At 42.0% G+C, this 144,179-nt stretch overlaps 1 protein-coding gene across 1 annotated transcript; it reads right to left on the reverse strand.

The window, feature by feature from the left end:
* Positions 1-27,924: 27,924 nt before the first annotated feature.
* Positions 27,925-97,604, reverse strand: meis1b (Meis homeobox 1 b). Its single transcript, XM_028422955.1, has 13 exons — positions 96,908-97,604; positions 95,065-95,285; positions 93,830-93,971; positions 93,547-93,597; positions 92,935-92,985; positions 91,700-91,843; positions 82,934-83,045; positions 64,267-64,412; positions 47,831-47,907; positions 35,864-35,922; positions 34,218-34,307; positions 33,453-33,550; positions 27,925-29,119 (listed from the first exon to the last, which is right to left on the reverse strand). Exons 1-12 carry the CDS (start codon positions 96,917-96,919, stop codon positions 33,492-33,494), a joined length of 1,164 nt encoding a protein of 387 aa, XP_028278756.1. The 5' UTR covers positions 96,920-97,604; the 3' UTR covers positions 27,925-29,119; positions 33,453-33,491.
* Positions 97,605-144,179: the final 46,575 nt, after the last annotated feature.

The raw sequence follows: 144,179 nt of genomic DNA on the forward strand, positions 1-144,179 counted from the left end.
CCTCATGAGCTTTGTTGTACTCGTCAGTCCTGCTGGACTGTGTTACTCCTGCTGACTGTAATGGATGCAGTAAAGCTTGACCAAGAGCTTATTTTGATTAACTCATTCTGTTCCAAGTTATTGGATGTAATTTGTTTGTTTCAACTAAACACTTGCACACGCTGCAGTACACAGTGGATACTGCTAAAGTATTCACAATGCAACACATATTATTTTGAGTTTTGCATATCTTTTAACCAGCTGTTGGTGCTTTCAGCTTTATTTTTTAATCTTTATTGTTACATTTACTAATAAATATGCAACTAATGATGAAAACTTATCTGAATCATGAACATTTGTTTATATCAAATCAAACTTGAGTTAATAATTCCATAAATAGCTCCACTAACATCTGTTGTTTGTCCCCCACTTTTTCCAGGGCCTGGATAGTTGATAATGTGTGTTACAGTAGTTGTGTACACAGAAACACAGTGCGAGTGTGTCAGGGAAAGTCTTAGTTGAGTTAATATAATCTTTATGACTACAAGTATCTTAGAGTGAGATATGTGATATTACTTATTCCAGCAGGCAGACTGTGTGTGTCTCATGTTATCTGTCCGTGTAGGAGTTCAGGCCGTTCACTCTGATTTATGGCTCTGGGGGTCTAACTGTGTATATTTACAGTCTCATGACCTGAAAATGACACCCGCTGAGCTGAACAAGAAGGGGAGAGAGGACCAGAGAGGGTCACGGACTGTAGCACACACAAACATACACAGACAAGCACGTTAAATGTGTTTTTGTCTGATACATCCACACAGGGGAATATACATCTATACTGTGGCATGAGGTAAAAACGCGATTCTTAAAATCATGTTTTTTTTGTCTTTATACCAGATTTCTGCCCTCATATGTGTTTTCGGGCTTGATGTAAAGTATTCTGGGAAATGTAGGCCATTTCTTTCTGAGCGATCCTGGGAAAAGTGGCAACTGCAACACAAATATTATAGAGTGAAATGGTGGATAAGAAAATGGCATAGTGACAGCTGCATGTTTGCAGAGCGCAGCACCAAGAGGTGACGGCGGTGTGGATTGACACCCCAGCTTCAGATTATTTCAGGCTTGTATCCAGAGATGCAAATGGTCTTTGGCAATATGTACAGTTCACATGGGCTGGCCTAAACCGCGGCTCATAGTTTGTACCTTCACAGTGTGGTGCTAAAACGTCTGAGGGGCAGTGTGTGCATGTGTGTGTGTGTGTGTACATGTGTGTGTGTGTGTGTGTGTGCATGTGTGTGTGTGTGTGTGTGTGTGTGTGGTGATTTGCATGTCTTTGTGAAACTCTACCAGGATAATGGAACAGGCTTATCTTTCTCCCCGATTGCACAGTTGTTTTATTAGTTCTAACTGAAACACTGGCCCACCTGTGCCTACCATCCTTCACAGTTATTTTAAGCATTCTAAGATCTTATTCTCACTGGGATGGTTGCCAGGTTTTACAGCCAAAACTGAACATTAGGTTCATTTCTTGCAGCTGAAAATAACTGCAAGTCTCAGAATGTAATAATGTGCAGGTCAATGAGATATAAGACTGATATTGATTCTCTGATTTCATTCTTTCCAAAATGTTGAACTACTCCTTTAACTCCTAATGTTTTCTCTTTCTCGCTCCCTCTCTGTGTTTGGAGTTTGGAGCACTCCGATTGGCCAGCTCAGCAGGAATAAACGCTGTGAAGCTGGGCTCAGAGAAGGGGTCGCTGTGTTTTATGAGCCATTAAAGTTTTATTCATCCCTGCACCGAGGCAGCCTTCGGCCACGGGGTCACCATGCTTTAAATAAACTCCCATCATTCCTCTCCCCCCTCCACCACCTCCCCAATATCTGCCTTCCCACCCCACCTCCCAAACCCTTCCACCCACAGACTTAATGGACTGTTTATTGTTTGATGTTTGAGTCCGACTTCATCATTTTTTCCCTCTCTCGCTCTCTCTCTCTCTCTGTTTTTCGCCCTCCACTTGTGTTCAGCGGTGTGGAGGTTTGAGTGATGTGGTCTGTCTGCATATATGTGCAGGATGTGTTGATACATTTTGCGTGTGAGTCCATGTGTAGACTACATACATGCAGAACATTTGTAAATTCCATCATGTTTTGTCTTCATCAGCTCTTCCCTCTGCTCTAACAAATAAGTCTGAAGCCTTGTATGTTATTCCTCTGCAACACAGAGCTTAAGTGTTCTCAAAAACTATTACAAACGCATCATGGAGCCATGCTGTGGCCCTGATGGACATATTTCTTCATTACTATCATCTCAACCACTGTACTTTATAATGAGTCATTCCATTAACACAGTAAATACATTATACTACCTGTACTCCTGTGAACTGTGGAAAGGATTTCCTGTTTCCATGCTGCTCCTGTCACCTAGCAACCTTGACAGCTGCAGCTGATACAGTGATTTAAATGTTTAATCTTTGGCACAAATTCCACTTGTTGAGTCCGCTGTATTCTCTTACAACCATCTTGTGTGCAATGAATTCTGGGATAGATCAGGTTGCAAAGGATCCACCTGTTGCATCTTTTGCTATCATGGAAAAGGTCAGTAGTATATTTCCAGTCCTTGGAAACAACCACTGTGTATGTATTGACCACTTACATGATATATGTATTGTTGGGGGTGGGACTTGTTACCATAATAATAATAATATAACCAAAAATAAAGGGGCAGAAATTTCTCTCTGCCTAACTTTAACCAGTAGTTTATAATGTCAAATGCCAAGCAAAAAAAAAAAACTCTATGACCTATTGTACATGTATGTCCTCAGTTGGATCAAATAATAATTAATCCAGTAGGATGCACTAAGGTCGTGCTCAGACAGGCATTAACACAGTGTGAAAACTGTGTGAACACTCACTGTGTTGATGTAGTGGGGTGTCACAGCAGAGGAGTACGACCAAAAAAAAGAAAAGAAAGAAGGGTTGTCTGGCACAGAAATTAATCTTAGCTAAAGTTTTTTCAAGCATGCAGTGCAGCATCATCTGGCAGGCTGCCACACCATCCTGTCAGATACATGCAAGCACCCATTCCTGCCAGATTCCTTTTTAATGTGAGCGCCGTGTTCCTACTGTTTACCTCATGATCATTAAAGTAATTGTCATTGTCATAACTTTCCACTGTTGTAAAATCTGGTGTGATAGTATTATAAACCAGCGCTGTGCAGAGGTTTTGGCATCTGATAAACATTGTCCCGTCTATTAATCAAAGTGGACTTCCTGGATCATACCTGCAGCTACACACCTCCCTCATACCACCACTTATTTTGTTCTTTTTCAGTCTAGATGCTCATTTCTTTTCTTGGGATTTGTTGACAATATGCTGATCCTTATACTTTAAAGATACGATAGTTCATCAGCCTGCAGCATGTGAAGCTCTTTTTCAGCTGTGGGTGACAGAGTGATAGAGGACATATTTGTGAGAGGAGAGCAGGAGAGTTTGCAGAGTTCCTTTGCAAGTTGTGTTACAGCTGACCCTGTACTCAACTTTGACCCCTGACCCTGCCAGAGATCTGTCATGAGAGGGAGCTGCTTAACACAAAATGGAGCCTGGTTCAAGAGTCAGAGAGAGGGAGAGAGAGAGAGACATAGAGAGAGAGGGAGAGAGAGCTTTACCGCACACAGAGGACTCATTTATCCTCTCTCTCACTTGACTGCAGTTTTTTTCTTCCTCTCCTTTGCTTTCTCTTTTGTTTTCACTGCACGGACACCGTTGCCCTTTCTTCCTATACATCCCTTGTGTTTCCCTCTTTCTGTCCTCGCCCCCCCCCCCCTCATCCCCCCTCCTCATCTTCTCACCCTCGTCTGGTTTGATTTTTGGACAACAGCATGCCATCATCATCATCAGCGGCCACTGCCACCACAGGTATGGATTCATGGCGGCAAGGACCAGCAGGATTCTAGGAGGGAATTTGTGAGACGAGGCTTTAATGAGAACAAGGCCTCGTCGGCTGGAGAGAAATGTATGCTAATGATATGCACACACCAAAAGGACCCTGGGTAGGCAAGGCAGGCGCTGGCCGAGCTCCCGCTGAGCTCTGAGGAAGATGAGCGGCTCAGGTCAGAAGAATGGCAACAAAACACCTCCTCCTCCTTTTCTTCGCCTTTTCTTTTCCTCCATCCTGCGTCTACGAGGGCACAGAAAAATGCAAACTGGTTAACATCTAATCTGAATCCAATATAATCTGAGAGATGAGGTTGTTGTGTGGTTACAGAGTGTGTGTGTGTGTGTGTGTGTGTGTGTGTGTGTGTTTTTAGTTCTTGGACTGCTGTTGCTAGGTAGATTTATTTGTTGTTTTTTCCCCCTGTTATTCATCTCTGTAAGCACTTTGACACTGTGGGATAAATTAGCCGGAGATTAAACACATCTGTGTTTTACATCCTGACTTTCCAGACATTTAACTGTCATAAATTATGAGAGAAAAGATAAAAATAGAAATGGAGCTCAGGAGAAAATAGTGCCCAGTAATTGTGTTTGTTAATAGAGAATATTTGACATCAATTTGTTTTGACACATGATGTGGTAATTGAACCTCACAACAACAAGAACTAATAATTACAGTGTAGTAATCTGCACAAATATGTGGGTGAAATTACTGCCATTTTAAATCTGCAATAAATGGAAAGACAGATGTGATTGGAAGATATACACATTTACAGCTAATTGTATTTTTATCTAAATAAGTATTTTCTGGTAATATTGGATTCTATACTATTATAACTATTTAAAAGGTTTCATATTTTATCAGACTTGTGTGTTAACACTTTTTTAAATAATTGTATTTAAAAGGCAAATAATCTATTTCTAAATTTCTATTTCCTAACGTGTAAAAATAAATATTAAAGTAAAAAATACGTATATAAAAATGTCACTTTTTTATTTCAGATTAAGCTCGAATTTTCTTCAATTTACCTCTTTAATACCTCTTTAATATATATAATTTTTACAAAGCAATGAAATATTTATCACGTTAATATTTAGTTCAGATCAAAACGTGTATTACTTATTTAAATATTTGTATCTCTCTGTAAATGTCTAGTTCACTTGTTGCTAGTCTGAACTCATATTTATTTTCTACATATTAAAAAAAATCAACATCAACGACATCAGCCTCAGAGTTTGGCCGCTGCTTCCTCCCTCTCGTCTCACCCTCCTCGCCTCCTGCTTTGCTCGGAGCATCGCTCCTGCAGGAATTATGCACCGTTAACTGGCCTGTGTGATCAGACTGCCGCTGCAAGAAAAAAAAAGAAACGAATAAAGGATGAGGCGAGACGTCGGCACGGCGGGCTTGATTGCGTTAACTAGAGTTGGTTAAATGCGCCACAGACAGAACAACCGCATCAGAAATGGAAACCTCTTCTTTTTTTTTACACCGTCGCCTTCGGGTCTAAATAAACAAGAGTACGCGAAGGAGAGGGAGGAAAAAAATCCATCGAGTCTTGAGAAGAAAATGAGAGTGGCACCTGATGATGTCGACTTTGACACGTGTTAATTGCTGCTCAGCTCTCCTCATCAGGGAGTCTCAAATTATTTTAGCGCTCCGGGCCACAACGCCTTGTTTGCTTTGCTGAGGAGGAGAGAGAGCGAACTTCAAATGGTGAGGAACAAATGGCCTGGGCGGGATTATTTCATGGAAAATATCCTGATGAATAAATACCGAAAATTATTATTAACACAAGCACGTTATACATATTTTGAAATAAACACAAAATATATATAACAAAAAAATTAAGGAAAAATAATTTACATTATTAACAGGAAACGTGTGAATGCGTCATGGCTCTTTTATTCCCAATCAGGATTTCACGTCTTGGTAAATATTGACATTTTATTTCATGCATCTGAATGTCAGCTCCATCTCTCTGGTAATCAAACATCTTGAGTAAAACATTGTCTCTATGGCTAAATCAATAACATGTTCACAATCAATAATAAAACATCATCGATAGATACAATTGACAAATCTGCTCCTTTCAAGCAAATGTGACTTAAATCAGATTTATTCTCAATAAAAATCTCTTTATTCTTATGTGATTATGTTCCAGTGTGTGACTTGAATCTGCTCCTGCATCTTCAGCCTTCACAGCTGCTTCACAGTGTCAGAGCAGCTCAGAGCACCAACCCTCCTCCTCCTCACTGCTAGATTACTTGTTACCTGTTGGCATGTATTTATATGGCCTTGCATGGTGAATTATAAAGCCTTTGTTATTGCCCCGGCTTGGGGTTGACCACTTGTTTATGACACCAGTAATGGTGGTAATTGTTATTGTTGAGATTACCTGTCAAGAGGACCGAGGCAGCGGGCTCGGAGAAGGCGTTGCTTTCTTGACAAGGGGTGACAGGAGTGGGGACGAGGACGGGGTGTGGGGGGTAGAGAGATTGGGGAATGGGGATGAGAGGGGAGGGTGGGAGGCCAGAACGCCCTGATGACTTCTCCACTGATAATCAGCCACTGCGGCCTGTGGGATAATTCAGCTGTCAATGCCACCTAGCAGGGCCCAGCATCAGCCGGCCGACCCCAGCTGGCGTCATTCATTTGGACCAAAGATGGGGATGGAGAGTGTGAGGAGGGGGTGAAGGGATGCAGGGAAGGAGGAGGAGAGGGGACGGTGCCTCCATCTCATATCAAAGTTAAACACAGTCAGTTGAAGGCATCAGGAAACTTGTTGGAGAACAGAAGAGGAATATGTGTCAAATGTATCAGATTCTTAAACGTACACAAGAAGTATATTCTTTACTCAAACCTTACCTTAATTATCAGAGATTAATGGCTTTCATTAAGGGTAAAACTACCTGGCTGTTATAGGCTTACAATATACAGCAGATCCTCTACAATATGTCACATGATCTGCCAAAAGGTTGCCGTAATTTCTCTTACATACACAAAACACAAAAATAACCAAATGACTCAAAATTGATCCACTACAACAAGTTCAAAGTTTAATTATGTAAGCATTAATTGCACTTAACATAAATTGTGGAGAAATTGAACACCTATTTGTGGCCTTTTAAGGTCCTGATTCCTCCTGTGTCTCGTTGTCTTCCTGAACACGTGTGCATCATAAAGAGGCCAGCAGCAGCTAAAATGGCAGGCAAATCACTTTTCGAATGGTTTTGGAGCAGCTATCAGTGTCATCCCTGAAAGGCTGTCTTCATCAATGATACTATAGCTGATATGGAGTGAGGGTGGAGGTGGTGGAGGTGGGTTTGGGAGGGCGGTGGAGGGGGTTTCCTATCTGTCATTAGAATCTTTTGCAGTTTAAGGGCTGAGAGCTGCTGAGAAACTGTCAAAGATTTGGACAGCTGAACTCCCCCGGTGGAGAACGCAGAGCTGTTCTCTATCTGTATTCCACTGTGGCAACACGCAGGGTTGTAACGCTGCGCCACTGCTGTTCCACTGGGATAATGTCACTGAGGAAATAGTGCCAGAAAATTGTCTGCACCATATTTTTTTCTCTCTCTTATGCAGAGTTTGAAGGTTTTTTCTTATGAAAATACAGATTTTGTTCTAGTTTTTCATCACTTCTCAGAAACATTGCACTGTTTCCACCTAATTCATTCAGCCACTGTCCACACTGACTTACATATAGATGTAAATATACATTTAATAAATTATGCATTCTACTTTTTCACACGGTGTGAAAATGTTCTGTTTTTTTGTCATTTTGTTAAAAATTTGATGTGTGTTCATTTAAAATGTGTGATGCTAAACGTTTGAAGCCCATATAGCCATCAACATGTGACCTATATTTCATCTGGACCATTATTTTCATAACACCGCCTGTGTAATTCTGTTTTCCCTCCACCACTTTACAAGTATAAAGTGCAGAGTGTTACAGAGTGTGGTAATTTTACTACATGTGTCAGAATGGAAAATAAACATCAAAAGAACTTTTTTTCATGATTTACAAGAAACCTGTTTTGCAACCTTTGACTGGACTTTTACTTTTTATTAATTTGTTGCTCAATAAATCTGTTTCTTCACTTGAAAGGAATTCTCTTTGCTTTTAATCACTCTTGTTTATCCGTCTTATTGTCTCAGGCCATAAATCAAGAGCAATAGCTCCATATCTTCATTTTGCATCTTCACTGTTTTATTGCTGCATCTTAATACTTTGGCTGGTTGACAAAATGGAACATCATCGTCCTCATCATCACCACCGCCGCCACCACCACCATCATCATCATCATCACAACTTTACCAAGGAATTTATATTAACGCAATCTCTGCTCGATATTAAAATAAAGCACAATCTCATTTCTTATTCAAATGATAGCATTAGGCGCATATGCATTTATCACCAGATACAGGAGTGAGGTTATAAACAATGCCATTCATTATCTGGCCCAGATGCAGCGATTGTTGATTAAAGGGCTCTGAATATAACAGCCACACACACACACTCACACACTTAACACACACACACAGATGGGTGGACATTAGGAAAAGAGAGAGGCCATCTGAATAGGCTGGAGGGACATTAACGGCAACAATGATTGATATTTGCCGCACAGGCTTTTTAATGGTATTGTTATTCCTCAGAGTTATACCCCGTCCTCCCCACGTCTCGTCTCACAGATAAATGGAGGTGTAATAATGAATAGAAATTATCCTGATTATTTTGGTGGAGGTGGGAGAGCAAGTAAGGAGGGGTGGATGCAAAATCAAAGCTTAAAGCTTCGTCAACAGTGGATTATTTTAGTGTTTAGAGAACATTTTGGTAAAGAAGGAATATAAAAAGGGAAAGGCTGCAAAATCAATATTAAAATGATAATATATATTAGCATCAAAGCTTTTTTAGGGGTGCAAAAATATATTTTTTTTGACAAACAGCATGAAACAAGTATTTGTTTCTGCATATGAGTGCATGCTCCTTATAGACTTTTTCCTAAATTTAGAATCAAATATTAATAGTACAATAAAACATACTATATTAATGAATATTTCGTAATAATTTGCTTCACTGCAGTGCCACAGTATATCGCAATACATTGAATGTTAAGTATGTATATTATGATATGTGATATTGCCAGATTCTTGCCATTATTATTAGTTATTGAATTAGTATTTATATATTTTGATGATCAATTATTATGTTTTAAAGGCTGTAATTTTGTTCCAGATATACTGAAGCATGTGTTTGACATAACTAAATATTTGTATTCTAATCATTGAGTCTTAGACTGTTGCCCTGTTAACTTTGCCCATTTTTATTCATATTTAAAAATAAGTATTAAACATTTTTACAAATCAAATGCCAAAAGACAATATATTTGTATATTAGACCAGTATGGTTTGTTTTATTGGGTCTCTAGTAAAGCTGCAGATTTTCCTCATTTTAGTTTAACGGGCACTAAACTGTCCAGAAGCAGCAGTCATAACTAAACCCAAACTAGTCTCCTACGCTCTGTTGAAGCTGCGCTTTGCTGTGAAAAACTGTAATATTAATTAGTTGTGTTGTCTTAAGAGCTTGCTGAGTGTTGATCGTGTGAACAGCTGAGGTGGACATCGCCAAAACACATTATTTGATGTGAGAGGCCAGCTTGTCCAAAGCAGTTGTGTTTATTACACACTCCTCTGGCACCTGCTGTAGTGAGTCAGCCTGCCAGGACACACACACACACACACACACACATAGGCACACTCTTTCCAGAATCTCTCCATTTTAACCTCTTTCTTCCCAGATGATGGTCATTATCACTTTTCAATTACATTTGAAGGACTCAGCTGCAGTTTGAGCTGCACTGGTGAAAATATGCAACCAGCCACTCTGAACCCAACATTTAAACTCACATTATCACCTGTAGAAATGTATTCAAAATGCATTATTACAGTCCAATTACATTTTGTATGTGTGTCAGTTTGACAGATCTTAATGTGATGGTTTTTTTATTATAATGATTTATGTAGAATAAGGCAACACAATGGCCCACAGTAGACGTTACTTTTTCCCCTGTTTGTCTTTTGGGCAGAAAAGTGTGCTGAAGGTTACACACAGACTGGGTGTTGACTCTGAATGGACATTTTTGTCTCGCTGCTTGTTACTTGTGGCTGTCACCTGTTGTCTGTTGCCTCTATATTTTCATTCCTTTCCTCTTGTTTCTTCCCCTCTCTCTTTTTGTATTTCACTTGCTCGGACATTTTTCTTTTCTAGCTTGAAGAAACAATTGAATTGACGTTCTTCTAGCTTTGCTTTTTATTAACAGACAGAGTGTGATAGTATTTATCATCATTTTGTATACTCCAACTTCCTCCCATATCACCAAACTGTGTGCCTGGCCAATACATTTCTTATCTGGAGAGAGATTTCCTGTATACTGCTTGATACTTTTCTCTTATTCATCCACCCCACTATGAAATCCTTACTGTCCTTCTCACTCTACTGTGCATTATCCAGTCCCTCCTTTCTTTCTTTCCTCTCCTAGGGTGCAATGTTGTGATGCCTTCCTCCACCATCTCCCCCTCCACACCGCACACCGCCATCCTTCCACTCGTTCAGTAATCAGGGCCAGATGGAGGCAGAGATGGAGTGATGCAGGGAGGGAGGATTGGGTTTGGTCCTAGCAGTGTCTTAGAACGTGGGGAGCTGTCAGCCCTGCAGGGAGAGAGGAATTCTCCAGCAATAAAATAGGGATTTATCACCACTCTACCACAGAGAGAGAGGAGGGAGATGGAGGGAGAGGGTGTGAGGCAGAGAAAGGGACGAAGAGATCAAGAAAGTCAGACAGAGGAGGGTGACGTGGGAGAGAAAAGAACGGAGAGGGTCAGAGAGAGAAACCCGCAGAGGGATAAAGAGAGAGACAAGAAAACTGATAGAAGACTCTTCATCATCGTAACGCTTCAGACAGATGGAGGTTGAAGGAAGGAACATGCAGGATGATAGACTGAGTTTGCCACTGGAAAAGACCTGGAAGGAGGACAAAGCCAAAAGACAAGAGAGGAACAGAAATTGAGAGAGACAGTTGTGTGATGACACCCGCAGCTCATCTGCTCAGTTCCTAGCGGGCTGACAATTCCTCTCCCACCATCTGTAGCATCCAGAGAGATGAGAGTCTGTGCAGGAAGTAATGCCCACTTGTGTTCAAGGGATGGAGTATTAAGCAAAAAGAGTCGACCTCCCCTACTGGGCCAAATGAACCTGCTAAAATAACCACTCTCCACAATCGGCTGTGTAATTGAAACCAGAATGTGCAGGATTTGATAAATTGCTTGACCCTGCAGGAATGTTAAGGTCATAAATTTTTAGTGCATTTTGGCGGTGCTGAGATGTGCAGAGGTGTATGTTGAGAGCATGACCGCTGGTGTGTATGTGTGCTTGAGAATCACAGAGAATGGCTGGCTGTGTGTGTGTCGTTATTTCAAAATATAATGGCTTTCCAGAGTTTGTCGAGGCAGTGAGACACAAACGCTTTGTGCACAGTATATGAAGACTTAACCATGCATATGTGTACTGATAAATGCAAATTATACCACACACACACACACTGCTCAAATTGTGCTTGCATTCAAAATCTTTGGAACAGATAGCCTACCTGAGACCATTTAAATAGTCTTTTTAAGATAAAAAAAAAAAAACATATGCACTACCGTTCAAAAATTTGGGGTAACTTGGAAATGTTTTTTTTCAATGAAGATAACATTAAAGTAATCAAACATACAGCCTAGAAATTGTTAATGTGGTAAATGAAAATTTTAGTTAGAAAAAAGCTGATTTTTAATGGAATATATTCAAAGCTATACAGAGGCCCTTTTCCAGCAGCCATCATTTCTATGCTCTAATGGTACATTGTGTTGGCTAATCCTGTTAAAAAGGCTAATCGATGATTAGAAAACTCCTGTGAAATTATGTTAGCACAGCTGAACTGTTATGCTGATCAGAAAAGCTGTAGAACTGGTCTGGTGACCCCAAACCTTTGAACGGTAGTGTATTCTTTTTTAACATTGATAGTTAATCCAACATTAGTAAAGGATCATTTTACAGTTCAAAACATTTTCCTTTTCATGTCTCAAGTGAACAGCTGATTTAGATAATTCTAAGGCAGCTCCCATTCTTTCACATGTTGTGTTTGTAGCTGGCAAACATTACTCTGCTCATGTCTTTAAAATAAAACAGATTGTCATAATTTTTTAAAATGAATATCAGACTGTAGTGAATGCTGTAACTCTTCACTTGTCAGCTCTTGTATGTATGTAAATGTAAAGATGAAAAGTGTGATCGCAGCGAACCAAACCTCTGCATTCTCACCCAATTTCCTACTAAAATTCATACATTACATCTGTGCTTATCTCACAGTTTGTTAACTGTGATTTACACACAGTGTGTGATTGGTACCTGGGAGCAGGCTACCAAAAAAATGCTGGAGGCTGTTATTGGCATCCAGGTGGTTATAGATTAGGCACCAGCACCAAATTGAGAGCAAACTTCTCTGCCATTTTCTTGGTTACCATGGTAACGAATTTTATCCAGATCAACAGCTTTTGCATGCACTTTATATTAACATGAACACAGGATCCTGTCGCCTCCATTTATCCACAACTGCTGTCATTTTCATGGTCAGGAGGAAAAAGAAGGTTCTCCAGAACATGCTTGAAGCTTTTAATGATGTTAATAAAAAGTGTAATCTGGTCCCATTTTAGCTGTAAGGAATGTAGTTTCTAAAGGATGTGGTTGTACCTATAAAGTGTTGATCACATCAAATGCAGAGCTATTTAATCTCTACCTGTTCCAAACAGCAAAGGAGAGGAAAGGACTGTGCTGTTGTGTAGAAGAGTGAAATAACAATACGTGTCTTATCAGACATTCATGGTGCTCAGCAGAAACATTTGTCATCTTGCATGTCATTATCTTATGTTTGCAGGTTGTGGTAGCTGCTCTTCGACAATCAAAAATATTTGAACCATAATTTAGCTAATCTTAACTTAACTAATCCTTCTCAGGTGTCTTGAAAAAGCGGATTGCATTAAGATTATCTGACCAAAAGTGACAAACCTTGTCTATCTCAGCAGCTGAGCGCCAAACAAAGCATTGAACTCGGTTCCACAAGCCAACATCTGCACCAGATTCTTTAACCTCATCCAACCCACACTAAAACAAGACCACACAAAGACACACAAAAGGTGGGAGCAGCAGAGGCCAAGGAGAAAACCCATCTATCGCTGCCAAGCTGATCAGTTAATGTGATTGTAAAATAATTGCTATAAAGTCCACATTGCGACAATTCTACAACAGAACCAACAGCAACAAAGCCCGAATTCATTAAACAGCCTGGTGCTCATATTCACTGCATGTATATATGAAGTAACCCCATTGTGTATGTATGTAAGTCAGCAGTGCCGAGGACGTGGAGAGTGCAGCCAGGACCAGAGGGCATGGAGAGGTCACTACAATGTAAACAGAGACCTCTGCACGATTTACGGTGTTTTCTGGCTGCTAAGATGAAGGGTCTGCACATTCTCACAATCATAATTGCTTTTTGCAGCTTTTCAATCAACCTGACTTTGGTGGACATTGTTTTTGTATTTTTTTCACCTCTCATTTTTTCCGCCTTGTCATCACGGAGGCTGCTCTGTGTGTCAGTAGCTTCCCCTGCATAGCTGTGACACAACTTTAAACGTAAGCAAAAGTCCAAAACCTTCAAAATCTTTTTTTGTTTTTTCTTCTCTTTTCGTAATTGGGAGCAGATTTTTGCTTCTTTTTCTCCCTCTATTTCTCTTGAAAGCCTGACACTGGCCACTCTGGCTGACTGAAAAGGGGGAAACCCAGTCACACATGTGGACATCTGGTTGGACATGGAGAGCATGGCGCTCTGCAGCGTTTAAACCCCCCCTCCCCATCGCCTGTTGACAGTCGTTACCTGTGCCCCGACAGGCCCTCGCTGCCCCACGATAAAACGACCTCTGTCCAGAGCCAGACGCATAAATATTTCTCTTTCTATTTTCCAAAATAGCTTTTAATTTTACAAGTTTTATGGCCCTAATATTAAGTGCATATGTTTTACAAGACACCGTGTCCTCTCCCTCACCCCTTCACGATTGAGTTTTTTTTCTTTCGTCTTCTAAAGAAGGGAAGAAAAGTAAAAAGCATAAAAAAGGGGGGAAAGGTGAGCCAGAGAGGGATTTTTCTGCATATTTTTTCTAAAGATCCACATGTTCAACCTGAACGCTTGGAGTTAATTGCCAGGAGACTTCCTCACCTGTCTGCATAACAAAGGTAGAAATGATAATAATTTTGCACCATCCAGTCACCAAAAAGCAGTGTGGCTTTACTGGCATTAATTATACTGAATAAAATTGCATATACATCTAAGCAGCAACCTAAAATGCTAGTCAAAGAGTTTTTTTCTTTCCATTTCAAACGACTATCCTTAGCCTCCTCATGACCTCGTTTTCTTTCTGTCTCTCTCCATCTCCTCAACCTCACCCACATGTGTTTCAGTGACCAGCTACAGCATAAAGCTCTAATTCATCTTTCATGGAACAGATATTTAAATTTCATCAACATATGTGGCCAAACAGCCTGAACCCAGGCTCATTTCACTTGAAAAGGAGCACCATCTGAGAAAATAATAGGATCAAAATACACTTTACGTTTAATGAAAAGTTTATTTATTGGCCTTTCATGATATAATTCAACAGTGCACGCATCATAATATAAAGAAAACAGATTTCTGTATTCCGGCAATGCTTTGGACAGAGACACATAAATAATGGATAACATCCGAAAGTTCAGTGTTTCATGTAAAAAAAAAAAAATAATTATGGACTATTTCAGAAAAAGATTAAGTTGTGGCTTCAAGTTAATATTTAAGCCAGGAAAATATTTCTCATGTGTGTTTTGATGTTTGGTGTTTACAGTTTAGGACAATGTGTCTGCTGCCTACGCAGCCAAACAGTGTTACAAGCAACATTCAGACAACAATGAAGTAAACCAAATGTGTAAAATATGGAATATGTTGCAAATTGCATTTAAGGACACGTAATCTGTAAAACCTCCTTCATCCTTTTAGAAGCAGGCCTACCCTAACTCCCATTGAACTGGTGGTAAACAGCTCTACAGTACACGTGTCCCTCCTTAAGACATCCCAATTTCATAAGTGCAAAACAGACATCTCCACCAGCGTAGCATTGTCTCAGATGAAATATCCCACAATAAATCCCTCTGAGTATATCTCGGGCGTGCTTGCATCACGCCGTCCGCTGTGCTCAGATTTAGCTCCACTGGTGACATGAGTTACGACACTCTGCCTCAAACCACCTTGCGAGGATTTATCACTGTGGCATACAACTCTGAATGGAGAAATACGTGGATGGAAGGAGAGAATTGTGGGGAAAAAAGGGCGGAAAGCATGAAAATTGATCCATTTTTGCATTGGGACAGAGATGTTTTTCGATGAAGGACAGCAGCAAGATTGCGGCGAAGAAAATGAGATGCTCGCTGTTTGATAAAGGCGACACATATCACAAAGTGACTGATACAAAAACAGTGTAATTGTGTTTTCTTAAAGGATGATGAAGAAACATCTGTCTGTGATTGACAAAATGATTCAGCAGCATCAATCTTCTATCTGTTAGACATATTGACTGATGAACTTTGGGATTTTTTTTCAGAAACAGATGTTTTTAAAAGTTTTTGATAAATGGCAGAGGTTCAGGATGGAGCAATGGAAAAGTCATTGGTTTTGTTTTATCGCTTCCACTTTGCAGATGGGGAGACGGAGAATGATGAGAGAAATGGGTCAGAGACAGTAAAAGTCCCCTTATCCTCTGTATTATCTGTCCTTTTTGTTGTTTTCTATAACCAGCTGATAGAAAACAATTCAGCCAAAAGGTTTGTGTGAGTTTCTCCATCTGTTGTTCTGGCCACCAGATGCGTGATAGAAAAACAAAAAACAAAACAAATCATAAACAGCCAAACAGGAAGTGAAGCACTTTGTATTTCTGCAATAAAAATATAAATATACCTTACCATAGCACATTGTGGTTTTGGTTTGCATCACTGAAAGATTGCCCATCCCAGTCCTTAGCCCTAATGCTTAGCATCTAGCATGTTATTAAAATATGTAACAACTGACATGAAAAGGGTCTAGATCTTTGTTCCTTTTGCATTTACAGGCTTGTTTACACTAAAGCAGGAACGCAGGGGCCATAAGAACAAGAACTGCCTAGCCTTTGTGTTATTTTTAATGCGACCCGAGATACTTTTTTCTCAAAAGTAGTCCTGACAGCCCATGCAGATCATGCACTAAGGTGAATGCTGGCCTGTTGAAAAAAACCTGTATTCTGAGGGTTTCTACTTGGTCAAATACAGATGTAGAGGATCTTATTTGTTCAGTATTTATTCACTTTTTGCCATAACTTTCAATGTGGAAGATCGCAAGGGAAATTTGACCTTTCCAAAGAACCTGCATTCTTCAGAGGAACATCGCGCTTCGTTCTTCTGTCATCCAGCCTTACTGTGATCCTAGCATCCAGATGTTTTTCTGAAACGTATGTGCCTTCTTATTATCTCAAGTGCTGAGAATCTGACAACACAGCTGGACAATGAGAACTAATGTGTGGTTTTTTTCATCTGCAATAAGCACAAAGCTCACACGTTTCACATTCAGATTACTTCCAGCTAGAGTTTGTGTAGATGTTTTTGATCACAAAAACTGTCCACTAACTCTTATCATCACTGATCTCACAAAATGGAGAAGGACATGAGTTTCCCAGGTTATCACCAGGCAAGAGGAAGCACAGTCTCCTTTACAGCAACAGCGTGTCAGAGATGTTGGATCATGGACAGTTGCCCAGCACAATCAAAGTCCTCTGCTCACCACTCTTCAACAATTTGGGGTCTTCAGCTTTAAGTGGGCTGCTCAGTGACAGAGTGTCCCATCAGGTCCTCCATCCAGATGTTTTGAGCAGAGATGAACTGAGAAAGATGGACATTTTGGCCTGGATGCAGAGAGGAGTTAGGGTTTGGGAACTTGGCCTGGGCCTTCTCTCCTACAGGGACAAATTGATGTCAAGTCTCTATATTCAGGAGGATTTAAATGTTAGTTTGCTCTATGTTCACACATGGTGCTGAGACCTTATCTGTAGAAACACATTTGCACACATGTAAACGAGCTACGAACCTTAGACAAGCATTAAATAAAATCATGTTAAATAATGTTGCATTGTTTTCTGGATTTTCTTCTGTTTCTGATTAAGTCCTCCTCCAAAGTATGACACCTACCCAGGTAGGTCACCAGCAGCAGTTCATTTGCATCTCTTGAAACAGAATGCGGCCTACCCGATGCCTCTATACTTACAACTTGATGCAGAAATACCTCAAACAGTGAAGAATGATTCTTGACCTTTTGTGTCAATGTGCTTCTCATCAGGCCTAGTCAGGAGTTTTATATGATCACTGCAAGTTCCTAAGTGATACCCAGCTCTCTGAGCAGATGTGCTATTAAACACTGTGTCATGGATGTTGTCAATGGTCTCATGTGTAGTGACTGGGACCAGCCTTACAGGACAGAGGTCATCAGCCACGCTCAGACAAGTTTAAGTTCAGCAGTCCAGTTCTTCACTATGCTGTAAAATGGAGCTTCCACCACTACTGTTGCCATCATGTCATCAAGAGCCTGAGTCTTAGATAGTGCAGTTTCAAAGTAACATGATCTGTAGAGAACCAATTTCATCAATCACAAGGTGTGAGAGAATATATCATTGTAATCAAAGTGTAACTCAATTTCCCTATGGGGATTAAAGTTAATCTCAATCTTAATCTTAATCCTAATCTTAATCTTAATCTTAACAATTTATATTTCACAGTCTTCACAGTAACGTATGTTGCCCCCTTCTTCTTATTTTCATCTTTACATTGTTTCTAGATTGTCAAGCCCAAACACAAATAAAAGGATGCTTTTCTGTTAAACCTTTCCTCTCTGCCTGACACTTCATTTTTCTTGACAGATGCTCAATGGACCATAAACAGCTTGTGTTGGACTGCAATCCTTCTGTGTCTAGGTTGTAGAGAGCCTCCTTGTTCATAATGTCATGTAACATAAACACATTGCATTTGATTGGTAGACATAAACATTGACTGTGGATGGAGTACAATTTAATGTAAGGCCACAACTCACGGTCGCTGTTAACAGGCCTGCTGCCACAGCTGAGGGAAGCCAAGGCCGACCCCCAGATTTACTGACAGACAGACAGACAGACAGACAGACAGACAGACAGACAGATAGATAGATAGATAGATAGATAGATAGATAGATAGATAGATAGATAGATAGATAGATAGATAGATGTGTGTGTAGTATTCTGTAACAGAACTCCTCACTTCACTTGATGTATCGGTACACCTTGTACACCAAGTGGAGTCTTTGTTTACAAAGACTTGTGTCAGGATTTCATCTGCTAGATATTGTCCTGATTATACTGGCACTGGTCTCAGTCTTCTTCATAAGCAAAGATGATGCTGATAGGCTGTTGTTCCTTCCTGTTTCTTCTGTTTTTCTAACTGATAAAATATGATGTTTTCAAACAATGTGCTCCATTTAAACTTCAACACAGGATGAATTATTTTGGAGGAAAACATGCTCAGTACTTCCTCACCTTCTCACACAAGTGCTTCTTATTTACCTTGAAATTGTATTTGGCTCATTGGCATTCCATTTGGAGGTGATGACCCTGCATATGTGTAGCCTAATAAATTCAGCTGTGTTTTAGTCTGCTAACACTAACATACCTCTGCTTCATCCATCATGGAGCCTATAACAATAGCCATGTCCTCAGCTGCTTCTGCACAGCTAAAAGCTTTTCATGTGAAACCTGCAGACCTGCTGTGTGTGTGCGCATATGTGTGTGTGTGTGTTGGGGGGTGTGCATGCATGGGTGTGCTTTCTGTTGTGTGTCTGTTGTGTGTGTTGGGCCTGCAGCTTTCTTCTTATCAGATGGATGTGTGTGATATCTCTACAGCCAAGGATTTCCCACATATACATAAACAGCCCTGACCCACTGGCAGGTCGCACTGACGGAGGCACATGATTGAAACTCTGTTTAGGAGTTCTGTTTCAGGGCTCTTACGCAGCTCAGTCTCCCCCCTAAGCTACATTAAACAATATGAAACCAGTGGCCTTACATTAGATTTCTCTCTCTCTCTCTCTCCTCCTTAAAAGCCACATGATTATTGAATGTGTGATCACTGACGTCTTCATTGATGTCAATTTGGCTTGCAGTTTGGCGAGTCGGTGTCTCGTGGGGCTGCATCAGCCATTTACATAACAAGTCATCCTCGTGACACCAACGCCTCGACAGATGTCCGGCCTGTGAGCAAACTTTTGTCTTTCTGTCATTTTGAAGCTTTTGTCAGTTTTTTTGTGCTGATTCTCCATGTTGTCGTGAATCTCATCAAGTCCACAGAATTCACTTTATGTCACATGACAGCACTAGAAGTATTTTACTGTGATGAAGATAATAGGGTTAATAAAAGAGCAGTTATTTCTTACAACAAGTTGCAGGTTATAATTGGGGCTATTAATCCACTAAAAAACTCTTAGTGGACTTTCTGTGATTATTCCATTTTTCAAAGATCTTGTAATTTGAACTTTTCTGTTTCACTGAGCACAGCATGCTTCAGTTTATGTGTGATCACAGATTTCATTCTACTTCAGTGAAGTGCATTGTGATTCTGTGGTGCAGTTATCTTCTACACAGCTCTGCCGGTCTCCTACCGGAGTGACATCCTTTGCTTAAGCATGTTCATCATCTGTGTCCTCTCAGCTTCACACAAAGCATGTGTTTTGACACCATGGTTCCTTTTGAAGATATGCAAAGTGTCCCCTGATGTCTTTCTAAATGATTTATCTCATTCTCTTCTTCGATGGTAATCAGGTGTATGTTTTTAGCGATCCATTTGCCCACAGCATTAACTACCATCTTTCTCTCAGTTTTTTAAATTGTCAGTGTCCCAGTGTCCCAGAGTGTTATGTTTTCATTAAGCATTTCTACAGACTGAGAAATGAAGTCCGTGTGTGTGTGGAAGTGTGGAAAACTGCAGTTCTTCCCATGGCCTCTGAGACGTGGCTCCAATAGACCCTAATGTTAAAATGTTCAACCTTACAGCAGATGTTACTTTATAGCCTCATGCATTTAAAGAGAAAAAAGGCAGGCTGGATGGATCTTTTGCAAATGTTGTACCTCAGCTCTGCTTGCTCCACCTTAGGATTTTAGGTGAAATCTGATACAAATATGGTGATATTGAGACTCAAAACTGCTCTCCAGGAACCTATGGGTGGCGTCACAGATGCTTCAGCATGTTTAAAAGAAAACTAAATCCTCAACAGGATGCACTGGAAACAGGAAAAGTTGCAGCAGATGTTGTAGCAAATGTATTTAAAAGTGACAGGCTGCAGCACTATGAGTGTTTTTATGGTTAACAGTCATCAAAAATTACATTTGGAGACTTAACTGTGGGATATGGGAGCCTCAAGCAGCAGAGCTTTGACATCTGAACATTACACACAAGAGGGGAAAAAAACAGGGCAGCTCAAAGCTACTCCTTCATATTTGGTTTGAATAGTAAGTGGCCATTGGTGCTCCCTGCTGTTTTACGTCACAGGGGAAACATCTTTATCATGGCGTATATTATTCCAAAACACAGCTTCCTGCGTGGAAAGTTCCCCCCTCTGTCCTCAGCTCGCCTGCCCCTCTGATAGACAGCATTGCTTCTTATAAACTGTCCATGGTCCATAAATTGTGCCGCGCCGAACATAACACTGCTCAGTGTCGGGACACATTCAGGGGCTTCTGGCTCTTCTCTCCTTCTGCCCTAAAGGAGATTTGCTTTGTAAATTGTGCGATGAGATCCCTGGGTTCAGAAACAAAATGGTGAAGAAGAGGCGCGCAGAAAAGCTCTAAATGTACCATCTCTCTCTAAGTTTGAGTGATACAGCTTTTATATAGTATTTCAATTAAAATACACAAACATGTTGGCACATTCTAAATAGAGTACAAGCCATGTTTGTGTTTTAACAGCAATTTTAACACATGCAGGGAGGAGGTCGGGGTGGTTGGTTGGTGGATAAATCTCTGAAGTAAGAAGGGCTGAAAGTTTTGCCTAATTATGGGTGTGACCGTTGACAAATGGGTGACGTCTCACTGTTTCATATCCCAAAACTGCCTGCTTATATTTAAATTAACAGGGAGTTAAGCAGACTCTTTCACTGCCAAAATGGGTTTTGTGTATAGCTCCTTTTTTTTTACCATGCATAAAGAGACACTTCCTCTGTCAGATCCACCTCTAAAATCTATGTCATTATAAAAACCTGACCCAATCATCAAAGTAGATACTTCACATGCTCAGTATTGTCTACACTTTAAACTGTCATCCTGAATTATTATTTGGAAGCACGATAACTTTGAATGCAAAGAAATGGAATTCAGCAGGATGATGATTTATCACAGTGCTGACAAAACTGGTGAAACGTTTACAACACAACTGAAACTATGCAGAGAAATCTGTTGTCTGAGACACAAAGAGTGCAACCTACATCTGTAAACTGGAGTACATGAGCCCAAGTTTCTCTTCCAGTAATCAAACTTTGAGTTAATTAGAGAAAAGTGTAAAGAAAGTTGAATCACAGGGGAGAGAATATAGCCTCCACTGCTTATTTTTTTTCCTGAAAATATCAGTTAGTACAACTAATTTGTCCACAAATTAAATCAGAAGGTCTACGCTTACTGAGATGACAAGGTCAAAGCTGCTAAAAGCTGGCTACACAGAGAGAGAGGGAGAGCTGCATTTCTAGCAGACAAAACAACAGCAGAGATGAAGACGCACATTGTCACGGTTGGTGGGTGGAAACCAGTTGACAGGGTGAGAGCGCGTGGAGCTGACATTTTTCTTTACCCATCAGTGACGTGAGGCTGATGAATATGTGATATGGGTGCCACATTCACAGCTAAGCCTCCATCAATTACAGAGTGTGGGGGAGATTTTCTGCAAAACTGTTTCACTTCGACCAAATTTTAATGTAAAGAGAGATCTGTTAAAAATAAATCTGACCACAAAAATATTCCATAAACTCACGTATGAATCTCCTTCAACTTATCATATGATATGACACCATCACAGTGTGCCCCTGACATCCAAACCCACTATGTTCCCTGCGTTTATACAAGCCTCTACAGAACACTCCGGATCATCAGGACTGAACATTTTCAGATCAGCGCATAGGTTGGACTGTATGATGAATGTTGAAGTAGCCTCCGTGGCTGCAGGCCAGTACTTTATCAGTATTGTGCCGTGGCTGGAATTCAGCCCCTCTGTCCTGTCTCGACTTGCTTCCTCACTGTTTACTTTTGGAGGCCGAGCAGCCGCTCCGAGCAGCCACAAAACAGCACTTTTAAAACTCGTCCATGCGCTCATGCACGAAGGCGGCTCCGCGTCAAGACGCAAGCAGGCTTGCACAATTGCGCAGTACAGCCTAAGTAATAATCATAATGCAAAATTTCAAATTAAATACTTGGCATTCTTTGCACATATCCACTAACAATGGCGCTATTCTCCTGACACCGCATATCTTGGCTGAGGCTGAAGGTTTTTATTATCATTTCTTCTGGGACTCGAACCGCCGACTCCTAACAGCTGAGTCACTGTTTCGTGCCTCGGGGAATACAAACTCTGCAAGAAATGAACAAACGATTCAATTCTAGGAAAAGAGGGAAGAGGATTAGTTGTAAATAGATGTTTACTTAAAGGCAACATTGTCAGTGAACAATGAGTGGAGGAGCTGCAAGGATCTGTGCCAAAGATGCCGGTATTATATTATCCACTGGCAGGTGGGGGCCGTGAAAGGGGGGGAAAGGGCAGTGCTGACCGTGTGCTGGAGGAGGGGCGGCTCGCTATTATTGGATCCGGTCTCACCAGGTGAGCTGTGAGGAGTCAACATCAACCCCTCCTTCAGCTCTCCTGCCCCGCCTGGTGCTGCCAAGGTGACCTTCCAGAGAGAGGGAGGGGTGGATACTCAGGAAGGTGCTGACAGAAACATCTCTGGTTATGAACCAGCCGCGGTTTGCCTCTCTCCGCTGGAAAGGTGCGCTGCCAGCGGTGTTTGCCTCCCCGCAGCAGGAGCAGCTAGCAGGGAAAAGACCGAGGCCAAAAATATGTTGCCCAAAATGTCTCTGCTCATAAGCGCGTACACTAGAGAAACACACCACGCGCACCACAAGGCTTCTGAGCTTTAGATTCCTGCCCCTGAATGAGCTGCAGTTTCTTCACAAACCAGAGGCTGTGGTGTTTACCTGTTGTAGCTCTCTCTCCCTCTCTGAGCCAGGCCCTCTGTCACTGCCCGCGTCTGGCACACACTAGTACGCATGTCTCCAATTCTTGGCCCACATATCCACACTCATACCTGCTGACAGGCCCCCCTTGTGCGCCATGACGCGCGGCGCGTTCACTGCAAGATTGCAGGACATCACCCAGCAGCCGCAGCCTCTTCCACAGGAACTGAATAAGTTTACACCGAGGCACAGTCTTTTGGACTATGCAACTATTCTCTCTGCTGTAAGTTTGTGAAGTATTCAGAAGAAGCTAACTTCATTTTCATTTACTTTTTTCCCAATTGACTTTTTTGCAAAACTCAAAAATCAAACATTCATTTTATTTACATTATATTTTCCAAACTCTACATTTCCCCGTCTTGTCAAAAAAAGTGTATTTTAAATTTCAAATGACGTTTTAATGAATGTGTCTCAAAGGCGCCATCTTGTCCTTATTAAGTGTGATAAAATGAGATTTGCTCGTGGTGCGCATGAAGGTGGCCACTTAAGTTACTCACGTCAAAGTAATTACTTCGCGTTTCCTTGTGTTGTGTTTGGAAAGGGGATGAATCGCATTTAGTTTGACGCGGGGGCCTCGGTCAGACTCTGAAACTGGATCTCATGACTTCATCTCCCCCCCAACACAAACCTCTGTAGAAACACATCCTCACATCTCACAAACTCCATCATCTCAGAAAAAAATCAGCTCTGTGTTTTCCGGGCAGCTCTCTCTCTCTCTCTCTCTCTCTCTCTGTCTCTGCTGTGTGTTCCTCTTCAACTAAACTTTTAAACCAGGAGGGGGATAATTGTTACAGATATGTTTAATTACCACAAGCTTATGTGACCACTACGGATGCCTGAGAGCTCCAATCTGTGCGCTTTAAGTCAGATTCTCGTGTTTCAGGCTTAATGGAACTAATAACACTTAATCACGTTACTTTCGTTCTCCTCTCTCTCCTTTGCATTTCAGCTTTTTAATCTGCAGTGGCGTGGGGTTAAACAAATGAAACGTACTGTTCCCCTCTCCTCCTCCTCCTCCTCCTCCTCCTCTTCCTCTTCGTCCTCCTCTCCTCTCTGTGAAACCTCAGAGGAGAGCAGACCAAACGTTACTTAGCCTGAACGCAGAGAGGCTGCAGATAATGAGAGCCTGGTTGCATTAAATGGACAAACAGCAATCCGGCATCTCCTGACCCCTCGATGCTCCTCTCGGCTCCATTGATCATCCCCCCTTATGAGATAATGCAATTACAAACATCAATAAGGAGCTGCGAGGGGAATCATTATGTGGTGACAGTGATAAATGATGCTGCAGAAAATAGCGGGCTCCTCTCAAACAATCCGTGCGCCCAAGGGGCTTTTGAGGGCCGGGGCCCCGTCGCCAAGGAGACAGATGACATCCAAAATGGCCCTCGCTCAACAGTCCTCCTCTCTGCTTTTTCTGCTCTCGCTCTCACCAACAGATTTTTGTTTTCTCTCTCCTTCTTTTGTTTCAAAACCAGCTGCCACGCGACGTTTGAAGGTGGAGATTTTTGGGGGTGGAGGGCTGGAAAGTTTATCCCCCTGAGGCGTTTGGAGACTTGAGTGTAATTTCTGTTCATATTGATTTCATAAAGTAGCTAGATATTGACGTGTCATCTCGGATATGTATGTTTTCCTGTGTAATGATTTTTACTTTGGAAACTATAGAGAATGGAGTGATGGAGAGTATTGTCCTCATATCAAATATGATCTGTTTAGGTGGGCTTTAGGGATGTGAGACTTGAAGATAATTAAAGTTGCTTTAATTAATCAAACATATTTTTGATCAAGATTTAACTACAGGTCCTCTGAAGGAGGGTAAACCTGCAGTCATTCTTAAACAGGTTTTTAGAATAATGACTTTAAGGCCCGACGTGTTATTTTAATTAATCGTTTTTTTCCCCCAGAAGCTAATAAAGTAAAATATAAAAATCACACTGTTGTGAATACATCAAAATATTATCTGAAAATGTAAAAATCTGCAAAAATATTTTAGTTTGCGTTTCTGCGCCAAAATAAAAGAATCAAACCAGTTTCAAATGACAGTTTAGCCAGCAGGCCCTGGTGCTCAGCAAACGTCAGTACGTCTACACACACAGTGTTTTGCGGCTGTGATTTGCCATGACTTGCACTGCAGGGCGAAGCAAGAGGCGCACAAGTTCTTGTTTTCAACATAAAGACGCAAAAAAAATATCTACGTTGTGAGAGCAGGACAGGCCTGTCCGGGCACCTCCACTGCTCTGGAACACATTTCTGCTCCATTCATTATCTCTGACAGTTCACTCCGCGGTCAGCGTGTGTGTGTGTGTGTGTTAGAGTGGTAGACCTGTGCCATCATTAACACAAATTACTATTGTTTTTAAGTAACTTTCAAAGTACAGAAAACAAAATCAAAGTGTAACAGTAAAAAAAAAGGTCAGCATCACATAAATGTCCCAAAATATAAAAAAAACAGCTGAGTCAAAGTTTTTACGTCTTATAAATTACAAAACAAGTTGCAGTGTCCTTTATGAAAACGTATTTTATAGTAATGCAATAAATAAACACCTGTTATTAATATTAGATATTATTAGAGTTTTAAACTTTATTTAAAAACTGTAAATTGTCACAAAGGTGAAACAAAATGAATCAAATTATTTATCAATCATTTATTTAAATCAAATACCTGCATTAAGTCTGGGAAACACATTACGTGTGTTTTTGGTTTAAAACTCTTTTGCAATCATAAATATTGAAAAATAAATTTACATTTATTTCGCCAATCACCACTTTAAAAACAAAGTAACATCTGGCCTACACATCCAACATGCTTTGAAATGAGAAGTTAAAAACTACATGTGTTTAATGTCCTACTGTCCTCTCGATCTGAGCGGTCACACACACACACACACACATGCACAGAAACACCTTGTGACTCTTTTCACTTTGATCAAATCGTCCTAACGCGTTTTGGGGAGTTTTACGTCCGTGCGTAAAAGGAGACGTGGTTAGTGCGCCATCTCCAAACCCCGGACAGTTACCAGGCCTCCCTAAAGAGGGCAGTCAAGCATGGGCTTTCTCTCCTCTTGTCTCCACAGCTCCCAGCGGCCACAGGCTTAGGAATTCACATTTCACAGCCTCGGATTTTCCAGCCATGGTGGAGAGGCGAAGCAATTAAAACGTCGCCTGGGTTTTTTAAGAGCGTGTCTTTTTCCCTTCTTCTTTAGTGTAAATAGCATTCACTTCAGCAAAGGCAGTAAAAACACAATAGTTGCTCGGAGGAGAGATAAAGAGAAAGAAAGGATAGAGTATTGATTTATACGCGCATATTGTTATGGATAAAACAGACCCTCTCTTGTTCGGTGGGGTTTTTAAAAAAAAAAAAAAGAAGCAAGACAGTGACTTTGGGATTCAGTGCTCCTCTCCGAAATGTATCAATTAGACAGAACTGGTTCGGCTCGTCTCCTCCCGTCTCAGCTCAGACTCTCCTCCCCTCCTGAAGTGCAGAGTATCCCGGAGACAACCTCGGCTGCGGAGCGCTGGGCTTCAAGCCCCTTTGACTGTGGGCAACAAGGCGTGAGGGAGAACTAATCTTCCCATTTACACGTTGGTAGCAATTTTACCTAAATGAATTTTAATGCTAAATGAAGGATAATTCGCTTTCTTGCCGAGCGTCTTTTCCTCGTTTCCCCTCTATACGTGTGAGAAAATGACAGCAGAACGTATGCATTAGCTGCACATTTTCCACAGCAGTGCGAGCGCTGGCCTCGCTGCGCGTTTCCTAAGTATAATCGGACAGTTGTTGACATGTAAACATGTCCCTGACTATTTTTCTATATAGGTATATAAGTGGAGACTTGTTAGGAGTTCTGTTATTTGAACAAAAAGTATTTATTTACAACACAGATGTACATATATACCCTTCAAAGTAAAAGCATAAGAAACATGACTTGTCTTCAAAGGAATCTTAAAGATGTGCGTAATACATGTTTGAAGCAATGGATAATGGAAGCATTGATAACACACACTCAAACTGCACTGTCATACACACACGTTCTCCTTCACACGCACACACACACACGCGCAGAGTGACTTGTACATTCTCTCCTGTCTGTTGATCAGCATTACATCATCTGGTTAAATCAAAATGAATGGACTGCGGTATATATGGTGTTTTCCCATAGCCTCTGCCTCTCCCTATTATCAGGCCGCATCAAACGATGAGGGGAAGAGAATCCATTGGCCATGCGAGTGCTCAGCCATGTGACATGAAACACATCAATAAGACACTGGAATAGACTTTCAGAGGCCCTCCATCACACACACACACACACACACACACACACACACAGGAAAAAACAGGAAACAACATGTTTGTGGGACACACGCCTGTAGTTTCCCCATCCACAATGATTTGCTTTTAACTGTTTGTTAGCCATGTTGACACCTATTATTATGCTTCTGTCATTGTGAATGAATAATATAAGAAGACTGGACAAGGGCAGTCAGATTAAAAATCTTGTACATCCAAAACTTCTAGAAAGTGTTTAGCTTGAGGAGCTTTGATCGTTTTCTGTACCAATAAAAACTTCCCATCAGCGGAGAAGCGTTTAATAAACTGATATGAAATATTTAAAAAAAAACACACACACACTGCAGTTACAAGGTGTAGACAAAAGAACAGTAATACAATTAGCTGCTCCCTGCTGGTGTGTGAAGGGGGGGGGGCTGTGTTTAATGTAAAAAACAAACAAACAAAACACAGGATGTCTGAACCGCCATCACACACACACACACACACACACCTTTACAATCCAAAAAAGGCCTGCGAGAAGTGACAAACTGATCAAACTTCATTTATTCATGTATGTTTTTCTTTTAAAAATGCAGCGTGACTGAATGAAGGGGGAGGTCAAATCTGATGGAGAGACAGCACACACACTCACACACACTCACACACACACACACACTCACACACAGTGAGGAAAGAAACCAGAAAAAAAGAAAAGTTCACATCCTTTTTTAAAAAAATCTATTAGAAACAACATAATATGCAGAACAATACAATAGCATTTACAATACTTAAATTCCCAGTTCTTGTGAAAGTCCAGCGTAATTTTACAACAGTATACAGTATATTTTCTTTTCCACTCGTTTCCCAAAGGAGGGGTTGATATAGTTATACTTTTTAATTTCTTTCCTCTTGCTTTTCTTCCTTCCAGGTTTCAATCCACTATACTTTGTTTTAAAGGGCACCTCTGTTGCTGTGTTAGTGTCCTGTCGGATACAGACATTGGCTTCTCTTTGGTCCAATTCCATCGTCCCAAAGAGTGGAGTGCTCCTCGCAGGAAGTCTCTTTTGTTTGCCAAAAGTCAAGATTAAATCATCAGGTGCCACATTCACCAAAGGTAACAGGAAAACGACCCAAAGTGTCTCTCGTGTGTCATCTTTGTTTGCAATCACAATCACTGTAATGGAGGAATCAATGTGAACCTAGTGGGGCAGCAGCAAGGAGCGGGGGCGAAGTCTAGTGCCCACCACAAAGGAGCTGGGGGTCTGTCGGGAGGGGGTGGAGGTGGTCATCTGGCCTGGGTGAGGTTTGATATTCTCTGCATCTCCTTTGCTGGATGGAAGGCAGTCGTGGGAGGTTTCCAGGTTGAAGATATCAGCCAAATGAGAAGTCGCTGGGTCTTGGAAGTGGACTGAAGGGTTGATGTTGTCGTCAGGGAGTCCCGTACTCTAGCTCCATGGGCCTCTGTGAGACACATGATCTCCTGGTTTGCACTGCAGTTCTGCAGAAAGAGAAGATTAAAACCATTAATCAGTGTTGAATGTAGAGCAAGTGATGTGGGGACACATGTGGACTGATCAGAGCAAAGGTTTTGCTTTAAAAAATAAAATACACTGCTTCACTGTGCACAATGAATGTCTAAAGTTGGACAAATTAAAGATTCCCCTGAACAACAATGCAACAACAGTCAAGTCAGGCAAATGTCATTAAGCTTAACATGTGAGCATTTAACACAAAACAATGAGTTCGAAGTCATTAATCATTCATTAAAACCAACAATAGATCACACCAGACTTTAGAACGCAGTCTCATGTTACATTTTCAGGCCACCACACAAACATCACAGGACAGAGGAATAGGAGCATAGCATGTGGCAACTACTCATCATAGTGTTAATCTGGGTCAGAATATGGACCACAGCCTGCCCTTCACTGACACTGTGTGGATGTTTGAGAGAGAGAGAAACAGACAGAGAGAGCGTTGGAGGCTTTAGTGAGTTAATCCTACACCCGCAGTAATGCTACTTTAACAGTTGGAGAGGACACACACACGATCGACTTAAACTGATACCCAGGTCCAGTGCTTAACATTTCCTGGATAATCTCTTTAACTATAAGGAAACTTAAAATTAGCCTTTCGTTTATGTTTCCATTGTTTCAGGTCAGGAGCAACACGGCATACTGCACACACACGTCAACCACAACAATATAAAGTAGCAGGACCTGCTGCCTGCCATCAAACCTTCTTGCAAAGTGACAAATGTAAAGCACTCCATCTTTGCCCTCTTCTCTCCCTACAGTCCTCTCTTTAAAGCCAACAATAGCCATCATCTATCTCTGCAGGTGGAAAGTCACCGCTGAGGACCTGCGGCCATTGTTGTCACAACCAAAGAGGAGAGGTGAGGCTCACAGCGGCCTGTCACCTGAGAGCGCCCTGGGCCCGTCCACGTGTTCGCCGCACACAAGAGGACCACTACAGACGACACAAAGGCAGGCAGAGAAAAGGACAAGGAGGTGCAGCGGGAGGAGGACAATAGAGGAGTGAACGCAACGGCCCTCGTTTGTTATTCGTCCTCCTCAGCAGCTTTTACCTGAGCTACTGAGGAGAAAGGTGCAGCTTATGTAGGAGAAGGGAGGGAGGGCGAGAATCAAAAGGAGTGAAGAGATAGAAGTTATTCTGGACTAAAGACTTTAAGCCTGTGACTTATCTATTGTGAGTATAACATGTGATGCTACAAGGGAACTAGCTTAAAACTAGTGTAATGACCCATTAAATGTGCATAATGTACAGAGTTGTGTTGTGTTTTTTGTGGCCACACCACCAAAACCGTCTCATCTGTTGATTTGCCTCCTTGCATATGTACCCTCTGGTTAAAGAGAACATCCTGATTACTGCAGTAAATCCATGTCAAGGGTCTAATAAATGTTATGCGTGCTTGAAAGAGCACACATTGCTAATAAGGTTTTTCACTTAATAAGCCAATCAATACATTGAGCTGTAAGCCTCATTTCCTAGACTCCAAGAGAGGATTCCACAGGGGCCAAATCAACAGGGACACACATTCACATGGACAACATGAGGGGGTACAAAATCCCCATCGGGACCCTTTTTTTTTCTTTTCTCTACTGTTCGTTAACAGCAAAAGTTCATCCACCAGAGAAAGAAGTTGAAGGTGGGGGGTGACAGTGGGAGGGTTTGCATAGATCTTGACCCCTCAGCAGAAGGTTAACAAATTTGCGCTTAATGATTGGAGCAATGGATTCTGGGACAAAGGGTCTCCAGCCGAGACTGGCAGCAAAGGGGTTACAGGCAGCGTTCACTCAAGCGTTCTGCCCGACATTTTGGGGAAAAGCTCCTAGTGGGTAGGGCCAGAGAAAAATTCCATACGCTCTGCGCCATAATTAATTCTTCCACCCTGTGATAACTATTGTCCTGAAACTGAAAATTACAGTTTTCAGGGGCCACCCCTGGCTAATTTTGCAGAAGAGGGAAAGCAGGGGAGAGGAAGAAGGGAAAAGAGGGTAAGGGTCATCTGAGAGTCACTCTTGTGGCTATCAAAGGCTCGGCTTGCTTCTGCTTCAGTTGCTGGGCTTCATCTCTGCTGACAGGTGTATTGTTTCGCAAGGGGATATAAGCTCTGTAATCATCATTGGGTGGAAAGCATAACGCTCCTCACTAAGCAGGACTAATTGGCTTTAGTTTTAACTAATGTTGCAGTGTGACTGCTAGGCACACCTTCTGTATCACTGCTCTGCACTTCACAGCACAATAACCGCTCAATTTAGCCCTGCGGTAACAAAATCTCAACTCTGCTAATGAAAATTGCTTATAAAATATAATGAACCTGTGCTCTCTTAATCAAATAAGATAACGGTTTCTCCCCCTCATGCAATAACCTATTAATTTAATTGGTCATGAAAGAATATAACACATCACTTACATTTAATTGACCTAGAAAGAAAAGGAGCGATATTTGACAGAGACAAGCTAACAGCTAGCACAATGGCTAGCTGATGAAGCTGTAAAGAAACGACTAGTTGTGAAGAAGAGTAGACATATTTCTGTCACCATCCCTCTCACAGCCTCTCTCTTCTTCCCTTCCTTTCTCCTTACCCCTCCCTCTTGTCATTTACTCTCCTCTCGCTCTCCATCTCTTCATCCACCCCTCCCCTTTTTCTGTCTACCTCCCTCCCTCTCTGTCTTTTTTCTTCCTCTGTCTACTCGTCTTCTCTGTGCTTTGCCCGTCTTGCAGAGGATTCCTCTGGTGGCCCAATTACGAGATTCAGCAGGCAAATTGAGGCTGTTTAAAGCAAGGTCTGCTGGGAAGGCTAGCAGCTGCTGGAAAGAGGCAGCTTGGACACGGCAAACCAGCTCTCATGTTTACACGCTCCCACATAAACACAGACACACACACACCTCATTCTGAAACACTTGCTTTTTTCTATTAGCATGTCTCCCTGTATTTCTAACCTGAAAGATGCTATTCGACGTGTCTTTGTTTTAGTTATGGACGGAAACAAGGGTGGCATATTTTCACTATGGCACACACACGTGCACGCGCATTGTGTGGAGGGTTAATGGTCTCTATTTTTGTAAACTGAATAAGTCAAATCCATTGGTCACACCTCTGGTGATGGCATATTTAATTTGGATCTAGTCAATTAGGCCCAGCTAAGCTCCATACCCTGCTGGCTACCTCCTCCATTTTGCACTAGTTTGTGTCCCCTCCCTGTGCCAGGAGTAATCCTATTACCATACACACACATGCACACACCCACACACATCAGCACATACATGTATCGCACATATCTGTATGGTAGACACGGAGGTATACGAAGTCACAAGTGTACACACATATGGTCTACAAACGTTCACACACACATAAAACAATGATGTTTCAGTATGATTGGACCCACAGCTACTATATACACACTGTGACACCACCAAGCCTGTATACATCCAGAATTATGTGGGAGTCTGTTTGGCCCTGGGGCGAGAGAGAGAGAGAGAGAGAGAGAGAGAGAGAGGGTAGATGAGGTGAGAGAAAGAGAGAGGCAGAGAATTAAAGGTGTTGTGTGAAAGAGATGGAGGAGGAAAATTGACAGTGAGAAAAACCACAAAAAGAGAGTGAGACAGAGTGAGCATTAGAAAGACAGTGAGAAGAGAGAGAGAGAGAGAGAGAGAGAGGGAGGAGGGGTGTCCTCTTGCTGGTTAGTGTGTGTATGAATGTGGCTCATGCATCAACAGCAACCCGGCAGATTTATGACACTTAAGGGGTGCTCACTTCTCTTTTCCTCTCCTTGCACCAGCGACAACTGCTTACATTTTTGCCAATCAGTCTGTTGCCATAGCAACGTCCTACCTGCCCCATCCCTCCCTCGATCTCGCCACCAAGAACTTCTGTCCCAACCCATCTCCACCTCTGTTTTTTGTCAATACCCTCCTCTGTTTCACTTATGTACCACATACTTATTAAAAACATTTACAATCAGTAAATGTGTCGTATATTCCTCTTTGGTTCTTTTCTTTTTCCACTGCATGATGTGAAGAATGTTTCATCCTGTAGCTATGGGATATGTGAGAGAGTGAAGCAGCTACGCACACACACATTACAAAGAGTTACAAGGTTGTGATCAAAGGCTCTTATCACCAGGCTGAGGGTGGGAGAGTTAGACAGAGAAAAAAAAACAGCTTGAGAAGAACAAGAGCCTGTTTGTAACAAAAACCTTTTAAACCTTAACCTTCTTATTTTTTTGTAAAAGCACAAATGTCGGAATACATTTTATGATCTGGATAACAGATCGGTAAGACAGATTGTGTGTGAGTGTACTTACATCCCCCTTTGTGTTGTGATTGGCTGGTACCGGGTGGGGCTACATATAGTGCCACTGACCTTCCATGCCCATGTTCATGCCCATCCCACCCATTGGTCCTATAAAAAAAACATTGAAGCAGTGATTACAGAGCTTAATACCAGGATGTTTTGACTCTGAAGCTAATTCGACAAACACACAGAGCATGTTGGAGCACACTCTGGCAGAATGATGTGTGTGTGTGAAGGTGCAGAGGAGGGGGTGAGGGGTGGCTAAGTAGCCTGGCAGTTTATCCAAACCTGCTGACTTTGAGTGGAGGGTGAGATAGGGTTAGAGACTTGAGAGAATCCCAGAAAACAGGGGATAGAGGAGGAGGAGAGAAGCTTAGGGACAAACTCTGGGATTAGACCTGATGGCGTGAGAGGGAGAGAGGGCCTGAGAGAGAGGGAGTTAGGAAGGAGATGGTTGTGTAATGTGATTGACCACACCTGTTCTGATTTCTGTGTTCAGGGTGGGGGCAGGCAGTAGTGTGTGTACACACTGTATCTATGTTTGAGGGTTCACATATTGCACAGGTCATCACCATATAGCTTGTGTGTGTGAAAATACAAGGAGCAGTGTTGGTACAAGTTGGACTATGTGAAAGGGGGAGGCATGAGTGAAAATATGGAGAGGACAAGGAGACAGAGGCATGAAAATGAGCTAAGGACAGCGAGGGATGAGAGAGGAATGACAGGATGAGTGAGGAAAGAAAGAAAAAGGACAGACATGCAGAGAAAGCCTTACCAGGTGGTCTGATTCCCATGTGCTGCTGGCCGTCCATGACGAAGCCCCCCATCGGCTGGCCATCTGGATTGTAGGGAGCTCCTTGACTTACTGTCGACGGAGGAGAAGACGGGGAGGGGAGGGATAGAGGGTTTGGAGGGAGGGAACAGAGTGGTCAATTAGTGCTTTTAATTAAGGCTCAGTGGCCGAAGCGGGATCATCTGTTGGCTGATGCACGCACAGGAAGCCGCCGTTGTCTTTCAACGTCATTCTGCTCCATGTCTGTGCAGCCGGCTCTCCACTGTAAGCCCCTGGTTGGCTTTAATGCATCTAAATGCTCTAATAGGGATCGGGATTCAACACACACTATGGTACACTTAAGACACACAAGGACTTTTGTTTTAAAATGAGATTTGAACCATCTGGTGGAGATGACCAATAGAGCATCAGTAGTACTAGTTGTTAATTGTTGATCCCCAGATAACAATGGTTATTTTTTAACCAAGTGCTTGCACCAATCATGAAATAAAATGAAAATACCTGGGTAGGAATACTCCAGGTATCCAATATGTTTAAGATGTCAGGTCCAGAATACTATGTGACGATAAACAGTGTTTTTAAAACCACATTTTAATTTATATTGGAATGTTATGCGGAACAAATGGCACTTGGGACTGCAATATTTAAACATAATTGCTGCTTCTATCAATGTGTAGTTACACACATGATCAAAGAACCAAAATGAACTCCAGGCTAAAGCTCCCATCAGCTTCCCTTTGTCGCAACAATAAATCATTCTTGGCCTCGGCATTCACTCCTACCTAAATGCTTTATCTAATAAATACTGCCTATAACTGAGCAGCGATGATAAGTGAAACCTGATAGGGTTCCTATTTTTTTTTCTAGTCTCCATTGTTCTGCTCTCATAGAAATCCACTTACCTTCGATTTAGGCTGTTTGGGGGTCAGTCAAGCAAAAGCAAGACCTCGGCCCCACTGAATGCCTTTGAACTTTACTGCGCCCCTAATGCCACCCTGACCTTTGACCCCTATTACAGGTAATAAAGTTTACGGCAGTCCAAACCAAGCCATGCACCAGGGGGACCGCTCACTCGCTCCCCTCACTCCCCGAAACAGCCGCAAATAGGGTTGAGGGAGGGGTGTTGGGGACTGACAGGGGGTTGGTTGGTAAAAACAGGTCTGGAGCCAAAAAGCCAAACAACGGTCACCCAAAAAAAGAAGCGGGTGTAGTCGTTATGTTATGCTTTAAGCCGGAGAGGAAGGATTGAGTGTTTTTTTTTTCCTCTGCAAAGGGGTTGGCAAAGGGGGAGAAAGGGGTTAAGAGAACACAGCTAGTTTTGTTTACAGGATAAGAAGAAAAATAAATCCACTCATCTTAAAATCATTTTCAGCCAAATTGTTATATTTTATAATTAATTTTTCACCTCAAATGGCATGTCAAAACTGATTAATGGTTGCTGTTAATGTTTTGGTTCTCAATTTTAGTGGTCAGTCACGACACTGAGGGGGAAAGCCCCCTGAGGTTTTGGACATTCCAGGATAGGGGGGGATCAGTCCTGTATTTACCAGCTGAGAGGCCTCCGGGTGCATGGAGTGTGGACGGCTTTCGCCTGCGCGACTTGAATACAGTAACTATAGGAGACTTGCCTGCACGGTTTGACTGGTCGATCATGGGCTGCACTATTCTCCTCCTTGCATTGATGAACCTGAAGAAGACAAGGGGACGGGGGGGGGACAAAGACACATCATGAGTGTATTTCTCAAAACAAGATCAAACTAAAATACTGACTAATACCTGGAAAATCTTGGCACATAGCACAAAAACAAACACATTGCCAAATCAGCCTCTTTCTCTTGGCTAACCATAACAATGATATGGAGTAATTACTCTCCCATAAGCAGCCCTGAGCCCTACTAAAGCCCCAACAGAGCCACAGCGAAAGTCACATCTTAACAACCTTAATAACCGAGGCAGTTATCTTTGAAAAACGCCATGACTTGTACAAACTTGCACAGCCTCAGCGTACACACAGTCACATCAGCTTGAACACTGGGGTCTTTGTGGGGCGGAGGCTTAACTGGGATTTTCTCTCTGCCTGTTTGAAACATGTCTACCCATCGCGCTTTGTTGGACATGTTCCACCACATGACGAACCGAGATTGCTGACTGTTTAACACACTTGGCTTTAAATGTGGCGGTGTGGGAAGTGTTGCTGACAGAAACATGTCATGCTGCCACTGGTGAGAGGCATTGTTTTTGGTGATACTCCTGTTAAGACAGGTGACCGAGTGTTACTCTGTGACAGCAGGAGCTTTTTTTAGCGTGTGTGTGTTTTCACAGGAGGATTTTCTATGTGTATAGCCTTGGACTAACCTCTTTACTCCATGACCTCCTATAAAAGCTCACAGTCAGACCATTTATTGTGCGCACACACACACACACATTTAAATCGGCCACTCACTCATTTTCAGCTGCACACACTCTTAATCTGCCTCTCTCACTCTATACACACTAACATAGGCAGCGCTCTGGCCTTGCTCAGCCTTAACCCCTTGTGAAATGACCCTTTGACCTGTAATGACCCCAAGGAGAGAGGGCTCTTGGGGCTTCTGACTTGATTTATGTGTTCCTGCTGTTGCCCCACCGGACACTTCTATTTCATCTCTGAAAGGGGAGCATTAGCTGAACTTTAAGGAAACAATAGCCCTGCTGCACTTCTGGAGCTGGAAACAGAGCATTTAGGAGCCGGAGGAAAGGAGAGAAGGAGCAACAAAACAACAAAAGGACGTTAGCATGCTCCATCTGCTTGACCTCTAATTAGTGAATAAAACTCTCTTGTCTTACAGACAAGACACAGAAAGAGAAAGATAATGATTAGAAGCCTTATTGTCTGTTTTTTGGGGGGTTTTCTCAATTTTGTAAGGTACTTTAGAAAAAAAAACATAAATGGAGCTTGCTGTAAGTTGACAAAGGGTGACAAAAAAAGAAAGAATGAAAAATCAGGCTGATCCTGTCAACCGTCAAGCTTGAGGCTTTGGGATTCTTGTTCTGTATTTGTTACAATCAAGTATGTTAAATTGGAATTTCAAAATAGAAAGAGCTAGGGAGGAATGCAAGAATGCACTGACATGGCAGAGCACCATCAAATGAGGGAACGTCTGGAGTTTTATCACCAACACTCCCTCCCTTCTTTCCTCCCCCTGCTACCCTGTTTTGCTGGGGGAGATATGGGAGGAGGAGCGATGGAGAGAGGGCAAGGAAGGTTGAGAAGGCCTGAACATTCCTTTAACACTCCTCTCCTCTCCGAACCCTTTATATAGGGTTGAGGTCAACCTGAGGCCAACGCTGGCTAACTGTTGACCTCTCCATCTCTTCACCTCTTTGCTATTATCATTCATTTCTATCTTCTCAGCCCTGTTCTTCCTGTCTTTCATTTTTATTTCTGTCCTGCAAAACATGGTTCCTACTGCTTACATCAAAAATGCACTGATGCAACACTAGAACCGGTTTCGGCAATAGGTGTGCACTTAGAAAGTCAGGCGTTTGTTCCTGGTACAATGGGGATTAGAGAGAAATAATGAAACTTCACAGAAATGTGGCACCATTACTCATTTATTCTAAGGATTAAAGAGCACTGTTACTATTACAACTCCTAAAAGAACAACAGTCACGATCCCGCTATCTGTTTTCTTGTCCTGCTCGCTCTCTCCTTATCATTCCTTCCCTGTATGGTGGAAACTGGCAGCCCACCTCCCAGCAACAAATCTACAGTCTAACCCACCAAACCACCCCCTCCTCCTCCTCCTCTTCTCAAAAACTCTCGCCGGTTTCCTGTCCCTGTCGTCCCCGTATCTGAGGCCAGATGCACCATGGGGGCTGGAACAAAGGATAAAATGCCTCTCATAATAGCAGCCAGGGGAACGGAGCGATGGAGAGCGGGAGAATGGGAGGGAAGGAGGAGTGAGAGAGTGGGGAGAAAAAAAAAGCAATGGGCTCTGGTCTGCAAACCAGACACTCTTGCTGTGACCATTAATAAGATGACAGAGCAAAAGGTTGGGTGAGGGAGATAGAGAGAAAAGAGGAACTAAGAAGGGGAGCAGAAGAGATAAAGACTGATGCAGAAAGGAGAGTGTGAACGGACAGGAAAGCGGGGTGAGGTTTCACCTTTTCACGACCCCTGGGCGCTATAGGGCCAGTGTTTATGGCCTGTTCATTCCCCTGCCTCCCATCACAACACAATGAGCTGCACTATTCAGCTCCACTCCATGCAACAATAGCTGGGCTATTTTGGTGTAACACACCACTGGTGGTACGCCTAAACTTGGTCAAAAGCGCAAAAAGACAAGCAGGAGAAAGAAATAAAAGTTGGCCTTGTATAGTTCAGGGATTCCAATATGAACACTGTCAAGGGTCTGTTTGATTCCCATCAGGGGCACACATGTCTGACATATGCACCCATGACACTGCTGATCAAAAACACGTCGGCCATATGGTATGCCTAAAGTGAAGGGACTAAAGTCATGTAAGGAGACTGAATGAGTTTATTTCTCTGTTGTGTTGTCTCTACTTTATTTCTCCTTCTGAGATTGCTAATGTCTGGATTAATTCTCCAAGCCCTCTCCCTCCTTCTCTGGAAAGAGTGGAACTGATTGCGACGGCGTCTGCCAAGCCCTTGCTAATGTCCTATTCTCATTACACCAGAGACACACACACACATACACAGACATACCGAGCCGAGTCAGACGCACACAGGTGTACACGAAGCACACGTGAAATGCCCAATTAAAAGCAAGAAATTGTCTTTTTCATCAGCTGCCTTTGTTGCGTGACCAATTAGGGGATAATTTAATAACGAGCAGTGGAAAGATGCAGATTGGATATACAAAAGGTTACTCTGCAAGCTCATTGATTTATATTCATGTGGAGTTCTCAATATCGGTGGCACACATACTCACACATCTCCTGAGCTCACTACCAATATTATATTAGTAATATGAGACATTCAAAAGGTGCACATACACACGCATGTTCTCAGCACTCTCCAGCAATATTACATTAGTAATCTGAGAGAATTTGGACACACACACCTCACGTTTATAAGCAGCTGGATATTTCAGCATCATTCATCAGGACGCGGTGGCGTATTAGAGCACACACACAGACAGAGGTTTACATGCATATTCAAATCTAAGAGCAGCTTAAAATAACTGTGTAACCGCACACTCCTCCTGGCTGTCAATCAATGTGATTTAAAAGCCCTAAAAAGAAAGCAAGCTCTGACGGGTACATTCATGTAGCTTATCATCAGGTTGTCACTGCATGGCTAGCATTGATTGTCTGCTGCTCAACCACAATTAACGCCTGGCCCATATATACTTCCTTCACAGCGGTGACGTGTACACACACACACACATCGCTGCAAACTAAGTTTAAACCAATTCTCTTTCTGTGATTTTGACACAAAAGATACTCAAATCACAAGATAAAACTAACACACTATACACTCTATTCCTCTGTTGCACATTTATATCTGCAGAACTTTATTATCTCATCCCGTGTCCCAGCACATCTCCATCTTCTTAAGTAATTAGTTATTTTATTATAGAGCTCACATACTCTCTTATGCACAACTGGGGGTGGCGGTACATTTATGCTCTTCTACCTGATGCTTTATGTATGTGTATGTGAATGTACTGCATGTGGGTGTGTGGGGGAATTGCTGTTATGAGTTTCTCCTCTTGTTCTCCCTCAGTTGGTGAGTTAACTCATAAATCACCTCCTTCTCATCTCCCTTCCTTGCTTTCTCTTCTCCTCAGTGTTATTCTCAGGGCAGATACTTGGATTAGATGCTTCAGATTACTTTGAATAAACTAACACAGCTGCCTGCAAAAGCCTATTTGCAAGCTGCACTGCAAACAGTTAAGAAGCAGTGGGAACTATATTAAACAATGAATGCCAATATGAGTCACTACTTTTTCTTGTTGGCTTTTACTTCTAAATCTTTACTGTGACAGACATGAAAAAGGTAGAAAAAGCAAAAAAAAAAGTGTCTTCCTGACTACTTGTTTATTTTATTTATATTCTCATTCTTTCTACCTGAGGGGGGTCAGGTGCAGTGTGAGACCACTTTTAGGGATCCTGACTCTAAAATAGGAACCACATATTTGAGGTTGGGCTGCAGTACGTCATACGTAAGCCTACCTAATATTGTGCAAAGAGACAGTATTGTCCTTAATATGTCTGTGCAGCTTTCAACAAGTACAAACACCTTCACACACATTTACAAATGTACTGTTGTGCTACATGCGCTCACTTGTCAGTGACTAACATCGTTCTTTAACTGTCCTGCTGCAAACGGCTATATGTCTTAAGACATCTAGCTAGAGATACTTCTGTGATTCTTTGTGCTTCTATATATGCTACAAGTGCATCAGGTTTATGGAGAGGGTGTGAAAACCGACACATCGCCATGGGGTCAGCTGTGACATAAACACACATATATGCCCACACAGGCATGTGCACACAGGTTATGGTTAAGGTCATGCAGGAGTCACATGACCATATCTGACAACTGTTTGGTAGCAGTTAGTTTGTTGTTACAGCCCTATTATTAGACAGGAGGCATGTGTTTTGTGTCAGCACAACATTTAGGTCTTTATTGACAGGCAAGGAGTTCCTGAACCACCTCCAAATGCATACATAGCTATGCATAGACACGCCCACTGACAGACACATTGACACACACACCCAATACAGGCAGGTCCTAATAACATGAGGCGGATTAGCAGGATCCAGTGCCACATATGGAGGGAAACTTAAGAAAACAGTGTGAAATTTAAAAGGAGCTTTAGACTGAGAACAGCCATGGGGTCACTTAATCCCCATTACTACACACACATGAAATGCATGTAAGCACGCACACGCACGCACACACACACACATACACACAATCCCTGTTGTTACACTACCTAAGAGCCCAGTGTCCATTAAGAGCACTATGAATCTACCACTAAAGCTGGTTTTACAGAGTGGAGCAACAGGCCGGGTGACTACTCACACACACATACAGGAGAGTAGCTCAGTATGTGTGTGTGTGTGTGTGTGTGTGTGTGTGTGTGTGTGTGTGTGTGTGTGTGTGTGTGTGTGTGTGCGCGTGTGTGCGTGTGTGTGTGTGTGTGTGTGTGTGTGTGTGTGTGTGTGTCCATGACAACCAGGTACCTCACAGACTTATATAGAGGAAATGTTAGCAACTTGAAAAACATACATGAACTCATTGGCTCTGACTGAGCTGGCTTTGCAACATTACTTGACTTGCCAAAGGGCAAAATAACAATTGAACGTTTGAAAGGGGAAAACTGTTCATAACACATGAGGACAACAAAATGAAGACATAAAGACATCAGAAAGGAGCCTGTAGCTGTCACATGTGACCCCCTCTTTATCTTTGTTCCTGCTTCCCGTCTCACAGACATTCACAGTCTTGGACTGGGCCAGCCAGTCATCCATCAATGCCAGAGAGAGGCTGTGGCTTGAAGCCTAGCTTTACCCAGAAACAACATGGCTGCTCACTACACAAACACAACACTGGACAGAGCCTGTGTCCCTTAGCCTTTGGGCTTGGATGGAAAAGTGGGTCTCTGTGTGCAGCCCTTTGTGTATATGCAGGTGTAGTGGCTCTGTTAGGAGATCTCCACTGCCAGGGGTGGAGCTGCATATGTATTTGCTTGTAAATCCATACAGCACAGTGTGTATTTTTATTCACCATGTACACACACACACACACACAAAAATCTCAGAGTAGCCACAGATGACCACAGTGTCACACAGAGCCAGTTTTGCTGACAGGGCTTTCAGTGGGGACTGTAGCAAACACACAGTGGTTGACCTAAATCTCCCCCCCTTCCCTCCCCACATACTGCCCGTGTCATATCCTGTCTATGCGCGTGTCACTTCCCCCCGCTGGCTCACAGCAGCTATCACTATGGGGATCCCTCTGACTGCCCAGAAACTGGTGAAGGCAGATTTAGGCAGCAAACATCCACAGTCAGCAAACACAAAAAGCAGAAGAGATGAACATTTTCAGGAGAGTGAAATATGTTGTTTCATTCAAGTGCGATGTAACCAGCCAATAATTGTATCAATTTCATAAGAGTTTCTTTCATAAGATTTTATTTATGTCTAAAAAAGTAGTGCTTGACAGTCGCCACATGTCCATCATCACCATCCTTTTATGCCTCGTCTACAAATCCTTTACATAGAACCATCACTTACTTTAATTGCATGAAATCACTGTCAGCCTTCTGTCTGTTAATTGCAGGAGTCGCTGTCCTATTTTTCCTAGATATTTAATTTTGGCACCAAAAACACCCGCTCTGTGTCCTGCTGATTCATTTCAACAACCATGTTTGATCAACACAAGAAAACACCAGCGTGAGAACAACAACTGACTGATGGCGGCGAGCGCGACAGCGACCATGTGTGCCTCGACACACAGACCCTGGCATTCACATTCTGCCGCCTTTCATGTTTTGGACCCCCCCCCTCCTCCTCGTCCCCTGTCCGCTACTACAAAAGGAGGTTGAAAAGCAAGGGAGACGAGTGGGGAGAAAAGAGGAGGGAATAAAAAAAGACAGAGAGAGAGGGGCAAATGAAGAGAGATGCAGGTTTGGCCTAAGGCGGCATGCTGTGATGTAAGAGAAATAGAGAGAGTGAGAGGAAAAAAAGAGGGGGGGGGTGTGTTGTGGTGTTGTGTGTGTGTGTGTGTGTGTGTCTCTGCACATGAACACCAATAAGTGTACAAGCATCCACAGACACACATTTCTGTTGACATAATACAGTAAAGACAGGGTTGTGTCTGCACAGGCTAAAGATTCCTGTGAAAGGCTATTGTTGGCAACAGACTTCAAACGGAGACGAGAAAATATTGTTTTTGACATTATTATTACATTTTTTACTCAGTGTTGAAATCTGAAGGTGAGGTCACATCTAGTGAAAATTTGTGAGCGTGTGTGTTTTTTTTGTGCGGTAATTGCTGTGGTGTCATGGAACTGAAGCAACATGACAGAGCACAGTATATGAAACAAGCTTCAGGCCATGGACTGAAACTTGGCCTGCTAATTCCAACACACAAGCGCACACACACACCTCAGAATTTCTGCGAACAAGTTCCAGCATCTCCCTGTCAACACAGTGAACCATCTCACTCTACCTGTTTGTCTCTCTCTCTGATTTCAGTTAGCAAGAAAGTTCACATTTAAACCAGGATCATTAGGGACCTTATGATTTCACTGTTTACTTTTGTTTTTCTGTAAAGCTACAATGCAAAAACTTTTGTTTGATCCCTCTGGCAGTGAGATTAATTACACATTACACATTTGGACACAGGTAAAGAAAAAGCCTTTGGTAGTTGTAAAGGGTATGCTACATTTATACCACCCAATCTTCCACAGGTAAACAAACAAAACATGCTTGAGCATGAGACATGGTTTCTTTTTTTATATTAAACATCATAAAGTGTTGTTTAATATCTTTTAGGTTTTTTCCACCAAAGTCAGCATTGTGTAAACTTGTCTGGCGAGGGCTTGAACCTTCCATACTATCCTTTAGCTTCACATGTCATCATCACCTGACTTTCTTTTCCAGTCTGACAACATTTCCAAGCCTAACATGACCCACAATACAATACACCAGCATAATCCTTTCACTTTGATTAAGTAGTGTTTTTTAGTATGATATTGCAATATTGCAATATTTGTTGCTAAAAAATAAAGTGCTCTACACACCACCCACCCTCACTCTCCTCCCCTTCCCTCACCTCGTCCTCTCCTCTGCTCTCCTTCAGCTTGTGCTTTCAGAAACCCGATAAGCGGCGTATATGTACGTGGCGCTGCGCTCCTTCCTAAGTAGCCTCAACGTCCGTCCACTCTTCCCTTTTAAATACTACCTCCCTCTCTCTCACTCACTCTCTCTCACTCCCTCTCTGTCCATGCTTTTAAGACGTTCGTAAAAGGAGGTCTTATTGACAAAACAATTGCTCGGCGGGGCTTAAACACTGCCTTTAAAGGGGTATTATTAAATTGCAGGCAGGAAGGGGAGGGGCAGCCAACATGGGAAACCTGATGACCTCGCTATCGATTTTTACATCACCGGAGCGTTAGGAGAACTTAGCACAGAGATACTGACTGTATCCAGAGAGAGAAAGAAAGACATTTTATATGTGACACATTCAGCTTTGAGCTGCTGCTGCTTTGTGTGAGGAGGTAAAAGGTTGTAGTGGTGGCTGGCTCCGCATCGAATCACTGCTTGACTTTATTCATACATCTGTATTTAATCAACACACTGAGAACATGTTAGTTAAAGTTAAAGTTTATGCTTAGGGTTGTAATCCAGCTCTTTGGTGTGCTTCTGTATCTGAAGTGTAATTTAGAGCGACATCATATAGGTCCTTAAAATCTTCATGTAGCATGTATTTGAGCAAACGTGTGTCTGTCTGTGTCATAACTTATGTGTGTGTCTCCTGTTTAGTACTGGGCACAATGTGTGACACTGCACCTGCCATGTGTGTATATATACACATATACTGTATGGGCTGCTATGGATAATGTGTATGTGTATGCATTTGGTACAGTATGTATTTACATTCTCTATGATTCTGCTTTGTAAATGTAAACATGCATTATCCCCCCCCCCCTCCTGTAACCACACACACACACACACACACACTTTCTCCATTCAAATTGAGATTCCCTGGTGCTGCGTATTTCTGCCAATAATTCATGAGTGATCTGCGCCCCTTGCCGGCCTTTAGCATTTTTATTTAATCTGCTGAGCCCTACCGCGTGCTCACTCATCAATAATGCACACCGACATGTGTGTTAACACATCTATGGTGCGTGAGAGAGAAAGTGTATAGCTGTAGAACAGATATTATATAGGTAAAGCACAATGCACACAATATTAATAAACTGAGAGTGTTTTTTCTGTATGTTAGACAGAGGCAGGCAGGGAGAGTGTGTGTCCTGTGTTGGAACATGTGACAGGATAGTTTTACTTGTCACTTGCACATGTTTTTCACCGCTAAGTCTTCCCCTGTTGGGACAACAAACACGGATGACCCGCAGTTCATCTGCGTCCATTTCATATGGTATTCAACACCGATGGCTGATGTGTGACTGTGAAACACACTTCCACTAAGTGTTTTATGCCTTCTGAAGTTGTCTTTGGTTAGATTTCACAGTTGTGGACCTGATTTGGAGCAAGTGAACGCATGAGCAAATGTGTGTGTGAGTGAATGTTTGCCTATGTGTGTGTGTGTGTGTGTGTTTCAATAGCACTGACAAACAGAATCACATCTAGGGAAATTGACTTCACCAAATCAGTGGGTCAGGAGGTAACATCACCGGGGGTTGCTATGGAGACACCCAATGACGGGGCTTCCCAACCGGCACAACAACACGCCTGTGAAATGGCAGTTCCCCTAACATAACCTCTCTTTTTCTCGCTCCCTCATTGTGATTCTCTCTCTCTCTCTTCTGTAGTATTTTTTTTATTTCTCCTTAACCTCTGATTCTTTTTATTGTGCATTTTTGTCAGTTTCTTTGCCTTTATCTTTCACCATGTTTTCATTTATGACTTTTTTTTTTTCCTCAATCGCTATTCCATGCTACAATGTACTGCTCGCTTGCGCAAACAACCGAACCATGCATGGAAATATGCCTGTGGACAAGCACACAAACACAGACACAGACACACACATATGCACTTGTATACAACAAAATGTGAGGGGGCAGCGGGATCCCAGCATGCAGGGTTTAACAGCTAATACCCCTTAGATTAACCACCCCCGGTTCCCCTCTCTTACACACACACACACACACACTCACACACCATCTACCACAAACCAAGATTAACCTCCTACGATTTACACAGTGTGTGTTGGTTTTGCACAAATACACACATGCATACACACCTTCAGGGTGTACAGCTATCCCCTACCAATAAAAATAACAAACGAAATGAAAGCACACAGTCAGCCTTAAGTGACCAAACTACTGTTCATGTGACTGACTCTCTCTCTCTCTCTCTCTCTCACACACACACACACACACGCACACACACAGCCTGGCTTTATCTCTCAGCTGTAGGAATTGATCCCACATGGATTTCAGAGAGGTCACGTGATGTGATAACCTCTACAGGATTCCCTCTGGTCAGGAGGCCTTGTTTTTACCTGTGTGTGTCTCTCTCTCTCTCTCTCTCTCTCTCTCTCTCTCTCTCTCTCTGTGTATTGTCTTTGGCCTGGTATTAAATGAATTCTCCACAGACTGATACATCATACCCTAATCTAACGTCTGTCTGCCTCTGAGGTCTCAGATTGAACAATGGTTGGGAATAATGTTAACATCATTAGACTGCTGGTAATGGGGAGTTATCATGTCTCATCTCTTTCTCTCCCTCTCTTCTTATCTGTCACTCTTTTTCTTCATCTATTTTTCACTTCAGTCTGGTTCTTTACCTCTTTCTTTCCACTGCTCTCTGCCTTTTCTGCAGTCTGCACTTTCATGCTCATACCTAGCAACTGACTGATACTTTCAAGGATTATTTTAAGGGCTGCTTAGATCAAACACCCTGTGCCTGGGCCTTGCCTTCTGTTAGCCAGACTCCAGCCCCTTTAATTAGACATGGCTAATAACACTAAGCATGTGCTGATAGCCATCTCTCTGATAACGCTTGCCGCACAAGGACATAGGGCCTCTTTCTACCTTTTACAGTGTTACCTAAGGTTAAAATGGATAGTTAGCTACCGTATTTTATGGCCCGGGCCTGTCACACTTGTGCCCAATTAACAGGCTGGTCGGCACTTACAGAGCAGTAATTTGGAAAGGCAGGTTAGCAATCAGGCTGACTTCTTTTAAGCTAGGCTCCTTGCTAACAAGGACAACTTCAAATGGTATATGCATTATGGAAGAGTACTAAATAATCCTAACATATGACCAGTGGTAACACAATCAATGGATTTTTACCAGAAGAATGATGAATGCAGACAATATTAAACTTCCACTATAGAAACTGCACTTCTCTGTTACAGTGTTGCTTTAAATGTCACTTAGAGAACAGAAATAAGTAGCGAGCAGGGCCAACCATCCCTTAAAATAATAAAAGAAGGAATAAATGTAAAATGTGATATTCACCAAGTCATTAAAACAAATGTTAATCACAGCAAAAGGTAGCTACCAACCCCAAAATAAGTGAGCCAAAGTAAATCCCTATAATTAGTCTCAGAGCTACCAATTTTCACGTTATCATTCTTGTATAACTTGTGCATGTTGGATGATTTTATTGGATGTTTGCAGCTAGTAGTTCAACTCTTAATTAACATGGATGCTCATGTTTGGGCTGTTGGTTTGCAAAAACCACTCCAGGCCATATCTCTTTAGATAGATTGATCTAGGTGATTCAGTAAGGGCTGTGTGCGTGTTTCTGTGTGCGTATGTGTGTGTGTGATGAAAATAGGGGTGGAGAGGAGACATTAATTCCAATCATTAAGAACTGGGATAGCCTGGAGGGTCAAATTCCCTGAAAATCGACCGCATGTAAACTCTGAGATGACTTACCAGTTGTTCACTTGTAGGATGGTGAGGCCCGTGTCTTGTGCCAGCTGTTTCTTCTGTTCTTCTGAGGGATACGGATGCTGCGAAAAAGAAGAAAGTGACATGTATGAGAAAAAAGGCTGAACACAAATTGTTTAATGAAGCTTCTTGTTTTGAGAAAATGTGCCTTTTAGTAGAGAGGGGAGACGTTGCAGGGACATAGGTTACACACAAAGAACCATACACAGTAATGAGAGGTAGAAAATGGGATGTATGCTCATTTGTGTGTAGGTGTCAGTCTGTTCCTGTGTGTACATTCATGTGAATGTATACTGTAAGTATGTGTGAGCGTGTGCACATTAACATGCCCACCCCCCCAATCATTAATGGAATATAAAATCTTGTAATTAATGGCAGCCAAAAAGGCAAGCCAATTAGAAAGTTAAGTGAAGTGGAGAACCAGCTCTGGTAATTAGGCAGCCTCCGATATATTCGCCCCCCCCCCCCTTTCACCCTGCTGCATATGTAATCAGTGAGTGGGGAATATATAACATTAACCCAATGGAATACAGACAAGAGGATGTAAAATGCCTTGCCTGTCGGTTGCTTTTATCCTTGGCACAATAACATGTCGAGTTTGCCTTTTTTTGCTGGAATCACATAAGCAGTACTACACAGACAGCCCTCCAGGTTTCATCCTACCGAGCTTAATATAGGAGCAGGGATTTCCCCAAAATGACACAATGCCATCTCAGCAAGCCTTTTAATCTTATTTTCAGCCTTATCGGCTAGTGGGCACGTAAAATATCATTTTTAATCTTATCTTCAGTCTCAAATGTTTAAATTACACCTCCTTGTTAGTGTCTATCACTTTATCAGTAATGTGTCCATCAGTGCAGTGACAATTTGCTTTATCACAAGATAAATTACCATTCTTATTTATCAGTGAGCTCCTAAATGGCACACGGATGCATGATAAACAGCAGTTCACTTGTTGGAAAGATCGAACCCTGGGTGTTTAAATATAAAGTGCTGACAGCGAGCCCCTCCCCTCCCACAAGAAGCCAGCTGAGAACAGTTAAAGTTAGCCACCTGTTTAAATATATAGAATGAATAAATTGGATAAATGTGAACTTGGGGGGGAGTGTGTTGATTTATATTGGAGTGCGGGGGTATCACAGTTGCCTGGGTGCCTTGTTCATGGTGGACAATGTGCTGTTCATGGCTGAGACAAGACATGAACTGTGCTGGACACACCATCGGCAGGCCATAAAAGAAGAGACGAGAGAAGTGAAGGAGAAGGCGAGAAGAGACGGTGCAGCTCTAACTGGAGTGGTATGATAGTCAAAATGATGGGTGTACATTTTTAGGATAAATTCAGAAAATACAGTTAAATATTCAATACCATCATCTTTCTACCATCAATTAACTTACGATTGATAACAGGAAGAAGAGTCTGTATGTTTGCTTTGGCTGTCCAACTATTACTAATATTGATTCATTCATAGGAAATAGCCCTGGAGAACACATTTGACATTTATTTAGTTAATATCCCATGCAGTGGCAACAATAGGCGCCACACATTCAGTATGTCTACTGTATAATATATGCAGTATGTCTAACACGAAGACACACCCTTGATAGTCAATCAGACGTGCAAAATCAGTGCGGCGCCAGCTTTTTCATTTTTTCATTACAGCATTTTCAGTGCATAATGAACAGGATTGTGTTTAAGGCTGGGACGGCCCAACAGAGAGAGAGAGACAGAGAGAGACACAGAGAGAGAGAGAGGGGAGGCTGATTTTTTTCCCAGCCTTCCCTTGTACATGTGATTGGTTGCAGGGAATGGGAACACAAGGAGGCTAATTTCATGCGCTTAGTTATAATTGCATTGTCGCCTCTGGCCAAATTTGTGTCCACTTCTTCTCTTACAACCATTTTTTTGTGCGTGCGAACTGTCCGTCCATTCATATAGAGTCAGTGTGTGATCTTCCATATATAGACTGATCAGACAGATAATATCAGAATTAAAATAACTACAGTAAATCTGGGGCAGCTCTGTGTGTGTGTGTGTCATCTGATGTGGTGACGCATGTTTTACATATAGCGATGACACACACATAGATTCACTGCTGACATTAATCTTAGCTAATCATGTGAAAAAAAACATGTCTTTAAAGTCTTTCTTCTCCACAAACAAAGCTGATTGAACATAAAAAAAGATCAATGTGTCCATTCTACGTGTCGCAGATCTGTGGAGGCAGGAGTGTCTGCCTCGTGATATCAGGGGCTGCAGCCACGCCAGGGGCCACAATACAGCACAAATAAACCCTGTTTCGATGTTTTCCTCCCTCTAGCTACCCGGTGCACACACAGACAAACAGAGATGCACGCAATCTCAATATAAGACGGCAGCACAGGAAGTAAAGCTTCCTCGGCATGATACACACTATCCGCCATTGGTTGGGTATCTTAACTCAAGTATGAGGCTGCTGTGTCTGTGATGAGATAATTACATTATACTGGCAGAGCGTCTTTTGATGGCTAATAAGCATTATTACTGTTTATATTTAAAGGAGCAATTTGTAAAAATGGCAACACCAAAGAATTGGAGGCATGGGAAACACAATAAGATCATAGCTTATCGCAATACATCCTCATCATGCATTATGCTACGTTCTCTGACTCTGCAGTGCCCTTACTTCTTCTTCTCTTGTTGGACTGAGGGCAGAGTAGATGCTGCATTAGCATGATAACAGACATAGTTGGTATTTGTTCACATTGTTTTTGGTATTTTTTATGTAGGAGTGTGTTTTGCTGATAACAGAACATGCAAGACAGCTGCTTGTACTGAGGTAAACTTCTTCACAAGTTCTCACACACAAAGGAGTACACAGTTAATGGAAGAGTTATGAGGGAGAGATGCTCAGGACTGTTTTTGTCCTCCTTTTTTTTCCCTAAACCTCCAAATTAGCTCCTATCTGTCAAAACACTGTGATTTAGTTTCCCACTCAGCAACAAGTCGCCCAGTTTTAATATTGTCTGTGAGTGATTCTGGTGTCTTAACGGCCTTTGGCTGTGGTTCAGCGGGTTGAGAGAGAAAGAGAGAGAGAGAGGGAAAGAAAGGCCTTTAGTGAGAAAAGCAATAACATGTTCTTTAAAAGAGCAGATGGAAAGTTTCTGCGCATCCTTCCCTCCCTTCCCTCCGCCTATCTTAATGATATGTCTTCTCCAAATATACAACTCCTTTCATGAGAATTTCCACCCTGCTCACTGCTCGCTGCTGGGCTCTGACCATGTGGGTGCCAGGAGGGGAAGGAGGGAGGGAGGGTTGCTTCTTTCTTTTCTGTGTGTCTTATCAATCTGAGTGTGTGTGTATAAGTGTACATGCTTAAGTGTGTGCATCTAGTACAGTCACCAATTTTCACTTTTGCTTTGCGAGTCAGTTCGTGTTTTTTTTTTATGTGTGCTCATTTTAACCCCCTGGGCTTGCCTAGCTCGAAAGTTCAGATGTGCGTGGTTGTGTGTCTGTTTGAGTGTGGATATATGTGTGGGTGAGTAACAGAGCATCAGTAACATCCCCTCCCTGTCTGACCATCTTCCTCACTGACCTCCTCCAGACAAGAACAAGAGAGGGAAAGATAGAATGAGGAAAAAGGGCAGGAGGAGGCGAGGGAGGAGACATGGAAATGGATACGGAGCCCCAGGGTTTCACAAAGAGATAAGAGCATAATATTCTGGGAGACCCGTCTTTACTCCCCCTTGTCCCATGCCTCACCCAGGAGGAAACTATTCTTGGCACAACAATAAAAAAAAAGTCAAGCTTTACAGTTCGTTTTTTACCACAAAAAAGTAATAGGATTATTTTTTTTATCTATGTATATTATACATATCATTTATATTTATATTATAGTGATGAAGATTTTTAAAGCATCATCAGTCTCAGAAACTAATGTGGCTCTGCAGGATACATACTGAAAGTAAAAATTTAATTTAACCTCATTTTGTGAAGACTGGTGGAAAATTCCACAAATCTAAAAATGACTTTAAGTAGCATATTAAATTAGTAAAGATATCATGAAAGTAATAAAAAATTCTTACTTTAAAAGACTTCTTAGAAGTTACACCTGACCCTAAATTCACACCACCTTTCTTGTCCTGTATTCCCAATTTAGGTTTGAGGAACCCGAAGCTCTCGCCTTACAATATGGGAACAAGTATTTGTTCATGCTGTGTAGACTAAACATTTACTAATAGCATCTGCTGGAGCAACAATAAAATTTGAAATAATAAAAAAGAAGATGATTCCTGAAGGTCGTGGTTTTCTATTCTTTTTCTGTTGACTAAAGTCTCACCTTTGTCTTTAAGAGAAGAAGAAGACAGTCTGAGTCAGTCTTATGTTTGGGATGCTCCACTTCACCACAAGAGGAGGGCTATTTCAGAAATGCCTTTTATCTTGCTGCTGTTCTCTCTCCATCTGGCTTCCTCAGCAAAAACAGCCCTCTCTTGGTCTCTCACTGTCTGTCTTTTTTTTACTTTTTGACATTTTGCAGTGTAACAAATCTTCCTTAGCTTCTGCCAAAAGTGTCCAATATTAATATATATTTAAAACACATTCTAAATTCAATGGTTCATCCATCTCACTGTGTGTGATTATATCCTTTTTTAACCAATTCACTGCAGCCACCAGAGTCCCCTCAGTGTTCCTCCCTTAGCCATTAGCATTATAGTGTTATCTTTGCATATATGTTTCTATTTAAAGCTGCACTTCCCAAGCCTCTGTGCATCCCATTAAAAAAAGGTTTGACACACCACATTAGCTTTAGAAAACTGCGACCATGAAACAGGACGGAGGGGAGAATGAGAGAGAGGAAAATCATATGGTGTCACAGCCATGTGATGTCCCTCAAAAAGAGGCCATGACACTGCACAGTCTGTGGCCAACAGACATGGGTCAGAGGTATTTTGAGTTCGCTGCTCTACCAGCAGATGGTTGTGGTTTGTCAAAAGGAACCAAGGTGCCACAAAATGAATCACAGTAAACAACTCTGTGATGTACAACAATTTACTTAGTATCATTGATAAGGTGGATTGGGTTAATGCTGGAAACACACTGACACTGTAAAAGCTGAAACATAAAGAAGGTCAGAGACAATGATGCATGGTTGTTGACTTGCATGTGTCAGCTAAGGTGAAAGTGAACAGCCTTAACTTGGCCAGTTCTGTTCCTCTAACTGTTCCCAGGTTAAATCTCTGTGGAAACTGAGCTGCCCATCAGGAATGCCTGACGGCTAATCCAGGGGCCTTTTGGCTAGAAGGGCATCACTCTATCATACCAAACTGTTTTAAACAAACACACACACACACAGTTTACTGGAAGTAGTCTTGCTCCTGCCAGATGTGTATGAGATTACCTTAAATATTTAGGGAGGCAAGCACATTGTTATGCCCTAAACCTTGAGCATGAGCAGACTTTTTAAAACAAGCGTTCCAAACTATAAGCTTGTTGTGTCTCATGCAACAAGCTTCCAATCTCCCAATTTTTTTTTTCTTATTCAGTAAAAGTTTCATCTTCTATATGTGTTCACACTGTGCTGTGAGAGCTACACCATTTCAAATTCCTTTCTGTGTAGGTGGCATCGACTGACATCCCTTTGACTTCATTAGGGAGCAGGGACCCAGCAACAAAGCTGGCTCTGAGAGAAAGGGGGGATTAAAGAAAAAAAAAGAAAAAGGAGTGAGAGTGAACAAAACAACAACAGAAAAAAAACAAAGCACCCCTAACCTAATTTCCTCTGATTCAGGCTGCTCCGATGCAAAATAACAAAACAGCGCAAACACAGATCTTTTGACAGACTCAAAATGAAGCAACTACAGGATGAGTTCCACACTGCTCTCTGCAAAATAAATGTTCCCTTCTTTTAATGCTACACACACACACAAAAAAGCTGGAACGGCCTCCTTTATAGTGTTGGTCTACGGTAAACCAGCCCAAAGCCTCCATGAATAATTCACCATCTTTTTTCTTTTTTTTGGTGGTGGTGGTGGGGGGGGGCACCCTTTCAAACTGTTTTTGTAATCAAATCTCTCCATCTTTTCTTGAGATAAAGAACATGGAGACGAAACAGATGTTCTTGGGTATTTTATTCATTAATGAGCATTTTAGCTCTAAAAAATCGGCTTTTGTTGACTGAAAAATCTCGATGTGCTCTTGCCTATGGATATGAGATAAAACTAGTTAGCTTGTGAAGCGCAGGGTGAAAAGTATGTCATTAAAGCACTAGTACAAAGTGAAATATTATGAGCTCATCCAGCATGATAATTACTGATTAGTATCATCCGTCATTTTTCTGAAACTTGCTATCTGTAGTTGCAGCACTACAGGGTGTGAATGATGATCTGTGTGCTTTACAGTTGGGTGGGTCTCTAAACCTATGTGTATACTGAAGTTTATAGCATGTATGCACATGACCGACTCTCAAGTCTCGACAAAGTGCTGTATTGTTGTGTTTAACAGAACATACAGGGTGAGGTCTGTTGATACTGATGGAAAGAATCTTGTGTTATGTCCTATCTGCATGTGCTGTCTGTACTGCCTGGTTGTTTTTACTAAGAGCGAAGGCGTGCTTCATTAGTCCTCCCCATTCAAGCTCAGGGGAGGCTAAATTTATTAAGGGGGCCGGATGTTGCACAACACCTGCTGCTGTGCTTCCCTCTGTGCAATAAAGAGAAGGGGGTGCAGCATGCTAGCTAGTGCTAGTGGTAAGCGCTGCTCGTTGGACTGAGGCTGATGAGCTGGGGCTAATTCAAGGGGTGATTATGTAGTTTGCTGGACCACTAAACCTCTTTAAGCCCGTAATTACCGCCTATTTGAGCGAGGGGAGGCACTCCAAAGCAATCGGTACTCGCACCAAGCGGCGCAGAGAACGGCAGCCACAGCTGGAGGTGGGCTGCCTCAGGGCTGCCTGGGAATGAGAGGGTGTGTAAATGGGGAGTAAGAGGTATCCACAAAGCCTCAACCCAGTCAGGTAAGGCGGAAAGCTGAGAGATAACAGTAGGACGCCGCTCAGAATGCCAGCATGCTAGCTCCAAGCTACAGTACTGGGAGGTAGCATTCTAACAGTGATCTCTGAGCTCAAAAACAAATGTTCTCTTGTTAAACACAGAAACAATACACGGAAATCACAGGTCTGTTCAAAGCAACACAGCACAAAACTATTGTGCAGAGAGGCACCCTAACAACTTAATCCATTTGGACTAAATTGTGCTTAAGCAAAGAGAATCGGATGTCATTGTGCTGAAAAACTGGAGAGCTTTTTTTGGACTCACAGTCATGACATACAAGAGGGAATCAGATTCTCAGATTGCACTCGGCCACGAGGGAATTCATTTCATTTCACCTGACTTTCAAGGAAATTTGACTTTACGTAATGCCACTGAAATCTGATGCCTCAGAGGAAGCAATTTGGGGACCACAGAACATTCTAATAACCCTGGTGATATTATTATGTTATTATCATAATTACCCTTTTGCCCCCAACCTTTTAATTAGAAACTCACCGTTGGCCCCTGTGGGAGGGTGAAAAGAACCTGAGTTGGGTTAATGCTGAAAAAATAGGTAAAGGTATTTCACAATTGCTCCCTTATGCTCTTTGAAGAAGAGAGTATATAAGAGAGAAGGAAGATGCAGCCAGTGTTAGGGAGAGATGGAGCCTTCGCACTCACCTACCTCCTCTGGCTTCCTTTGACATCTCTGTCATTCAAAGTACACTTACACCCCTCCCTCCTTGTCTCCATCTCCTTGTCTTTCTCACCCGTCTCCGCCCAGCCACCCACCCCACACACACCCCCACCCCCATCCCTCTGTTCTATATTTAGAATTTTTTTGCTTAACTATCTCGGGCTGCCTCCTTTTCTCTCGTCTTTTCCCCCCACCTCCATTAAAAGTCCTCTCTTTACAATTAGCTCTGATCTTTTCTGCTTCTTTCTCCTCAGCCGAACGCTTCCCTCCATTTCTCTCTTTTTCTTTCTATCTCTCCCTGTCTTCAGCATCTGAGGCCCTTCTCCATCAGTGCACCGCTTTTACAAATCAATGACTTAATCTGTCGTAACAAACAAGTGAGCAGCACCCTCAGCCCTGTCTCACATCCCTCTGCTCTTGCTAACATTACAACAGACGGCCTCAGAGACAGGGAAAGAAGCAATAAGAAAGCTAATGAATATGTACCATGAAATGTAGTGTATAAAAAATAATGTGTTAAAAAGTAAATTATTATTTTTATGTTATATACATATGTGTGTGCACAGAGGATGAAAAAGAGGAAGACAAGATATTACAAAAAGTGAGGAAAATGTTTGTTAAAGGCTTCTTAAATACATCTTCTCTCGCAACCCTCAGCTCAGTCCCACTCCTCTATCATGAGTTATTGCCTGTCTGCATTCACCACCTGGTTCACTAGCTATGATTTCACTCACTCCAATGGACACACTAATACACACACCACAGAAGATACACATACACATGCATGAATACTTGTGCATGTGTGTTTCAGCAGGTAAAAGTTCAACACACACCTGACTGCCCCACCTCCACAGGGACACCTTAGGTCAACTGGCCAAGTGTAAAGACACAATGGGTTAGGATGTGTGTGAGTCTTAGATCCTTTAAAAATAAAGATTACTGCATACATGATAGTTTTTTTAATCTAAAGTAAAAACAAGATATGCTACATAAGTTTGTCGTTCACTTTTTTCTGCTGGGCAACTTTCGGTTCTACCTAAATACTGCTTAAATGGATGTAAAGTCTCTGAGACTTCACCAAAAACAGGCCTTGTTTACATCGCTACTAATTGGCCCTGGAGCCAATAATTACCTGTAGCTACTACAGAGCCATTTGACCTAGGAATGAACAGCATGTCAAAGTCAGGTGTAAGCACAGTGTTAAATTGGCTATACAGAGTATCATACAGAAAACAGTGTTAAGAATATGAGAAGGTGTAAAACAGAAAGAATATCACAGGGTCTCATCTATAAAACATAGCTCCTTCTCTATTGCCTTTGAAATAGCACAAGTGCACCAATATTGCTATGATACCCTGGTTCAAGGCCATTAAAATGTACAGCAACACAGCTGTACATTATAGAAAAATGAAATGAGAGGGAGTCATGGAAGAAAGGAGGAGAAGAAGTCACAGAGGCAGAAGGCATGCATAAAAGATAGGAAACCCTTATGGTTTGTCAGAAAGAAATGTTTTGTCTGAGACAGGCTGTAGGGGAGAGAGAGAGTTCACGCATGGAAGAGAATACAAGTGGGAGGAACTGAATTGATAAATTAGTTCAACCAACGCACAAACTGATTAACACAATGGCAAAGCCACACCAGCTATCCAAGCACATGCATGGAGTAAGACACAAAGGCGTGCATGCACACTTGCTGGGTGTTTACAAAAAGAGACATGAAGCTGACATGTACAAATAATAGCAAAGTGCATATATGCAATCACACATGATGCACACACCAAATGTATCTAGGGCAAGCTGCTGCAGTTGCTGTAAGTAAAAGGTATTGAGCTGCTGACTCCAGCCAGAAAATATCCCACAATCCTCTGGATCACCAAACACAGCCTAATGGATAATGGCTAAAAGCTAGTGCTAATGTGATTTCACACTAAGTAGAGTTAATATACCACAGGCTGAACAAAATCATGCTACACACACAGGTTATGCTAATTTTTTTTCTTGAAATGTGGTGAGCACTTTCCTGCTCAAACTTCAGACAAAAAGAAGCTGCTTTGGAGGTCATTTGATTGCCTGCAGTGACAGTGAGAGGCTAGCACTGCCGATGTCATGCTAAGGGTTGCATTGAAGCATTTCATCAGGCTAACCACAGACTTATGACAATATTTTTCCCTGACTCTTCCAAACGTCAACTTGCCACTCACTCTCCAATAAATTCCACAGTGATGGTGGGGAACTCCACACCCCACCCAAGCCCTGACGTCACCACGCTGGTCCTATGAAAACTTGTGTGTGTGTGTACTATAGTCTATGTATGACTGCAAGTGAGAGACAGGAATGAGCCTCTTCTCTAGGATTTGCAGACCATTGTAAACTGATTAGTGGGTACCAAACCAAGAATGGTTTCACATATCTGAGTTACTGGGTCTGTATCCACTCAGTGTACACACACACACACACACAGTCTTCACATACAGCTGATAATGAAAAATAGAACTAGTGTGAAACACAGCTTCACCATGAAGCCATCAATCATTCTGATGTACAACAATGAAACCACACACTGAACTGTTTCATAGTTTCCCAACTATGAAATTATATGAGAGTTGGGGGGAGGGGAAGAACAAGAGGACAGATGGTAAAGAGAAAAGAGGATATGCAAATAATGATGACAAGGTGTAAAAACCTAGAATATTTACTCTCACTGCAATGCTAAGAAATAAGGAAAAAACAGAAAACCTTTTTGAAAACTAACTGGTAAAATCGAAACTGAAATAGTCAATCTGTGTGTGTGTGTGTTCATTCAGAGCCATGTTAAACCTCTTGTGACTAGTCATCTCCTCCAGTGCTACTGACCGACCTTGAGGGTCTGTAAAGTTCTCACGTTCTCAAGGAAACACATCAGCCCACCCCTTGACTGAAGCCAGATCAACACGCACAGATCTGTGGCAGACATTTTGGAACAGTTCAAAGGTGACGTGAATTAAAAGTTAACTGCCCTGGAGGGCTTTTTAAAAGTAGGGGTAAAACGATACAAGTGAGAGCAGAAAAGTAAAGCACTGTCACAAAGATCTAACCTGGGCTTGTACTGTACCTTTAAAATATATGTCTACTTGGCATATGAGAAAAGTAGAAATATAAGGGAAGCATCTCCAAGTAAGCTCATCCATCCATGCAATGGTATAGGGAACTACTGAAGTATCATAGGTAGTAATCCGGCTAATATTTAAGTAACCAGTAGACATACAACCTCTGAGCTGCCAGTATGTGCCATGTGTCCATTTCTCTACCCTCTACTGTATCCATCTGTTAGTCCACTCATCCATCATTCGGTCCATCAATCACAACACAGATGGGCTTTCAGGAGTCTGTCAGGGTTGATGCCTTCCCTCTGCTCCAACCATACCACAGCCTCCACCCCCTTCCACCAACAGGGACACCATACCCCACATAATGCACACAGACATACACACACACACAGCCTCCCAACAAGGACCAGTCTCACCATCATCACCTTCCAAACTTCACCTTATACAATTAATAGCTGCACTGAAATAAAGACATGTATGCCATTTGTTGTGAAGTGTGTGAAGAGTAAGTCTGTTTATCTGTGAGGGTCAGTCCACAAAGAGAAGCCCCCAAAGACCGCTGTCTGCCTTTGGTCCCTAGGGCCTGTCAAGAGGGATAATTGATGATGTTTTCATTACAAGGTGTGGGGTAATGTGGGGGTTGGAGCACAGTATGTGTGTGCATATGTGTGTGTGAGTGTGTAGTGGGGGGTGGGCAGGTTGACTCAGCTGCCTCCTCTTTGACACCAACCACTCCTGCGATTGGTACGGACAAGTCATTGCTTCCAAATGCCCTCTCACAACACACACACACATTTACACAGACACTAGCCTTCATAGACATATGCACACAAACACACAGCCCAAAGCCAATTCCATTCCTGGAGATAAAGTATCCGAAACTGAATAAAAATACTGAGAATAAGTCTAAGTTGTTCTCTTGTTTTCCCCTGCCGCTCTGTCTCGTCACAGTGTCACGCCAGGCCTTTGGCAGATCTGTCCATCTGTCTGTCGTCTCTTAGGACTCTTTGAAATCCTAATGCAGTGGCGCCTAAGATTCTGACTGCCACTTAGATTGAATTAAGACACTAATCGGAGACACCAGGCCACATAGGCCACTACAGTACTTTACAGTATCAAGATGGACATCGTGCCTTTGTTGTCGTTTATGAATAAATGAATGAAAACACATAAAAAGTCAGCTGATGTTCTGCTTTTAAGCCCCCCCCCCCTCCTGATGCCTTTTCAAAGCGATTATCAAGGCGTCCTGGTGGCTTGGATGGTCAATTGAAATTATTTTTCATAAGAAACCTAATTTGTGCAGTGGATAACTAAGACAAACAAGTCTAACAACAATCACAGGACTGCCGTGGCCATAAATATGGAAACATACAAGCAGCATCTCAGGGATTCCACTCTGCTTCCTTGTTATCACTGTAACTGTGTGACCCAGATCAAAGAAAAGTAACAAGTCATGAAGGCAGGAATAGGTTGCTCTGGTGGGTCATAGCTGCAGTGGGTGACCAGGGTGCTGACATATCCAGGCTCCAGCAATAAACAGCTGAAAAATAGTGGCATCTGAGGCAATGGCGAACTCTGACCTCAAAGCTTTTTTCGCTGGACTTTAGTGGTTAAGATGAGTCTTTGAGTGTCTGAAATTTGTACTGAGAAGTTCAGGAAGTGAAGTCTTCATTTTATGTTACACTGCAACATGTGCAGCAACAAGTTTTGCTGATTTTCATCATAACATGTAAATGATTTGATCTGTTGGTTTTGCTTCTTCTTTCCATACAAGAGAAATGATCCTCCCTCTAAAAATGCACCATCCATCCATCCATCCATCCATCCATCCATCCATCCATCCATCCATCCATCCATCCATCCATCCATCCATCTCTCACCTTCCTCCCACTCTGCACACCCAGTCTAGGTTCTGCCACCACCCAGGGCCCACAACAGCAAGGCTCCTGGCCTCCTCTGCCAGTGCAGAAATGAATTATATCGCTTTTCACACCTGTTTCTGCTCAAACCCCCCACTGCACGCTGCTGTGCTGAGGAAAAAAAAAACATTTCCAACGGGGGAGAACAGCGTGCTCCCCCAGCTCGACTACATCTGTGTACGCAAGCGGTTAAATTAGACTCTAATTGTATTAACGGCGGATTATGCCTTCCAGTTGGATTTTTTATACTCTCTCTCTGTGCATTTTACACATTTTAAGGGGAGAAAGGAGGAGGGAGGAAAAAAGCAGCTCATTGAGGGTTTGCGGGTTGGCTTCTTTTATGAGCTGCGATCACGGCTGCCCCTCGTTACACTGCATCTGTGTACAAATAGGAGGGGAGGAGAGCCAGAACGAGAGAGTGTTAGTGATAATGTGTATGAGAGTGTGTGTGTGTCCCAGCCTGTGAATATACCATTGCTCAACACTCCAAACGCCAAACCCCCTACACTTCTTTCTACATACACGTACACACACACACACAGCAAGGCAACAATCTAAATGGGAGTACGGGTGGTGTGTGTAGTGGGGAGGCAGGGGGTGAATTCCATCTAATTACTCTATCACATAATTTCACAAATTGCCTTTTCATAGGGGAGTGGAGAGCAGAGCACAGGGCGCGTTGGGGATTTGAGGCCTGAGCTTTCATTTACTACTCATTTCTTGTTAAATTAAACAAGAAAATACCATTTGACTGGAGAGGAGGGTGCAGGTGGGGGCGCCGTTGGATTCCATCAGCACAATGGGAAGAATGGAGGAAACAGATTGGATAGAAGCTGTTCCTTTATCTTAGGATGTGTCTCTTTGGTTGTAACATAAGAGCAGTGAGGCAGTTCAACTGGTTATGCAATCAGTATGGCTCCTACAATTAAATTCTGTTAAACACATTTTAAGTGATTTCTAAGCACACTTTCAAAGTAATATCTACACGAGTGCATTTGCCATTGGTGACAGGCATGTTTTGTAGTCTTTCCGAGTCAACATGGCCAAATTCTTCCCAATGAACTTGTCCCACAAGCGTTGTCAACAACATATGAGCTCATTGGGTGTGTTGGAGGAAACACAGTGAGCTGAAACTGTTGTCATCATCACAAATTCAATGCCACTGCTCTATTTGTCACTCAAGCGAACACATCACAGGTGGAAGGATTGTGGATGGTGGTAGTCGCTCCTGCCCAGAGGACTGGCAGCACATTTTTCACTTTTCATTGGTTTTCTATTTAAGGCAGATCACGAGGAGGGCACATGGGCCATTTCAATCACCAAAATTCTACCAATAATGGCAGGATATGTAGTAAGCCAAGGAATATAGCATTCCTACTATATAAGTGAACAGAGATGCAGAAATGCTTTCAAAACCCTAAAAAAACAGCTCTATAAATGCCACCTACCACCTACCCTGCTGGTGCGCTTACAGTCTCAGTATGCCACCCACCTTCCCCTTCCGCTTCGGTACAATAGGAACCCCCCTAAGGGTCCAAGTGTGAGGGCGAATAACAGAAAATACACTAAGGTTGGGACTCCGAATGTCTACTATAATCTGTTATATTGCATCTCTGTATAACAGCGTCAGATACTTTAATGTTTATGTATGTGTGCTGCCACAGCCAGAAAAATGATATGTGTGTGCATGTTTGCACGAACTGCTGTGTGCCTAATTGGCATTGTGTCTATCTCTAAGAGGCCAGATTCGCATCCTTCATCCCTCTGAGAAACAAAGAGCAGTTGATGATGCTGTGTGCGTGAGCCTGGATTCATTTTCCAATGTTGGTACCAGCAGAGAGACCGAGGCACACTACCAGTCTATTCTTGCATTAGAGGTGCTATATGTGGCATTTATAAACACTAACAGTCAGTGATTAAATTAATGGTGACACTGAAGAATGATTAGTGTAAACAAATGAGGCCACAGCAAGCATTTATCTGATACCAATGGTATTGTTAATGCCAGTCTTTCCCAAAATGAAGACCACATTTCCTATAAACAAACATGCACTAGCCTCTTTCTGCTTGGGTTTCATTGCTGTTAGGATAAACATACTGGAAGTGACCTTTCCGCATTTCAGTTTGTTTCAGATTTTTAAAACAAGTTTGTACTGAAATACCTGCAGTATATGGAAGTAATACAGCCACATGTGCCACTGTGTCAGGATGTGTAAGTTTCCCTAACTCTCCTGCCTGATAGAAGAAAGTTGTTGGATCCTCCTTATCCCCCCTCCCTTCACCTCCTCACCCCTTTCTCCTCTGCCTTGCTCCCTTGGCACTCACTCATATCCTTCCCACTGTTTGAGATCTAACAGTGCAGAAGCCTCCCATAAGCCCAACTCATGGTGTAATATGACACAGGAGTGTTGCTGTTGCTGTGTGTGTGTGTGTGTGTGTGTGTGTGTGTGTGCACAGACAGGATGTGCATGTGTATGTTTCAAACACCTTTCCTCTGCGGCCCTGAAGGTTTTGGGGGTGTAGGGGTTGAGGTCAGGGAGTTGGAGTAGAGGCTGGAGTGTATGTGTGATGATGTGTGTGTGTGTGTGGAGGGTGATGGAGAGCTGGTGGTTTATAGAGGAGGGTGAGATAGAAAGGGGAGAGCACAAGGTATAAGACAGAGGGATATATATTGTGTGGACACACAAATAGGCATACACTATACATCCCTTCATACATCCAACATATCAGTGTGTGCAAAGAAAACATTCCACTGATTTGCCAGTAACTGCTGCAAACTGTGGAAGACGCTGCATGATACGCACCATCGACATCAAAGAAAGGCTACAAGTAAATAACTAAAAAGTTGAAGCCATGCAATATCCATAATCCAACAATTACTTCCCTCAGCATCCTCCCTGTTGGCTTGTGCAATTCAAACCAACACCCACTCAGTCAGACTGCATCATGTTCTCCACAAACTCCTGACATAGGCAGAATGTGTATGACACATGGCTTGATACAACATATTTCATTAGCTTAGCTCTAAATTGCAGTCAGAAATCCAAATAAACAGATTTGTGTCACTATGTCTGCTGACACAGTCTGACTTCAGTAATAGTTGTGTTGTATGTTTAAAAGACTAACTTTGTGGCTCCATTTCAACAGTTACATTTGTAACTTCCAGGGTCATGATACATGTTTCCCACAGTGTTTGTGATGCTGTCAGATGGCGCTAACAGCATCTGTATCTCTTCGATAACTGAGGAAAACTAATGCCAAACCACAGGCCTTTGCAGCATCCCAGGCATCTGTTAAATAATGACAGATTTGTTCTTAATAAGCTTCATCTATGTATCTACTGTTATGGCCAGGGGGCGTCTCTCCTTGGCTTCAACCTTATTCAGTTTCAGCAGATGAGGAGCGAGAACGCGGCTAGCCGAGATCGCCGGCAGATTACACAGCCTGTGTCTTTGAAGTGTTCTCAGTACGAATAGGGATACAGTGTGGAAGAAGGGGGGGTGCTTCGCTGGTGTGTCAATGAGTGTGTCAGGGCCTGTGTGTGTGTATGTGTTCCCCTGAGTAGTGTGCGAGTGTATCTGTGTCAAAGAGAGAGCTAGAAAGGTGTGGGTCTGTAGGTGAGTTTTAAGACAGCCTGTGGCTGAAGGACTGAAGTTGCACACGTGATATGAAACCGAGAGCGGTCAAGAACAAACGTCGTTTAGCTCAACTCACCGTTAGGTGCTGGAAGAGCCACGCTCTCATGATGTTAGTGGCCACCTTAGGGAAAATCCCTCTCTTCTTGTTGTGTTTCTTTTCTTTTTCCGGGTCATCGTCATCCCCTGTGCTCGGTGAAGCCACACTGTTGTCCAGGCCATCACCTGTCACATGACAAGAAACAGGAAGAGACAGCAGAGATCAGACACACAGTTTGTTTACCTCCTGCATTTGCTGCGCCTCTGCGTTCAAAGGGAATAAATACGATTTTGAAGGAATTCTGCAGGGCTTTGTATGCACAGACGAAGGGGTATAGAGACACAACAATGGCAAGCAGAGAATGGCTGGAAAACAGCACCTCATAAATGCATTCATTTTTAATACATTTATAAATAACCCTGCCTTTCATTCCCCCCCCCCCTCGTCACTTGAAAACACAGCAAGCGCTCGCATCTTTCTGCGAGAAAAGAGAGGGAGAAGGGGAGCACAAAGGACTTGTAAGGTCGCATTTCCCCACTCTCCCATCCAAGCCCGCGCAGAATTGAAAATGACAGAGAGATTTAGTCTTTATTATCCTGAGGGGAAAATAGTTATTGAAGCGTCGCCCCAGCGCATTCTGCCATTTTACCTGAGGTGGAAAGAGTAACACGGCACTACAAAAGGGAAGGTTGCGAGGAGAGGGAAGGCAGAAAATAAAAGGAAAATAGGTGGAAAAAAGGAAGTCAGAGGCACAAACAGCGCTAACAAAGCTAGCTGCTTTTCATAACAATGGCGTCATGGCTGCTTACAGCAACCTGTAGGGCTTCGATAAGACTCTATTAAGGCCAGTTAACCTCACCTAAGGGGAACACTGAGACAGCTCAGAGTATTTGAGCACCGAGAGAAAAAGTGAAAGGAAGGCGCTCCGTGGGCCTTTTCTGTGCATTCAGACATGAACCCATACACACACACACTGCACATATTCAAAACCACCCAATTACTGTACGTATTCTATACAGCTCCAGTGGAGAGAAAGAGGCTCTTCCCATCTGTGGCTGTGAAAAGCCTAATTGTTATTATCATTATGCAGAAATGCAAGCCACCCTCAATAAAGATGACGATCATAAAAGAAACATGGGGCGAGGTAAACAAGTGGCAGCCTCTCTGCTAGATATTTCAGCTGCAAATAACTGACTTTTGTCCCGTATCGTCTCTCCCGACTGGAAGTGAGGGGAAGTAAAGGAGAAAAAAAACAAAAAAAAACACAGAAGCAGTGCTCAGAATTGGATCCAGTTATTTATTGATTACACACAAAGCACTTCTAAAGCTTCTAGGTCTATTCACTGAGGCAGGAGTAGATAACTGAACTGAAGCAGGCCCGCGCTCCACTAACTTGCAGAGGGCGACACCCAGCACCTAGCTAAACCCTAAGCCCAGATTCATCGATAATTAATGGGGATGTTGGCGCTAATCCGGTTGGAGATGACTTTTTTCCAGCCTGCCACATCAATGGAATAATCAAGGGCCTAAAACCCAGGCCTTTGCTCCCCATTACCTCAGGCAAAAGAATTCCTGAAAGCATGCCTGGAGGGCACCTGAATTATATACACCATTAGGAGAGAGAGCCTCTCAACGATCCATACGAAACAACACTCTTGGCTAGGTCTGACTCTCTCTCTCTCTCTCTCTCTCTCTCTCCGACTGTTCTGGCAGACGGAGGTACATATGCACACATATTGAAGGCTTTTTAATGAACCTCATTTGGAAGTGGAGGTGACGCTATTGAGGGTGGGGGGAGGGATAAAACAAGAGCCAGATTTTCATACATGGTGCGATACTGATGCAAACACCATGCAGCCACTTGCACAATGACAACGCACATTTACGAAGGTAAAGCTAGAGTTGCATTCAGGAAAAAGGCGCATGGCAAGTTCTTCTGACCATGTCACATCTATAATAGAGAATTAGAAAAGAGCAGTTGACATTGTTGCCAAGCACATAGTAAGCATGCTAGCCCTTGAGGCTAACATTGGCTAGCATACCTTTTTTGGTTGCTTTCGTCTGTTCACTGTGTCACCGCCCAAAGTCATTAGACCTTCTGTAGTTTCTACAGTCTCTGTTTTGTTTGCATGTTTCCATAGGAGATCATGTGACATCACGAGGCGTTCCCTCTGGCAGAATAATCTTAATAATACCTTGCTGTGTGAAGTAAGTGCCATGTTGTTTAAATCTTGTACTGTGTGCATGTCTGAGAGCAAATAATCAGTCAGTCAATCTTGTGTCAGTCTGTGATGCTCATCTCCAAATCAGTGTATGTTCCACTTCAATGTTCCAATTCAATTCACAATGTTCAACAAAAAATCCTCAATTCTAAGTCAATCTTAGTACTTTCTTAATGATTAATCAATTGAGGTTGTTAAACGACTGATCCATCCATTGATTAACGAATGATTTGAGTGTAAACGCACAGATTCCACTCAGCCTCTGCTCTAAAACACACTCACAAGCTACAGTTACATCATTAGCCTGGGACAAACTGAGCCTGAGCTTAACAAGTGAGTTTTTTTCTTCCTACTGTTTCAGGGCTAAAATACACCCACCCCTTCGTCTCTCTCCGCTTCCTCTCTGCATCTCTCAGCCTGGTGGAAGAGCGGGGTGAGTCGAGCCGAGGCCCTGTAATCTAAGACCAGATTTTCATTGGAAGCAAATGCTTTCAATCCGTTGTAAAGACCGGCTCATGTTCAGCAAAGCCTACAATAACAAACCTAGGGCCTTGTCCCATGCGAGTTGGGAAAACAGAAGCAAACGGTCAGAGTACCAGCTCTGAGCATGAGTGAGTGAGACAGTATGCATGCAAGTGAGCAAGAGGGAGAGCAGGAGATCCCAGGGAAAAGGTGAGATTTCATGAGGAGTATGGAAGAATAGAAGTGTGTGCTCACAAGAAACTCCATAGCTCTGGTCCTCATAACTAAAACCATAGCTAGACAAAGAATAACTCTCCCTCTCATTCATACTTACTGTATATGTCTGACCAATAGACACGTACTTTACCCAAATGGGAAAAGGAAAGAGAAGAACTGGAGAAGGGCTGTCAATTTTATTGGCATTTCCATTTCCAGTGCAATTTGATACCAATCACTTCTACAAGGTCTGGGGCTAATTTCTGCTTTTCTTTTACCCCAGCAAGCGAGGGAAGAAGGTGGGAGGAGGAGCAAAAGACTGGCAGTGAGGAAGGGTGAAGCAGGAAAAGGTGTTGAAGCTGTGTCTGGCAGCCATGTTGGGGAAATGTCAACAGTATTACCACAGCCTGTCAGAGACAGAGAGTGAGAGAGAGTGTGTGTGTGTGTGAGAGAGAGACAGAGATAGTGAATGAGGGTGTAAGAAAATAAGGAGAGCTGGGGAAAGGGAAATATTCAGCGTGGGTAAAAATGAGAGAATGATATTTTCTGTGGTATTCTGGCCATTGATGCAAACGGTTTGTGTTGTAATCAAAGGTGTTTTTATATATAAGTTGATGCATGCTGACTGCAATTACTGCACCATAGAACAACAAAGTAAGGTAGTGGGAATACAGGTGACAATCTGAGGAACAAATATTCCTATAGATTAAATTTTAAATGTATCTTTATTAGCCAATATGACATTTTGTTGGTCGGGCACTTTTCATCTCCCCAACTCAATCTACTGGTTATTAAAACACCAAGTCAGTCAAAAGCAGCCCTGTCAGTCAGGTGTTTAGGTTTAGTCAGGCACAAAGCTAGGCTGGGCAGCTAGTAGGCCAGTGAAGTAGTCACTTGGTCTCTATACTCAGCCTGCCAGCCTTATTAGAAGCATCAGCAGGCTGTAACCCTCCTCTCCCTGCATGCAGTGTGTGGAGGCTAAGCTAGCAAGCTCCAGTCTCCCCATGAGGAAAAGCCACAGGCACAACTCTGGACCTGGCCCACTGATCAGCCATGACAACGTCTTAGCAACTAGTTAGAAGAAGGGCTGGCAGTGGGAGGGGGTGAATCAATGCAGGACAGTGGGGGTGCATGTTTGTGTGTGAAGAATGTATGCATGCATGGATGTGCATTCGTCTGTATGTGTGTGTGTGTCTGTATCTCTGCCTTTCTTTATGCATGTGTTTCTAGCTACAGAAGGTCTATGTGGACGTGGACGTGTGTGTGTGTGTGTGTGTATGTGGCAATTAGGAGCAGGCCACTGACTGGAAGGAGCCAGGGGCAGTTGGAATGCCCCGGGGCCAACCAAGGGAAGGAATATTTTATCAGTCCCCTTGCACGCTGTATACACACTTGCACACAAAAACACACACAGTGCACAAAACAGATAACGATGTAAAAAAATTAGGTTAGCTTTCGCTGTGCATTTCCACAAGCTAGTTAGCATTAGCTAAACATACACACTTATTTCTGTGTTCATTCAGCTTAGTAGGCTTTTACGTAAGCCTTTCTGCGATTTCAAGTTTTATCCTGTTATTTCTCCTCTTCCTCCTTCATTACTCTTCTCTCTACTCTGTCTCTCTGTCTGCTGGACTTCTGGATATCTGCACAGTATTATGGTTTTAATAATGAGGTGTTGTTTACTTTCTTTTAAGTCAAACAGCAGTAAATTATATTTCTGGCTTAAAGTAAGCTAAAAGTAAACATCTAAGTCTATGCGTCTGCTCCCTCTCTCTGTGTCTCTCTCTACATCTCTATGTCTCAAGGCATACCCTGACATTATCAAGCAGTATGTAGGCTAATCTGTTATGATCTGATTATGAGCCATCTCTCATCGTAAGACAGACACTCTGGTACTACCTGCCCCCTGTGCACGTGCCATTCTGAGGTGTCAGCCATTTTTCTGCCGCCTGGCAAATTAACAGCCACAGACTCACAGTCATTCATCTGCGAATAGCAATCTTGTCAGACACGTCGCTTCTAGCGCAATGTGAGAGAATTATGACATTTAGCTTTCTAATAATTTTTCTTCATAGAAGCAATGCTGAGATGAGAAATCAGGGTTATGAATATTAGCTTTGTGCCAGATGTCAGGAGTGGGATCCTGTGTGAGGAATCATTCACAGATGGCTAAGCGCTTTTGGAGGATACTGTGAGATGTTTTTGCAAAGGCTTTATAGGTTGTGGATGAACTGAGAGGAAAAGGAGTCAAGACAGGTCTTCTGAGTTTATGATGGTGCATTAAATGTGAGGGCTATTTGTTGCAAAAGAGAGAGTTTGTCTTTTACTGTGAGTGCGAGTGACCTGGAGGTGATCTCTTATAGGCCACTCCTAGAGTTTCACACCCCAGAAAGCTTACATGACCCTGGGTTGGCTGACCAGGCAAGGCCCAGGCCTCCAGGGCCTGCTATCCTATTCCACATAGGATACACACACATCTCATATTGGCAGGCGAGAAATTCATACATACACACACAAACACTCAAAACATGATACACAAAGCGCACACTCACTTGCAGACGCACATTCACTAAAGTGCTCTATTTTTTTTCTCTCTGGCACTCACACACAAACACACATACATTACATTCCCAGAAATCCTCAGAGGGGTAAAGAAGGGCTCGCGAGAGGGAGGGAGGAAAGAAAAAGTGCCGTTTATTGTATTCAGGCCATTCATAAGCTCTAGACTTGAGGACGGGGAATGCAAGGGGGGGGGGGGGGGGGGGGGTTTGCTGGCAGTGGGGGGTTCCCTTTTGCATGGCTCTGGAGGCCCCTCCCACCTCCAAATATTCTGAACATGCAGGAATTCCTTGCAACGCAATTCCCAAACAGGGGCACATTTTCTAAAGTTTCTCTGCCTTTGGTGAACCACAAACACACAATGTACTCACATGCACCCATATCCAAGGATCTTCTATGAGGCAACTTTCCAAAAATGACTACAAAAGTATTCTAAACAGACACACACACACACTTAGTGCAGTACAAAACACTCTCTGTGACCAATGCTGCTTTGCCTTCCTTTTATTCCAAAGGAGGAGGAGAGATGGAGAGAAATCCCCGCGACTATTCTGTGGATAATGACATGCGCTGTCGACGAAACAATATGGCTTGTCTAGACTTCCCTTCCTGCCTTTGCCAAAAAGAGACTCTCTCGATATTTTTGGATCCTTGCTTAAAACTTCAGCCAGTGCAATCCACTCTGAGGTGCAGATCAATCTATGCCTCAGAGTGAAATGCATCCAATACAATGTTAGAAACAAACAAAAAGTTGTCACTACTACAAAAGGAGAAAAAAAAAACACAGCTTGCCAGGTAAACAATCAGGGGAGAGCTAAGTAATTGCTTCCTGTAATCAAAGACACTTCCATTGAAGTAATTACAGTAAATAATAAGTGTTTTGCAATAACAAAGCCAGTTACTTTGAATAATGACAGCTTGTGGATCAACCCTGACAGATTCAATAATGACAACAACTGGTGAGTCATTTACAAGCGATATTTGTAATTAAAGCACACTGGAGACTTCTTGTTGGGAGAATCGCAGCCAAGTTTGGAGCAATTATTTCATTTGTGGTGATCTGATGAGGAAGCGATCAGGACGTCAGGCGAAGGGAATGTGTTTGACAACAAAACAGGGCACTTATTTATGACTTCATTTAAAGCATCAAACCTCAGATGTGAGTTCAGGTCACTGTTTGTAGACATGCTTGTTTGCCCAGGTGTGTCATATTACCATGGGTGCTGGTGGCAATGTAGCCTACATGCTGATTTGTTACAAATGTGACAGCGACAAATGTAATCAGAAATATGGGATGTCTAATAATGGAGCTTCAGAAGTTGTGAGTGAGTGATTACTCAAGCTGTATTTGTTGAGATGTGGGAAGTTTTACCTTTTTACCTGTTTTTCCCTAGTCACTGTTGTGTGTTCTTGGGCAAGACACTTCACCCTAGCCTGTGGCGCGCCTTGCTAGTCATTGTATGACACTGCTTGGCAGCAGCTGTAAAGAATTACCCTCTGGGATTAATAAAGTATCTAAAAAAAAAAAAAAAAAATATATTAATGGTCATTTTCTCTGTACATTTTTTGGTGCTTCTGTATGTAATGGCTGAGGCCCATCCACTGTGGGCTATGAGAAGGGGGTGGAGAGATCAGGCCTGTTGACATAGCCATAGGTGATGGCAAAAATGTCAGTGTAAATGTGACTGCTCTCTCTGTGCCATTTCCCCGTAAAGGGTCATCACCACAGGCTGCCTGACACGCTGGAAACTGCCTCAAGCACGGGGCACCGACACGACATTAAACTGCAGTATGCCCGCGCACACAGAAACACACAAACCGGCTGCCTTTTCTTCCCACTTCCAGATCAGTTGAGAGAGAAAGAGACAGACGGTACAAGCTAAAATGAAAGTGTAGGGCGATGAATTCACCCTTTCATGTTGAGCACTTTTGCTGTGTAACTATTGATTTTTTCCCCTCTTGCCTTTGTGTTGCCATTCTCTTTTTTTTCTAACCTGAAGATAGAAGGCCAGACTCAGTTCAAATGGGAGCACTTGTGAGGGGGGCCCACAGATTCTTCGCCTCAGTGAAGGGAAGTCCTCACACACAAAAACACACACATGGATAAGATTCCTGTAATTGTGTCTCTTTTGCTGCTTTCTCACTCTCAATTGTTTCACTGCCTCCTAGATGGCTTTTGACACCTTTAACTCACCGAGCTTCTGTCAAACCCTGCACACAGTCAACAGAGAGAGCGACAGAGTCAAATGGACTATGGAGGAAGAGGGGAATCGGGGGGAGGGATGGCAGAGAGGACAAGGACTATAACAAAAGCTAAGAGCACTTAACAGCACAATGGCACGACGGTCCTTTCCAAAAGTCAGCTGATGTGCTGAAGGGCGTTCCAAAGTCCTTCAATGTAGATGTGGGACAAAGAGAGGGAACCTTCTGCTAATCTCAGGGAAAAACATCCTATTTGACTTTTTTTGTGGACTAACATTAAGTAAATATATATATTTTCAGCATCAAGCCCTTAAATAAACAACTGAACTCTCATTTCAACCTGACCTCTGCACTAACCTACTAAAACTACTAATTTAATGATGTAAAATGAAGTGGAAATGTATCATTTCAGCTCCAGCAACCAACCTGTTTTATCTGTAATCATGCTTCAATGTTTAGGGTGTAGCTCCAAACCAAATTTAAGTTTATTTCTTTTAGAGCTACCGCATGCAGCTCTCGTTTGTGTCTGCATTTTCCCACACACTAACTATCTGAATGACACAGCCTCTGATAAAGACTTATAATACACATGGATTTTCCCACTCATGCTAAGCTATCAGTGCCGGCCAAACGGCAGCATGTTGTTAGATAATGCAGGCACGCTAACCCTGCGGTGGCACATGCTAATAATAGCACATTAGCTTTCGGTTAAGTTTGTTTTTGTGGAGTAACAGAAGGTTTTATTATCATGAGGGAGCATAATACGGTCTGCACCCACAAGCTCATGTTACTGAAGGGGTGGTTGGGGAAAACAGGATAAGTCATTATCTGAACAGCGACCTACACACTTTAAATACTCTCTATTGTTGAGTTGTTATTTACATTTTCGAGTTTCAGTGTGTTGATGACATTTTTATCATTGCTACCCTCCTTCTTCATGCCTGCATCAACAATATCCACATGTTTACCAACGTATTCTTCCTACAAAGCTGCATCGCTTTTTCCTCCTCCATGTCATTTCTTGATAGGCACAGGATGTGGTGTTGTGGGGGATTTGTAGTCCTATCAGCCTACCCATACATGGCCCTGATAAGGCTTATGGGACAGGGGCAGAGGAAGAGGAAGTGAGTGGGTTCACAGCAGGCCTACTTCCTGTGGAGCAAGGGCCCATGTGGGCAGGAGTGATATGCCCCCCGTGGTCGCCGGCGCTCTCGCCATACAGTCCCACAAAGTCACTTCCTGAAAGAGGCAGCCCTCTCTGGGGGTGACTTCCTGTAAGACTATGACCTCTCTGCCGCTTAAGAGAATCTCAGTGGAACAAAGACCTGGGATTGCCCATGGGAGTGAGTGCATACAATACATATATGCATTTTTTGTGTGTGTGTGTGTGTGTGTGTGTGTGTTTAACACTGCCATTCAAGCCTTTAGTCCAAAGGTTATCACGAGTGAGAATCTCTGCCCTCAGTCCCTGCTCATCTTTGAGTTTCACTGGCTCGAAGCGAGAAGGAACGATCAGGTTACATCAAAATGTGTGTGTTCGCAAGTGTGTGCACTGCAAGTGGCTTGCTTTGTGTTGCTCTGCAAACACGCAAAGTAAACACCCATGTTGCCCTCCAGCCCACCCTGCTGCTCTTGTGTTTATCTACAGGTATTTGTTATCTGGCCCTCTCTTTCCTCCTTTTCTCTCCTAACGCTTAGAAAAGCTAGCTGAGGTCTTTATCTCTCACTCAAATCCCTATTGCAGGTATCCATGTCAAAAGGACCAACGGGAGGGGCCCTCTGGGGGCAGCATGTTTGATCTGGGTCACCCTTGGGTCAAGCTTTTGGCCCAGTTGACTCACAATAGATCCCCTCTTTACCTGCACGCAAGGTTACTTGGACTCCCCACAACACAACAAGCTCAACAAGCTGTACAACAGACACTGTGCTGGTAATATTCAAATTCAAAAAAAGGAATCATAAAATATATTTTTAGACTAATACACAATTGTGTTTGAACGTTGGGAACAAGGTGAGTTTTATGCGTCATATAAGGGTAAGAAAATAAGCCCTAACAAACATTAAAGGAGCATTCGCCAATATCCAACAGCAAAGAAAATCCACAAGGATGCAGGTTGTGACCAAAGATGGCGCTTCTGCTGGTGTTTTCCTGGCATGAAATTGGCTTTGTGTGGGTGTCGTTTGGAGAGCCGGCTGGTAAATTCTCCCCTTCTTTTGTTAGAAGAAGGGGAAGGAGAGGGGGGCTCCATGCATAATGGTCTTAGCCAGGGAGGTCTGGAACTGTGTCCATAAATTGAATTATTTCAATTTGAAGGAGAGAGTGAGAGAATAATGGCGAGTAGCTGTGAGAGTGTGCGTTGCATTTACATGTGAACATATGCATGTGTGTTGATGGAGAGGGACTCATTTTTATTCTTCTACATATTTACAAGTGGGAATAAGTTGCAGAAGATTACAGGGGGAGGCCAAATGTTACCCTGCAGCTGGAAGCAATAGTGGATAAAAATGTCAACATTATAGTTTCAGTATGATAATATGTATTTTATTGAATTAAATACAAAAAAGTATGTTTATTTACATTTTCATATAAAACCCCCATCCAACTTAATAAATGCTGAAACATCACATATGTGTCTGCACGTATATGTGCATCTTTGTGTGTTAGAGTATGGGGTGGGGGGTGGGGTGAAAATATTCCTGACACAATATAATCGGTGGGGGACCATATGGCAAACTGGCAGCAAGCTATTTATCCTTATCCTCTTTGGAGGCTAAAATTAGCACTTCGCTGTTTGTAGCTTTAAGCTGGACTCCAACCACTGTGATAGGACTAATATTACAGAAAAAAAAATAGCCTTGTTGGCACAACCCACTTCACCTCCTTTACCTACTTCTTCCTAACTTTCTCTTCTCTCTTTGGCTCCTTTTCACTTCCCTCTGTAAACATACCAATTTGGTCAAACTCGTTTTTTTAACTCACCAATATGAATTGTATTAATATCACATAAGTGCTACTTGAACCAGGACCTCTAGTAAGCCTGTGCATCAGGAAAGCCAGGATTTCCTGAACACGGACCCCCTTGGCTAGCTTAAGAGCGTAGGATGATGGGGCTAATCTCTTTATCAAAAGCTTAAATAAACGTTGGTGCTCCATGCATGTGTGTGTGTGTGAGTTGCTTGTTTGTGTGTGCGTTCTTGTATGCCAAGGGGCCAAACAATGCTTCTCCAATGAAGAAAGTGCTAATACCCTGTCTCTTTGCTCTCACCTCTCACTCCTTCATTCCTACCCACTCATGCTCCACGTTGAACTAAACAAATTGTATTTTTTTCCTGCATCTACAGTAGGATATGAAAAAACGATCTGGTCTTTAACTTCTGAAACCATAGAGAGAGGTGACTGCCTGCATTCTCCAGGCTTCCAGTTTGCTATCAGGGTTTTCCCCAAAAAGTTAGCATCTATCTGATCAGAAACCTCCTGGGCCCTGAACTCAGCTCCTTTTCAAGTGAGGAGGAGGACAGGGAGAGGTAACAGGAGGAGGGAGACAGACAGCAGTCAGAGGAATGCAAGGACAGGAGGAAGAAAGAGAGTTTAAGGTCGTTTTATGGGCCATATATAATGCATTGTGACACATAAGCAATGACTCGCTGTGATTTTACTGTCAGATTCCTTATGAACCTGTCCTGCCACGATGAAGAACCAGGGCATTTTCTGTCTGTGAGTGTGTGTGTGTGTGTGTGTGGGTCTGTGTGTGCTGCACATGTGGCTTCGGAGCTGAATTGAAAGCAGACAAAATAAGGGAAAGCAAACTGGTGACAAATTCTGAATTTTTCATCATTTTGTACTGTGACAACTTTCCCATGGCAAGAACACAAGACCCTTTACAAACACACACAGAAATGCACAATTTCACGAGTGAACGAGCATGCTTTAACTTCTTTTTCCTAATCATTTGCATGACAAATCTATTCCAGATTTTAACTTGTTTAACTTGTTCACATTTGCAAATCAAAGCTGGAGAATTTACTTCCGAAAGGAGATATCTAGCAATTTGACAAAAGTGGCATCTTCTTTCAGGACAGAATTATACCAGAATGCTGACAATTATGGTGCCTTAAATAAACCTGAATCAAGTTCTTAGCTGACACTTTTTAAACAGGATCTTCAATTTAGAGGCACTGACTAAAAACAGCTTTACGCATAAGTAAACATATCGCGTTATAATTTTCATTTCATGCAAACAAAAAAGATGAAATCTTAAGAAGAAATAGTGTGTATTTAATCACCTTTACTAGTTTAAGTTTTTCTTTTAACAATTTCCAAACTCAAGAGACTTCTACAAGGCAAAAAGGGTGTGTAAATAGCATCTTTTAGCAAACACCAGTAATTAGATATAAGCATTTGGCATTCACGCCAGTCACAAATTAAAGAAGAGTGCTTCCTGTAAACAGACAGTGAGAATGTGTCTACATCATTAGTGTGCCACAATTATAACATGGGAGCTAAAGATACATTTCCTTCCCGCTTGCACTCCCTCAGTGCAGCAAATGAAGTAGAACCTCTTCGTTTTTTTTCTCAGAGCGGCAGCAGCAAACTATATGACCTGATCCAAGTGGATTTATGGGTAAAAAAAAGGGGCAACTTTATAAGAAATAAAAGACACAATTGACTTTCTGAACAGAGCACATCCTAGGCAAGCACAAAGGTTGAGTGAAGGCATATGAGAGGCAGGCGGAAAAAAGGGGGGAAGAAGCTATTCCGTGTGCACGCATGTCATGAATGAATATGTATTTCATGTAAATTGTGCACACATGGCATATTGTAATGGTCTAGGCTAGACTTTGCATTTCTTCGGTCATGCAAACATGCCCGCATGTAACCAACAGTCAGACAAAGATGCAGAGTGAATGAATGTAAGGGAGATTTAAGTGGAGGAAACATTTTATTCAGCTTCAAAATGTGCTGATGATTCCAACATAAACATAAAGAAAACATGCATTAATGCAGCTTGCAATATGATACCACACAAAGCTTGCAAGTCAAATAGGCTTTGACGCCTTATCAAATGGTTTTAAGACTATTACTTTTTCATTGTATGTTCACTTAGACCAATAAAACCACGGAGTGAACCTGATTGACAAAGCAGAAGAGATCTCCTCTCCTCTCTGTTTACTTGTATTTCAGATCCTTTCCTCCTCACAACCTCAGCAGCTGTGTGACACCAGTCCACCAGCCTTTAATCCTGAAAGCAAACTGGCCCCTCACTGTGGGAACCTGATACAATTTCCTCTTTTTGGAGAGGGGCAAACTCAGGCCACTCTGAGTTTACTTATTGCCTATGAGGCCATAAAAATTCATCAAGGGCTATCATTTTCTCCAAGGCGAGTAACTACATGCTGGTTGACGCATTGACGCACCGCTCTACAGCGAGGTCATAAAGATCTCAGCGAATCTGAGAGAGGGATGTCGTGATTGGACACTGAAAGGCCAAACATCTCCTTTCCCAGGTAACCAGAGATAATAATGTTTGAGATGCAGTAAATCCAGCTGAGGCTGAATAAACATTGCTACTGGCAACACTGAGTTGTTGAGGGATGTTTTTTCAGTGTTTTTTGAGGCACAATTACCCTTTATGCCTTTCACATATTGATTTTTATAAACAGCATGAGAACAAGAAAGTTGGGGTTATCCTCTTGCGACCTTGCTGATATTAAATGGTTTTGCAACATATCACAAGTGCTTACACACACTTTGCATTAACCCCCTCAGGAACAGAGTGGGCTTGAGGCCATGATTCTTCCACCTCTGAGGAAATATTGCTGTTGTTTGCTCACCTCAATAGACTCCCAAACAACCCTCAGCAGCACTTAACACAATGATCAGGGAAAGTGTCTTTCTCACTCACTATAGAATTCCTGCTCCTGTCAGCATCAAAATGATTTCACAGCATTCACACAGAGATTCACTCCCTTACTCCTTAACTCCCATATTTTGCTCTGTTTTATTCTGTCTTTTTCTCCCACTTTTATCTTATTCCTCCCCGTGTTCACGCTCTGAAGAAATCAAAGAGTGAATCCTGTTTGTGTCTGCCAGCTACTGTACTTCCACCTCCAGTAATACCGACTGCAGTCTAATCAGGGTAGCCACATACCTTTTATCTACCCACAAAGCCTCACATTTAAAAAGATTACTGGTAAAGCTGGACACCAGTAAGACAATTACCGGACCAAGGATCTTCCTCGATATTGTCTAGACAAGGTCTAGACAAAACAAAACACTGTCTCTCATCTCTGCATGGTTCTATTTTCATGTGTATGAATTTAAATAATTGGTTAAATATTTAATGCATTGATTTGTGCAACTGGATATATATATATTATTATATTATAAATAAAGCACATCTAATTCTCTCAGAATATAGTCTCAACTTCAGTATCGCAACTGTTTTTTAAAGGAGGAAATGATGATCTGTTGGAAGCGAGAAGCAAAAATCGGAGAGGGGATTATACCACACAGAAACACACAGTTCTCTCTTCCAGTCTACTGGACAATCGGACCAATTAATCGGTGACTTTCAGGGGGCCACGTGAAGCTGAATGATTGGCTGAGTAGGATCTGGCTGCTGATTGCCTGGCACCCCTGTCTATGTCCCTATTTGCCCATCCTGGTGTAAACTGCCCAATGAGACTATAGTGAGCAGGCAACAGCTCCTCTGTGGCCTGACCTTGTTGGAGGGCACTGAGGTTGGAGGGTGGATGACAACATCAGGAATATTCCAGCCTGATCAATGGGGATACACAGCCAGTGAAGGTTATGTACAGCGATTAACAATGAATGGACCAAAGCTGTGCCAGGACATGATATTCAAATGCACTTCAAACCAGGAAAGTCAACTAACCAAATGTTTTTAGTGCCACATCCTCCAAGTCCATGTCAGCCTGTATTGGTGACTAGCAATTTGGATAAATTAGCTCAAAGGCAACAACATTGTGTGTATAAAACACCACTCCTGACTGTAGAGTGACCAAACTAGTAGTGAAATTAAATTCTAAACATCCAGATTTAAAAAAAAACTCAGAGGTAGATATCACACAAACAGAAATCTCAGGCCACTACTCAGACACTGGAAGTGCATGTAGACTCACAGTCAGCCTTACAGGGAGCCATTTGTTTTGGCGCAGTGCACTGTACTCTTTACAAACGGTCTGGGTAATTGGTGATACATATCTAATATCTACAGTCATCGCCTCACTCCCTGGATGTTTCTGACAAGCAGAGAAGGAAACTCTGTAGCTTTCAAAAACAGTGCAAACACTCCGCACTGCTCAACCCACATCCAGATCACCGCAGCCGCCCGATTCTGTGCCTGAATGTTTTTCTGTTTCCTTCGCACGCCAGGCCCTCGGAGAAGCCAAGGGGTGTCCTTACAAATTCACACAGGCAAAGAGGAGTACTTTATACTGGGAGAAAAAGAGAAGGCCTGCTCATGTCCATAAGGGACACCCCTCCATTGGAAGCATACTATATGATCTGTTAGCTTTTCCTCTTCCCTTCGAGCATTACTTCTCACAGAAAAGCATGATCCAAGGCTGCAGACAGGGCTTCTGGGTATTAAACAAAAGAGACTGGTGGTAGGAACTAGCTAGCAAACAGCTGGGCTAATAGAGTGGGACTAATTAACTACAGGGCCGCTCTCCGACTCTCCTTGTCGATGCTTACTGGATGTTTACAAAGATCTCCCAAAGAAAGGGAGGAGAAAAATAAGAGGCTTTCTTCTTTGTCTGCTCTTTAGGGAGAAAGGAGACACCCAGGACCGATTTTAATGACATATGTAAAGCAAATGTGATCCTCCCCTTCATTTCTCTCTGCTTTTTTTTTGGTCACTGGAATTTATGCTAAAAAACACTACTGGCATTGCGGTAAAAAGCATAAACACCATAACTATGAAGGCAGCATGTGAGCATTGTTGCCACATTGTCACTGTGACATTGACAAAGCACCACAAAACATCTGCTCCTTTAGGACTTATCATTAACTAACTCGTTAAAAAATTCATTCTCTTACTATCAAATACTTTAGGAAGAATATGTTTGTTACATTATGTGGAGACCTCCTCATGTTTCCCACAGCTCTGTGGATTTGACAGTGTGAGTACACTTCCGGGTAGAGAGAGAGAAATATTTATACCAATGGGCAGTGAACCATTAAGAAAAGAGGACAGAGTGGAGCATGTGTTTGTCTCAGGAATAGCCCCAGAAAAAAGGCTGAGAGCGGAGAGTTCACTAGTTAAAGGCCCTCAACCATCCAGCATCCTTCCTCTGAGCTGTTTTGCTCTGCTAGAGGGGAAAGGATGAAGGGGGGATAACATGGAAGAGATGATAAGGGGAAAAGAGAGGAGAATCAGAGGAAGATGGAGAGGAAGAGTGGGGAAAACAGTGATGGATGTAAGAGAGCAATGGGGAAGAATGCGTAAAAGAAAGAAAGATGGCCATTAGCTGGCCAGCTCTACAGGCTGAGGGAAGGAAGAGGGAAAGGTCACTGAGAAAGCATTCTGTTAAAGGTAGATGAGAGACAGACATGTGGGGGGAAATAGAAAAAGAAAAACTAGTAGAGAGAAAAGCAGAAAAAAAATCAAGAAGAGAAAAAAGAGAGAAAAACCACAATAGTGGCAAAGATAAGAGAAAAAGTGGCAAAATGTAAAACATAAGGAGTGAAAACAGAGCTGAGAAAGATGGGGAAGAATGGGAATGCAAAAGGAACAAAGAGAGGTGAGAGAAAGGGAAAGAAGAAGGATAAACAAAAGGTGGTGTTTTAGAGTGAGTGGGAGGTATGGAAGAAAACAGGGGGAGGAGAGAGAGAAAAGCACTGGGATACACAAGGAGAGAGAGAGAAAGCGGCTGACAGTAAAATGAAAGAGAGACGGGAGAGTAGGTGGGAGACAAGGGAAAACTGGAGAAGAGAGGGAGGATGTGAAGATGAAAGAGTGAGGAGAGAGAGAGAGAGAGCGGGAGGAGAGACAGTGGGGTGAAGCTGCTGGGGAGAGAGTGAGCAAAGTGCCAAACAGATAAATAACCAGCTTACTGGGATTACCAAGTGACTGACACAGAATTTGCCAGAGCCAATATGACGTGGCAGTGATAGCTCTTAACCCATATAAACCTGAAACCAGTCCAAGATGTCCTCCGGTATTTACTGTTGTCACCAAGTCCTGATGCTCTAAACAGTGTGTGTGTGACTGCTTTGTTTATGTGGGCACACACACACACACCAGGGTAGCTGCAGGCTTTGGGAAGATGTTGATAGCAGCTGTTTTATGCTACCGGGGTATAAAAACATAGAAATCAGGACAAATATGACACATGTCCAAAAGTATTTGGACACAATAATTTTAGCATAAGCTATCAATTGCTTGCTGCGACAGCTTCCTCTTGTCCGAGTAGCCATGCTACTTCATCCACAAAAGCAGCATGTTATAATTCAGCAGGTACAACTTTAGCATAATTTTTCAAGATGCAGGATTGTAAAATATTCTGCCAGATTATGTCAGACTATATGCATTAAATCCATCAGATGCATGTTGACAAGTTATGTTCCAATCTGACACCAAAGTAACCAACTATCCCTATGCAATGAGCCAAGAGTGATGTTGCCCTGCAGATGCCCTCATATGCACATACATGCATCACATTAAGCTCATAACTTGTAACACTTGGAAAAAATCAAAGCACCTCATTTATTATTCTGACACACAACGACACACATTCATGCAGATTTATGCTGCAAATTTTACCCTCTTGTACCCTCCTCAACAACAAACAAAAAGCTGCCAGCAACAGCCAGAAAGAGATATAAGGAGATAGAGGGAGAGAGAAAGTCAGGAGGAAGCAGGCAAACATAAGGACCTGGTCTATAATTGGAAAGATGTGAAAAATGAAGTGTCAGTTTGGTCAATAGAGGGCAAAGGTCACAGAAGCAGGAGCCCAAACTCGGCACAGAGCACGCTCATTAGAGCAACCAATCAGATCTCGCCTGGCTGCCCCAGACCATTACTCATCAGAGGTAGAGGAGCATGCACACACACACACACACACACTGTATGTGTGACACAATATCTCTTTGTTTCACTGTAATTTCAGTCTGCTCTCCTCATCTAAATCATCTTTTAGTTTTATCCCAACCCATCTCTAACCTTTACATTCTGAGTTTTACTGAAGACAGGGGATGACAGAAAGAAAGAGAGATGATGAGACTGAATTTGAGACAGACAGAGAGACAAAGAGGGACAGTATATGTGTGTGTTGACAATATAAATGGCTGCTCATTGGAGTGGAAGGCATGGCGGAGCTCTGTGCTCCCACCCAGGCTCTGCCTCCTGGCACTGGCAACCCTGCAAACTGCTTGCCTTGACATCGGCTTCAATAATATATGAAGTTGCGTTTTTGCCTACAGTTTATTTGCAACACCACCCCATTCTCCCACTGCTGCATCTCTCTCCCTTTCTGTCTCACTTTAACACACACACACACACACACACACACATTCTTAGAATGCACATATGCCTCAGCAGAGTTATCTGGTGTGTGTTGAAACTATTAAAGTGCTAATAAATTGCAGGAACATTATACATTTTGCATTTTGCATCCAGATTATTTTAGGAAAGAATAAACTTTGCATGCATTGCCAAGAATGCAAGCATACTCCATCTCTTCTGGATAACATATGTGCTCAAAACCTCTAGATCTAAGCTGGCTAAATGTTCTTTAACAGGTGCATAAAACAAAAGGCTTTTGGGGTTGCAAAAAGAGGAAGGAAGCTTCTTCCTACACAAGCCACTTACTGTACCACATCTACTCTGCTGAGTCCGAGCCAAATGAGGAATCCCTACCAGTTCCCACAAGTGTTCTTACATAGCTGGCCCTGACCTTTGACCTCTCTCTTTGGGTTATTAACAGCAACTGTTAGCAGTTGCAAAAACTAAATTCCTCCTCAAACGGCCTGAAAAAAAAAGACATATTTCATGCGAACATAAAGCATCATGATCTCTTACCCTGTTCACTGCTGTTGTCACCACTGTGTGATGTGTGTCCGCCGCTGGATGGTCCCGGTGTGCCTCCAGAGCGCGTGGACCCTGTGTCGTCATGATCCCTGTTCCAAGACGTCTGTCAAAAAGACACACAGGCACAAAGATTAAGTTTATTTTTTTTATTACAGTGACAGTCAGCCAGTCACACAGTGGGTGTAAGGCCCAGCAACAGTTTGTACACGATGAGGATTACTGAGGCTTGATGAAGAGAAAGGCCCAGACAAATAGCAAGCGAACATGTTGTATTAGTTCCCAGCTTTCTGAGGCATGCAATCCACTGCTGCCTCCATTTGGCTCAAACCACTAGCAGATGAAAATACAAAACAGCTACAAGTTAAGATAGGCTGCAGCGAGCGCCAGGGAGTGATGTCATCTGAGCAGAGCAGAGCAGAGAAAGATAGAGAAAGCGAGAGTTAAAAAAAAAAGTATTGCTACATAAGTATAAATACCCTGTTTTGTCCAAAAAATGAAACAAAAGATGGATGACCAGTCCCACTAATGCAGAATTACATTTCATTTAGGACAGCGGAGCCAACACAGAGTCATAATCAAATAAGCTGAAGTTTTCCCACAGTCTTACTCAAACAAAAAAGTTAAACAAAAATATTATATGACAAACCAAAGTCCACTGAGGTCCTTTCTTTAAGGCTTCAAGAAAAATAACTGATGCTAAGCTAATTCTACACTCCTAGTTTGTGTCATCAAACACAAGCAGCTGACTAGACAAGAGAGACTCAGGAGACCTGAGTTTATATATAGTAAGCTGTGTGGCCAGATGAGTGTCAGCTGCACAGTGAATGGTAGAGAGCAAATGGCTCTGACAGGAGTCAACGGAAGACACAAACACACACACACACTGTAAATAGTGTCCACAGACAACAATTACAAATACGCAGCCAGATAGAGACATCTAAAATCTCCTCACGTTTACACACATATACACAAATCTCACTCTGCACCTATGCGAAGCGGGTGCATACTGTTAAAACTAAACCAGATGTTACCTCTTATCTGTCTGTGCCTCTGAAAAGCAACATTAGCGTGGAGGACAGGGGGGTGAAAAGAGACTTCAGAATAGAAGGAAATGGAATCTAATGTCTTATCACACGCGAGCTCGCTATCACAAACAAACACGTAAGAAACAAAACACTTGCACACAAACACTTATCGAGCCTCCTCTACCGCCCGTGTGAGCCTAGCTTTGCTCTGTGAAATCAAATGAAGCAGATATCAAGGGGCAATGTGGTGTTCGCTTCTCGCTTTTAGGGCTTTAGCGACGAAATGAGCGATACAAGCCCACACATAAGAACCGAGGAGGGAGAGTAGAGCAACACACTGGGGAACAACTGGTTTCAATTGGGATACTACAGTTGGCACCATGTGAGGGGTTTGGAGTTGAGTTTACCATTGTTAAAAAAAAGCGGGGGAGACATTAATTCATGACACAGGGTTCGTTTTAAACAAAATGTAGATGGAACAGAAAAACAGAAAAGAAAATACAAGTCAGCAAACTCAACACATTTGGGGTCTATTAAGAGTTCGTTTGATGTTCCTGGGCTATGAAATTATAATCCAGTGCTTACATGGACGATATAATCATTGTTTTCCAAATTAGGCTTTGAGGCTTTGCAATAAAGAGGAAAGTCACTGCACAAAGGCATGACGAGGATGGTGACTGGGTAGATAAACGTTGATTTTAACAGGGATAACATACCAAGAGGATCCCCATTTTCCACCTCTAACAAATTCTTCCTTGCTGACCGTAGCGCACTGAAAAATGAAACACCCGTGCATGACCGAGTAACTCCAGAGAACATCAGAAGTGAGGTAATCCAGACCACATGCTCAGCACACAAACAGTTAACGCTGGCTTTTGCCAATTTCTCCAAAAGTGCAGCTTTTAAAAAATGAGCAGAACTTGTTTATTCAGAGCTCTGAGAAAAAGAATAGCATAGTACCCCGGGGGATGTCAAATGGCAGGCAAGTATTAAAAAAACCCAAGAGCCCCATATTGCAAAAGAGATATGTTTTTTTTCATGTTCCTTTTTTTGGTTTTAATTCACTAACAAATTCCACTTGAAAATATAATTAGAAAGTGCAGAGGGAAATGGCAAACTACTGCATTAGCTGTAATTGAACAAAAGAGTGCTTTGCCTGCTGGGAGGTGGCCAGTGAGGCCCCATGGGAAATGGGGCGGGGCTGAGACAGGGCCTGGTGGCATCTCCACGGGGATGGGGAGTTTATTTATAATCACAGGCCGCCCTTCGATGGAACAGGCCGAGTACTGATCTAACATGCAATTAATACTTACACGGCTGAGAGATCACACAGTCCACATGTACACACAGGTCGGTGCAGTGTGTGTGTGTGTGTGTGTGTGTGTGTGTGTGTGCATACACCATACACAAACACTTTTTTTGGTCACTTAGCCTCTACACACACCTACACACCCATGCATACAAATACTTTTCATCACACTTTATGCAAACACCTCCGATACGCGCAACCCCTTGTTTAACAAAAGCACAAACCATGACCACAAAACACACACAAAAAAATAAATACACACCCTGTGCCCACAATAAAGAGGTGCACCTTTGAATGTGTTATATTTACAAGATAGATGTAAAAATGGAAAAAGAGAGAAAGGGCTGTCCTTGTGCACACATAGCTACACACTTTATTTATTCTGTCCCCTTAATGAGCCACCATGGTCGCTCTCTCTCCCTCTCTCCCTCTCTCCCTCTTGCTCTCTCCTGTGCGGGTAGATTAATTCAATGCTTAATTGTTCAGTAAATTCAATTTTCCACATTCTATTCTGCCTAGCTTTAGCTAAAGTTCTTAAATCTGCCGCGCCAAGCTGAGGGAACCCTGTTTTTGAGCCGTGCATACCTTTTTTTTTTTTTTTCATTACCATTTTCCTTCCCTACACCACCCTAATTCGCCATGAAAAGATTTTCCTTGCTGGAAATTCTGATTCCGCTATGATCGGTGAGGCATTCCAATCCAATGCATTCTCATTGTGCCGCATCTAAGATGCAAGAGGGGCTTCCCCTTTCTCGCTGTGCCAGGCCCATATCATACAAGCGCTCATGCAAGAAATGTTGCCTTGCCAATTCATTTGCAATAATAAAAGAAAATTGTTAAGGTTGTTGTGCTGTGCCCCCCCCCCCTCCACCCTTCCCCTCTTTCTTCACTCTGAAATATCTTTTGTGATGATATGGATATTTACTTTTCACCCTGTGCCAGTGAGCGTGCAGAAATAATCATATGTGCATACTTAACAGCACCAGACATAAATATCCAAATAACCCCCCCACACGTACACTCCTCAGTGGTGGTACATCTGAATCAAAGATGACAGTCAGGTTACTTCATCCCCCAGAATTCTTTGGTGCATCTGTTTTTTGTAGTTGTTTTCTTTAACACCATTTTTGACCTTTGCAACAGCGCTGCTTCCTTGAAGCTGAAATCTGCGAGAATGCCATGTGTTGCAGCAGCAAGATGGTCTGCAATAATTCCAAACACACTTTTCCACTCTGCTGAATGCTGGTGGGAAAGCTGTAAGTGAAAGGAACAGAAAGGCCAGCTATTGTAAACTCTTGTTTACTTTGCTTTCCACTGTGACTAGATAAAGCAGGATCTGCCTCTCTGATAACCGGCCAGGCAAGTGCTTGCCCGACAATCTCTACTGTCTCTGCTCTCTCCACCCCGCTCCTCCCCTCGCTGCAATATTAGTGCTTCCAAAATGAAAAGAAGGGGCTGATAATGGTATGCGTAGTGAAAAAAAGGGGAGAGAGACAGAGAGAGAGAGCAAAGGACCCCCTCACTCCCTCCCATTTTGTTCTGCACTCCCCTTTCTCCCTAACTCTTCACAATAGACAAAGAAAGAAGAAATAACCTTATAATTGCTGAAGGGGGTAAGGGAGAAAACTGGATTTGGTCTCTTGAGTAGGTAAAGTATGCTACATTGTATAGCCGTCAGGTACTCTTCAATGGGCTTTTTAAAACTGGTGGGTTAACCTCACAGAGACAAGCAAAGATAATTACATGTTTGAGATAATTACCAGAGCTTTCAAAGTCCGTTTAGATGACACTCGCAGAAACTGACAAACTGATTTTCTTTCAGTGTGGCCTCTCCCACTTCAGCTCTTGCCATAGACTCCATGTTTACCCTGTGTGAGCTCAAATCCAAACAACAACATTAACTCGATTACTCCCCCCATCCATGCTATCTAACCCTAAACAAAGCATATTCCTTTTTTTCTAGTTGTGAATGAAAAGGCAGGCGTAATTTCTTAATGACATGTTTTGCTGTGGTTTCTTCGTTAGCCTAGCCTAGCTTGATTGCAGCCGCCGCTGTGCTGGGATGTTCTCGGTGGATTCCTTGGAGACGGGCTGTTTGTGACGATGGCCTTTGTCAGAGACTTGCAGGGGGTTAAGGGGGAGAGGAACTTTCCATTAGCTAAGTACACATGTGTTAAGCCAGGTTATTGTTTACTTAGCCAAAGAAACCACAGCAGGCCTCAGGGACAGACATGGCCGCCAATCATAAGTAACAGGAGACACAAGCCAAGAACTTTATTTGCGAGTGGGATCCTGTGGCTATCACAACAGAGTATCTGTGATTTAGTGGGGATCCGCTAAGCACTACATTGCAGTAATACTGCATGATTTAAAAACAGCAAATAAGAAAACTGGAAAAAAATTCTAAAACGCAAAGTGCACTACAGATGAAAGTATCTAAGAAACTCCTGACATTCTGATTCTTTGAAGTAACTCTGGCCTTAAGTTGCCTCATCATAATCACCCCTACTTGTTATTCCACCACAATAATGAAGAGGCTAAGAAACACACGAGTCACGTGGTCACCTCTTTGTATCACTTGTTGAATCCTCAACAGCCGCCCTGCATTCACTCCACAGTGGAAAAAAAAGGGGAGTTCAGGGGGAGGAGAGGCGGGAGGGGGAGCAGAGGAGGGAGGGGGCGAGTGGGGGTCAAACCTCTCCTCTATTCAACTACAAAAGCTGCTATTACCAACAATCACTACAATGATTCAAAAGTTTGTATTAAGAACAGCAGTGTGCCACTGTAGGAGAGAGGGGATGAAAAAAACAAAGCGAGTGTGTGCGCCTGTTTAGTCGGGTGAAACTCGATCCATACTTCAACGAGAAGCGGATAGATTAGCGATAGCGGTGTGTACTGATTAGGAAAATAGTGCCTGACCCCAGCAGTCATGGTTTCCATTGAGTTAGGAGTCGAGGGGCAGGGGTCACTCTTTGACCGCCAGAGTTACCTAAACCAACACTGCTGGGTCTCACTGACCTGGAAACCCGCACTTGTATGGCATAACAGTGCCAATTGTTGGGAAAAGATACCGAGATAGCACTATCAGAGCAAATTCTTACACAGTGACCACAACACTAAGCTCATACAAGCAGGGTTTGTTTAGGAAAGATTGGACGGGATGTAAGAATAACAGCAACAGATCCCAAATGTATAGATGTTATTTCAGATTGTGGGCCATTACACATTCTTTTTACATGATTTCAACAAAAAAAAAACACTCCCTGAAAGTGGCATAAAGCCTCCCTAATACAAAAATACCTCTACTAAATTAACTCAACAGATCAACTGCTGAGCATTCACCACGGTTTAAGGCTTCCACACCCACAAAAAGTCCGGCTGTGAATATTTTGAAGGGAAATGTCAATTATTTCTAGCCTCTCTCAGCCTGCATGGCTCAATCAAGTAGGAGCTCTTGAGACTTGGAGTAAGTCCTCAGCACTATTAGTAGTGTTCTGCTCTACAGCGGAGAGACCGGGCCCTCAGAGTTCATTAGCAAATTGCTGCGCCCCTCCCTGTGCTCTCTGTGCAATTAAAGGCAACTGTGCAAATGACGTACAGCAGCGTGGAAATACCTCACTGCTTCTTCAGGACCGAGGTGAACATGTGTGCCAGGCAAACAGGGACACAATCATCATAGCAACTGCTGCCATATTTCCACAACAACAAAAACACTGAGGGGAACAGTGTGGAATCTCCACAGTAAAGGCCTCTGAAACATTTACTCAAATTAATGTGACTTTTTTGATGAGAAATGTGCCACAGAAGGACTCAAACATGCGAGCAAACATGGTGGGAAGCTCTCTAGAGACCGGCAAGCAAAGAGTTAAGAAAGTCCAACTGGTGCTAACCAGTCACTCCACTCACATAGCACCTGAGGGGGGTGCTGCATTTATCAGGCCAGTCTGAACACACAGCAGCAGCATGAACACAAACACGCACACACACACATATATGCATACACTTGCAGACAGATGCATGCACACAGCTTGTGCACACACACACACACACCTACACAGAAAAGACACACACAAACATAGGAGGGTGAGCCCAAACTGGCTGGGCTGCATTCACAAGCCAGCGCAGAGCCTCTTTGACTTTTTCACCTCTCAGCTATGCTCTGCTTTCTTTTGAAAGGGGCGCTCAGTGTCCCTTCATACCAGCCTGCAGAGGCAGGCAAAAAAAGAAACGACAAAAAAACACAATGTAAAGACATGTAAAGAATATTCAGAAAATTATGTTATGACGCAAGGGTGCATAATTCAGCAAGAAAAGTCAGCGTTGTTGGATTGTTGAGTTTAATAAATTCAAAGTATTTTTTTTTCCTCTGACATTTTTTTCCTCTGCTACAGTCGCCTCACTGGAATAAATTGGTTTATGAATAAATGAGCCTGCTTTCTCCATCTTGTTAACATTGTTCTTTTGTGCAAATTCTCAGCATTTTTTTCCAGTCCACTTCAACTTTATGCCCGAGGGCATATATTAAAAATACATATGGAAAGAGATAATGCACACACAATGCAAATTCGTTAAGGATGTCACTGCCTAACAACTGCAGATAAGATGTCACACAAAAATAGCCCACAAAAAAATATATATTCAGCCACAAGTAAGTCATGAAGTGCACTGCCATTAGATTGACAATATAAGTATTCAGCAGTGAGAGGCAGGCAGCCTCTCTGCCTGTTTGGATATGCCCAGCTACACACAGCCTGCTGCTGTGGACGCTCTATCCTCTGAAATATATCAGCCCGTCCCTCAATATTACACATCTGTCAAAAAGTTTTCAGTTTTTTTTTTTTGATACAAACTGTGCCTGTAGGTCATCTGTCAGCATAAACATAAGCTTGTGTGGTTTTGCCTTTAATTGGCTATATGTAAGGACTATCATTAGATTAAAATAGGCCATGTCTTCATCTTACAGTCAATTAAAGATCTGCATCAGTGCCCCAAGCACAACATAATTTCCTTCATATACCTAGAAACCCAAGGGTTTTAACACATTCTATTTCCATATCTATATACATAAGGCTTCGTTCCAAATCCTGACCCATCTATAAAAAAAAAAACTTTTAACTGAATCCTCCAGAGGATACAACAGGCTGCTCAAAGAGACACTTAAATGCACAAGTGGTGTCTGTGTTATTTAATTCTGTTCCTGGATTAAATGAAGTATTATCCCGGTGATCTTTTCTCATTTCCATAATCAGACATAAGAGCCGGGGATGGTGGAGTGCATGCGCGCGGCGGGGTGGGGGTCTTCCCAGTCGGGCCCCAGTCCGCTCCCAGCCCTGCCATTCAGCCCAGAACATAAAAGCCGGTGGCTGTCTCTCTCTACTCAGATCAGCCACTCAACCATATGGAAGTCCGCGGATTTAAATTATTTAGCCTAATCGCTTCATTACTTTTTATGTCCGACTATCCAACTAATCCCTTTAATTTGGACACTTGATTTTTTTTTTACCCTCCTCCCTATCCTTACAGCCGCTACGCTCCTAAGTCATTTCTTAAACTCTGGGATAGTTTAACTTTTTGTGGTCTCATAGCCTGCAACCATGTTTTCTGCACAGATGACTCGAACTATTAATGGCCGAAATTCCAGATTTGCATAATTCTAATCATCGGATCCTGTTATCATTACTTAACGGCAGTGTATGGACCATTAGGGTCATGCCTGTGCGCACACTACAATGTCCCCGGAGTGCTAACAGTCAGTGGAGCACATAATGAAGGCTGCGGTTATCTCTGATATCTGCACAAAAGGAAACACTTCCTAATCTACCTTTAATGCCCGCTGCTTCTGTAGCTTTCGCAACAAAAAAAAAATCAACCTTCTTATTGGCGTTGAATCTGTGCGCTCTGAGCGAAATAAAGGGGGAAGGAGAGGAGGGGTCTCGATAAGCAATGTGCACTCATGTCTAAGGAAAAATACTGACAAGACGCGTAATGAACCGTGAACTCTACAGTGGAGAAACCAAGGCATCTAAACCACAGTCTGCAGCCTATGCTGCTGCTGCTCCCTCAGCAGAGGGGAGCTGATAACGTGTGGGTTCAAAAAGAGAAAAGAAGGGATAGAAAAATGAAGAGAGGCACTAAATTAAAATCGACATGAAACAGGTCAAGTTTATGGCGATGCTTTTTCGAGCTAATCTCCCCAGGTCGGTTCCGGGTTCAAGTCTTAATGGGCCAATAATAGCAACATTATTCAGAATTTTTTTCATTCCGATGGATGGAATGTAAAATGGTCTTAATCATATGCAAATAACAGCGCAGCGGAGTAGTGACCCAGAATAGCTGAATAGCCAACAGGGAGAACACACACACAGACACACACACCCTTTCTCTCTCTCACACACACATGCAGGCAGAGAGAGAGAGATGTACCTGATCTAGAGCCACCGATCTTGTGATTTCCTCGCTGTCTGATTTGGACCCGCCCTCTCTGTCGTCTATGACCAAGTCGATGGGCATCTTGCCTTTCAAGCAGCTGATGTACCGGTGACAGAAATTATCACACAGCTCGTGTACCTACAGAGAGATGGAGGCAGAGGCTGAAACACACACACAGGCACGCATACACAACCAAAAAAAAAGCAACATTATCACTAAACATCGGCCAAACTCGCGCGTAAAATGGGGAGTAGTTATGCCATTTGGATGAATATTTAAATAAGCATGCAGTGATTATGGATCACTACAATGTGGGTCTAATTAATTATTTACAATGTTAAAAACAACATGATTTAATTTATAAAAATGTCTGTTTCATCATGAAAGTGACAAAGTATTTCAGGTTGAGGTGTGTCCAGCCCCTGTGGCTGTGGCTGTCCTGAATATGATACAAACTTTATTTTTTTCTAATCTCAAAATAGAGATATCGTCGAAAATTGACAGTGACAAGAGGGCTCAGAGGCTACAACGCACTCAACACCCGTGTTAAATTCATCATCGGTGCCCCGAGTAGTGGCCATTAGAGCAGGGTGACCCGCATGACTGACATTTAAGGTAAACTGTTTAATTTCGTCTACTTATTACATTATCACAGCCAATGTGGCGCATCTGACTGCACCAGAGACAAAGAATGTTTGCTTAATTCCCTTTATTGCTGTACATTGACAGCTTCCATCCCTAAAGTGTGCCGCACACACACACACGAGATGAGGAGCGGCGTATAAAAAAATAAACTTTTAACAACTTTGGTCATATTTAATAATGTAAAAATTTGGGTTAAAGTTGACTCTACGTGCTACTGCAGTCCATCTGATGCAGAGACAAATCTGAATTTTTACACCCACCAATCCTTCTATCCACAGATGGCTGCCTGGGGCCTTTTGCCCTCCACAAAGAATCATTTCTAAAAACCCGAAAAGTTCGCCTATATGTTTCACCTTGCATCCAATTTCTGCCAGCATTAAACTTCATTAAAACAGGGGGAGATTTGGCCACAGAGATATCCGTTCCAGTTGTAACAGCTTGCGTCGTGATTAAACGCGGAAGAGAAATGGCCCCATGATTGATTTTGACGCTAATTATAACCGACTAGCAAAAATACATTTATGCAAATAACAGCCCATAGGTCTGAAGTGGCACAGTGGACAGAAACGGCAAGAGAATATTACCTTCTCCAGCTCCAGAAGATGAAATCGTAAAACTTGAATGGCTTGAATCATCTGAAAAATTAAAATAACAATAAAAAAATGAGCTGTTCACATCCTTGATATTAAACAGGAGCGTTTTTCTCAATACAACTAACTTCAGATGAGGAAAAATATTCATATGAATGGATTTTATGTGGAACTGATATTAAAGTTGGACGTTATTGCAATATGGAGAGCAGGCGTACAGTGCAGTACTGAAGCTGTAATAAGCCTCAGAGTCAGAAATCTATTAGCCAGCAACTAATCGAAAAGAAAACGTTACTCTCAACATTACATTTAAGGTATCAAACTGTACAAGAGGGGAAAGAAGGAAGGCGATAACTGTCCAGGCAGAGATCAGAGGTGTGTGACAGCTGTCTGACAGTGGTCCTTCATCTGCACATATACAACCGGGGGCCATCGTGATATCAAACAGACAGATAGAGGAACATCATGCCTGATCCTGCTTCAAGTTTTCAGCACCACGTGGCTCTCAGCCCGCCAATAAACATTCAAAGCACAGCTGGTAAATTTAAAAATACAGCTTGAAAAAAAAAATCTCATTTGTAAAATGACAAAAAAAAAGTGTCTTACCAGATTATCCAATTCTGGATTCGAAGAAAATAAAGGTTTTTCTGCCCGGATCTAAAAAAAAAGCCAAAAACAATGAATTTAAATAATTATAACAAAGTATAAAATAAATAATACAACACATAACTGCAGCAAACACACTGCGTGAAATCTAAACATTTTTTTTTAAATCTCAGTTGTTAAGATTCATTTTATTGTCTCCATGCAGAGATAAGTTGACGCAAACAGCTCTGGGCATGCAGGTAAGAGCTCAACCAGCAGATTACAAAAGTCAAACTTTCCTGACCTGTTTTGCAAACACTGCTATGTCTTCATTGAAAGATTCCGATGAACAGACGTCTCCTCCCGCCACCCCGGGCTCTCTGGGGGTGCAAGTCGCTAATTCACATTTCTCAAAAATCAGTGCAAGCAAAGGGAACAGGGGGTGCCTGGGAACACACACAATAGCAAATGTCACCAGAGAGAACAGCGCCGGGGTCAAGACTACTCCAGGCTAGATTTAGCCAGCCATGCTACTCTTCAACAACTCGCCCATGGGGACTGCTGCTGCAGCCCGTGCTATTATATTATGCAGAGGCTCGGAGAAAGGCTGCAAACAGCGGGCAGACTTGTGTGATTAAATCTAGGCGCGCCTAATAGCATAAAAGCTTTAGAGGTCTGTCAAACAATTTCTTGCACAGGTCTCCATTTGGATCACAGACGTGTGTGTGTGTGTGTGTGTGTTTGGCAAAACAAAACTGAACTCTGTGGAGATGTCGGCGGTTAAATGTGCACACATTTGTTTATTGTTTATTGATAAAGTGTTTAGAGTAAATATGTGCAGCCTGGTAATGCGCAGAGGACAATAAAGTTGTGTCAGAGTACCTAAAAATGGCGAAATAGCTACTGCCACTCCGAAAACATAATCCTCAGAATTTTGAAATGGCTTCAACAAATTAATAAAAGACATGCATTTGTGACATTTACTTTAAACATTATACGTTTTTCTATTTACTGAAGCCTAGTAAAAAAATAATTAAAGTGGTTAAAAATGAGGATCAAAAAACAAGAGACCTAAGCAGGGAACTATAAGCAGGGTAAATTAGAGTAAAATATATACTTAAAGTACAGATCTTGTTTATAATTATTAAGTCAAAATTAAATTTTGAGCTGACTTCTCGCAGGGCTTGTGTGATGTTTCCATCACACTAGATTTCTGTTTACTTTTGTATTATTTGTTCAATTGTTTACTCAGCAAAAACACGAGGTAAACATGACTCTAGCAAAAGTGAACAAAGACAGGAGAGCATCAAACCCCGTGCAGCCCCTCTCACAGCGCCTCTGCAGCACTTTCTGCTGCTTTAGTGTAGTGTACACCGGGACGCAGAGCTGCCCCGTGCATGAGCCGGCGTTATTACTGTTACACGGGACTTATTTTGCACCCACCACAAGCCCACCCCTGCTGCCCCCCTCTCTGGGCCTGGCTACTCGCCTGCCCGACAGAGGGTGAGTTTACCCCATGGATAGGATGCTTGCACCTACCCATATATCGCGTCTTTATCTCTCTTGAGAGCGTCGTTAACGGAGGAGCCCATACTAGGAGGCATGGTGTTGGTGTGGGCGGTGTGCGGGTACTGGTGAGAGTGCAGCTGGGGACCGTGGTTGAGGTGCACCGCCTGCATGGACCGGGCGCCGTGCGGGTCTCCGTACATGGTGGTCGGGATGCCCACACCGTCCATCCCGTAATGGGGCAAGTCTTCGTACTGCACACAACAAACACGCCGGGGGTTCCACAGTGAATATACATGAAGAAGAATATTACAAAATAAAACTTTGCCACAGAACTATCAGTAAAACACACTTAAAGCATAGTCCCAGTGAAAGAAGAATTGTTTTTCTTCTTCTTTTAAAAAAGTTTTAAACCTGGCAACAGGGCGCAGTAGTATTATTATTTTCTACAATTTAATTCAAAGTGTTATGTTTGTCTGTCATTTATTACAACACATGCCAAACAAAAGAAATAAATTCACCTTTGATTCTCAGAAAAAGTTTTAAAGACTACAGCGACGTGTTGAACTGGACGTTGTTGACAGAAGGAAAACTACAACAATATTCCGAAGTAATAGTTTTGTTGTAAACTTATTCACAGTGACCTTTGTAGCCCAGAAAAAAATGCATATGAATTATTCAGTCAGTTCAAATACTGGTGCTCACTTAAAAGTATTATTATTGTGGTATTTTAACAGGCATATAGCAGGGTGTGCTGTGTTTTCACGGTGCACACACAAATGTCTTAAACTTGTTAATTGCAATGTTTTTCTAATTTTAAAAGCTCATAATTGTGCAGCATGTTATTACCCATCAAGCAGTCTGTGATTAGTGCGTGAAACAAACTCAAGGAAACGCGTGTTGTGTTTTTCCAGACGAACCTGAACGTTCAAACTTTTTTTTTTTCACGTGTCAGATTTGAGCTCTTTACGCTGTTGTTTGGTGCTTATTAAAGACGCTGCTTGTGCGTTAAGACGCACAGCGGTTCAATCAGGTCTGCAAAAGCTCAAATAAAAATCTTTATTTGCTTCTTTAATAGATTTTAAAAGAGGCTTGAATTATTGATAGTGCTCTCCAGACGTGACAAACAAAAAAGAGTCAGAGAAAGAGTAAAGTGCATTATCACTTAAAGTCGTGCATTTCGACCCTAAAGGCAAAGAGGTGCAAACCTCAGCGTGGTGCAGCTCCACTGCCAAACTAAGCAGCTAAATGTGTCCACTGTCCCCCCCACCACCCCCCCAACATCTCAGCGTCTGCACTGTTTACTATCCGTGTGAAGACCTAGCCGCTGTTCTGAAGCAGTCCTGGAGTGTATGAATCAAAGCGTTTGTCATCACCTCATTACTAAAAACTGCCTCACTGACTTTATGCTAATTTTGCATATTTTAGCGCAATTCACGGTGTACGGTGAGAGACGAAGAAGAAGTGACTGTGAGTGCAGATTTTTTTTTAAATCTCGTCCAAAAATGCTCGATATGAAATCTTGTCTGAACAGTTAAGAGAGAAATGTGGAGATTTGCCTCCATGCCCTCCCCCACTTCGCTTCCAGTAACTGGCCTGTCATAACTAATCTAAAAAACATAGCCGATGTGAGATATGATCACGCTTCCAATGTCCCCTCGGTGGTCCGGTTTGTGGAGTGCGGCCGTGCGTAATACCGTGCCAAAAGACGCCGAACATGAAATTGTGTTTCCATGTGTCAAGACGACAGAAACTTTCGCCGCGAGTGTGTGTCCGTGTGGGTATGTGTGTCATTAAGCCACGTTACAGTGCAGCATTGCATTCAAGCGAAGTAGACTCAAGAGAGAAACTTTTTAGGGGGGATTGCCCTACGTACCCGTTGCGCCATAACCCTCCTCACGCCCTGGTCGTCCTTTCAGTTTAGGTAAATCCCGTCTGAGGCCAGGGTGTAGACGAAATAAAGAAAGAAAATCCAAATAAATGGGAAGGTGTTTCAGCCAAAATCCCGTATGCCTGTTTCCCACGGAACGGTGAAGCCAGCTCCCGCTTTCTGTGCAAGTTTAGCCCAGGCGCGGCGAATAGGTCCTCGGCTGTCCTCGGGGCAGCGGCACCGGGCTCCTTTTCCAAAACCAGAATGGAAATAAAATAGCCCCTCAAACAAAACTGGCGACTCTCATGGCTTTTTGCCACTCCGCCTGTCAGTCAAAACGCGAGGGCTTGTCAAAAGTACCGGATGAATGATGGTCCGACGCGCGTCTCCACGGGATCGGCACCACCTAAATGTTAATGGTCACAATCACAGTTAAAAAATGAAGCAGCTCTCCTCTCGTTTTCTTTGATCACTCTCGGCTCCCGGCTTGATTTTCTTATGCAAAAGCGTCTAGAGGAGATCAAGAGGAGGTGGGGTGATAATTCTGGCTTAGGCTTTCTTAAAGGAGCCACGATCGATGCAGTGCGTGTGTGCGTATGTGTCTGTATGTGTGTGAGTGCGTGTGTATGCGTGAACCGCCAGCCCGTTTGTGTACAATGGATGTGTGTGTTGAGCTGAGGAGGAGCGGAGGATCTGGACCAGACTGCTGAAACCCGGAAGTAGTGGTGGCCATAACAGGTCGCGTCTTACACAACGCACCGGGCTGCAGCAAGTCGTGCGGAGAGGAGGGGGGGTGGGAGGACCCTGCGAGCCCAGCCAGCCGCACTGCGAGCTGGAACAACACGGGGATCAACGCTGAATATCCACCTATGACTTCAGCTTTATTTCTCCTCACCCTAAACTCTGTATTTTTAGTTTTTTAGAATGAAACAGATTGTAAGCACTCAAACATGAGAAATGCAGGACTGACCCGCTCAGCAGCCACGTCTAAATAGTTTGAAGGACTTAATTGAGCCACTGTCAGGTATGTAATTAGCTCTGAATTACAGATTGCATTTAGATGTAAAAATCATTTCTATCATTAAAAAAATAAATTGTAATCCCAGATTAACAGAGGACTGGGTCATTTTAACAGTTTAATAGTTAAACTGAACTTCTGGTAATCTGCCATCATCATGTCTTCGTGTATAAGCTGTAGCCAAACATCCAGTTTTGCAGGTTTGGGGCCTCTTGTAGCTCCCTGTGAACTTCTATACAGCCGTTTAGCTCCCATGCTTGTAATAACAGATATAAGATAAATATGTACAGCCTATAAAATCCACTGGAAAAACGTCAACCCCAGTTAAAAGGGATATTAGATACACCTTTGCTATGGTTTCTTTGGTAAAATGTATATATTTAACTTCAAAAACAACATTTTTTTTAGACTAAAGCAGTGTGACTGCTCGACATATTGACACTGAGATGTGATTTGAACATCCAACTCTGAAATAAATACTTTAAACATCACTTTTTTCAAAGCTCCTTTAACGTCTGACTAACAGCTAATGTTGTCCGTCCCTCTCCCCCACAGCAGCTATGAATGGGTCGCTCCAGTCTGCCCGGGCTGTCCAATGGCAGGGAGGCGCAGGGATGGGAGCCCCCTATTGGTTCACCAGATGATCGATCCGGAGCTGATTGATCGGTTTTAGGCCACATTGGAGAAGAGGCGCAAAGCAAAAACATCACCCTGCGAATGGAAAACACACACTTTGCGCGTCTGTCAGCTTCTAGCGTGTGATTTCACCAAAACTTATAATATTTGACTAAGACATCTCTCTCTACACCACACTCTCTTTCCCTCACTCACTTCCACACATTATTCAACAATGTACACACCTCTGACTTTTTACTTACTTCTAAATGGACTCAGATTTTTTACACAACTTTTTAGAATCACACAGAGTACACTCAGATTAAGAGACATTTCCAACCTTCTGTTCACAGGATTCATTAATGCAACTTTCCTTTCTCTCTTTATAATGAACCGTTCACTTGAGTTGAGACTGTAAAAGTTTGGTCAAATATTGATGAGCTTTAATTTATGGAGGGAAACTTTGATTCTCGGGGAATTTCAAGAAAAGTAATCATATCTTTGAATAATGTGTGGTCATAAATTAACAAAACAGTTTAAATTTACTACTTTATCTCGTTACATTTGATTCCTCAGTGAGATATAAAGGGACACATATCTTATTTCATTTAGCTGATCTCCTTTTTTAATTAAGAAAGAAGTTTAACTACCTTAAGAACGGCATCAAATATGAATAAGGCATTTCGTGGTGTATGGAATATAAATATGAAATATAAGATCTTAAAATGGATGAGCTTTTATTGATTAGCGTGCATTACGGATTCCCAAAAGTATCTTTGTTTATTTTTGAGGTTGTTTTCCACATGGTGATACTCAACTTTTTATATATTAACCCAGCCTCCTCAGATGAACAGAGAGTTCGTAAAAAAGGGCCATATTATCTCCTGATTATGCTCATAAGGTGTTGCTGGTGGCTGACAGCCTGTTTGAAGTTTTTTTCCCCTCCCGGTGCAGTGCGTCCAGTCATCGATCATCTGCCCCCGGTGCCAGAAACGGTGTCATAACATGATAATGCGGCTTCACACATTCGGCGGTGATTCCTGTGGTAAAAAACCCGAGCGATGGGATCCGATGGGACAGTTTTACAGGCATGAAATGACTATCAAAGCCTCCCGCAGTCTGGCCGGAGAGGCTCCGGGGCGCGGACAGCACAGAAGCCACGAGGCACGGACTTTTACGCACAGACACACCGGATCAAATAATCAGCTGGGTGGACTTGTGCATGCTCAATTTGATAAATCAGTTATTTATTGGTGAGTAAAAGCTCTTGGTTTATCTTTTTTTTTTCTTAAAAAAATGTATGTCATGGTAAATAATTAAAAAGATAATTAATACCAGATAGATTTTAGAGGGAAGTTTTTTTATTATTAAAGCTGCTGTTAAATCCACTACTTTGCTAAATGTGTTGGTTTAGTAAAACACAAACAGGATAATACAGCTCAGCACACATAAATGTAGCGAGTTGTTGAGAAGAAGTAAAGCTAGATAACATGAAAGGAGCTCACATCAGCGCCTGCTCACTGTAAAATAACTGCTATGGCATTATAAAGCAATTAAGCTCCTTCAATTAGCATCCATAAAAGCAAAGCGGAGCTCCACTTTCTCTCCTGCATTGGAGTTGCTCTTTAGTGAGGGTCAGCGCGTTTTGGGTATCCTGCAAGAGAGCAGGGGGGCAAATACCGTCACTTCTGTTTAATCCGCTTTGCGATGACGGTAATGCTTTGAGTCGTTTCAATAAAATCAGCAGGTATTACTTTCAAACGGCTGAATGCAAATTGACAGCATGTTTGACTGCCGAAACAAATGAACGCGTTATTAGGTGGCCTGTGCGTCTTGACTTGTGCTGGAGGGACACAAAGAGAAACAGCAGCTTATATGCGAGAGTTTAGAGAGAGAAAACACGCGCATTATTTAATTCAGTTCATTATCTGACCTGTATATAAACCTGGTCAAATTACTAATCTAAGTTTTTTAAATTTAAAACCCAAACGTTGTAAGAAAAAACATACAAATGTGATCCATAAATTGATCAGGTGCAGATTTTGAATAATAAATAAATGCATGTCAGAGATTGCTGTGATGGTCTGTATCACTGCTCGTCTTTGGCTGATTGGGGGGGAAAAGGGGAGCAACTGGCAGCCTGGCGAGTCAAACCGAGGTCAAACTTATTGCAGCCCCGCAGCTCTGCGCACAAACATGTTGGGATCTGCAACAAAAAAAAGGACACTGAGACTCTCTCTGGGTTTTGTCACTGCAGGCAGCCAGACCGATAGACCTGCTGCAAAGTTTTCACTCTTCATCTAATTACATGAAACTGGAGTGGTGTAGCGCCTGTCAGAACATCCAGCGGTATTCATTAGGGCGCGTTTAGAAATGAGAAATTCAGTCGGTAAGAGGGGGGGCGATGATTTGTCTTGCGTTGGAGATTTGAATCAGAATGCAGAGGTAACATCCAAGTGCAGTGTTTTATAAGAAAAGTACACCTTTATTATACCACAGTGATTTACAAATCCGTGATAAGAAGTGAAAGAGTGTGTTTTAGTTGGGGTGGTTGTAAAGGAGGATGGGTGTGATTGCTTTAAATAAAGTTGTTGTTTTTTACAGTAACACTTATAAAACACACTAATATATTATATAGCACAGAAAACCTCAAATATCCTGGTAAAATCACAACTTTTTGTATGATAATAACACTATAATACGTCGCAAAATTATAATTTTAAAGCATGAAATCAGTTGCATTTGTTTCACTGGTGAGTCTTTCCTCTGGGAGTGTTCACTCCTGCTGGATCCTGCAGTTTGGCCCAAATGTTAATGTGAGCCTCTGTAGCCTCTCACACACATTAATGCTTAATCATTTGCGCCTTCTACCGGAGCTGTTGGAAATTACATGCAACGCAGAAGAAGACTCCAGCTCTCATCATTAAGATAAAAAAGTGACTTCTACTGTCAGTGTGTTTTATCCTACATATACTGATTTGATGCAGGCTGAATCAATGAACATATTTCTTGTCATATTTATCGTGAACTTTATTTGTGTAAATAATTTAAAATGCTAATAAAATATGTACCAGTGCCAGTTTGGTGTGTTCCCTTGATAGAAATGTCCACAGTGTCTATAAGTGTTTATTTTAAGCTGAATCAACTAGGTTAATATTACATGAGTCACAGTTTTATCTGCCCACGTTCATCAATTCAAGCAGTACATATAAAAAAAGTGAGTTAAAAAAACTCAACACTTAACTATCAAAGTGTAAATTAAATTTGGTGTACAGATTAAACCCCTTTTGTCCCTTTGTGATGTTCTTGGGGTAAAATATGTTTTAAATAGAATTCCAGCCTTCATTTAGCAGTTGAAGCAAAAGTAGGAAAGTGACTGCTCTATCTGCTAAACAGGAGGCTGGCAGATGTTATGGTTTGCAATAATGTGAACATGTGGATTAATGCTAAAGAACTGCAAATGAAATAAACCTGACATTACAGGAGTGGCTCAGATGTGACAGTCACACTGGCATTACTGCATCACACCTATAGATACATAACAGCTGCTAGTGACAACTGTGTGAAATTAGATGCACACAATCATATATAGACTTCTAACCATATATATATATATATATATATTAACATCATACACACACACACAAGAGCCCTGAAATAATAGCTGTGCTTGAACGCCGCCAGTCAATTTTCACATTGTGCCAAACTGGCCACCAGGTCAGCAGCTCCACTTTACTCCAAAAGACTGCTGAGTCTGTACTAAACCCAGAGATAGATAGAGAGCTCATCACTTCACACACCTCCTTACGTCTCTCTCCCTCTGTCCCCGTGTCTCTCTCAGTGTCTTTCACCCAGCACTTCCAGGAACATTTGTCACCGGCACTATTATTTCAGGTGTGCTAATGGTGTCACAGACACTTTTTCCGAGAGAGGAAGTGAAAAACAATGGAGGACAGAAGAAGAGAAGAGAGTATCATCTTTATCAAATGAACTCCCCTCCAAAAAATCCAGGGGTGAAGGATCTGGGTGAGGAAAGGCTAAGGGGTGACACATGGTGGCCGGTCATAGGGCGGAGGGTGGCTGTGGGTGTATGGGTGAAGATGACGGGGGGGGGGGGGGGGGGTTCTCACACCTCACAGGGAGACTGTGAATTGATCAGCACCTTGGAGAGAGAGAAAAAAGAGAGGGAGGGAGGAAAAGTGAGAAAAAAGGGAGAGCAGCTAGGCGGAGAGAGATGAGGGATGACGATGAGGAGAGAACGAGTGGAAAAAGCTGGGTGTTGGAGCGGAGCTATAAAACCAAGGAGGGGGGAAAAAACAGGGCGATAGAAAGGGAGGAGTGAAGGGAAGGCTGCAGAAGAGGTGTGAAGACTCATCTTTTCCTGGATGGGTGTGAGTTTAGGCTACAGTGAAGAGTGGCCTGGGAGCACAGCATAGCCTAGTGGTAATAAACCAGCAAGCCCCACTAGAGAAACAGCCAGCATCAGCTATAAGCAAGCTATAGGAAGTGCTTTGAAAATCACAGTGTAATATTAACTCTATACTTGGACTGTTTTCTGAAGTTTAACACTTTAATCACAAACAGCAGTTTTGTGTAGTAAATGTGGAAGTCATATCATATTTTGTGCTTTCAATGTGCAGAGAACTTAAATATTGTGATGTATACTTAAACTTTTCTTTCTGATTCTCAGAGTAAAAGCATGGCTCCACACCACAGCGGCTGGTAGAATGTATAAAAATCTTAAAACATGGCCAGTGTTTGGCTTGTGGCTGATGTGTATCTCTCCCAGGCAGCAGTAAACACATGGTCACCATGTAATGCAGCTGCAACACACACCACAAAACCACTGCGGAGCACTCCTATGCTACGTCAACGAAGGTGATAAAAGCTGGAACAATCCAGCTGCCTCTTTGAGCATGTCACCCAGTTTACGGTAATTCATTTCTTGAAAAAGTTTGTAATAATACTAAAAATAGGACAAATACTGTAGATACTAGAGAGTACTTCATCTGTGCCTGCTGAAGATAGAAGGAGTGCTCATTCACTCCTCCATCCACATACCCTGGTTCTACTAATCGTATCTTTGACACTTCTTGTGTGGGATTTGTAGTCAATTAAGTTAAAGAGAGGCAGCCTAATGCAGCAGGTTAGAAATTAATGCAAGTCTGAATATCGGTTTGTACAAAGTGTCATCAAATCCTTCAGGTCCTCTGCACTGAAGCAGAAAATGGGGACCATACACACCAAAAGCTGCTCCCAATCTAAAAGCAAAAAAACAAGGACCCAAAACGTCACTGACTCTCAAACCAGTTTTCAAACAGCCAAACAACTGATGAAAGGATGTTAATCATGTGTTGTTCTTCAGGTGCTGGTCAGCAGTGTGATCTGGATCTGGGGGTCATCTACTCCAAACATGGCAATGGCTGATGATAGTTATGATCTGGACTTCAAAATAAATTCAGATCACTTAGGAAAATGTTGAGATAAAATTGAGAGCAAATATTTGGCATATCAGGTCAGATGCATGTGCTCTAGTTCTCTAGTGCGGCGGGGCACTCGTCCATCCTTGCAGCACTGAATCAGATTACCAAACACACTGATTGACTGCAGCGGTTGCTAGTGAACCTACTGCCGTCTCTCCTAAACAAAGTTATCTCTACTGAAGTTCATGAAGAGGTCAGCGGTCACATCATCTCATCTAAGATCGCTCGTATACTGTACGACCCTCAGGATCCTAATAAAGAAGCTTTCAAAGCATAAATTCCTGTCATAACAACAAATGTCAGAGATATGCTGAGGGCTGCTTCTGCTCAGCTCTAACTATGGCTTTGCTGTAGTAAATGGAAGCAATTATTCTACTCAGCTAAAAAAAAAAAAAATCCACCAAGGCTTTTCAAACAATGAAACACAAACTTGTTTTCTGTGAAAAGTTCTCCTAAACCCAAACTGCCGAAGAATCAAGGTAGCATGTAAATTTATTCCACTTAGCTTTTGTTAATTATCACAAGTGTCATAACCATCAAAAGACAACAACAGACGACAACTTGGCACGCACTGATGTTTGACACTTCTATCTTTATACCCTTTGTTCTGCCGCTCCTTCCTCCCCTCTTTGTTTATGACACATTATACCACACCTGCCTCCGATAATTATTCTTCCTTCTCACTCTGTTGCGACGCCCTTGAATTTCTAAATGCAGACAGAACCTGTGAATTTGAAGATTTCTATGCCAAACAGACATATATGCAACTGCCACGTCTCTGAGGTTAGAAATAAAATGTCACTACTCATTAAAACATTCTGAAATATATAACAATCTGTACCTTAATTGTTTTGTTTTCTACTGTTAATATATTCATTAAGCCACCTGCACTGAAACACTCACATTGTACACAAGTTTTAACTCTTTATTAATTATCAGCAATTAGCTGATCTTATGCTGCTCTTTGTTATCCACGTTTGGTGTCCACTTCCAGGTAGTTTTGAATAATTTACTGTATTATTGTGCTAATGCTTTCATATTGAATGCTACACAGAACACTGTAAAATCCTCTGGCTGACATTTATAATTTACATTTTTTATAATGTATATATTATATTATATTTTTATTATAATAAACTGCCAAAATCTTGAAAAATTCTCGATACCACAAAAATGCTAACTCAAATAAACGATCAATAGTGAAACGAGAAGCCCGGGGTTTTCACTCAGCAAAAGTTAACATGACGTTAATTCAGATTAGCTGATCCTTTTTAGAATAAACACAACTCAACTGGAAAACAGACTGAATGTTTCTGTGATACAACAAAAAGATGCTGCGGCTGACCACTGGAAGGAAAAAAACAAAGGTTTCCATCCAGAAGCAGTGACAGAGTTGATCAGTTTAGAATGACATGTTAGCAGTGATTACACCGCTCCTGGATTCACTCCTCACCACCAAACCACTGGAGCCTCCACTGCAGTGAGCGATTGTGTTTCTGGTTCCTGCTATTTTCACAAAATCCTGAAATATAACTGAAATGTGAAAATAACAGAGCACGTGAAGGACTTCGGGAAGCATACTAACAAAAATATTAACAACATACTAACAGACTAATAAAGAGTTGGTAAATATAACATTATGGACACATAAATCTCAGTATGTGTTTACTGCATCAGGACAACTAATAGTGTTAGTTCTGGATGCAAAATAAACATGATGCACATAGGTCAATTTAGCTGTACTTGGCTAATTACACATAATAATGAAACATATATTTTCATTGTAACAATTCTGGAGCTGTATTTTGTTGTTGTTTTTGTCGCAAAAGGTAACCACATGTTTTGCTATTTTTATATATCTCATTAATTAGTTCTTGATCACCTTTTGCATCTGTTTAGAGGTTTATAAATATCCCCATCAATCTTTAGTCCACATAATTTCACTTTGAATAATATGCGTGGGGGGAAAAAATTACACACTTGTATTTTTCATTTCATGAAAAGCAGTAGTTTTGGACATTGACAGTGTTTCCACCTAACAGTGCGGTTGTGTAAATCATTCAAGTCATGCCTTTTACACTGTATTAGTAGTTTTGAATAAGGATGCATGTACCTCTCTGCCTCTGCACGTTTGTGATGCAGATCTAGTTAGACTAAGTGTTGGAATACTTATAATATATATTATTTTGTGTCCGTAATGGCTCCTTGCTCGTTTTCTACCTGTGGAAATTCAAATCTGCTGCTGATTCAGGCGCAGTGGGGGTTAATCTGATCCTCCCTGGGGAGGCAACATCACAGAGCAGTACATAAACATTTTAGAGATTGACCTTTCACCTATCGGGCACTAGAAAAGAGTCTGGTGGGGTCATATCCCCAAAACCATTACAGATCACATGTAATTTCCCTCAGACATTTAGACAAGTAAATTGTGTGTGTGTGTGTCACAAGCACAGAGTCACATTGTCGGTACCCATAACTAAATGCTTCTCAAAGAAATGCAGGTAAATGTTTCCTCTGATAAACTGACAGTTACATATCTAACACACACAGCCTGTCTGAGAGCCAGTCTCCAGCTGACAACATCAGCATGCAACCTGATCGGGCTTAATAAAGGCCCTTACCTGCATTTACTGCTCCGTTAAAACGCCCTCTTGTTGTTCTACCAATTCACCACACTATAATTGCACCAGGGCTGCATATGGTCCTCATCTAGTGCCCAGTGCAAGATAAAAGCCAACAGGCTGCGAGTGTGCAACGCAGGGGAGAAGTCAGCCTGTGTGTGTCCGTGTACCACTTGCTATACTGTTGTGTGTGTGTGTGTCGATGTATGTAAGCATTTTAGGGCAAATTGGACTCAACATAACTCAAGGGATAGTTAGGAAAGCGGCATGATGTCACCGTTATTACACTGTAAATGCAGTTGATTCGGCTTTGAGGATTTCTGCATGCAGCTGCCTCTGACATGTGCACTGAGGCTGCTTTACAGATTCCATTTCCACATCCACGCTTTGGACTCAACGCTGAGAATCACAGCGAAGCATTAAACACATCAGTCCACTAATTACTCACTAATTGTGTCCACTTTATTACTTTGAATATTTGGGCCAGTTTTACTCCAAAATGAGATAAGAAACAGAGTAATTAAAAGTGCTAAATTAACCAGACTCACGTTATTTTTAAAGGATAGTAGGTCACTCACATCCTAATAAAAGTGTACCACCACTTCTTCTCTATATATTGTAAGTGATAACCTTAATATGATGACTTTGGCAAGAAACTAAATATACTGAATAAACAGCTCAATACCTGGATTAAGACTGACAGAAGATTGGCTTGTGGACAACCTCACAGTGCTTCCTTCGTGCTAATGCCAGTGCCTGTGCCTGCTCTGCCCAGTCAGGTTTATGAAAGTCATTCGGATTAGAGCCCAGCTGGAGCTCAGTAAACCAACACTCAGCCTTCGGACTTACACCACCATACATGACTTCCCAAACAGACCTCGACGTCCACCCCACCCTCCTTTATTTTGGGCTTCTTCATCATTTTCCCGTCATTGTTTTTTTTTTTCCCCCCCCTCTCTCAGGCATTGCTAACACGGCCTTGCACTGCAAGCCACACACACGCTCTGCTCCAAATTAAAATACCAAGGCTTATTGAGCAATACTCTTCTAATGGTTTCATCCACCAATGGGTTTATCTTTGCACACATAAACACACAAGCGAGCTTCTCTGCTCCGTCCAAGAAGGAGCTGCTCTCCTCTCTTCTTACGTAAGCTGGCAGAAAATCTCCTAAATCCCTCTCTTTTTGCCGTTGTTGTGTTGCGTTTCGGCTGGCGCTCCCTGTGAAAGAGCATCTGAGACCGGGGCAATTAGAACCTGAGCAGGGCCTCGGCGCATCAGACCATTTAGCACAGAAGCTAATAAGGCTGGCTATCGAAAAACTATTGGCACTGCACCACAGTTCAGTATTGGCGGTGATGGGGCAGCACTGAATCGTGTCAGAGTTCCAAGATGTTTACATTTTTCCAAGCTTACATTTTGTAGTTCTTCTAAAGAAAGTGAAGAATACTGCTTAAGGACTTCCAGCATGCCAATAATATATTCAATATAAGCAGCTGTATGTGTTTGTTTGGTAATAGAAGAAAGTTTTTGATGTTTTTAAAGTTACTTACATCTGTATTCCTAACATATTGACAGGTGCACGCATTTGTCAGATGAGTGGAAGGAGGCAGCGTTAAAAGTGCTCCAAGACATCCAGAGACAAAGTGCAAGCTAGGGACAATGAGAGGAAAGGTCATAAAGACAGAAGGAGAGGCAGAGATGGAGTGAAGGAGGCAGGAGAAAAACAAGAAAGAGAGAAAGAAAGAGCAATGGAAGGTTGCTGCTAATTCTTCCATATCTAAGCCTCTTTGCAGAAACTCCCTTTGTCTTCCAAGTCCCAGTCATTAGAGCCTAATCCTATCAACCAGGGGCTAATCTGAGGGCAGAGGGTTCAGCCCCCTCAGCTCCACAGGCCAACACACACACACAAACAGGCTCACGCACAGGTACACACACAGAAAAAAAATTACAAACTGCTGCGGCACGTTTGCAGTCAAGGAAATGCAGATCTAAGAAAACACACCAACTAATGAGAAGGCCATTTATATTAAAACAAATTCAATCAGAGCTATTATGGTATTACACAAAATCAATCATCTCCTGCCAAAAGTACACTTCAAGCTCAAACTTTTAAGCTTTGTCATGATCTACTTGGTGGAGCAGAGACCTGCGTACGTGCTGGTGTGTGTGTGTGTGTGTGTATACACTGCATGTGTGTGTGTGGAGGTGGGGGCATCAGTTTCCCACACATTCCAGCAGAGCCTCTCCTCCTGCCATCATCATTCTCCTCTTTATTTCAGCGCTGACTATGCCCAAGATTAGTTATTGATCAGCAAGGATATAAATTATTCTAAAGTGAAAGCCCAACAACACAGTCATTATAGATCGGCTATTGACCAGCTCCGATATATCATTCCATTTCCACCGCACTGCACCCCTGCCACCAAGCCAGAGAAATGCTCAAATAATGAGATGGGGGAATTTTATGACTTGGGCACACTCTGCCTGACCTTTTGTGGAAGGTGGATGGATAGTATGAGCATCCAGTTCTCGAAAGTGATGCCATTTAGAGAGTTTGGCCACAATGACCTGGTAAATTAAGACAGAGATGTATTTTGCTGTGGATGAATAGTCAGCAAAGAGGGTTGTGTGAGGTTACCTCTAACTTTCATATCAAATATGAGGAATTTGTGGCAATTGGTCATATCTTTGGCAGTGCAGAAAAGGCATAACTATTACATTTTTAATCTCATGTTGGTAACCTGGTGTTCTGTTATTGAACATCTGCACAGAGAAATAACAGAAAGGTGATTTCTGTGTGCTAAAATAAAGAAATGTGAACTCTTCTTGAAGTTATTCCACCTCTCATCTGACAGAACGGGTAGATTGCTACCTGCAGGAGACAGGGCTTCACGATGGGACATAAATCAGATTTAGGTGCCAAAACTGCGTGATTATGTATAAGTAAAAAAAAGTCCTGGTTTAGGTTAACTTGTCACAAGCCAGACTTTTTCCTTCTGCAACAAACTTCTCTATCACTTTCTTAGTTACCATGTCGACAAATTCAAACCCACCTGCTACAGTCTAGATGGACTTATTCAGGAGTGCAGAGCAACATATTAATTCTTGACTAACAGGCCCAAATATGGACTGAGTGACACTTCTGCCAAACTTTAATGGAACTGTCCCATCTCTGGCTCATTGTTTTTATTTCTAAACCTCACCAAATCAGCAAGTGGCAAATGTCTGTATGTGTCATAAGAGAGCACAGACTACATCCGACTGACCAATGTCCAAACATCAGCTTGATGACATGACACCGATGCTTTGTTGACCATCATCTACCCAACCTCCTTCCTCTTTGTCACCCGAGTATATATATATATATATATATATATATATATATATATATATATATATAAAAATCACTTTCGACAACGCCTAAAACAACCATTTTTATGTCTGATTTTCTGATTACATGTGGCCTTTTTGTCATGGAGTCATTTTTTTGTAAGAGGGTATAAATGGTACAGATGCATTATTATTCCCTGTGTAGCTGCAGTGTAAGCAGTTTGTGAACCATCTCTTGCCTCCTCGTTGTGACAAGGTTTGATTACATTTTGTTTTGTTGTCGCTTAGTGCACAGTTGCGAAGAGGCGGAGACGGGTCTGGTACAAATGGAAGGATTTTATCCATGGAGGTGTCAGAGAGTTTAGCAAAGTGTAAAATACTTAAAGCATCAGGGCAACACAATCCCCTGCTGGTCACAGTATAAATCAACATATATTCTTATTGGTCTAAGCCCTTGTTATGAGTAAATACATCCAGAGGCAAGGGAGGCTGGCAAGGTTCACAGCAGATTCATCCAGCAATAGCAGAGGAAAAGGCACTGTGTGTATATATGTGTGTGTGTGTGTGTGTGTGTGTGTGTAAGAGAGAGAGAGTGTGTGTGTGTGTCTGTGCACCACTACCGCTTAGAGAGGCTAAGGAGAGGATAAGGAGATCAGCAGAGGGGGAATATCACGCCTCTTAAGCATGTATACACTTTCTAACTTTTACTTTTTTCACCCAAAACCTAAATAAATCCCCACTCATCTAAGCATGATAGAGTCTCCTCACCCCTCTGCTTTCTTCCTCAAAATAATCAAACCTCTGGCACTGCCACAACACCCTCAGCCAGACAAATTTCAAAGACATCAAAATATATAAAACGACTGTACATTATTTCCAATCAGTGATGCTTGTTTACAACATTTCCTACTCACTGTGTTGGAAAAACTTGTCGTATATTAAGCAAAACCACATAAAATCAAGTCTTTTTCCATCCCAGACCCAAATTATTTGTTGCTTTCAGTTCCATGTCTATTTAATGGATGAACCAGGGTTGGGGGGGTGGGGGTGAGGGGAGAGACAGAGAGGAGGGTGAGAGAAAAAAACAGTTTCATATTTCTGTAAGCCTCAAACTTTTGGCAAACAGAAGAAAAGAGAACTTGGCTCTAATTCCATCTCACGCTGGCGTTTGTGCATTCTAAGTTCTCGGGGGTTGCTCTGGCGGAGGGCCTGAGCCCGTAAATTGGATATTAGGGGGCGATATAAAGGAGCCTGTGTGTGCTCCCGTCCCGGGGAATTATTGCCTCCAATATCCCAGCGTATGCGTCTAGGGCTTCCGAAGCCAGGCCAGATAGATCCTCATCTCATAAGGGGGCCAAGACTATATCCATTGCTCCTTAACTTTTATGAAGCTCCCAAGCTCTACAATGGGATTTGCCAGGGTGTCTTTTCGCCTTATCCAAGCAAGGGGGGATGTGACAATGCAGATATAGCTGCATTCTTTGGGCTCTAAAGCTCCGACCTCCTATTTGAATACAAGCATACCAAATTGTATTCTTTTTCTTCTTTTTCTCCGTGAAGCCAGCTTCAAGGCAAGATTCCTCCCTGCTTTTAGTAGTGCTTTTTTACCCTTTCCCTCTCTTTTCTGCCTACATTTGGCCTTTTTTGCTCCACATAGTCTTTCTTGCATCCTTCCTTGATTGTCTCTCTCTCCCTCTGTCTTTCCTAAGTCTTGTTCTCTCCTAAGAACAGCTTCAGTGACTGCGCCCCCCCCCCCCCTTCTCCTTCTTCCCCACACCATGCCCCTGTGCCCCCACCTCCACCCTCTCTTCTTCCCTTGGGTAATCCTAAGAAGGGGCAACACCATCAGAGGGTGTGAAATTAAATACATTACAGCAATGCGGATTAAAGTGTTTCATAGGCAGTTGCTCATCCACATCAAACTTTAGCTTTTTAAAGCCTAACATTTGATCTAGGTTAGAAACTGAGGCCAGAGGAAGGGATTGGGACACTTGTAGATCCCAGAGAGCGGAGCCACTCTCACTACAGGAGAAGACGGTGTTTAGAGGCAGACAGACGGCTGTTTAAGTCTCAAGCACAGGAAAAAGAAGAAAAAAAAAACACTTGCAAGTTGCAGTGAGAAGAGGAGTTGGACTAAAAATTTACTGCAGTTACTGGAAATGCAGGCAAGAAGCAGGAAAATAAAGCTGCCGTGTGTTCTGTTTCACAAGGCGTATATATATATATGAGGATAGCGTAATCTGGGAATTAAAAGTGCCTGCACACAGGGCGGTGCTCAACCATTGCAAACGCAGGTAATCATACCTCTTTCAGAAGTAATAAATGTTAATGTGCCATTTCCCAGTTAATGAGAATTACTCACATCATCCATCACATCATCACAATCTGGGCCACACATGACTGCCATCGCACACCAGAACAACACTGAATGTGGAGGCTGGACACATGCATGGAGCCTCAGTCAAGTACAAGTGTTGTTCTCAGCAACAAAAAATTCTGCAATAGTATACTTTACTACCTTTAAACTCAACTTTACTTTACAAAATGATAATATGTCCAAAGACACGTTATATTACAATAGATGCAAAACAATGTAGCATATCAGTTGGCTGTTATTAGAGGATAAATTCTCATTTTATATCATCATGATATAAATAATATAACATAGCATGGCTGGCTGCTGAATGAATACATCTTTACACAGTCACTGCAAACATGCCATTGAATAAAGCCCTAAAAATGTTGGCAACATCACCCATATCTGGAGATTCGAATTAGTCCAAGTGTGCCAGCTTAATTGACAAACAAAGCGAAAGATTCTGATTAAAGTTCTACATGTAATTCGATACAAAATAAAATGAAGTAAAAGTGCCAAGTTCCATCTTGTTAATTGTGGAGATCTGTGGTTCCTATTTGTATAATATTATTGCAAATTAAAAAGACATCACCATCTGCTCTTGGAAGTTAAATTGTGAGAAAATTGAACAAAAAAAAGAATTGTTTTTTTTTCTAACTCAGAGTAAGCAAATCAAGTGCTGAAGTATCTCAGATGCAATCTTGTTGCATTTACACTCATTTTCCTGTATGCTCTGGGTACCTGACCAGACGACCGTCCATAAAGTTTTTCTGATGATGAGGTCAGTATAGAAGGGAAGCTGGTCCAGCTGGGATCAGTCCTTTTCTCTCTCTCTCTCTCCTTCACTCTCCTTATTTCTCTCCTATTCTAATGAGTCTCCAGGGATGTCGGCTCTCACTTAATCCACTCATCTATTTTGACTTCCTCTGTAACCCCAGAACTCCGGTAAAGGTCATGTTCTGTTAGCTTTGTTCAATGACATCTATTGATTCAACTCCCATGTATGAAAATGGGTTACACAGCATCAATACGTCTGCAGCGATAAGACATTTCCTACAGAAGCAAGACTTCATCATCAAAGACATTCAAATAATTTGTCAGCATTAGATGTAGTAACACAGTGAGGAGTAGAAGAAGCTGTAAGGCTTATACATTTGAAAGGATTTTTCTCTAAGACTGGCATGGTCAATGCAATGGCAGCTGCCTTTAAGACTAACCACAACAACTACTTAAAGATCTAACAGACACAACAGAAACATCTGTTGGTGTCTAGACATGGCACTTAGCAGGAAAGCGTGAGAGCTGGACAAGGTTAGATAGCCAAACAGTGACAATAACAGCAACTATGTTTTTAGGTGCTTTATTACATAGGTGGTAGCAGTATCTCCACTAATGTCACAGAACAGTATGGTTTCATTGGCATGGTTGTGGGAAGCGTGTGCTAAAGGTTAATTCAAAAATGACATGTTTACCTTGGGGTACATTGTCTGATATTTCCTCATCCCCACACCTTTCCAAGATCAGAAACGGGAGTTTTGTTTAAAACTTTCAAGCATAATCTGATGGTTTAAGACAGTTGATTGTGTTATTGATCTACAAATCCACACATTTTTCTTATATACCTTGCCTTTTCTGGGTTTTATATGATGATACCAGACATGACTGACAGGGGTAATTACATCCAAATCCTTATATTTTAGAATCTTGGAATTGTTGCATCTTCTTGATTGTGGTAAGGAGAAATGAATTATACATGGCTCTGACTTAAGGATTGAAGGTCACAATTAGGTTTGAAATAAATGTAATATAATCCCCTATGTGATCTCTGATCTGCCAGGCATCGTAAAGGCAGTGACTACGAACCGAAAACGAAAACAATTCTACAAGATCTCCTATTTAACACAGCATGAATGACCAAAATGACATACACTAAGTTCTCACAGAAGCTTTCCTGACATGTATTTACATCCTCACCTTCTACACGAAAGCCGACGAGGGCTTTGTGTACAGGCTGACTGTAACATTTAGGTTGATGCTCCTGTCATCCTACATCTACTGTACAAAAAAGCTTTCGCCGGCAACAAGTCAATCATTCTCAATGTTTCTCGGGTAAACAAGCGGTGCCTTGAAAGAGCTGCCACGTGCTAACCAGCCAGCATGCCAGGACACTCGCTGACAATAACACCAAAGGAAAAACAGATTAATAAAGAAAGAAAGGGGAGTCAAATAAAGATAAACACAAACAGAAGGGAGAGCAGTCGGAGGTGGATGGAGAGGAGGGAAGGGGGGTTAAGAATGGTGCCTGGCTGTGTCTCTTTGGTGAAATCTAAATGAGAGTGTATAATATGGGCCCTTCATAGGATTGATCCAGAACATTCCCCCCTTCACTGGGCTTTTCTTCCTGCTCAAATTGAGGGATTACCCCAGGAGGAAGTGCTTTGATTAGGCACAATAGGCATCTATCCTCTGTTGATTTGTGGGATTGAGGAGGCAAATCCCTGACAAAAAGCTGATACAGAGAGCGAGGGCCGCTGGATGATGTCTAGTTGAGGTGGGGGTGGGGGATCTAAGAGGGCAGGATGGCCCCTTCCAAAAAAAAAATTTGGCAAACGGTGAAAAAGGAAGAATCAAGTTTGGATCGGAGGTTGCATGTGAGAGGGAAGGGGGGGAAGGGATGTCTTATGAAGTTCATGGCAAATGAAGATAAGTGTGGGGAGATGCAGACAGCTTCTGGGGGTTCGGGAGAGATTGTTCTCAAACTGTATCCACGAAGGTTTCACTGTACGTAACTATAGCACTATTCAACAAATCTAAAGAAAATCTCTTCAGTAAAATAAATGCCATGGTAAAAATACACTGGCAGACGATTCTTGCATTTCATTTGGAACATACTATTATGACTCTAACAGATGTCAAAACTATTAGGACGCAGAGAGAAAACCTGTCACGGAGAAGCATTAACAGTTGTTTTTCTTAATCATCATCACAGCAGGAAATTTATTTTTCTGAGCCTTAATCAGTTTAAGAACAAACACAAATAGGTGTGCAAATGAAACTTTTATCAAAAAGTCATGAAGTGTACTTATAATGTATCATTAAGCACTTTTCTTTTGTGTTTCTACCCCAGAGTGGCAGCCATGTAAATAAGAGGATCAGACTCTTTGGCAAAACAGTTAGCTAAAGTCCTTATTCAGCCTCTAATCTGCTTCCTCCCCCCCTCTCTCTCTCTTTGGTTACTGTTGCAGGAGACCATGGATGGTCCCTGGGCCTGTCAGGCAAGCCCTGTTATCCCAAATGAATCCCAAGCTTCTCTAAACACTGCTGTTATCCAGTTTCAGTGGGGACCTGGAGCTACAAGGCACGGACAAACGTGGGCCGGGTGGGAGTGTTGGGCGGGGGATTTTTGTCGGATTTACACATATACGATTTCAGGGTTTTAAACTCCCCAAGGTCAGAGCGCAGGCAAAAAAAAAGGGGGCCGTCAGTGTCAGTTTGAGCTGCTTGAGTTGCTCGTGTGATGCCCAAAGGTGGTGGAAAGGCTGCACACAGCAGTGAAAGAAGAAGCGCAGAGCACTGAGAAAGAGGGCGTGTTATACCTGTTAGAGGCTACAAGTGCAGCAGCAGCTACGGTGAGCTGAAAGGGGCAAAACTTCAAAGACAGTGGGGGGAGTTCTCATTTAAATTCTTCAGTCCAGTCCCTGGGATTTGGTTTAATGAGCTGAGAAGCAGGAGTAGACAGCTGACTCCTGACTGTGTATGTGTGTGTCTGTCCATGCTCGTGTGTTAGAGGAGTTTTCCCACCACTAAGCCCCTGTGTGCATGTATGCAAGTTTGGTTTGCCAGATTACTGTGGCAATGCACTGACACACAAACACACACTTTCACTTTTTCTCTGAAGCTTCTCCAGCACCAGGGACCAAACACACACACACACACACACATACTGTAAAGGTCCAGAGGTTTGCCAAACTGCAGCAGACTGGGTTTCTACTTAGAAGCCACGGCTCCCCCTCTCTGTGGCACTGCTGCCACTGAAACTGGTCAAAGCTGGCTGATTTAATGGCTCCAGGACTGCTGGCAGTGAGCGTTGGCAGCCTTGTATCTTCATATTTTTTTATTTCTTTTCTTGCCTGCTTCTGTGCATGTGTGTTTTCACTCACTCGAACAAGTGGTATCTAAAATATGGAGCTGCATGCCCTGACACAAACCCTGGCTGGCAGACAATATGAAAGCAATGCTACTCAATCAAGGGTATTTAGCTATGTGGCTGTTTGATGAAGTATCGGCTGCTGTAGCCTGGCACCTTTTCTCTTTTCTTGTTGTTCTGTTTTTCCACACGCGTCATCAGAATAAAGGAAATGATGCTATAGGCCCTTTGCTTTCTGGCAGAGAAGGGAGACCTGGAAAAATCAGTCTTTGGTTGCTGCTGCTTTGACTGCCGCCTTGTATCAATACATAAAATCAAGGTAAAAGCCTCAACCCTGTGTATATTAGTGTGCATGATAGTAAACACAAATACATTAAGACATTTCTGTGCTTTATCACTCAAGTAATATCTGTAGATCTTTGGTCTAAAGCCTGTGAAATGTTTAAGATTGTTAGGAAGTGTGACCAACAGGTCCAGCTCTGGCAGACAGGGCCGAATATGACACTAGTGTTAATCTCTAACCCTGCAGGGGGAAGCAGGCATACACAGGGATCCTATTACATCTTTCATTTGGCCCCAGTGGGCCCCATCCCAAACAGAGGGATTATTGGGGGCTCTCGCAGTCACTTAATATACACAACCCCTAAACCAGAAACCCACACTCCACCTCTGACATCATCAAATGGGGACGGCGAAGAGAAAGAATGTGGGTGTGTGTGTCAGCAGGAAGGCAACATCACACTGATTTACAATGGGTAAACAATTAGACGTCAAATTTTTACCTAGGCACCGCAAATAAATGGGCTGCAGATCATTATTTGTTAATGAACGACAATTGAGTGAAATTAAACTTATCATCAGCAGATGTGATGGCTGTAGCCGGGATAGTGGCAGGCTGCCCAGAAGTGGGTGGAGGGGTGGCAGCACAGTGGAACTGTAAAAGCAAGAAAGAGAGCAGGGAGAAACAAGTGAGAGACGAGAATGAGAATGAGGATGAAGATGCATTTGTATGGGAGTGTGTGTGAGGGAGGAGGAAAAAGAAGAAAGAAAAGAGAGTTAGCTGTTGGCATGAACAGCTGCTCCAGCCACAATGCCCAACTTTCAAACTGAACTGGAGCCTTGTAGTGTATGACAGAGTGTAAGAGTGCCGCCGTATGCACCGCCGCCCATGTTCCGTCGTGTGCAAGATAGATAGTGCAGATAAAACGACAGCTCTATTGAGCAGCTCTGTTGTGCACCTGTCTAGCAGTATTTTTTTCTGGCTTCATTCTCCTGGATTCCTCTGTGATTACCCAGCAACATGCAGCTCGGCCGTGACATCAGCCTGCAATTTACATCCAAATTAGAATCAGATGAATAAGAAACAACCTTTTTTCTTTCCCTGTCTCCTGGCCATGGCTCGCTCATGCTCTCCTTCTCTCTTTCTGTTGCATTTTCTCTCTTGGGCCAAATTGAGGGCAGGTTAGCACAAATGTGACATGACTTCCTCTGAAAGAGATCTGGATGTCTCTATCGAAGCCGTTCTGTGAAGTGGGCAGGAGCATTGGGTTGGAGGGAGAAGAAAACTTTTATCTGACTCACATCAGAGTTCCTGCGAGACCAGTAAACTCAAGTACAAAAACTACACTGATTAAACACTTCAAAACTGAAAAATAAACTGACACAAAATGAGTCATACTGAAAGGAAAATAATCATTTGAGCTAAAGTTCAGGGTGTGTTTGAGGTTTATTTTCCTTTTGGATCATTTCTGACCACATTTCACTCATGCACAACTCTCACAAGCCTAGCCCCCTCTTGTGGCAAAATATTCAAAAAGTATTCCTGTCTAAATTAAACCTACTGATATTTATTTTTACAACCACTTGTGTTAACTGTAATATTAATCAGGAGCTATTGTTCCTATGTGGTTTATACAGGGTAGCGTGAGTACTGCAATGGTCAGAGAAGCACTTAGTCTGTCAAAAACAACCGCCATATAAAATCCCAATACTTATGATCATCATCAACTTGTGGCCTTTCAGTGGTTCAAACATACCACCACATCCCAATTCATCACTTTTAAAGAGGAATGCAAAGGAAGCAAATTGATCTGTAGCACAGAGTCTTGTCTAAAACATATTTGGTTTACTAACATTTAGAGTATTCTGTTCATGATGACTAGGACCATAATTACAATATCTTAATGTCTTTAGGAATGTCTGTGGGAAAACAATGTTAGTAGTCAAACTTTGTTTGCATTGGTCCAAGACAGCATTTCTCTGTTGTCGTTGTTGAAAAACCAGGAAACTACCACTGACTAACCCTATCAATATCTCCTGCAGACTGGTGTGTCCACATACTACACTACATACATTTTAAAACTCCTAATCTGGAGAGCTAATCTTTTAGGTGCAGATCGCTCCCTTCAATCATCTCCAGTCACATGTTTCTTACTGGGCAGTAATAGCCACACACTGTGCTAGCAGTGTTGTTGTAGTAACACTAACATTTATTGCCCAATACTGCGACAGAGAACCCAAACAGAGACAGTTATGGATGGATATTTTGAAATTTAAAATATTTGTTAATACCAATATTATCACAACTAATTCACTCCCCTTTTTACTCTGTGTCTTCATTAGCACTGGAGAAAAAAAAACACATCCTCACACAAAAAACACCACATTTGGTCATTAATACATCCGCCAGATGTGCCACATGGTCACGTTTATGATAACAGAATATATGGACATACCACATTATGCTACGTTTGGACTAATGGATCATAAAATTGTGTTTCGTTCTCCAATCATGGGACCAATACATCCACAAAATAAGTAAGTAGTAGTAGTAGTAAGGAGGTAGGCCAGGGATGGTGGAGACACGTGCAATGCACTGCACTTTCACTCTGTTGAGGTTCAAGTCCCCCCTGATACCACAATTTTCACCTGCTGATAAGTTTTGTTTTTCAGCCTAAGATGAGCAGCCTGCTACTGCTGCAGCCAAATTTCTGTAAAATTGAGGCAAATGGACTCATAGCATAGTTTAACTGTGCTAAGACCCAGTTGGCAGGTGATAAAGGCTTCACTTTCTAAACCGAAGAACTGATGCTGCAGTCCACTTACAGAGATTATTTTCTGCAATACATGGCCATGGCAGGTGTATAATTAACTTATTAGCTGTACCTTTTAAATACAATTTAAGTTTTAATGGTTTTACTGCAACATGAGAAAAGAGTTGTCTCACCACATGGTCTATGTTTCAGTTAAAATCCAAGTAACAAACCGCACACAATCACTAATCAAATCCTGATCAAACACAAACTCTCCAGTATGAACCACAGCTTTAAAGTAGACCACCCTCAAGCATATATCAAGCAAGTTAGCTGTTGCAGCTACTCTTTGGATTCAGCACACCGTCTTCACTCAGACTCCACATCAACATGTTTGCTCTCCTGGCAGTGGCAGAGTCTGAGGGGACACACACTGTGAGCCTATATGGCTGGTGGGCCAAGAGATCACAGAGACAAACATATGTTCACTGGCAACTGGGAACCCCGGAGGATGGAGGCTGGCAACCTTTTAACCTCTGCACACTCTTTTTCTCACATAAGACACACACACACACACACACACACACACGATACATATGTATATAAATATATATAATATACACTTATGTGTGCAAAATATTCACAGGGTTAATATGAATGTACAAAGATACCTGCTTGGTTTGCTCCTTATTTATTCTTAAGCACAGGTGCACACTCAAAGACTCTCTCTCTCTCTCACACACACACACACACTATACATTCACACACACAAACCGAGAGAGGGAGAGAGGTCCGCGTCCAGCAAGCAATATTTTGTATTATTCATGAGGGAGAAAATATTCAAATAATCATGAGCTTCTGCTTCTGTGCCAAACATGGTTTCTGTGGTTCACACTTCAACATGAGAGAGAGAGAGAGAGAGAGAGAGAGAGATTCCAATACACTTCATTCTCCTTCTTATAGGTCTCATAGAGCAGAATAAAATAGAATAGCTAGAATATAACAGTTTTATTGCTCTGGTAGTGAGTAAATGTCAGCAGCTCCTACATGAGTCTGACAACATTTCCACCACATGCCTTTACCACTAAAATAAACTGTGGGACATCACTTCAGTAAAGCAGTGTGTCTCCAAGCATTGAGGTGTCACTCAACCTCCTTCACCACCAAACCGACTAAAACAAACTGGCTCAGCGGACCTCGTCTTTGTTCTGTCTATGTTAGCTGTCCATCACTTTGATTGGCAGACAAGTGTCAAAGTGAGGGAATGTCGCAGGGAGCTGGGAAGAGAGCAAAAGCCATGGCAGCAATCTCAATATTTCATCTCGACCCCCGAAGAAGGGCTCGGCGGTCTCATAGTTTAAATTCTAATCGTGTTAGGCCACAGGGGCATGTCATTTAGAAAGCCAGCCTCTGACTCGCCATGCCTTTACTTTCCTCCCTGGCCCAAACAAATTATTAGAAGATTCCATTATTTCTCCATTATGCATATGTGTTTGCGTGTGGCTGGCTGTTACAGACTGGGAAGAAAGAGCATGGGTAAATAGGCTTGGTTTAGCTCATCATGGCCCAATACACCTGGCCCTGGACACAGCTGGGGTCCTCAGGGGTCCTCAAATTGGTCATCATTAGGGCCATAATGCCACTGTTTCTGCTTTGGTAATGCTGCAGTGCAGCTAATCAGAGTGCAAAATGGATATCACTATGTCTGCTTTGCTGTCTTTCATCTGATTCACAAGTAGTATGTGAGGACCTCAGATAATTAAGGAATGACCCTCTATCCTCTGCACTCTGTAAAACTCATTTACAAAGCCTGATTAAATCTCCTGGTTAGCAACGATGCCCTGCATACAGCAGCATAATTTAGGCTTTTGGGGTTTTACATTTTTAATTTGCAGATATAGCAAACCATCACTGGTGTTGGCCTTAGACCTTGAAGAGAGACTGTTTAATCCACTGTTTTTTTTAAGTACTAGACTGAGTTTTTGGACCAAATTCCTAAAATTACAACAAAAGTGAAATACTTGCTGGACAGCATTATATTCCTTCCACACAGCTAATTTAAGCAGGATATGCGATAATAATTTGTCAACTACAAATAAGACTAGTTCCAAGTGATAAGTATTCAGTCGTTTACTTTCGACTCTGTCTACCTGTGATTTCAATTGGCACTCTCTCTGAGGCAGCTGGGACAAACACACACAAACACACACAGCAATAAAGCCACCCTCCGTGGACATCATCAGCAAAGCATAAACCACACTGTACATAAGGTTTTTCCATTCATTATAAATGAGAGCACGGGGAGTTTTACAGATCATGAAAGATATAAAGAGAATTGTACTGCATGAGGCGATAATCCATATTTCTGACTTGTGTGTCAGGGTTATTTTTGGCAGACAGCATCTTTTTTAATGGCCTGCATATTTACAATGTCATGGTTTTATATTTTACAGCCTCAAACGGATTTCCTGCAGTCTCAAGCCAATAATCATGGTCAGTTCATAACTCACCAGGGATTATTGATGCACTTCCACATCAGCATAACATATCCTACTTGGTGCAGCAGATGCCATTAGCCAATGCACCTTACAGTATCAGGGATAAATGTGTATTCTTAGTGCATGTGGCTGCAAATCAGTCCACTTAAAGGCTATGTGATATCACTTTCGTCACTTTCCTGTTCCTGTTTGGGTTGCGATTACCTGTGCTCTATTGATTGCCACTGTTTCCTTGACCTGTCCAACCTGTGCATAGGGCTACCTTGGGACACACTACACAATGTTTTTTGCCTAATTTTACCCAAGCTGTCATGTGTACTCGACACAGAAATATGTTTTGGTTTGCAAGAGTTTGATGTCAGTAGTTAAGACAGTGTAATGAGTATCAATATGATATAATTTAACACAAATAAAACTAATATGAGGATTAGGATAGAAAAAGATACATTTCACAGTGTGCATTCTTTGTGAATGCACACTGTGACACCTTAACAATCTTAGTGTGGAAAGGTAGCTATACAATAATGTGTCTCTGTGTGCTAATTTAGGCTGCTGTGGCCATTTTATAACTGTCTTTATAGAAAAAGAGAATCACAGATTCACTGAATTCTGAACTGTAAGTAATTTTCACAAGATTTATAATAAAAAAAATATCATGTTAAAATATAACATGGTTCATTTAATTGGAGAAGGAAGTCAAATGGAGTCAAAGGAAAGATGTTTTAGACCTTTAGCCACAACAGCGCCTGTGTCACATGACCACATCAGCATTAAGCCTGAAACCGCAGGGCTGGACACAGATTTGTTCCCAGCAATAACAGCACCACTATTCAGTCCCCTCACCTTCCAGGCTACTCTGTCCACACTTGTTACAATGTGAAGACTCCTGTCAGTAAATCAAGTCAGAGGGGGATCATTTAGCCCCTAATGGCTTCACTACAACTGGACCCCCTGTCTATCCAACAACAGGCCCCTCAGCACTGCAGCCCAATGTGGCAAAATGTCACCTCTGAAAATTAGCCATCAAGCGGGGGCAATTTTCCCCCTAGCTAAATTGCTAAATAAGTAGTGGGGCTGTAATAGGTAGCAATCTGGGGCTAATCTGATGAGATCATTTGGAAAACGCTGGGCTGGGCTGGGTTGAGAGGTTGGGGAGGGAACTCTGTGTACAGTTGTACTGTGATACACTGCAGCCTCATAGACGTCTTCATGAAGCTGGGTGTTCATACATGAGTGTACACACAAAAGTTTGTATGTATATATGTGCTGTTATTGAGGCAAAAATCAACTAAGCTCATGATGTGACTGAGTCATTGTGTGTACACAGCTGGAAGGTCATGTGACCACTGACGTATGTCAGCGTGTGTTACTGTGTGTGTGTCTATGGAGGGAGGGGACATGATGACATGGTGGGGCGGAGGGTGAATATTATTGTCAGCGGGCACCAGATGCCAGCTGGCAGGGGCACAAAGGGAATAGACAGGGAGTGGGTTGAACAATTACTGTTATTCATGGCTGAGCCAACATAGAAGGTCTTTGCCATCGAGAAGCACACAGAGCTGGATTCATGCAGATAGATGTGTGGATTTAAAGCTGCATATTGTACACTGGTAGTACGCAGACACACAAAATGTCCTACACATGCTGTAAACAAACACATTCTCTATCTTCTGCTCACAAACACACAGCAATATCTGCACATCTACTCAAGAAGTTACAGAAACAAAAAAGAAAACCTGTCAAACTTATGCAAACGATCAGTCTAGGTACAGACACTATCACTTTTTCCTTGGACAATGGTTTTTCCTTTGTTTCAGTTGATTGTCCCTGTATAACCTCATTTTCTCTTAACCCACTTTTGCAGAGAACTACAGTAATTGTTATTAAGTTCAATCAGAATGAGGTCAGTACTGGAAGCCACTCGGCCCTGTGTTTAGTAATTAACATTTCACAGTGAATATCTCATTAGAGGAGACAAAGGTTGCTAATAGGCGGCTCAGCTAGTGAGAACATGAAGCTGGAGCAACAAAACCCCTCCAGTTTTAGTCTGGACGCAATCAGTCATGGAATTCATCTGCAGCACAGATATTTCTGGACTGGGCTGTACTGCACTCTGCTCAAGTTCCTTAATAATGTATCAGGGTAATGTCCACAAAGAGGAGAAGCAGAACAGAATGAAGATTTTAAACAGATATTTAAATCATGTGATTGGTGGGAGAGCTGTAGACACCTTCTTATACTGGGCAACAACTGCTTGTGTGCTTGTTTCATTTTTAGTCATTTGGTCCACGACTTTGATCCTAAAATATTAGACTGCTATGAGATTTTGTGAAGACAGATATACAAGAATTTACAATAATTAATCTATTTAATTAAACAGAGCCACTTGCATGGTAAGACGACCCTTCTTAACCCTTAAAAATATATGACATTATATTGAAACTACTGGGTGTGATTGTCGAAACCTGAAAAACCTCATAGGATTCCTATATGGTAAAATACAATGTACTCACATATTACCTCCAACCACATACAGGAAAATGACTGTCAGCCTCACTTTTCTTTAGCTGTATCTCTTTTCCTCCCATGTATGAACAGAGGGACAGACATTGTGCACATGGAGGGCTGCCTCTATTGGAAAAGCACCTTCTTTGATCTGCCAGACCTATGCTAGACCTCAGAGGCCTCATCTCCCTCGATAACAAGACAAAGAGGGTAAATGTGTTGATAGTGGCAGACGGTGCTGGAATTCTGGGCAAATGTGTCAAATTAGTTCTCACGTCTAGGCCTCATTCCTCTCCACCTTGCTGTGATCTTTAGCTCCCTTCGCTCTGCTGCTCTTTACACCCCAGTCATTCTATCCCTCGCTCCTCCCACACACGTCGTTCCATTCCTCCTGCGACCCTGTCCCTCGTTCCCCTTTCCTCCTATACATCCAGGCACACACAAGGAGAGGGAGAGGAACAGGGTTAAATGCTATAAATTAAGGAAAAATGTAGAGAGACGTTCAGGAGCCATTTTTTGAACTGCTGTCAAATCAAATTGATGATTTTTGTGTTTGTTAGGAGTTGGAAAGTGTTTTCACATACAGCCAGAGAACTGGCAGCAATTTAGCTAACTGTAACAATTGTAAACAAACTGAGGCACACACGCATGTCAACACACTACAAAATCTCATGATTCAGTTAGCAAGTGTGTATCTTTTAAATACTTTTCTTAACATCTAATAAAAATGTGAACTTAGAGAGGCAAGCCATATAGGCTGACCTGATGTGAATTAAACTTGGATGCTTTTGTTCAGTCTTTGTGTGACGTGAGTATTTAGCAATAGCTAGGTTAGCAGCAGCCTGATTTTTTTCTCTCATAAGAGTCGTGTCTAGTATGACTAAGTCACATACGCACACAGTTCTGACAGTTCTACAGGTGTCAGTAATGTGCTGAGAATCAAAGAAACGTCTCTACAAAATCAAAAGAGAATAACAAAGGAAAATGTTCAAAAATAGACATCTCAGACACAAGTGTGCAACACTGAACAGAAACTGAAATTTGTGAAACTGCTTAAACTACACTACTGATATGTGCTCTTTACAATATCTGAAAACAGTAGTTTATGTCTACATATATTACGGTGGCATAACAATTTTTATTAAAACATTTCTAGATTATCTGTTCCATATTACACTTTCTTCGGAGGAAGGTTTGCAAACAGCTAAAAATTTAGTGATCATGACTCACTGCACAAAATGTAGGCATACATTTTTGAAAGACTAGAAGGGGTAAATGTTGAATAAAATCAAATGAGACCAGATGCTTTGAGTGAGTGAGTGTGTGTGTGTGTGTGTGTGTGTGTGTGTGTGCTATGAAATGCAAAAACGACAGTGATGATATGCAGTAATGTGTATGTGATGTCCCAAGGACATTTTCCTGTGTGTTGTCCCAAGTTTCCAAGTTTGCCTTTAGATGTATTCTCCTCCTGCTCAACCCACTCCACCAAAGGCCGTGTTATAAAGCCTGGGCTTGGAGGCTCTATATGATACAGTATAAAACCTCTCAGTAAATGTGCTCTGTGCTTCCAGCAAAACCCCTGAGCAAGGTTATAGTGCTCACATGTACTGTATGCTTTATTTATGCATGAGCCACCCTTCTCCTATCCAGGGGAATTCTGATTCTTTTCCCGCGATAAAAGTTGCATGGCCTTACCCACTCCGAGGGGAGTAAATGATTAAACACCAAAGCTTATGGTATGGTAGGGAAGCAACTAATGTTAATTCAGCCTTTTTCTGATAGGATATTAAGTAAGGGGCATTGCTGCATTTACCCCCCTGTCCCCTTTTAAACATCTGGGGGCTACAAGAGGGCAGAGAGAGTGTCACGCCACATGTGATCACACGCAGTAAATATGGGAGACTTATTTATAGACAAGATGTACTAAAAATATGTTTTTATAGTTTATATAGTGACAATAATCACTTCAGTGTTGACATTTTGAAAATGATGACTGTTACATGACAATACTCACAGTGTGCTTTAAACATCTTAACATTTTTTTGCATGTAAAAGACATTTCCATGCTGATATGTATATTTCTTAGAATGCCTTTAGTAATTATTTTTATTTATTTACCACCCACATTAAGTACTAATGCACTTATGAGGCAACCCATCCTCCCCTGCGCCCTGATCAGGACTGAGGCAAAGGAGGCCATATGTGCTACTACAGCCCCCTCCGCCCGCTCCGCCTCACTTACCGCATCAGAAAGCCTCAAAAATTCAAATCAACATTAAAATAGTTTTATGTGTAAGTAAGATTCAGTGAACTCCATTATTTTCCCCACTATTTGCTTGAATAATTCAGGGTAGATGGCTGAATTATGGATAAAGTGTACAGTTTGAAGAAGGGGTTCATGTGCAGCCCGGGGCTATAGCCGAGCTTTAATGATGTCTGGAGATGGTGGACGGGTGGAGGGAGAAGTCGTTAGCTTCACAGTCATTTTCTCAAGGATTAAAAACACGCTCCTCAGGCACGGCAGAGCGGACTGGTGAACTGGAGAGTAAAAAATTTTAAATTCTGGCAAAATTCTGGAAAATTTCTTCAGTGATCATGTGACTGATTAGTTACTTAGCAAAACATACAGAAAGGCAAAGAGCACCACTGAATGCTTTTTTATATCACAATTAATGATTCCATGAGTAAAAAATTTAATATATTTACATGTTTTTCACATTTTTACAGCAAAATTGTAATTGTCACGTAACCTTTAAACTAGGATTTTTCCAATTGCCTGTAATAACCCATAACAACTCATTTTACCACAACTAAAACATACACCCCAAAACCAGAAACATGACATAAACTTGCAGACAAACTATCGACATCATTGTTTTCAGTCATGTTGATGCCTCTGTAGGCTTGAGCTGCAAATCCAGCATGAGCCACAGGTTCTTCAGTTCAGTATTACACTGTTTAAAAGTCTGGAATCTTAAACTGGCACAGCAAGGATTTATACTATTAGCTGGTAGCAATGACATCCAAAAACACACACTTACCCACTCACACACATAAACACCCTTCAACAGCCAGCAGGGAGTCTTCCTGTTCCTACTCACTCCAACAGGGAAGCCAAGTACACACTACTCTCCTAATTACCCACCTTCCTCTAATTATCCAATCATAAAGCCATTAGCAGTCTCACACCATATTAACATGGTCCCGCCTACATGCTAGTTCATGCAGTGCCAAGATGCAACTGGAAGGGATTTTTCAGTATGTTACTTTACAGAGCGCAGATTCAAGCAGGGTAAAAATGTGCTTTTCTTGGCCCATAACAAACAAATAATAGATCTGCAAACAGGATTTCACTGCAGCAGAGAATTTTTTTTCTCCATTTCACAATAAAAGTAGCAATGAATTAAAATGTGCCTATGCAAATGGGTTTAAGTTAATAATTAGAGTTTTCTGCTACAGCATGTATCTCCAACTGTACAAATATAAATGTTTTCTGCAACAGCTAACTTGTGTGAAAATGTGACAGTTTGTGTGTGTGTGTGTGTGCACGGATATGCAGGGAGCTTAATGCACTGCAGGTTTTAGGTTTAGAACAGCAGCACTGTAAACAATAGTGAAACTATTGACATAATCATCTATGTCTATGACAGCATTCTGTTCCTCCCCACCTCTTCCAGGTTGGAAAGTTTAAACACAACAACAGACCCCGACTTTTTGATAAGTTTGTCCAGTCTGTTGGCGTCCTTTGCTTAATGCCTGCTTCCCAGCAAACTACAGCAAAGAAGATGGTGCTCGCCATGACAGACTGGTAGAACGTGTGGAGCATCCTGCTGCAAACATAGACCTGAGTCTCCTCAGGAAGTACAGTCTACTTATGCCCTTCTTGTAAACAGCCTCAGTGTTCGCGGGTCAAATCAGTTTATTGTCTAGTTGGACAAACAGGAACTTGTAAGATGAGACTATTTCCACATCTTTCCTACTAATAACTAAAGAGTAGTACTGAAAGCCAGCTGTGTAGGTGGTGAAGAGGAAGGGCAACATTAATTAAAAAGAAATTAAACAAACAATTCAAAAATTACTAAACAATAAAAAAACAACCCATAACTAACAAACAAGGCCATCAGAACTGCAGATTAAAGACATCACTGATGTTTGCATGGTTTCAATAATCTGACAAAATGATGGCTGGGACAATGTCACAAAGTGTACCTGCCATAGAGATACATACATACAAAGAACAGCTTACTCAAACCAAACGCTGTTGACAAAATATATTAACTGCTTGACTGACAAAAGTATTTGTCTTTCCTAACCAAGCACCTATATTATCCATGGCACAACTGCTAAAAGTTCATCTGACTGTCTGCAACTCACCGAAGTCTGTTTATACCATGTACTGTATATCATGAGTATATTTGGCACCACTGACAAAATATGATGCAAATGCAAAGGAAGAAGAAGGTGAATGCTGCTAAATCTATTATTGATATGTGCTCAGTCCCGGCAGCATGCTGTGCAACAGAGTATCCAGATTGTTCCCTCCTTTATTCATACCCATCAGAGGGATGGCAGGTTATTGGAGGGAATGGGGCGGATGAAGAAGACACAGAGCACAGATGTTGGCACAGCTGCAGTGCCGAGGAGATGCTCGGGTTAACGGCTCGCACTAGACGTGCACAGACTGTGTGAGAGGGATACTGGGGTGCTAGCTGTAGCACTAGCTCATACACCTGACTGATCTGGAGGTCAAAACAGAGGTCAAGGAAACAAGAAAGAAATGTAGAACTATTGTGAAAGTACAAGAATAAATGTCAAAAAATATACAATTGGTGACCTAATTTCCAAACTTGTGGCTGCTGTTTCCTTATTTTCTTTCAAAAGCTACATATATTCAGGAAACATTTTCTCAGAGTCAAACTTTCATTTTCTTAATATAACACACACACCAATGTTCTCTTCCCTTTCGTGGAAGCTCCTCTTGGTTCTCAATACCCCACTAAGTTGAGAAATGTCTGGATCTGTACAGCTGATGGTCGCGGGTGATAGGTCCTGCAGAGCAACGTTTTAATAGACTCCAGCAGAAGCTTTGGCAGAAAGTGGAGCCAAGGCCGGGAATGAAACTGAGCCTGTCAATATTGGCAGAGACACAGACAACCCACAGAAAAACTGTATCACCACACAAAATGTTGAGACAAATCCATTCATTCTGCTTTCCTCACAGAAACTCCAAACATTCTCTGCACAATGACATTGTTTTCTGTGGTAACTCTCCCACTCTGTTTCTCTGTTGTGCCCATGAAAACATCCTCATTATGTGACCATACAAGCAAGGTGATGGTGAAGAATGGTGCTTTGTCAAAACTGATCCATGCCCAAGGTATGGACTGACAATGGAGGATCTCAGAGACTTGTCTTCATAAAGCCACACAGCTGTTCCCCCCCTCCCCTCCATACACAATCAAACCAATGCCATTCAGTGCCACAAACCAATAAATGCTGCCTTTGTTTTAGCTTAGCACCATTGTTTTGTCTTCATGAAGATTTTTTTTTTGTTGTTGTTGGCACAGACGCTTTTTTGTTTAGTTTCCAACCAAGCTGCACTGTCCTACTATTTTATCTAACAATGCCACAAAATCACATTTTGAGTTTTTTTTTTCTTTCTTTCTTTTTCTTGTACGGTCATAATTCACATGTTTATAATCTACATAGAAATATTTCTTTATCTACACAAGTGAGAAGAGAAATAACATAGGAATCCCACGTCCCTTTAAACAGATGTTGGCAATGGATGGGTGCACACCCTGCTGCTACTGGCCTAATAAATGGGTAATCTGAAAATCTAATCTGTTTCATCTTTTGGTGTAAAAGCAAAGGTTAGTCTCTAAGAAAAAAAAGTGCAGAAGATACCAGCCGCTTCAAACTGACCTCAAAACCAGGCTCTGCTCTGGATCAGCATGAACACACAGAAGAAGAAGGCAGGAGAACAGGAGAGACACACCCGTGGAAAAAAAACTGAAACAGACAATCTAAAAATAGACATGTAAACACTTCCATATGTCAAATAACTCATAAAATAGTTGAATCTTTCTTAAAGGCTGTAGCAGCAGTTCATTGAACTGCTGTGCAGCTCCCTCTGTTGATGCTTTGCTTCAGTTGGAGCTAAAACTCATGAAAGATTAGTGTATTGTGTGTTAGTGTGAAATTTAATAGTGCATTAAAGACATTCCACTAAAAATACTGTTTCACAAATGGCAAATGAAATAAAGGAAGTAAAATAAATTAGGATAAAAGGTGTAAGCATAACTTATTACATTACATTAAAATGAATACAAACAATTTACTAAAAATGCATACAGCAAACAAACTGTGAATTACTGCTTTAAATGACCTCAGCTGAGCTGCCGCCACTCCTCATCCCACCCTTGCCTTCTCCTTCTCCCCCTCCGCCTCCTGCTCTCTCTCCTCTCTGGAGCAGTGTCGTCCCCCGTCATCTTCAGGTCATAATGTAACATGACACTGGCGGTTGCAACAAGGCCGGCCGACCAACCCGAGCGTTTAAGACCAATGAATATCATTTGCTCCCGGTAGGTTCCCTGGCGCTTTCAGACGCTACCACCGCCAGACTGAATCAGCGTTCGCGCCTGTCATGTCTCTGACATGACGGAACACACACACCCAGACACACAACAGGCCTTAAAATACTACCATCACACACATATACTGTACAGACACCGCACACACACACACACACACACACATCGCATGCAGCAACACTTTCAAGAAAGGCTCAGCTCAGAACACAGGCACACATGCATCATCACACACTGCTGCTCAAACACACACACACACAGGATATTGTTAGCCTCAAGAGACCTCTTTGTTGTTTCTGATGCTTCTGTCATCCTCAATACACTTCACGCTGCTCTTACAAATCCAGAGATTTCTCACATCTCACACTTCTTATGCCCCTCTTTAAAAAACCAATAGCTTTCAAAGGTTATCACCATGCAAACCACATTAGGACCCTTTCCAGGTGAAAGCAGTCTTGGTGAGATCCCCTCCCTCATTAGGAGGATTAGGAACAGGGCTGCACCTCTCCTGGGTTACAAACAGCCACAATAACCCCCTCTCCTCTCACCTCAGCTCTGATTTCCTGGCTTAGACCACTGTTTAAATTCCCTCCTGCCTCTGAAAATGTCCTCCCTGGGGATCCCCAGGGCTTTGATCAGCCGGCCCCGATGTATGCACCCGTCCACCTCCACACACACCCCTAACCCACCCGACTACTGGGGGAATAAGAGGGCTGAAGGGGGTCAGGGGGTAGCGCTGCTGGAGATAAGAGAGAGGAGGCTGAGAATAAAAGGGGAGGGAGGTCTTGTAAAGATCAAATCAGGTTTGGTAAAAGGGTGGATAAATCGCAGGGGGTGTGGGCTAATGAACCCCACTAATGCCTCCTCCACACGCACACATACAACATTTGAGAAGACTAATTACCTGCCTGATCTGGTGCAATGACAGCACCTGCAAAGAGGGGTCAACGCTTGTGGTCGAGATGTGCTAACAACCTTGTTAAGGAATACCTCATGTTAATGAGAGCTAATCATGTAGCGTATTTAGTTTCATGCTAATGTTGCGGCATGTGATCCTAAAAGATCACTGGTAATACACAGACCAGGCAAAACCGTTTCATCTTAAAAGTAGCACTGCACTGGACCCTGGCTTCACAAGCATGGTCCTAAATATCAATATTGTAACACTGAATGTATATCGCATACATTAATGCATAGCAATTATAACCACTCTCATTACGTGCAAAAGCACAGACTTGAATTTTCAAGTTTCATTAATAACCCAGAGGAAAAACTCTGAGCTCTGATAATTCAAAGGTTTGAGTCATTCAAGTCTTGTTTCCTTAGAAAGAAAGAGTGATTGAGTCCAGGCCTGTTTGGATTACCTCACTCCCACCTGCATATTTAAGTATTTAACTGAATGTCTTCATACAGGCCATTATACAGCCATTTTAATGCAGTAATTGTACTGTAGATCTGCAGGAAATATATTCCAAGATGTCCAGGATATCAAAGCAGATCACAGATAGAGAAGCTTCCAAACTGCTATCTCATCAAATTAAGATAAAGTGATGCGCTGATAAAAAAAAAAAAAGTATGTGACAACAGCAAGGAAAATTCATCTCACTTCAAGAAAGAAAAAAAGAACTGCCCGAGGCCCATGGCCGTGACCAAATACAAAGTTTTCAGAGGAAGTGATTAAGTAAATTTGGGAAAATCGGGGTAAAAATAACACAAGGAGCCACTGTTACACGGCAAAAGACTACCACAGCCAAATTCTTTGCATTTTCCTATTGGAAGTGGCAGGTAAGCCGATTTGGACTGAGTTATGTTGTACATATAAGGCTGGAATATGCACATAAAGCTCTAAAATGTGCAAGGAGCTTAGGCACTTTCTGCTCCTCAACCTAACCTTATCGTACATTTATTCTCTATTACAGCACAGGCTCATGAATAAAGATACAGTGCAGCAATCTGTACAAACTGCTCCCACTAAATTATGCTTAAATGTGAGAGAGATTATCTAAGCGCAGGCTAAGAATTGCTTTGCCTGGGAAAAAAAGCTCATCTAACATTTTGATGGCAAGCATCACACTACAGGTGAAGTGCTGCATTAATTTGGGCATGAGCAGGCAGTTGACTGTTCACATCAGGTTTATGTTTCTCTCTGCCAGCAAACAACAAAAGAAAATTGCCTTAAATATAAACACACATGCACAAACAGTTTCTGTACAATTAAAAGAAACAAGGTATTTTATTAATTATTAAATGTTATAGTATTTTTAGGTTGATTTATATTGTTTTATGCAAAGCAAAGCTAATCAGTTAGCTGCTGTGTGTTTGTCTTCTTTATTGTCAGCTAGGCTACACTGTATCTTCAATATCTAAATGACAGCAATAATCTTCTCATTTAATTCAAAGGATTTTATCAAAAAATGCTAAATGGTTCTTTGAAGAGAAGTTACAGTTTCTGGGTACCCACTAGACCTTGTGCTGCTAAACTGTAAATAGCCGAAGAAAAACTCATTGGGCATGGCAGCCTAGCTTATGTCAGCCTCTCCTGTAAATGGGCACCTGCACTTAGTGTGGCTATATTAATGTTGTGTTCTTGATGCTAAGTGCTCGTTAAGGTCCTTGAGATCAATTCATTTTTGAATGTCAACCATCTGCCTTTAAATGCTGCAATTATACCCACATATCATAACACGGAGATAGATGGATCAACTTAACGCATCTCATCTCTGCAGTTTTGACGACGATGCCTCACTAAACAGCTCTAAACAAACTCTTTCAAAGCCCTGATGAATAAGTGAAGGGATAAAAGCTACATCGATACCATTCTAACGCATTAAAGTGCCAAATAAATAAATAAGTGGTGATGTGCAGGAGGAGGAGCAGGAGGGGGAAAGATGTTGCGCATTCTTTTGTACATTGAATCTATCTTATTGGAGCGTGTAAAAATAGCTTGACAGAGGCTAATTGTGCTTGTTGCTGAATAATGGATCACAGTGGAGAGGGCCTTCCTGGAACTGGGGCGGGCACGGCTTCTCCCTGCTGAACCTATGGGTTCTTCTGCCTGCTTTTGCCTTCAGGTTAAAAATCTGCCACACGAACCCCCCTCTTCTCCTTCCTAATCCACCCCACCTCTCTTCCTCCTCACTCTTGATCTTCTTTCTCTTCAAAGTTCATCATTCTTTTCCTGTCTGCTATGTTTACAGATGTCCAAAAGTTGTTTTTTTTTTTAAATATATAGACTAATGCCAAGCAGGCTCCAGAAACTTTTTTAACTCTCTGAATTCCAGGAACTTAAACATGTCTTTTATGCCGTGTAACAGTTATAAAGACATACAAAGTTGAACTCATTACATTTTTGATATTACAAAAAGTGACAAATGAATGAGGAATGAAAGCTTCATGTGGTGTAGATATCTACCTTTCCTTTACTCCATACTCAAATTTTTAAATAAAGTAAATCTTAAAGATTTACTTAAATCTTTAAGTAAATCTTTAATAAACCTGCAGATCAGCCAGTTATGTTGTCAAGTCACTCCTGGTCACAAGTGAGTCAATAGAGGCTTTCTGCTTGCACTAAACACACACACACAGAATTTTCTTAATACAAATGTTTTTTGGTAGAATTTTTAATTGAGTTTAGGCATAGACTTATACGTTTATTTGAACATAGAGTCCTATAGTCAGTCAGTCAGTAAGTAAAGCTTGGTTTCTGTTTCTGCTTTATATATATATATATTATATACCATAGAATGGATTATATTCATTGTGTAATTAAAAAAATAAGGATCAAACTATATATAAAGTCAATATACCAGTAAACATGTATATTTTCTAGACCACTTCCACTCCATTAAAGCCTATTATTTTCTAATTTGAGAGGAGCCATATGGTGAGAAAGACTAAACAACAGCCAACAACATAAGAAACACAATCACTACTCACACCAGTATTGATGCAGTGTTTCTGTGCCTACAGTTGCTGCATATATAAAGGACCCAATTCCTTTAAAAAATAATCTTCATTTGTTTTATATACCACTATCAAAGTCACTCCTATGGTATAAAAGCCACCCAGCATGGAGTCAGAAATTTGTGTTTAAGATAACAGAACGACAATTAACGTCAAAAGTTTCCTTAAAACCGTGACAGCAAAAAAAAAAAAGAAAAAAAAAAAGAAACTAATCCTCTTATACTCTGCACCACCCACAAGTGAGCATAAGGCTTTGTTGGTAAATACCCGTATCAAGTTTGTTGCTTCACATTTAATATGGCATCAAAGTTGTCGTCCATGTGACTGGGAAAGTTGAAAGCGTGAGGTTGCATCTTTGCATAAACATCTTAGCCGCTATGGTCTCATCAGAGGAATGTGCGCACTTGATGGAAGACTGCTTACACTTATTCCCCCTCAACAACTAAAGGCTTGTTAAAAACTGCTTTTCCCCCTATCTGTCGTTTGAAATGTGTGCGCAACTAATGAATCACGTTCTCTGAGAAGTTAAAACGGTCCTTGTTTTGATGTCAAGGAATGAAAATGTAGTCGCTTTTTACTTGTGTCATATCCTTATGGGTTTTGGATAAGAATTCAAAATCCATCCAAACAAAGTTATCAATCTGAGATTTCAACTGCTTATTGCTCACTCAAAAACATCTTCAGATAAGAAAAAAAATGTAGATAACAGCTGTGATAATCGCTTTGACAGACATAGCACTGCTGAGACTGATAACTCTTTCATAAGATTTTACACTTTGTGCTGCATAAATCTAGATAAACATCTCTGATAAGACAACCAGTGTGGATCAGTGTGTCTCTTAATTGAACAAAAAGTATTAAAAGAAGCTACAGGCGAAATATGAGCAGAGCCGCTCCGTGCCATGCACACGTGCATGCTGCCTGATCCAGCTGTCTGAAATATTAGGCACTGCATGCAGCGTCAACAAACTCTGCTGCAGTTTGTTTTTGGTGTGTGACAGAAAAACAATCTGGCTGCTGGATAAAAGATTGAGCAATTTCATTAATTAGCTTGGGAAATAAATTAATACCTCTCTATGTATTTTAATTGTGTTGTTCATTTTACTGATTAAATCTACCAGCAAGTTCATCAATTTCCTCGATACATTATTTCATTTAACATTTTAAAAATGTAAGTCCTAGTAAATTGCATATTTAAAAACTAAATCAATCATATTTAAATATTTGGAAAGCCTGGAAAATCTTCAATTATACTGGGAAATTACAAACAATGGGTTTATGAACTTAGTGCCTAAATAAGAATGTAAACTTTCCAAGCTTTCCATCTTAGGACTTGGCTGCCTTTTGCACTTATGCTCCTTGGTTCATTATACAAGCTGCCAGGGCTGGTCAGTTGTCCATTTATTTGTCCATAAGGCCTGATGGGAGAGGAGACCACTCTTATCAATATTTCATATAATCATATGATGTTGTGTTTGGTCAATCTGCCTTTTATGGTCTCGTGCTATCTTAAGCTGAAGCCGTCAGTACTTAGGGCCACAGAGGAAATCAATGGGCAGGATAACATCAGTGGCCTGCTGGTTACTGTAAGTTCAGTATGACTATGTTAACATTTCCTGTAATGTTGACATCACCACACTGTTATGGCCCACTGAGGGTGAATTTTAGACACAGCAATATGTTTTTAACGGCACCCATGAGAACACAGAGCCTCTTAAGAAAACCGGATTTTGTGTCTAACTCAGGTCATTTTGCAGTTTAATGTCTTTATTTTAATGCAACAATATATTTATATTTAATGCTTACTTTATCTAAGTAATGTATGTGTGCATAGGTTATTTTACAAGAAGTAAAAAAAAAAAAGACTTTCCCCATGTAATTTACATGAGCTGTTTGGGTTGCCATCAATGTATTCTAATGCTACCTGACATTTCTGAACTGTTTTAATATTCCAATATTATGATCAACGGCTCATAATGCAGGCCGCATGAATAATTCCAGTGCATTTGGTGGAGGTCTGATTATTTGAAACAAATTCTGTTCTGGATCTGGGAGCCCGCGGATCCAAAAACACCATTAGCCAGGTGGTATCCCATAAATTAAAAATATCTGAACATGGTTCTCCAGTCCCCCACCCCCACCTCCATCTTCCCCAACCCCCACCCTACACAGCACACACAGTGTTTCGTGACAGAAGGCCAACTTCCTTCCAACCTGATGAAGAAATCTGCTGGATTGAAAAAGAAAGAGAGTGAGGGAAAAAAAAATCTGTCAACTGATCTGGACACCGATACGTGACCCACATACCCTCTCACTTGCTCCACCCTGGTACGACTGTCATCCGAACATGTTTTCACAATGTTTTAGCATCCAATTTTTTTTTGGAGTGTACCTCAGGGAAGTGTGAATTAGACGGCAAACGGGGAGAAAATGTGGCAGAGACACCTCAGCGGAGCTGCGTTAGCGGGCTGTCATGAAGCCCAGGATGGCACCCAACGAAGAGCCATTTCATAAAAGGGTGAATTAACATGGAGGTTAGCCTCAACTCAATTCACATCAACTGGTTCCTGCTGCCAAGGACTCCAAGACTTATTCTAATAAAACATCTCCTTTTAAACCCTGTGGCAGGATTTATCACTGATTTATGCTACACAGGTGGTGTTACATCCCAATAAGCTGCATGCAGTAGAAGGAATGGAGATGGGAAGGAAAGAAAGAAGGGTGGAGGCAAGTGAAGAACAGGCTTGATAGAAGAGAAAAGGAGAAAACAAAAATACTGAAATAGGACAACAAAAAATACAGGAGCAGACGAAAGAAACAGTGAAATGAAGTTAAATTACAAATGACAGGTAAAGGTGGAAGGAACAAAGAACACTCCTAACAGTAAGGTGAATGCAAAAAGGAAAGAGACACAACTTCTTAAGAGGCTAAAGTATGAAAATAAGAAGAAAAGAGAATTGAAGAGATGGAGCACTGATGCGCGTCTATGTTACAGGAGACTCCCAACAACATCCCGCATGCTCTTCGCTGCCTTCTGTATATTTAATAGCCATTCCATCATTCTGCCTCCTTTTCTCTCTCCCTCTCTGTCTCTCCATCCCTCCGTCATTCCCTTGCTCAGCCATGGCTTGCCCGAGCAGATGGAGACTGTAAGGCTAGGTGGCCCATTCCAGCATCACAATCTGTCTCTGCGTGCTGCACTCCAATCCGGGGGAAAAAGGCCAGAGTAATTCCCACACTGTGCACACCGCGCATACTGCATGCAGTGCTTTAGCTTGTTAGGGAAATAAAAATCAGCGGAACGGCTCGGAGTGGCAGCATGTCAACAGAGACAGACAGAGGCAGATATGGGAATAATTGTAGGGGAATTAATCAGTTGGGAATGCTCTTCCTTTATACCGTCCTGCGTGGGTGAGGCCAACAGCAATGCAGGCCAAATAGAGATTTAAATTTACACCATTGCAAACATGTTTATCTTTATCCCTATGCTCTGTGGTGTGGGGGTAAAGTCTGTGTGACACCAGTTCAAAGCATTGTCATATTTAAGTGTGTCACTAACTTATCCCCCCTCTGGGTTTCTTTTTTTCTGCTATTGTCTGTCAAATGCGTAAACAAACAAAGAAATATTCTGGCCAAAAGAGAAACAAAGCAATGTCAGGTCAAAACAAGTCAAATAACAAAACAAAAGTAATATGGCTGACAAATATTTTCACGTATATAGTGTATAAATAAGGTTTCTCGCAACTTCCACCTTATGATTAACTTGTTTTCTTAAAAGCATTTCAGAAATAATTCAACTTGACTCAACTTGCCCTGTGGGTAGCATCCACACATCATTTCCATATTCACCTAATTGTGTCAGTCACTCATCCTCAACAACAGAGTCTTTCCAGGTCAGAGAGATGCTTCTCTTGCAGTTTTTGAAAAGTTTATAACACAAACCAGAAGAAGGGAACATGGCAGATTTCAGGGAAAACCAGCGTGTGAGGTGGCGACTCCTGACACCAACAATGCCAAAAACTTGGTAAGTGTGAGAAGATAAAAATGAACGACACTAGACAATAAATTTTTCATTCACACTACACACCCAAGGTGAAATATGCAAGTCTGCAGCTACAGCGTTACATGTAAAATGTGTTTGGATCTGGCCTGCAAACACTGCTGAGGAGCACATGAAAGATGCATGGGGCCACTGGAGAGGTATAAAGAATTTAGAGATATAAAGGATATATGACAAATAAATCAGGATGCAAATCTCACCGGGTGCCACTGGGAGTTCTCCAATGAAAACGGCCTGAATAATTAAAGAGGAAGAGGAAACATTTCATCAATGAGAGGAGCAATGGAAAATGCTCTTCCCTGTATTTATTTGGGTCTTTCTTAGGGGGCTTTCCGAGACTTAAAAACAACAAAAGCGGAAGGAAACTCCACTGAAAGAGGCAAGAGTCCAACTGTTTTTGAAAAGCCATTTCTTAAACAAATGTTTACAGAAAAATTTGTTTGCTTTTGGGGATAATTAGGGAGGACACAAAACATATTTAGCAATTCATACCAAACCAGAATTCAGCTGCACATTTTCCCACACACAATATGTATGACTGTGTGAGACACCGAAGTATTCTTCAGTGCTTCTGGTAGGCTTTTAGGGGGGAAAAAGCTGCACTACTGCCACCTTTGTTTCATTTTTTTTAAACAAAAATGATGAAGCTCAATTAGACCTTGTCTTGCCCCCTATCTCTTAATTTTCTGTGTGCTGCTTCCCTGGAATGACTGCAGATGTATCTATCAAAGCAACAAACAAAATATGAAACACACAAACTAGTTACATACTTTTCTTACTTTTGCCAGAAAAAGAGCGGGCATGCTAAATAAGGGGGGGCAGTTTACATAATGACTTGCCAGTTCAGCCAAACACTCCACATCAAGGGGAAAAAACTATTCTAACGGGAACACATCACCATGGTGAACCTGGGTTGCCAAGCACGACTGTCTTGGCAACTGCGTCACCAGGGATACCAGCTCCCCGTAGATGGGGTTCATTGATTAGAGTTGGAGCTCACCCCAGAGTCCTTGGAATCATTAAACACTGTAGGTTTTTTTGGAGAGAGGGTATGAGAGCCGAGGGAATTGTGGGAAGGACTCAGAGGTCATATTCATTAAGAGGTTGGAGGCCCCTGTTCTCAGTCCAAACTGTATTTCACTCCCTTTCATCCACCTTCATGACATCACTGGTGAGATAATTATTGGATAACTTTCATCACAAAAATCCTGCTTTGAGATTTGTCTGGTCTGCTGATGCTCCATCAACTTTGCTACTGCTTCAAAGAAAGGAAACAGACTTCACTGTGAAGCCACGTCAGAGCTTTCTTTGGGTTTTAGCCACAAAACTGATGAACTGTTTCCTGTATTACAGCAGTGTGTCCTGCAACTTATATGTTCTGCAATTAGTTAGAAAAAAAAACATACGTCAGCTTTGGTCTGAAACAGCAGTAACCAAAGGAACAAATGCTAAGTCCTGCAGAGGGTAGATGTTTTTAGTCAAGCCCACTTAACAGTAAATAGAGCATGTGAAGCAGCATATATTATAAAAAAACTGACTTTAATATAAAATATAGGATATAGTATTACACAAAGAAATCCAGTTCAACTTTTCCTTTTCTGTCTCATTACATTCTCACATTGTAATAATTGGGTGTAATGCACCTTGATGATGATGAATACCTATAAATGAATAAAAGGAGAAGAAGAAATTAAGTAGGATGAAGAAGATGACAAGAGAGAAGTAATTAAAACACACAATAAACAAAGTTTTACAAGAATTTGTCATATTTTTTAAACATATATTATATTATATATATATATATATATATATATATATATAACTGCAGCAACAACAACACGTGACTTCTTTAGGCCACTGTAATGAAACTTAAATTGTAAGATTTCTGTAAGATAACTTTACAGCGTGTATAAAGTTTCCAGCTCCTTTATTTTACACATTATGTCATTTAGTTTTCATCCAAAGCTTTTTCTTTGGTGAATTTATTTTCATCAGTCTCTGATTAGATTCAAATCATTCACATATAAAAGCATTCCTCCAGAATTAAAGAACAATATGATAGAATCAAAACTACTATTTTTCACAATAAAATGACAGCTGGAGAGAAACCATTACAGAGGAGATGGAGGTAAACACCTACAGCAGCCTGAGACTAGATTACACTGCAGCCATCATCTCATGCTCACACAGAACGATTCATCACGGATCAATCAAACATTTATTTGGGAATTTGTCTGAGGCAGCACAAATCCTCCAAAGATGATGATAAGACTCTGAGCCATGTAGTGCCTACTAACTTTTCAGTCCTTCATCAGCCAATTAAAAATAAAAAACAATGAAAGAAGCAGTTTTTCATAATTAGCAAAGAACATGAAAAGCTTCATGGTAAAAGAGGTGGAAGCTGTTCTAAAAAAGAAAACATCACCTGAGATTTAGCACATTTCTTTGATTTTGCTTTGCCTGAGCGGTCACAACAGAAGCTTGATCAACACAGACTCCTGAACGATCTGTCGTTCTGCGTTAAATACAGGTATGCTTATGAGTTGACATGGCACTGTTGTGACAAATGCGTGAGCTCAGTGTCACATCTCATACTACAGAGTGACTGACACAGCAAAGAACATACACTCGCCACTTGACACAGCCTGTCTGCACTCTTTACATTTTAAATGCAGCTGACTTGACAGATCTAATGTGTCCTTGGATGTGGAAGATTTTCCTCACTACTGAGTCCCATTGATGTGAGTGAGGAATCTGCACATGCTTAAAATTAAAGAGAAACTACGGTTTTACACATTGAGATGAGTTTAAATGTCAGGAGTACTACTCAGACTGTTATAACAGCAGTGAAAAGCAAAGGACACATGAACACTAGTGATGTCACCTGGGTTATCTTGAGCTAACAGACTACTTTTAAAGACCGCGTAAGTCTATGCATTATATGTCATTCTCCAGCATATGACAACACCAACAAGTAGAGTCCATTGGAGCTTATATTGGCTTTTAGAAAGCATGACAGCCTTTATACATCCCTGTTTTACAGGAACAAAGTGGAAACAAGTGATTGATTGATGACTTGTGTTACAAACTATGGGTGTAGAGTAAAAAAAAGACAATTAAGAGTATCTAGCAGGTAAATAAAAGTACTGAAAAGAAGCACTTTTAAACTTCTTTTGCTGAAAAAGTATGGATAATATAGGTCTATATAGGTTTGCATGTCTGTTAAAAGCAAAATCTCTCTGAATAAGGCAAAAGTCATGATCTTTCTTTTATGAAAAAAGCACCCATATCTATGACAAATTTGCAAAAATGTCACCAAAACAATCTCAAAATTAAAACAAAGCAAAGACACAAGAACTGTGTTACACTGAAGAGTGTGTCCTTCTGCCTATGTATGTGTGTACTTTCAACTCTGCCTGTGTGAAAGAGGGGCATGGGTGGCAGGACTACCTTGAAAAGGACATGAGAGGAACTTCCTCTGCTTGGAGCAGGCACAAAGCAGCAGCCCACAGTGTGAGGGAGGGGCGGGATAACGGGTAGACGGGGTGAAGGCCAGTACCAGGGGCGAGGGTCTTTGTGTGTTTTGTTAGCGGTGGCGGCACCCCTCAGGTCTAGTGGACACACGCCTGGTTCATTCGACGACAGCTTTGTCTGCACTTGGAGGGCAGCCATGAGCTGAGTGTGCAGGTTGTCGTGACAACTGTGCAACATGATAAACACACACATGCACACACTCAAAATGATGAAGATGAAAACTAGCATGATTCATGTACCAGCATGTTTGGCAAAAATGTCAAATATCTGAGTGATGTTTAGGATGGATACACTGCCATATGCAGAGCCAAAATGCGTTTTTGACTCTGTCCACCTATGTCTGTCTAACCACTTGTCTCTGAACCCCATTCACCTGAGGCAGCCGTACAAAGGAATGTGTTCGCCTGCACTCCTCTCTAACCCTTGTGCATCTTTCAACCCTAAACTATGCCAGGATCTTAGAGGAACAGAGCATCCGTTGACAGCAGGCGCTCCTCCAAAGGCATGCTTCTCATGCCCTGTGGAGGCCCCCTGTACAGGAGACCCCCCTAACCAACCCCCCTCCAACTCTAAGTCTCTCCTGCAATCAAAGACAGCTTCATTATCTGCTGACTAATTTTGTGCCTGCCCCCAAGACGACTCCCAGGTAATCGGTGTGCAGGTTCACCCTCCTCGTCCCCTGCACCTCTCCAGAACAGCAGCTAAGAGACTTTGAGGGCACAGTGCCGCTTCCCCACCGCCCCCAACAAAGGGTCCTCTCAGGGACCTGGGCCTGCATTGCACCCCCTCCCCCTCCCACCTGCATCAGAAGGCGAGGGAGGGATCTAAAAGGGGGGCATCAAATCTTGAATCTCCACAGCAGGAGAGAAGCCAGCACTGGGACAGGCAGTGATACAAAATTTGAATGCCACGACCGGGGACACACCGTCGTGCCTCTCCAATTAAATTATCCAGTCCACAATGGCGAGGCCTCGAGAACTGACACCTCCATTGAGAGTGTGTCAGCAGCTTTGTGGGGACCGACAATTTCCATCTCTGCAGAAATAGATTTGCTCCCAAGGGGAGCAACAATAGCAGGGCAATCCTTCTAATGCTCGTTTTTGGGAGGAAAATAGGGATGAGAGCTGGGGATTTGGACGGTTTACTTAGAGGGAATCAAGGGAATTCACGTTTGGACGCGATAATGTATCAGAAGTGTCTTTGACAAACAAAGTGATGAATGTGTTGGTTTTCGAGTGTACGCCAAACCACCCCTGATATTAATAACAACTTTACAAATGTGATGTAGTGTGATTGTTATCTAAAAATGAATGTTGACTCTTCACACACTAGATAACAACAAAAAAAACAAAAATGATTTCAGGTAAGAAGATGAAAAGTCTGTTTTAACAGAAACATCAAACATTAAGCTTTTGCCAAATTCAAAAAGTAAGAAAGATAGGGACATGTAACACATGTTGCATTTACAGCCACATTTTGTGTATTAACATCTACAAAATCAAAAACCTGTCTGACACATAACAGC

Source organism: Parambassis ranga, chromosome 15, assembly GCF_900634625.1.
Source record: "Parambassis ranga chromosome 15, fParRan2.1, whole genome shotgun sequence".
Taxonomy (NCBI): domain Eukaryota; kingdom Metazoa; phylum Chordata; class Actinopteri; family Ambassidae; genus Parambassis; species Parambassis ranga.

Excerpts from the sequence above, each read along its gene's own strand:
- meis1b (XM_028422955.1), bottom strand. Across the intron at positions 93,972-95,064 it reads GATAAAGACGCGATATATGG|GCACCCCCTGTTCCCTTTGC; the intron begins GTAGGTGCAAGC and ends GTGTGTTCCCAG. Across the intron at positions 34,308-35,863 it reads CGACCAGTCAAACCGTGCAG|TAAGTCAAGGAGCTCCCTAC; the intron begins GCAAGTCTCCTA and ends CTCCGTCGACAG.